The sequence below is a fragment of the Mixophyes fleayi genome, chromosome 4 (assembly GCF_038048845.1).
Source record: "Mixophyes fleayi isolate aMixFle1 chromosome 4, aMixFle1.hap1, whole genome shotgun sequence".
Classification (NCBI taxonomy): Eukaryota; Metazoa; Chordata; class Amphibia; order Anura; family Limnodynastidae; genus Mixophyes; species Mixophyes fleayi.
In genome coordinates, this window is record NC_134405.1 from 194,782,725 (window position 1) to 194,926,903 (window position 144,179).

Sequence of the window (144,179 nt, forward strand, 5' to 3'; positions counted from 1 at the left end):
CCTCAAGAGGCGGGTGGACAAACAAAAACCCACAAATTCTTACAAACTCCAAGCATTGATTAGGCAAGAATGGGCAGCCATCAGTCAGTATATGGATCAGAAATTGATTAACAACATGCCGTGGCGAATTGCAGAGGTCCTCAAAAAGAAGGGCCCATACTGCAAATATTGACTCTTTGCAAAAACTTAATGTAATTGTCAATAAAAGCCTTTGACACTTATGAAATGCTTGTAATTTTAACTCAGTATACCATAGCAACATCTGACAAAAGGGTCTAAAAACATTGAAGCAGCAAACTTTGAATCAGTCAAAAGCTTTTTGTTTTACACAGAGACTGTTGAATAGATGAAGCAGTAGACAGAATTATTTACAAAGTTAAACCATGCTTTTCATCAGCGGTAACGGTATACTGCACCGACACCTGACTAATCCATAGGTTTCCTGAGGAGTAAGAGATGACAGCAGTGTAGTTGACTTACCAGGTAGAAATCAGAACGCACTATCACTGTGCACTCTAGCTAACGGGGGTTCAATAGCAATAGCAAAATCACAAAATATATTACTTTCAATGATGGATGTAGGATTATTTACAGTTGTAATGTTAAATACCACAGAATATATTTCTGTTGTGGTCTCTGTATTAGTATGGTTATTAAAAGGCTGCATAATAAAATAGTAATGGACACATATCACACTGAATGTCAAGCCTGTCCTCAGACCTCAACAGCAGTAAATGCTTGTGGATCTCCTTGCAGAGGCACAGATGAATGTATCAAAATGGAAGATCCCTTGATTACACTCAGGGTGGCATATGCCCCCTGGCCCAGCACCAAATCAAACGCATTGGAGCAGGACCAGGCATTCAGGAGCCTTTTAACGCCAATGGGCTCTCACAGTCTGTCTTTCCTGGTTAAGCCCTGCCCCTTTGCACCATCTACACAGTATTTAAGGGAGAGGCACTTTGTAGCGGGGTTGTCACTCTATACTTGCCCTTCCAGCCTCTCATATATACCTAATGTCAAGCACAGAAACCTCTCAGGTCCCCCCCTTTGTTTCATCTACAGGGAGTTTGTCTACTCCTGAGTGCTAAATCATGTGACAGCATGCCCTGTAACATGTTCTCTGGCTCTAGACGCACACAGAGAAAATATTTTTTCAGCTTACATAATTTTTGGAGCTTTCTCCTGGATGCTGCTCAAAAAAGCATAATAGAATTGTAAAATCTCAACCAAATGACATTATATTGGTGCCTTTAAGTATTATATATACACAGCTATGCCATAGATGCCAACTCTCCCGAAATGTCCGGGAGACTCCAGAGTTAAGGGTAGATCTCCCAGAATCCCGGGAGAGCTGGCAATTCTCCCGCATCTGCCAGCATGGAGGGGTGTATGGGCAGAAGGGGGATGGCCCATCACAATTTGCATAATTTTTGCCCCGCCCCCAGAGACATAATGCCTGCTTTGGGTCTTTTTACCACTGTAACAAGACCCCAAACAGGCATACATCGCTGGGGGGCTGGGCCAAAATGATGCGAGTCGTGAAGCCCCACCCCCTTCCACCCTCACTTCACACCCCTCTTCAGTGATCTCCTGGAGGGAGCCTGTCAAAAGTAGGCAAGTATGAGCTATGTTAATAACCTAGTTAAAAGTACAATGCATGCCAAATCTGCCCCCTCACTCATTTTTTTTGAGTGCCACAAGCATTAAGGGAGGGCTCACAGCAAACAAAAGTGGGAATTGGATAAATATAACATCTGTAGTACCTGACCGCTGTGATGTATTGTATACGAGCTGAAACTGAAAATTCATGATGACCTGAACATTTTAGTAATGTCTTTGTGGTGGAAAATTAGAGATACCATGTAATCATTGCATTTGCTACATTTTTTTCTCTCAGAGGTCTCTGTGGTATATGTAGTCAGGTTACTCAATGATTGATGTCCTTTACCTCTTTACCGTTATTCAATTAAGAAAAGATCTGAAAGTGCAAAATTGTGGACTTGCTGCGCAAATGAGTTTTGGTGCAGTCATGTGACCTTTTTAAACAAATATATTTGATTTTGCTCAACACATGAAGTTTGCATATTAAAATAAAAGCTCCTGCAGAGTTACAGCGTTTAGCATATTCTGAACAAAGGAGCCGATTGGGCAGTTTTAAACCAAATGCATGCTCTTCACGGTACACCCACATGAAAAATAAAATCAGCAAGATTCTACTTAATAGGTGGAGGTGTATGTGTGGGGGTGCACTGCCTGTTTTACAGCATTTTCTCTGGTGCATAAATTGAGAGGAAAGAGTGATGTAGTGCTTGGTACACTCCTCAGTAAGTTGCCCATTCATCCTTTGATGGTGGCACACACTGGGCAAGTCAATTGGACTATATCCCACCACCCCAGAGCTAAAACTTGCCAGCTAGCCCCCTGATTACACTTCTGTTGTACAGCGTTCTTAGGAGATAACCCACCACACATACCCTGCTAACGAAGCCTGGAGTAAAAGGTAGAGATCCTCTGCTTTATAACATCGAAATAACAAAAGAAATAAAGACTCGAGGTCTACCAAATGCAGGTTTGTCTATATTTTTATTCACAAAATGTGTCAATCTTTTAGAAATATCAAACAAGTGAATTACGGACTCTAGAACATATGTTTAGGAGACAAAAGCTATTGCTGCAGTTGTTTTATAAAATATCTGCTTTTTTTCTGCTAGTCATTGATCTATAAATAAAACATAGGTTATATAGGTGTAAAATTATTTACACCATTGCAGCGCCACATATAGGGCCAAATAATTCAGGAGAGGGGCTGGAAATACTAAGGAACATTATCAGTCACTAAATACTGTTGGGCTTTGCATTCTAAAACATTTTAACTGAAATAAAATAAAAGAGAAAGCAGACAAGTAATAGACCATAAATCTTCTGTTGGGCCCCTATTCAATGATACCTTGCAGAGAAGAAATATAAAAAATAACAAGTTCTGCATTTGACATATACAATATATACAGTATTTGCACAGTTAAATTAGGGCTAGATTTGTATAAATAACTTGCAGCTAAATATTCTACACTTAAAAGGTTTTCAGGAGTAAATACCCACAGACACTACTTGGAAAATGGTTTTGTATGTATGTTAAAACACTGTGAATAGCCTGGAACAAAAGAACGCTGCATTGTTCCCAATACACAAATGTGAAATTGAAGACACACTGTTAGAAGCAAACACATCTCATTCATATGAAAATACACCACATTCACAAGTAAATGATTCCTGTAAACTGCAAATGGAAGCGTTATTTATCCCAAATACCAATTCCTGTCTTTTAGAGTGGGTTACATAGCTTGAAGTATGCAGGGCTAGCAAGTCTGATGTATTTATGCCAGGTAAAGTTAAAGCATTTGGTGCAGTGTCTTTCTAATTTCAGTATTATGGGCAAAGCAATAAAAATAGAGAAAACCTGAACTGTAAACCTGTGATAGTCTAAGTAAATATTCTGCTAAACACAATCTCCTCAATAGTAATTACACATTGTAAACACCAGCCGGCCTGTTTTGGTACAATTGGCAAAGCATAATAAAAAAATCATTTAAACAAATAGCAGAACTATAAAAGGAAATAGTCTAATGGCATTCTCAATCCAGAGAGACTTGTCTTCCCAAGAAGGAAGCGAAGCATGTCTATGAGTCTTAAGAAATAATGCAGTTTTTGCCTTTGTGTCCCTTCTTCTTTTTGGATTTAGTGGTCCTTTGGCCAAAATGACTACTGGATAGTGCAGACGTGGGGCTAGGCATGTCGTCTGTAAAATATTGATATCTTTGTGGTCGTGGTTGAGGAATAGGCTGTCCAAGAAAATATCCCTCCTCTTCTGAATCAGAAGAGGAAGATGAACATGTTGAACACCAAGAGTCATCATCTTCACCGTACATCCCAAAATACTTATCCATGATTTGGCTTTGCAGTCCAAAATCTGAAGCAGCATTTGCGTATTGCCCAAATAGTTCACCATTTTGAATATATGCCTGGACCTCTTGAGGAGATTTGTTCTGAAAAAGTCTATCATAATCCTCAGAAGTGTAACATCTAGGTTTTTCCCATCCCGGTGCCTTGTGATCTGCAGCAAGGTGAAGTGCATTTTCAGAGCGAGATTTCCTGCGCCGATGTCGACGGGGTCTTTGGCTGCGGTCTTCAAATTTGTAAACCCTTCTCCGACTCCTCTCACTCATTGGTGGTTGCCTGATTTCCGTGCTGCCATAATCCCCATTGTCAATTACATCATCCGAAAACTTGACTTGTGGTCTTGTTTGTGATTTTGACCTTCTCAAGGCAGACGTGTGAACGGGTTTTTCTTCTGGAAGTGGCTTTTCCTGGCAAATTTCTGAGATTAGGCTTTTCAGAGATTCTGTACTTCTGTTGAGCATGGAGGAATTAAGAGTTCCCATGTTGCTCATTTTCTCACAATCCCTTGTGTCCAAGTCTTGAAAATTTGGATAAGAAAAGTGCGAAGGTCGTGGCTTACTCTCCCCATCAATAGATGCTAGTGAGGAGAAAAATAAACATAAAACAAAAAAACACATTAGTTTGCAGAAGTTACCATCTCCCAAAGAAGACTACTAAAGACCCATATGGCTAGTACTGGGATCACAATGTCCGCATGTGCCTAGAGTTGCAAGTCTCATAACGGTTTATACACATGAGCGGTGTTACACAGATTCGGCAGCATTCTGGTCGTTTACATAACAGGATAGCATTGTTAGTGTACTTTGGGAAAGGATAGAAAATATAAATACAGTAATTACTTTCTGCCTTTGACAATCACACTTAGACTAATATTTATATGGCATTTAACACATAAAGGGAAAGGTCTACTTTCAGAGAATAGAAATAATTGGTTTGATTTGAATTTCAACAAATAAAGTATCACAATTTGAAATTTGCTATATCGGATCTGTTAAAATAAAGTGAATGAAAACCACTTCACTGACCTTATTGTAACAATAAAATGATGTACTCTTAACATGTGAATCAATATCTAAAGTGGAGCAACAGGGTAACATCATTGACGAACAGGTAAATAACAACCCAGACCATACCTGTTATATTGGACAATGCTAATGAATCCATAGAGTCACAAATGTTTTCAAGCTGTGGTTTAAGATCGTCAGACAAACATTCCAATGAGTTCTTATACCATGGCTTCTTGTCATGCTTGTAAGCAGACGCTCCATGATCCAAGTCCAACTCTTGCATTTTCCTGCTGCTTGCCGGGCCTGGATGGCTGCCATAAGCAGAGTCTCCAAGCCCATCCTGTGACTGTGTCCAGTACATATCTGTTTGATATTTTTTACTTGCCAAACACTGATTGCGACCACTTCTTTTTAAGTCACTACTGATCTTGACATTTTCTGATACCCAATGCTCGCTAGACCGATTATCTTCAGCAGGATGCTGAAAGAGTCCCTTTTCTCCAAACTTTAAAAGTAATTGAGTCATGTAGTCATCATGCTCAGCCCATTCTTCATGATCCTCTGGAGTCTCCTGCTCATCTCTTCCTTTCCAAAAGTCATTATCAAAGCTGGCACCTTGCCTTGATAAACTGAGATCATCCATCTTACGAGACAGTGTATCATCAGCATTACCAGACAGTCCTGGGAACTTGTAATTTAATGCTGGAGACAGCAATAGTGATTGCCTACACTGATCTGCAGATCTGCTGCTCTTTCCCATTCGTACACTTCTTCTGGACTCTCTAGATCTAGCAGACTGGAATGCTGAGTCAGAAGAATCGGATGCATGTACATCTTCTCCCAAACTGCAAATCTTGGAACAATAAATGCGTCCTTTCTTTGGTAGAAAAGGACATCCAAGTAGAGAAACTTTACACTGCGCACACGAAAAACAGTTTTCTGTAGCATGCCAATGTTGTCCATCATAGGTCATCTGAGCATGATCAACACCTACAAGGAAAATAAATAGTTGTAGCTAAATCTATGTTATGCCATAGCTGCACCATCCCAATACTAAAAACAGCTTGAATTTAGAGTTTTTGGAGGACTGCGGCATCTACACACCAAAAGCACTGATATACCCATCTGACACGGGCGGACACTAAACCAATTAGAAGCCCCAGCGTTGGGGCCAAGAGTGACTAGTGCAAGGTGTCGGTTTGGTTAGGTAGTATATGAAAAGGTTTTATATTAAGGGGCATTCATTGCAGTGGGCAGACTGGACAATACAGATTTAACATTATACATTACTGGTGACAGACAGATATAGGCTATACACACATTACGATTTATTTTTTGGAATGGGAGTGAGGGGTTCAAAATTCATTTTTGCAACTGCTCCATATTCCCTAGTTCTGCCACTGAAACATTCATCTTGAAAGATCTAATATTGAAAATTACTAGCATGCTTTTAGTATTCACAGTATTTTATCCCAGAGTCTTGCTTATAGTTGCACTGTAATTGAGTTTTAGATACACATAACCCAAACCATTTCCTTTTTACCTTGCATCACACATTACAATCCACTCTGCTCAGAATACAACAACAAGTTTCACAATACCTATATGCTCTCCACAGGATTCACAGTACTCTGCATAATGAGATTCAAAGCAGCCGCAGCAAAAGGGACGTCCATCTTTCATGATATATCTCTGTCCCCCAAGCACAGTTTCACACTCATAGCAACAAAAGTGTTTCATGTGCCAGTGACGCCCCTCAGCCTCTGTGCATTCGTCAGCAAATATAATCTAAGAAAACAAAAACCAGCAGCAGTCAGAAAAGAAACTCTGTGCGATCATGTCCTAATAACCCCCTTGTTGACTTGTTACATTGTTCTGAGTTATGCACATATGCTAGTTTTTGTAAGCTATAACTTAATATGTCATTTAAATGCGACATGGAGCATGGAAACCATATATTACTGCAACTAATGTGTTTCATTTGTGGGCAAATAAAAAGCAAAACCACAACACCATACTAAAAGGGGATCGGAAATCTAAAAGATTTATTATTCTATCAAAATACAGATTTTAAAATGTGGCCATTATAAAATGTATAAACTTTTACATTTTTTAACTGCTATACTGTGCAAACCACAGCATACCGAATGTTTAGAATATCTGGCACTAATAGCTACCCAGATGGAAATCTAAAGTCAGATACCAGCAACTACCTAGTCATGGAAGGACATTTAAAAAAAATAAAAAAAAAAAAAAAAAAATTACAGTTCAACAGACTTTTGCCCAGAGTTACTACATTAAAATACAATTGCAAGACTAATACCAAATAACAGCAAAGTGTTACAAATATATTAATTTACCAAAATAAGTCAGTCATATACCTCATCACAGGCTGAACATCTCGGTTTAAGTAGTTCTGCATGGTGCCTGCCACAATGTATTTTTCCATCTTGGTAGAAGTATATCAGATCGACAAGTAGTTCATTACATGTGGAGCACATGAAACATGACGGGTGCCAGCATACCCCAGGACTAGCTCTTGAAACAAAAATTGCAATTTCACCGCCATTAATCTTCTCACCGCACTATAAAAAAAAATAAAAGAAAAAAAAATTATATTATATAAAAAAAAGATGTATATATATAAAAATACATTGAAAAATAGTCTTAGTCTATACACGCTGATTGAATGTTGGCACATTTGTTGCTGTTCACATTAAAAGGAAAAAATACTACTTACGACATAAAACTAGCAAAGGAATTTAAACACCCATTTAAAATCCAAAATGAGAAGGGTTTAAATCTCTGACCATAAACTGATTCTAAACCAAGAAAAATATTGCTGATATATGTTAAGTAGATATTTAAAGAACCACTTAAGCTGGTTTTCATTATTTAAATGTGGTTTTAATAAAGTTAGCCATCTGGCTACAATTTAACACTTCTCCCATGGAGAAAATACTTTATTCGTACTAGTCTCCACATGCACGAAAGATACACACGTACACACATAGGCCATTTGGAGGGGCTACAATGTGGGTGTAAGACAAACTGTCAGCACAACTGTAAAACACTGCATAGAAGAAAAAACAAAATGAAGTGGTGGTATTGCAGCTCCAGTAAGCGCATACAAATACATGCATGGGTACAAAACCGAAAACGTAGGAATTTCAGGGGATGAAATGTGTGTTGACATCACTTTTTGTTACGCTTTCCATATGGCGAAATTTGCGTAGAAACAAAGAAAAAATAAAAAAAATTGTCCACACAAACATGAGGCGCACAGGACAACACTCAAGATACTGCCAATACCTGCTCACAGACAGCATGCATCACAGCCCTCGACAGCAGTTTAATATTCCCTCTCCCAAGAGCCTCCTTTTTGCGCTGGGTACTGAACATCATCAACTCTTTCTTCTCTTCCTCACTTAACGACTGGCAATATCGCACCTATGGAAACAAGACGTTTAGGTCAATACTTGGCATTTGTAGACTTAGGCCTTATTTTGACACTTGACTAACACATTCTACAGGTCAGTAAATAAACTATATTGCTTTTCTACAAAGACACATTGCAGAAAAACCGAATAGGTCATATAGCTTTAACAAAAATAGTACAATTAAAGTTAAGTAAGTAAATACATTAACAGTTTAACATTCTTTGAAAGAAGGCGCAAAACAAAAACCACTATTCCGGAAACAACCCTGTAAACTAGAAAAATCTGCAAACTGTAAAATAGTGTAAATACAAAAATTCTTACAATGGTTGCTGGACAGGAAACAATGGACCAGAAGCATAAAAAATTTACTACAAATAACATGTGTGAGCTTCTTTACAAAACTTCTGAGATGTGTTTTCTTGCTAATTTGTTATGAATGGAACAAGATACCATGTACACGTGTGTATGTCTATATGTACATGTTCATCTTTACACCAGGAAAATGCAACCTTACCTCATTATCATGAGGGGGTAACTGGTACAGAAGTTGTTTAATCCTATACTTTTCACCCACACTGTTAACATAGGGAACCTTTTCCTCTGGTAGACATGCAAAATATAGTTGAACCTGCAAAACAGTAAAAAAAAATTACAATTGTGGCAGTCTAAGGATATATCCTTTATACATCTACAATACAAGGTGAAATGGCCAAGAGAAATCAAAGATTGCAACGTTAGATATAAGGCAGCTTAGGGCTCATGTGATAAGTGTGACATAAGCCCACTCAGCACAAGCAGATGATAGGCAGTTTGCACCCAGCTGTTGAATTGCTTTCTGGAATGCAAGTTGCAGTAACTATTAGGGGGCATCATAAATTATGCACATTAAATGTGGCTATTATAGCCACCTCCTCCAAAACTAGTCAACAAGTCCATGGAAACTCCAACATTACTTTCTACACTTACTTTACATAACGTGAAAAGCCATCTAGAAAACAGCCCCTATAAACAGGTTTAATTTGCTTCTTGAATTTTACACTTTGGTGAGACAAAAGCTGCTTTGTCAGCTCCTGCTGGTAGGGTTCATCCCAAGCCACGGTTTTCATTGCTTCCATCTGAGCTTTTTCAGAGGACCTTAAGTCAACTTCATAGGAGGGGTCAAATGTAAACATGTTTTAGCCAGATGCCAGCTACTACTTTAAAGAGCCATAGGTTAACCGTTCACCCTATTCCAAAAATGATATGTTATATAAGCTTATGTCCCTTACCTATTGCACCTTTAATGTTTTGACAGCGTTTAAAAAGGTAACAGTCTTGGTTTTCAAGCAATACTTTCATTTTATGTTGCCAACTTTTTACCCACTATCTGCAAGAATTATAAATGACTGAAAAACTAAACACCCACTACCACAAGTGATGGCAAAATAAGGGTTGTTTGGGTTTCTTTGTTGCATTTTAGAGTTGTTTAGATGGTCTAATATAGTCCAGTATCTATTTACAGTCTAATACAGAGATGGCTGTATAAGTAAATGATAATACATGTAAACTAACCTTTTTCATTCTTTAAACTCATTTATGGACTTTTAGACTTTTTTTTGTTCTAACACATCTGTTTGTACCACTTTACATACTGCTTATAAACATGGAGATGCCAAGTACTGTTCTTTAGTTGATAATGACAAAGACTTTCCAGGACTATAAAGTGCTACAGAATCTGTTATTGTTAATATTAAACATGTATTTCTACAGCGCCAGCATATTCCATATCACTTTGCAACTGGTAATGCAGAATAAAAGTACAATAATAAAATCGGTCCTAAAGCTGTTAATGTGCCCTTACCTGCTCAGGACGAAGACCAGGTGGCACCCAAGTGTACTCCTCCATAGCACAACCAGAGTCATCATCTGATGTGGAGCTTCGCTGACACCCATAAGTGAGCTTGCTGACTTTTTGCTCCATCGCCGCAGGCAGATACAGGAATGCTGTAGTCAGGCTGTTTTAAATCATTAATTGTTCTAGGAAAAAGGACAAAGACATTATGTTGATTTAAATCTGAAAATGCCATCCCCAGGTACCTTTTTTTTTTTACCATGTAAAAATGATAAGCACAACAGTATATAATTATATATTTTATTTTATTTTTTTTAAAGATACATACAGCAATTTCTTATGCTACAAGATGAGAATGTGAAATGAATAGATGTCATTGTATATACCAAAAGCCTGTTCCTCAGATGTCACCTCTGAAGAAGGGACCTCAATGGTCTGGAAAGCTCATTTACAACAACAATGAATCATTTTCACATAGGTTCATGGGTGGGAAATTGTTCATTTACAACATCAATGAGTAATTCTCACACAAGTTCATGGAAGGGATTTTTTTACAAGTCAAAGAAAAAAAGGCATTAAAAATATCAATATAAAGTCTGTCAAAATAACATGCAGAAAATGTATTGATTCATTAATATTCAATAAATAGAATGTTACTTCCTATTTAGTTTATAGAGCACAAATTACCACTAACGTTAAAAACATATGATTTCACAAGTACCCTCCAAGAGCTGGAAAGAAACATTTCACATTCCCAAAATCATAATAAATGGGGGTGAGAGACCACACAAAAACAAAGGAAGCTACAGTTTCTCTCTATAGGGATGATGACCTTTTGGCCCCGGGTAATACTGATGTACAGTATTGCTCCTTCCACTACTAAACAGTTAAACAAACTTCGTTTCAAACAGGTGTAGCTCAGCCACTCGCACCAGCCAACTGTTCACAAGTATTCTATCCAAACCACTTTGGATGCCTTTAATTGCATTTACATTGCACATGGTAATCCAGCGGTATGTACTGCCTATTCCAAAGATGCATACTTATATTCCAATGTATGACAAAGTACCAATTATATAGCATATTCTATTACATGAATATGGTGGGTGCATTGTAAATAAGCTAAAAAGGCAGAAATAATTCCCTAGTACACTATTGTTTGCTTAGTTATTAGGAGTTATACATTAAATCAGAGAAGTGACCAGTTAGATGAACATTATAAGGGGAAGTACCATAAAGATTATATTTATGGTCCACAATAAAGGCAACTGCCCGAACAAACCAAAGATGGTAACCTAGTAAGAAATTCTCACGCACATCATCTCACTACACAAGCTGAAAAGCATCACAAAAAAGAACGACACAAAAATTATTAGATGTATAGCCGCACATTGGTCACAATAATATAATGCCACAAGAATGTGGCATTATATTATAAAATTATATATATATATATATTTTTTATTGAAAAGATTTTTCCAAACAACAACTGTATCGGTGAACAGAGGGTATGAAACCTTTCTATATGATATTATGTTTTTGTTTTTTTTAACTAAGCCAATTCAGATTTGTGTGCAGAAATCCAACGGTGGAGACATCACCTTGGCAAAGGCAGTAAGGCTCAACTGTGTAACAGTCTCAGGCGTAGAAGTAGTTACAAAGAAGGTCTTATCCATCTGAAACATGATGGTTTAACCAGACTGAAATATTAGCATCTGCATACAGTACAGACACTGTGATACTTGTATAATGGCAGAGTTGTCTCCACAGCTGCCCCTACATCTAGAAGACTTCCCCACACATTCATGATGCAACAAGCATATTCAAATTATTATACAGACGAGTGAAAAGGGGGTTCTTTAGGAAAACATTTGGTACTTTGGTAGCTCAACAGCATATTTATTTTATCGAATGTTATTACAACCATGGGATGTAAAATATACCAGGAATAGTAATTGAATTTAATGTCTAAGCTGTTAACAAGGTTTAATTCTATTATATTGCAAAAACAAAAAAACTTCTCCATAGCAGATGTCACAAGAAAAAACAAACAAACATACTGACGTGCTTATAAACATGGACCTTATGATATTATCCATGTATACATATTGTTTGTGAAGAATCATTGTTTTGTTTAATATAATTCAATGTTTTCAAAAAGAAGAGCTTAAAAAATTTCCTCCACAAACGAGTAACATAGCATTCAGTCAATACTTATTGTAAGCTTTGGCAGCATTATATTGACATGATCAAGTTTAGGTTGTGATTTATGCAACCAACCCATAGTATTCTAATTGAGAGCTGTTACAGTTACACTATACATGTGATTTATCATTCCTGAGAGTTGGTCTCAATGGTGAGCATCAGACAGTGTGTGAAATGCAACATTTTATCCTATTGTGATCCTATTGAAATAGGGATAGGCTTCAATGGAGATTTGTAGTGTCATGATCTCAAGAGATTAATCTCATAACAAAGATTGCACACTTTCAGTGGCGCACGCAGGGGGGGGGGTTCTGGTTCCCCAGAAACCCCTCCCCTCCGGGAACCAACGGTACTCCACAGCAGCCGCGCCACTGTCAAAGAAGCGTCCGCGGCAGTGCTGTATTGTAGTATAATACAGCACTGCCGCGGATGCTTCTTGACAGCGCCGCGGCTGCTGTAGAATTCAGCCTCGCTGAAATGGAGCTCAGCAGCTCTCTCTCGCTCTATTTTTTTTTTTCCGGGGGGGAGGGGGGCGCGGAAACCCCCCCCTTCTAAATCCTGCGTTCGCCTCTGACTTTGTAACTTATTGTTTCTTTTGGGCTGTGCTATACAATTTTTAGTTGCTTTCTCTCCATCAATTGTGCATTGCCACAATGTTTTCGCCTCCAATGAACATCAGGCGATTAATCTCCTCCATTGAGTTTAATAGAACAAGCCATTAATCGCCAATTTAGTAGAGCTTTTTGTCAATTCTAAGCAGGAAATGCTCATTGAAATAAAAAAACTGTTTTCTCCCCCTTTGGGAGATTAAAGTCTCACTCTGTTTCTTAAGCGATTTAAATAATAATCTCATTAAATTTAAAGTCAATCCCCCATACTTGTTCGGTCCTCATTTCTTTATTATTCTCCCCTCCCTCAATTTGCTTTTATTCTTGAACATTTATAATTTCCAACCACATTTTGTTTTTTTAAGTGTCAATGAATTCTATGGGGGTTAATACAGAGCGGAAACATTTACGCTCTTAGACAGTCTATTAAATGAACAAGTAAGCCATATTTTTACATATTTAAAATTTCCCTTGAAAGTAATACACCCACCAATCTGCTGAACAGATCTGAGTGCTGAAGCAGTTGTACAAGGGAATGCTTTTACAGTTGTATACATTCTTCAAAGGAAGTGGTAAATTGCTGGTCATGTCAGTAGTGAGCATGTAGAAACCAGCTCAGCAGCTGAAATAACTAATCCTGATAGAACCATTCTAATGCAGGGACAGCGATTTAAAAATAAAATGTTGCTTTGTGCAATGTATGCCATCATATTCCGAATGCCAGTTATCGTCGAATACAACTACTGGTTAATCTTCAAGTTTTTTATTGGAGGAGAAAGAAATATTCTGTAGCGGGATATCATTATTATGCTGGAGGTGGATACCATTTTCTTTACCCAAACATGAAGGGCTCGTCCCATCTATATTCAATTCTAATACAACCATGAACTTAGACAACATATATAACCAACAAAGTAGTCAAGGAAGGACACAAAATTCAGCCTGGGTAAAAAATGCAATAGCTAAAAATTATTGTTCAAAACTTTGTTAAAAAAGTACACATTTTCATTGCCAACGACTATTAAAGAAACCCTGTGTAAACTGTTGAGGCATATAACATTATAAAATTAGCACTGGATTTGCTTATATAGAGTTAATATGAAACCCTGAGAAATCCTGCTAAAACAAACTGGCACTAGTGAAAACTGTCAGTGACAAAGAACATAAAATAGCGCAACTAGGCAGAGGCTGAACCATTTAATACATTGAGTCTTCTGCGATGATCAGAATCTGCCAGGAAATGGGGGTGGACTGGCAATTGCAAACAGTAAGAACTTTTGACTTTAAGTGCAAAAATAATGAGTCCAAGCCCACTGCTATGCAAGCAGGAGAGTTTAATAGACCTAATCATTATACACTTAGAGAAGTGACCACTATAACAGACTAGAATAGCTTACAACTATAAGTGGTTTTCCCATTCGTCTTTGCTATGTGCATTGTGTTATGTGCATGCAGTAAGCGACAAGGTCAGCAACAATGGGAGTACCAGTGTTTAATGAGAACAGGGCCATTTGGTTAACATGCTGGGAATTTATGCTATTAAAAAAGTGTGTGGTAATACAGAACATAAGTGTATAGTCCTCTTTTATTAACACTTCTCTCTAGTCTGCCATTATGTTCCAACACAGTAATACTCTGAGTGTTAAGCTATATTAAAAAAACAAAACAAAAAAATAAAAACAAACTCCAGGTGGGAATGTTCTCTAATCACAGTTTAGTGAATCTCAACATTTTGAAAGACAGATGTCCAAAACAAAAGGATGAAACAGAACAACATGACATGTAACAAGCAATATAACACCAGGGCATTTCAGTTACAACCATATCCATCTAATCAGTGCATATTTAATTTACATCTAGACCTCTTGGCAATTGGAAACTGGCTCTAATAACGGAGTTGTTTCTCTATATTTCCACTTCAAAAGACTATAAAATTCTTATGGTGGGGAATAGGTGGAGCTAGAGGGAGATTGATTAGAAACCACCACAAGTACTTAGTCTAGTCAACAATAAAGTTTCAGTAGCCATCATTCCCTGGTTTCTGGGATTTGTCCTGCCCTGACCTCTAGGAAACAGCAAGCTGACTATTGCAATGTACACAGATATTTACATCTCACACTGTCACCTGCTGGACTGAACAACACTTTTGTCTTTTATATTACACTGAAACAGATTTCCAGGGGGGATGAGGAGGGGTCTTACAGAGTTTAAAATGTTATACAAAAGTAGATGAGAAAAATACTCCACTTTCTCTAAATTGCCACACTGAAAAATCCATACCATAGCTAGAGAGGCTTTATGTGCTAATCTAGTATTAAATAGCATAAAACTAACATGACATCTACCATTAACCTTTAAAAACATTCTTTTGTGCAACCAGGTTAAACAGAGGCATGTACAACAAAATAAAGAATTCCCCTGACTACATTGCCGAGAAGGAAAAGAAGCATGGTCATGAAATTTAAAGCTTACCCAGACCACCTGCAGATCAGACAGGCCAGATAACAAGACCTACACATACAACACACAAATGCATCGTTTGTTCCATAAAGGGGATCAAATTTGGGGGCATCTTGTATGTCATCTAGAACAGATGCACACTGAGCAGCCTGGGCAGACCTGACCCCTCTTAACTTACAGTTAAGATAGCTGTGGCATTAACATCCAATTAACCTCACTTATATAAGAGACTTTAGATTAAGTGTCTGCACTGAACTACAGGTAATATGCATTCTAGCATTATTGCAACAGCCAGGTGCAAAAGATGAGGCTTTGAACTAAAAAAAACAAACGAGGCGCGACATTTCCAATTTTCTTCATTGAATGATCACATTATCTACATCAATGTCAAGGGCTACACTCTAAAAACTTTGTACATAAAGCCTTAAAAATAAAAAAACACATACAATTATAGAATAAAGAAAAACCCCAAAACACCCCCCTTGACCCACCCCACACAAAAAACAATATTTCCAAACATTAATTAAAAAGTAATTGGATCTAGATATTACACTCACCTTTTAAGTGGCGACACAAATATTTCTGCTGTATCAGATAAGTCCTTAGGAGAAGTTTCACTAGGCAGCTATAAACATTCCAGGATATGACTCCTCTTAGTTTGTTTCCATCCTCTCCAAGTGAGCACTGAAAACCAGACCCCTACCTGTACTTAAAAGGGCCAGCCCCTCTATTTATTCATACTGTCACTAGCCCAGCCCCCCATTCATCACTTTGCTTACACAGAATTCCAACAACAGTGAAGTCAGATGGCCACCAGCAATCCCAACTTCCTTTACCTAAAGCCCATACATATAAACTTTGCCCACTCCTCTATGCTTCAAAAGAAAAAAAGGAAAACCTTCCATTGACTGCTCTTCAAAACACACCAGGAGGCTCTCTATATAAACAGCCGTGCATGTGAGCAAAACATTCCTGCCTGACAATGTGGAAACAAATCCCAACTCTGCACAGTATGTACAACTAATTTGGGGCATTGATCAGAGTTTTGCCCTCTACCATTAGTTATGATTTTTGTACAAAATACCATCTGTACACACACACACACACACACACACACACACACACACACGTGAAGACAAATAAAATGAAAACTATTTTGAATCCATATTCTTCAGAAAACAGAAAAATAAAATGACACACTGAACTGATAGAAAAGCTAATCACTTTATTCTCTTTGCTCAATAATAATTATCCTTTGTGTTAAAGAACCCCAGGCTATAGATTTAGTTTACTCATCGTAATCCCTTTGAATTCCTTCAAACACTGTTATCACTGTCTCATCTCCCTAGTGGATTAAGTAGATAGAAATATAGATATGGTTAGCAAGATTGTATCTTTCATATACACAACATGTAATGCTAGTTTGCTGTGCTGCTCTATATAGAGAACCATGCTGGGTAACATGAACTCTCAATACACCTACAACAGGGATAATAGCAAGTATGAGTGGCTATTTGTGCCACAATACATTAAAATCATTGGAACTCCCTTATGTAGGAAGTTCCAATGCGTTTTGCATTGTAAATGGATTAGAATGAAGCACAGGCATACAATGGCCAAATGAAAGGCTACCAAGAAGGCTAGAATTGTTTTCGGTTTTCATTAGACAAAATCCATGCATTGATCTGTTAAGGAATGAGTGACGTGGTACTTTGATAAAATCTGGGTCGGTTTAGGAGGTATTCGTACAGATCAGTGAGAAGGAAAGCATTTGCAAGAATTAGCCATATTGTTATTATAAGTGTAGCGCTATAACAAGTGGCTGTAATTACACCTCAAAAGAAAACAGTGACCAATAGTGATCAAAGTCTGCTACTGTACCAGAAAGCTACATGTCAGCAAGTATAATGGTGTTTAAGCAAATCAACAATTCTTTATGTATTTACCAACCATTATACGAGGAGAACATATCAAACAGCACTTTACAGAAAAATATAGGGAGACTTCAGCAGCACAGTGCAAATTATACAGATAATATATGGGGCCAATGTTTAATCAGGTAACATGTGCTAACCTCTGAAACAGGGAGTCTCTAGAGTTTACAGAAAATAGGACCACAAATGGCTACAATTGGCCCAAAATCTCTGCCAAACCCAACACATATTTACACTGATTTTGGTTGAGGTTACAAAAAGTAGAAATGGCCTCACACTCTAAGAGTCTTCAGTCATCGCCTTTCCACCCAATCAGAATATGAACTACATAAGGACCATAGTCTACTGCATGATCTGCCTTTATCTGGTATTTAACAAATGTTTACACTTTACATTTGCAGAATAAAAACAATTGACACAATATAAACATATAAAACATAAACAGAATAAAGGCAAGTCTTGAAACAGTTTTTGAAGATTTCTAGAATGGGGACCTCTTGGCTTGTGCAATGCAGAGAGTTCCAAAGAGCAAGAGCTGCAAAGCTAAAAGCTCTGTCCGTATATGAAGTATGGAAAATTGTAGGTGCTGCGAGTATTCCTTCATCAGCTGTGCAAAGTGAGTAAGTGGAAATCTAGGGAAGCAGATTCTGATTCCCTAGATTTCCACTTAAAGTATCCAAGACACTGTTTATATAGTGCTATGAATGTCAAGAAGTCAGTCTTGAAACAGGTTTGCCATACAATACAATAATACAGGCAGCCAGCGAAGAGAACGGAGAACAGGTGTTATGTGGCAGGAACAACGGGGCTGGAAGCTGCATTTTGTACCAGCTGAAATAGTGGAATTCTTTTTCTGGGAGACCCAGGTAGAGTGCATTACAGAAGGCCAAGTGTGAGGACACAAATGCACAAGGGTAGGAAGAGTAACAAACACAAAACTACAGCGGACCGTGCAGCACTACAATCACAAAAATGTTACTGTTTGCATTTTTAATGTGCTGATAGCATCTGGTATAGCTTCAGTGGACTTTGCAACACTACAGTTCCCATCATGTCACCTTTACATTATTTAAAGAAAAGTGCCAGTGTTTAGTTGGCAGCTATGTAATTGTCTCTCTAGATCATAGCTGCCAACTAAACCCTGGCACTTTTCTTTAAATAATGTAAAGGTGACATGATGGGAACTGTAGTGTTGCAAAGTCCACTGAAGCTATACCAGATGCGATATGCTCAGATGTACTGGCTCAGCAGCAAAGTGTCACTGGAAATTATTTTCAGATGTTGGCAGCTATGCCTAACACACGTGGAATGTTGCTTTTTTTTCTAAAATAATATTGGGGGGGGGGGGGGGGGGGGGGTGTTTTGTAAAACGAAGCAAAAAAAAAATAAAAAAAAAAAGTTACGATAATGAGATTATACCATATAGTGTAAAATTACAATAAATTTACTTAGAGAAAAAAAATAAAAATAAAGTGATAAATTGATGGTCTATTGTTTCATATATTGAGATAAGATGGTGCTTTGTCTCAGAGGCATGGTTATTGTCAAGGGGTATAGATAACCCCATTTTCTGTGTCTCTGGCAGGTCTTTGTCTTGCTGGCTGTGTTGTGTTAGGCCTTTGTAACATAAATTGTATTGTAATTACTATACCACTAATTGTATATATTTCAATATCAGCTTATCAATATGTGTTTTTTTACATGTACTCTACACTTTGAAAGTCACTAGTAACAAAGACAACAAAAGGAGTTCCTTTATACAAATAAAACCTTCCATTGACTACAATTTGGCTGTTACTTTGAAAATTAAATAATATATATATATATATATATATATATATATATATATATATATATATATATATATATATATATATATATATATATATACACACACACACACACACACACACACACACACACACACTATATATATATATATATATATATATATATATATATATATATACACACACATATATACACACACATATACATATATACACCAGTTCGATATAAATTATATATCAATAAAGGGTTTATACATAGGCATTATTTTTATATGTGTTTTAACTCTGCAGACACTGCTTGTAGACCTGGCGATCGTCAATGTTTCCATTACATGGAAAAACGTAGAGAAAATAGATTTTCTCTACAGGGCAACTTTTGCTCATGTGTCTTTTATGGAAACTTCATAAAAAATCCTGGGAAAATAAACTTTGCTAACGAGATGGATTTATGTTTCTTTTACACATGTGTTTTTGTTTTTTTCTTTAAACTTCTATCAGATGGTTCCATTAGTAGCACCCATAGAGAGTGCATGTCTAGCAATCACAATCAGAAAGTAAATTCATTATAGAAAAACTCAATAAATGTTTCTATCACCATCTTAAATGGATCAAGGTTCAAAGAACGTAAGTGTTTTACACCTGCAGTTATGATAAGATTTTTCTCATTTACAATGAATGGGCACATTATGTCCAGGATCGTCTATGATTAGGGATATAGAGAATGTTTACTTTCGTGGCAAGCCATGAAGGGTAATGATTGAGAGCCATTCCTTCTGCAGACTTCCCGCACTGGCTGTTCTGGACATAAATCAACAACACAGTAGGACTTTGCTGGTGGTTTCTAGCATCCAGTCATTTACAGTGCTCAGCCTTGTAAAATCAAATGTGGCTTGAATAATCTAGGCAAAAAACACATCACAAAACACTTAGCATGGCTGAAACGGTGACATGCATATGTATGTAAACTTTTATAGGAACAGAGATTATTGAGGCATTTCCTACATTCGCTTTATACAAGGGGTCTATGTATCTCACACCGAGACCCATACCACAAACAGAATACTAACCATCTATTATAAAGTGTTCCAGTTTACCCATGGTTAGGTTATATCAGACACAAGAAAATTAACAGAAGTAGTAATTGTGCCACCTCAAGCCCATGGGCCCTGGAAATGAAAAGCTGTGAAATTTAAATACACATCAAATCACATCATTTACCCAGTCAGATCTCCCCCCCCCCCCCAAAAAAAAAAAACCAACAAACCCTTAAACAACTATTTGTCTAGTACTTCCTACATGCACTGCAATATTACCAGAGACATCACTCAGTCTAGCCCCAAAACAAGCTCTACACCTGACAATGATTTGATTATTAAAACCTACCAACAGCACACATTTTCGCATAACAGTCCCGATTTGCAGGCCCCATAAAGAACATGGCCTATTGGAAATGGGCATGACTTCGCAGAAGTATGGGCATGGTTGGGAAACCAGGTCTGGGCTTGAGAGGACTGGCATGGGACACTTTTTTGTTATAATTTTGTTTCATCAAAATGTTGTGAGGTGGATGGATCGGGCTTGTCCAATTTGACCACTCAAGTCTGGTACCAAAGTTAATAGTGATCCTGTCAAGTCCTGTCCAGGTCAGTTTGTGGCCAGCTTTAAAATTTCCTAAGCTTGGGTTGTTGTCGTGCCATCACCACCAACTAAAGGTAGCCTGAAATGATAGCTTTATGGTTTCTTAATACTAACCATCATCCATTATAATACATCTAAATCGTAATTTTATTGTTCTTGCCAATGTGACAACATGCAGTGAGCCTATAAATTGATTGAGCAACTTCCACTTCTGTATTGTTTGCTTGAGAGGCATGTTGGTATCAGTAGCTGATGGGAAGTGCTGGTGCTGTATTGTCATTTGGAGGCTTCTGGGGTACCTCTTGGTAAGTTAGCTCTCAATTTAAGAACACATATGTATGGTCAAAATATATGGGATCCTCGCTGTTTAGAGTTAGGACCACCCCATTAGCAAAAGCGCCATGGAGTGGCGGGTGGCTTAACATACATTTGTAAATGTGTGCAACTAAGACTTTTGCATTTTTATGTACAAGTAGAAATGGCAGCTCCTTTGCTGTCTGTAGCAGTGTGCTGGGGGATTTTCTCTGTGTTTGTTTCTTTCAGGATAACCCCACCCTTTGAAGCACCTGCTATGAGCCTATAAATTGATTGAGCAACTTCCACTTCTGTATAACATACAGTGAACAACTGCTAAATGTTTTGTGATTTCATATATTTATTTAACCTTTAATTACAATAGATTAACAATGCTAGCTTTTGCATTTTTGCATTGTTCTTTAATCAGTCGCTGCAATGTATTTAAACCCTTTACTGCAGAGTCCCAATTGATCTTAGCGGGGCATGGAGTTCCGGGAAAAAGGAAACACTCATCTGTCACTCGGCATCAAATAAGTCAATATTACCTTCCTGAAATGTCTACTTTATCAGAAAAAAAAACCAAACACTTTTTTTTGGGCTTTTTGTGTAGATTATATTTACCATGTCATGTATATTTAAGAAATGTAATACCTTCTGAAACAAAACAAAAAAATAAAATATAATTTGTGTGGGTACTGCACAGAAAAATTACCAACATTGTATTTGTATCGCAAGACCCCATTTGCCCGGCAGGTTTGTATTTGCATGTTCCCAAAATGAACACAAAAGTCGAGGCACCTCATTGAGATAATTCCTGGAAAAGCAATAAAGCTTTTCCATGTGACATTTTATCTCAAAGTAAAACACATATCTGAACTAAGGAATCTCCAATAGACTACCTTTCAATTATTCCAATATATAGTTGTACAAACCAAATCACAACTGTGCCAATAACATTATATTTAAAAGGGGCATTATATTAAAATATTACTTCTCTTAAACATTATTTATGTCCAGTAGCACAATTTCCAAGCTGGAGAGACATTTAATCACAATTTATGGATCTGAAATGCATTCTACAATGCTTCCATTGTTTAACCACTTGAGGAGCTGTTATTTTAGCGCTGTTGCGCAAACAGCATGGTTGATCCCATCAATGTTACCAAGTGGAACGACTAGGAAAAGCAATATTCTTTGAGCACAACAATTTATGTCCACATATTTCACAGACTCAAAAAAAAAAAAAAAATTCCCTTTCAAGAGAATCCATCTTGAAAACTGTAGACTGTAGACAAACCATGTATTAAAACAAGCATTTTCTGTAAGGTGTATTAAAGAAAGGGCTGTAAGGTCATTTAGGGTGTCTTCTGTCTCAAGACTTAAGAGCCAAATTGGGACTTTGCACCGATTAATCCAGCAAAATAACAAAATATAAGTAGGGACTCAGACCTGAATTACCAGGTGGGAGGATAATGATCAGACAGGGGTGAGGTACAGACCTCTAAAAGAGGGTCTAATTTACAATACCTGTTTAAACAACTTCCAGTATCTGTTGTACAGTCCGGCCTTTTACTAGTGTACTAAACCGATGTAATCCACAGTGATTCTTTTGAAAAAAACAGTGAGTAAATGACGAAGAGGAACAGAAGCAAACAGATGTGAGTTTTTGTTTGTGCTATTATTTATAGTTTGTGTGGTAAATATACACAAGGCTTTCTGTCCAAACAAGTAAAAAGAGGTCATCTAACAATGCTTCACACCTGGTGCTTATCTGGAACACAGCGATTCTCCAAATCTCAATACCAACTTTTACAATTGCTAAACTCATGTTTCACAGGTACATGACTCAAAGCGCTGCTCAATGGTTCTATTGCATTATAAACACTACATTACAGAAATGTATTTGATCAGTGACCTTGTTCAGCAACAATAAATATATATCACTTGCCAATATACATAAGATACTGTACCACCTGGCCTGGAAATACAAAATTCAACCTTAAAATCTCTACAAGTTGCCTTCAGGTCACACATGACAAATAAATTAAAAGAAATATCATAAAGAAACTAGATTTTCAAGTCTTATCAGTTTGTTTTGCATCATTAAATTTCAACTTGTGTCTACGATAATTATTCTTGATGAGGTCACATTTCAAAACAGGTCTCATCAGTTCATGGGGAACATAAAACATGCTACTACAATGAGACTACAAAGCATCTATTTAATGAAGACCTTTGAAACTAGGTGTAGGTTATACATGGAAATTGCCTTGCAGTTCTCCGCTTTCATTTGACTGTTGCCGGAATTAACTATACCATAGAGTGCTGTTCTTGATGTGGACAGACAGAGGCTTAACCACAAACCAGACACCGTCCAAATCATTGTAATGAATACCAAAGCACACCTCCCAGAAAGGCTGTTCAGAATGAAGGTAACAACATAGACACATTTGACTGGTGACTAATGTTTGGCTGGTACAGTATTATCTCTAAACAAAACTAGTCCTACATATGTAAAATAGAAATAAAATCTTTCTAGAAAAACATTACACCTACAAAAACAAAACCCAAAACACATAAACCAACAAATATCCACGTTGGCTTACATTGTATAGAAGGATGTAAAAGTAGTAAAACAAACAGTACTTCAGGGTATGTATTTTTATGCCCAATAAGTCGACACACATATTCAACAAACACACCTAAAATGCTTTTGAAATGCAAAGCTACTCAAAAACAGCCCTTAAGCTGGAGCCAGCTATATATTAGAATAGCTTTTCTTAACTTTTTATACATGTACCCCAGGGACTCAGACAGATCCAGTGAGTACAACTGTAGTAGTGAGAAAGTATATATATTAATTATTGCTATGAAAGTTAACTTCTTGTCAAGGATGATCAGCTGAATAGGACAGAAGTCCCATAGCAAAATTTTGCTAGGGGTCAAGTGTACTGCCCAATGGTGAAAAACTCATACACATGGAGCTGTGACAGGGAAGACGGCTCCCCTCAGCTCATAGCAGCTGCCCCTCTGCATCTATAATGGCTACACCCATGAACGGTATTATCCCTTCAAAATAATGGTAGCCCAGTGGCCTGGTGGTTAGCACTCCTGCCTCACAGCACTGGGGTCATGAGTTCGATTCCCGACCATGGTCTTATCTGTGTGGAGTTTGTATGCTCTCCCTGTGTTTGCGTGGGTTTCCTCCGGGTGCTCCGGTTTCCTCCCACACTCCAAAAAAAAACATACTGGTAGGTTAATTGGCTGCTATCAAAATTGACCCTAGTCTCTCCCTTTCTTTCGATCTGTCTGTGTGTGTATGTATGTTAGGGAATTTAGATTGTAAGCTCCAATGGGGCAGGAACTGATGTGAATGAGTTCTCTGTACAGCGCTGCGGAATTAGTGGCGCTATATAAATAAATGATGATGTTGATGGTATAGCCACAAACATACCACCAATTCCCATTAACATCTAATCGGCTTCTGTCAGGTACTGGTCTGGGCACACAACAAATTCTATCTAACAGTAACTGCATCTGGCCATGTATATGGTAATCTTCCAATCACATTAATAGTGCATTTTAGATATGGCTTTGCGGTATTTCAGATTTGACCACAGACATAAATGTGCCAATCTAACAGCTCTTGCTGGCCGGCTGGTGTATGGCCAGTTCCAATATTTTGTATACATTGAAAATATTAAGGAGATCACTACAGAATACTAGTCTGGCTACCCAACTTACCATGAAAGTACCGCTATTGAATAATAAAATTCAGCCATTTCGGGTAAACAACAAAAAAAAGTGCCACTTATTAGCATTTTTTGCTGCCTTCCAGGTTTCCTTCCTCTCTTGGAAGTATCACCTTTGTACAAAAGATCCATGTAGGAGGATGCATTGTATGGACTCAGCAGTAAGATGTGAAATCAGTACATAAAATGACACGTTGGTCTACTTTGGAATTTCTCTCCTATTTGCAGAGAGGGTGATTTAGATTAAAAGCAGGTGGATGTGTAACCGGGATAACAGGGCTTATCAGCTCATGTTACTCATCTTTACATTTGTAAAATAAACTGTCACCTTCAAGTAGCATAACAATAGTCCAGTCTTTAGGCACTTCACACAACCCAGACATTACAGGTCCCCTCACTTATATCACTTCCCTTTTACTTCAAGTCATGTCTCAACTTGTCTACTCACTGCTATTTGCTTCTATATAAAAATAAAGACAAAGTAGAAAGATGGGCTCAATTTTATTAACCAGCACATACATTCATTAATATCACCATGCTTCTCAGTGTGAGTCCAAATAACCCTGTTCTTCATTCCTCCCAAACAGTCTCAACCCAACTTTTTGGTGTGAAGCATAGATCTCTGTTCAGTTAAACTTCTCCATTACATCCCAAAACAGTCTGTCTGGCTCAGGTTCAGAAGATCTTTTGTCCCAAATATTTAGTGTGTTCAGTACTATATGTTTTATCGGAGTATAGTAAGCTGTGATTTTTTGTTTCTATTCCAAAGTTTGCTAAGGTAAATCCGCTAATCTAAGGGGCCGTTTCAATTCGGCCACGTTATTCTAGGATTAATGTGACACTAGTATTACCACTTTTAATACGGTAATTTTAACCCAGATTTTTGCTAGCGGCCCTGAGGGCTGCGAGCAAAAATCAGTGTTAAAATTACCGTACTAACGATAATAGTGTGCAGGTCACGCTATTCCTACAATAATGCGGCCAAATTGATCGACCAATTGATTTGGCCATCCAAAACATTGGGAAGTACATAAGCTTTACAAGTCATGATTCATGGTCCAAAAGGATCAACTCGACTAGTTTGTGACAATGCTTATATGCCTACAGCAAACGTGCATGTCTATTGATCAAATTGAAAATAAAACAAACAAACTTACCCCCTCCCCCTAAATTTATGTGTACGGAGAGTAGTTAATAATTCAACCAAGCACACACATATATATTAAAGTTTGTATGTTCGGGTTTACTCAAAGTGCTCTGGTTTCCTCACAAAGTGCAAAATAATATATTGATAGCTTAACTAGAGCAAGGACTGATATGAAGGATTAAACATTCTCTGGAAAGGTTTTGCGTAAAATGGTGGTGTAATATAAATATAAAAGGACTACAACTATTACTGCTGCGCACTTAGTCATTTCTACCCTTACATCATCATGCCTATCCATGCAATTAAACTTCATCTTTCCTCAAATAATCTACAAGTTTGAAGGTACTAGGCAGTGGGCACATACAAGCCCATGCCAAATGGTGTTAGTTCTACATATTGTCTAGCCACAATTAACTAGGTTTCAAGTTGCCATGGAGGGTTTCCCCAAACCCAGTCCTCAAGGCTCCCTAACAGTGCAGGTTTTCCAGATCACATGTGACATAATTAGGACCACCTGTGGATCTGTTACAATGTGTCAGTCAGTAATGAATACACCTGTGCTCCAGCAAGGAGATATGGAAAACCTGCACTGTTAGGGAGCCCTGAGGACTGGGAAACCCTGGACTAGGGGAAACATTAATAATTTTATGTCTTTAAGGCTGAAACAAGGAGACAAAAATCTGTAGAGCACAGGGAAATTAATATAAGAAACCTGGTCTGTATACATAGAGTACCTAACCGCATGCTATCCTTATGTTAAATGAGGAATGACCAAAACAGTGTATATCATAATTGTATAGAAGTTTACTCTCATGTTTGATTAGCAGTTAATGACAGAGTACAGTAAAGGCACGATTACTGAAGAGAAAGCAAAGTTTGTATATTAGTTAAAATAAACTGTCTACTCCCTATAATATCAAGTACTTTGCATTAAGAACATACATTAGATAACAAGTAGCTCCCCCATTTGCCCTCCAAACATCTGAATTCATTGGGACACATACACAAGAAAGTTTTTAAAGTGTGGCAAAGGGTTGCTGGCTTATTAAGACACCAAAAAGTGTTCCATAATGCTAGTAACTTATTTGGTGTTTGAGGTCTACTCTTAATAATTTATTCAATTTCATCCCACATATTCTTTATTGCCTTGTAATGAGCATTATGCTGAAGCTACTGTCACATTGCTGGACTTTGTGAATGTACATTAACTGAAAGTGTACACTGGTGCCATAAAGTGATACACCTGATCAGCAAGAAAAAGAAAACACCTAAAGAAGACGACCCCAGAAAACCAGACCACACACAGCTACTACTAACTTGAATCATTGACCACTGTCAAGAACGAAGCCACAGACTCATGACTTCCTGGCAGCAGGAAATTGTAATGTCAAACCAGACAATGGATTTCCAATGTTCCAGGGTGTAGGTGTCTTTGGTTACTGACACTATACCTTGTTTTCCAGTGACAAGGTTGAGTTGTCTGTTCTACTACTGTACTCTGCTGTTATACGAAAAATTGTGTCAGCTACTGTCAGCCCATTCCAATTAGTCTGCTTTCTACAACAGAACCACTGTTAGCCGGATGGTATTTGGGTGGGGACCTATTCTTCATACACCTGTGACATGGTCTTGCATGAAAACAACCCCAACAGTGTTGCTGTTCCTCATACTGAAGCCAGCACAGCCACCTCCTAAACCATGCCTCGTTCATGGACAATATTGTAAGCCATTGGGTAATATTTTGGAATTCTATATATGAAAATCTTGCTTTGCCTATTCTTCCTTGGAATTGCACACATGATTTGTTGGTACTTGCCTACCGGCTTTAAATATCATTTTCTGTACATATGAAGAAGTCACTGCAATCAATTCCATGGAAAAAGCAGATGTACGTAGTCAATAGGCCACTAAATGCAGCCAAATAAGGGGCCTATTTATTCATCTGTTTTTACAGCAAAATCCCCTGAAAACAGCAGTTTTCGGGGGACAGCTACATTATAAAGTAAAATTGTAATTTATTAATTAGGGCTTCAGAGCAGATACCGTAGCTAGATACTGCTTTGCTTTTTTCTTCAAATTCCACAGCAGTCCCCGTAGAAGTCTATGGGGACTGTTATTTTGCACTATTTAACAAGTTCCAAAAAACAAAGATTTTCAGAACTTTTGCACGTTGAAGCTTATGGGGAGAGCATTGCAGTAGAGGGATCTTCTGACTCCTCACCACAACTTATCTGCTTTGCCCTCTGGTTACTATTGCAATGCTGGCCACTTTGCAATAGCGACCGTAGAGGAGATAGGAGACAGGTCTTCGCAGCAACAGCAGACACAAAAAACTATGAACTAGTGAAGATTTGTAATAGTCACAATATTTCAATTCTTATCTTTACGATAAGTATTGAAATGGATCGTGTTGCAAATGCAATTAATAATAAATGTGTCTCTAAGTGAGGCTTTGTGTAATAATATGTTTGTTACAAAGGTCTTCCCTTTGCAGCTCATGCTTTTCTCACTTTACAATTGCGACAATTAAAATATACTGGATTATTAACAAAAGTCTGCTTTGAAAAAATAACTAAACTCAATCTAAAAAAATGTGCACACTGGTTTTATATTTTCAAAATATTATTTTTGAGTTTCACACATGATTATTTTATGGAAAACTATACTGCTGACTATTTTATCAGCTATAGGGCTCTATTTATTATAGGGAAAAAACTAATCTCTCTTGTGAAAATGGGTGTTCACTGGAGTTGGAGCTCCTCCCCGTCTATCAAGGGGTTACCACTGATAATATCACGAGGAAGATTATCTAAGGAGGATCGTAGCAGTACATGTACCCATCCAATCCTATCTCCGGATGGAGATAAAAGGGTCATAGAATAGAAACATTCTTTATTCAGATCAAGCATATTTTTTTAATTGGAATTACAGGATAATTTTTTTTTTTTTCCCATTTAACCTTTGTTTTGTAGAAAGTGGAACTGTGAAAAGCATTGATTGAAACGCTTATTTATTGCTGCACAATAGTATTTAACTTCCTGGAATGGATAAATGGATATTAGAAAAAAAAAAGAAAAAAAAAAAAAGAAAAAAAAAAAAAAGGTAAAATGCACATGGAAACATTTACCAAAACAGCACCAACAGAATGGTCTAGTAAAAGTTAACAGATCTAACTCTTCAAAAGGAAGTAACTTGCTTCTACTTTTATTTGTAATGTAATGTTCCACAGGAAATATTTAAAACAACCTTAATTATCCAATAAAACAAAACAAAAACAACCACTTTTTTGGAAGCTTGCATGCTTTTATATACATTTTCTTTTTAACAAAGCACTTTAAAGTAAAATTGTTACAGGGTGCTCATTAAAGGGGACATTCAAAATAGTCTAAAAGATCACACCAAAGCTACTCATTGCCCTTTTGAAATGTACTATTCTGTAGAATAGGATTGATCCAAAGTAAAGGGGGCAGTAACACTAGTAGAAATAGGCACTGCAGAAATTAGAGGCAACTTCTCTGATCAAACGGATCTCTAACATGACAATATCAGCTGTAAACATACAGTGACCTGAACAACACTGCAAGGTTAAAGTTGTCCATCTTACCACTAAAGACTTTGGGGAAAGTTGTTGGAAGGATCTGGAAATTCGGAATTGTATATTACTAGTTTTATGGCAATATAAAGCAGTGCAGCACTGTACTCAGATTCTATCAGTTTACATTAGGTTTTCGGTATATTAAAAACACATGCTTTCTTCAGTGCACATAGCTGCTTCTTCTGATGGGAGAGAGAAAAATACTGCAATGCATTAGGAGAGCTGCTAAGAAAACGGGGGATGTTCTTAAAGGGCAAATTACTCTTAAGAAACTTTTCTGCTTTCATTCATACCAACAGAAACCAAAACATTTGTTTTTTCTCCCAATCGCTCATTTATGAGACTTGTAATAACGAAATTCACCTTCCCCAACTAACCACCCCCCTTATTAAGTGCTCCACCCTTCTAAACCGGATTTTTTTTTTTAGTACATATTCACACATTGCAATACAAATGCCTCAATTAAAACTTATGTACACCATTGTGTACATTACATACGCACACCATATACTCGTGATTTTGAGCTACAGTCCCAGGTTTTGAGGATTTATTCCTGAAAAAGGTTGGCCTACGACAACAGCTCCATTATGGTCATCCTGGGGATAAATTGTTCCATGTCTCTAAATAATCATGTCCAGTGGTTATGTTAGGTAGATATAGTGTCCTATGTCTGCATGCTGTTCAGGACACAACCTTATTTCCCCAACCACTTTCTGAAATAATATGTTCTCTTGTATAGTTACTGTTTTATAGGAACAAGAAGTTAAAAGGAAAAGAAAACATTTGCTCACAATTGCTATATGTGACACAGTACCCTCTACTGTTTAGATTGGAAGACTGCAGCTAATGAACCTCAGAGACTGGCAATATAATTCATCCAAGCTGTGAATACATGTTTTAGCAAATTGAAAGGCATACATCATCTAATAAAAGGCATACACCACTTGATGAAATTGATATAATACATGTTGAGCTCAGTACATAACTGGTTACAGTTTATTAAACAAATATTAGGTCATGAAATTCACACACTGCACAGTGCAATTCATAAATCAAAATACCTACATTTAGAAATGTTAGATTATGGTAGAGGCCAAAAGGTGGAACTTGGAGAGATGGAAATAGACCCATTAATCTTTTTATTAAATGAGAGGCTGGCTCTGGTTTGCTCAAGAGTCTATAGAGCTATTGTTTTTCAATCCTCCACTAAAAAGGTGGTTCACTATGTAATATCACACCAGCATGACCAAATCAATACGAGGTTTGTTAGGGAGTTGAGAGTCCCTTATGCATGGTAGCCACAAATAAAAATTAAAGTCTCCCAAGTATAATCAACCTTATTATTTCACAACAAAGCAAGCTGTATTTGTACATTTAATTCCTTGACAACCCACATTTTTAACTGCTGTTTTTACATGCTGTAGACAAAAGCATTACACATACTGCCAAAATGTACAAAATACTAAAATTTAATGAACACATATATTAAAAGATATGCTTTATGGGTATATAATTTGCAGAAGGTTTATGTTACGCATCTCAGAACATGCTTGAAAAAGTCATCTCAATATATTTCTGGTAACATTTGAGTAAACAAATATTAGATTGATTTTCATGTTTTAGTTTATAGATTATAAATAATAATTTACTTTCCAAAATTTACAATCATCTTTAGTGTCATGTATGAAGATATAGAAGGTTTGAAATGCTAGTTAAGCCACTTTATTAAAAATGGTCCAAACCAGGATTGAATATTTACTCCATAGAACAGTGCCTATGCTGTCCAACTATTTTAAATTGAAAAAGGCTATTCGAGAGCATGCAAACATGTCTAGCGATTATAAACATAATACTCAAATATTCACTTTAATATGCATATGCAATATTTCTGCTATGATATGTTTACATTGGCAATCTTATGGTTGGGGGTACAAAATTCCATCATGCACGATAGATTGGAGACAATTAGATAATTGTGCATTTAAATTAGTCTTGCCATATAGCCTGTACACAGCATGTTCAAACTGAGTGATGACACTGTACAGTTACCTATTTTTGCAATTGGTAATAAGGCCGGCTCCCTCACATGTCCTTTGTTCAATACCAAAAGCATACTTGCCAACTCTCCCGGAATGTCCGGGAGACTCCCGCATTTTGCGAGAGTCTCACGGACTCCTGGGAGAGTGTGGCAATCTCCCGCATCTGGCAGAATTTTGCCCACTTCCTAGCGAAGTGGACAAAATTACGGACCTGGAGGGGGGATTAAAATGACGCAAATTTTGGAGCCCCGCCCTTATCACCCGGCAGGCTCCCAGAAGCCAACTTCAGCAACTTGGCAAGTATGACCAAAAGTAGTTGTATACTGCCAAATGCAGACAAAACATGGCATTATTGAGTAACATGTTTTGAAAGAGTCTTCATGCAAGGGAGTACACTCATTACTCACCAAGGAGAGTCATGCAGGGCATGTACTAGTTTCCCCAAGATGCCAATAGAAGCATCAATCGCCATTAGGGTGGCCTACAACTACTTGGCAAAAAAAATAAAAAAATCTCGGTTAACATCTCATAAGAATGTGTCAGATTTCAAAACAGTCTGGGCAGCAAATGAGGTCTGATCTTTATGCGACTGTGTGTGCACCCATCTGATCACCGTAATTATACTTCATAAAACATAACCATTTGGAGCACTAAATGGTCAGATAATGCCAATTTGAACATCGATCAGACCGCTTGACTACTTTAAAAGTGGTCATGTGACTTCTTTGAGTTCATGCTAGCAATTGAAACTAGTTGTCTTTTGTTTTATGCCCTACTGCTGACCTGGAAATAGAGAAAATACATTTTAAAATCTGAAAAATAAAACCAGCAAAAAATACCTAAATGTCTCAAACACATTTTGCATTCTTTGTGCTGATCATTCTACAGTATCAAATGGCATGATGATTCCTATAAGGCCATCTGAATTTGCAGACTTTTAGAAAACAGACATCTGATTTTCATATAAAACCACATATCTTCCAAAATATTTTCTAATCTTTATGGCTTCTGATTTAGAGTTCACATTTGGGGAAACATTTTTCTTTAAACAGACCATTTATCAGGAAAGTGAAACACCTAGGGTGAGGAGCATAACTGCAAACAAACATAAGAGCCAAAAGACTGTTTTCACACAATGTTTTCTGTTTCATACAAACCTCTGTAGATATAAAAAATAAATACAAGTTTAGCAAATCTCTCCATGTTGCACAGTCACACACACACACACACACACACACACACACACACACACACACCCCCCTTGCAGTTTGGAGGAAGAATGCCCTAGCCCCATAGTTCAGCATCTGGTTAATTGCAATCATTTACTTTCATTCAAAATAGAAAACATCTGCTTAATGATAAAGCCACACTGTAATTATTTGTGGGGGATATGTGGTACAGTCAGCATAAAAGACACAGGAAGGAAACATGTTAGACCGATAGAAAAAAAAAAAAAAAAAAAAAAGTTTACAAACTGTTCAGTACTTTTATTATGACACACACATGCTTCAGGTTTAAGCTCTAAAACTAGGCTACTTGCTAGAAGTCTACTTGCAGACCTCTATTTTGCCCTCACAAGGAATAATGGTATGTTTTATCATCTATCACCAAAGCACAATGTGCATAAAAGATTTAAAGCAAGACCCGCATTGCATGCATGCCTTTAACCTGACATTTCTAACGCAGACATTTCACCTCCAAGAGAAAATGTTGGGTGTATATTGACTAAATATCTTGCTTTGAACTGACAATATCAGCAAACTTTCAGTGATACCAACAATCAGGACTGTTAGCAGATGTCAGGGGTCACAGATACATGGACATCTTTTGTTACATTCCAGGCATATTGCTGGGTCTGGGTGAGGGAGTATATGAAGCGATATCCTCTGCCTTAAACTGTAAATAATGACTGGATAAAAGTAGCAGGGCACCCATAGCATTCTAAATAATCTATATCCAGACATTTGTTATATATGGCTCTCTTAAACGATTATACTTAGATGGATCACTTGTAATTCTCCAGAGTAAATAAATGACTGCGTCCCAGGAGATTATACCTACTTATCACTTGATCTATAGACTGGGTAGATCCCCCAGAGCTGTCATTTTTAAGTTGATAATTACAGGTAATTTGAACAATTTGTTGCATGAAAGGTTTATCAAACTTTCCTTTTTTCCAAGCAATACGCCTTTGTACGCGGCACCAGGGCTGCTTTTAACTCATACACCGACTAGGTAATAAACAGAAATACAAATCTCCCAGGCTTCTATGTAAACGGACGTGTACATCTGCAAATATCATACAATGCAGTAACAAAGAGCCTGGTAAATGAATGGAGACTATTTTGCATAAGACAAACTGGAATCAACCCTGCCTGGTCTAGGTCTCTTAAATGGGATTTGCACCTTCTGACAACTAACATGTATTGGTTTGTACATGCAGCTCTGCAATTTGTACTGTACGCAGCTCTGTGCATTGGATATCCGAGGATCAGTTTTGTCATAGTTGCCTACTCTCCCGGAGTGTCCGGTAGACTCTCGAATTTTTGGGAGTTCTCCCGGGAGAGCAGGACAACATCCCGTGTCCAGCTCACCTCGTTTGTGAAGCGGGTGGGGACGGGGCTAATCGCGTCATCCTGGCCCGCCCCCACAGGCTAAAATGGGCAAAAATTGGCAGGAGGCATGGCCTAACGGCACAATTCACATAGCCACGCCCCCAAGATGGGGTTCCCTCCTGGACAGCTGGCTGCAAAAGTTGGTAAGTATGATTTTGTGTTATATCAAAACGCAATTAAAATAAAACATGCCTGCTTACATTATTATGAAGCAACTGAAAAAAGGGATCACTGAAAGAAGGTAAAGCAAATGTATTTATTAGAAGTTGCAGTAGACACACACAAATAAATTAGCCTGTACCTGAATATGGAAAACACCTTAAATAAAGCATATCATTAATTTTTCTTTATAACAATATTTTAAACATAAAAAATAAATAAAAATCAATTGTATAACATACAGGCACACAATATACAATAAATCCATGCATTTCATTTAGCTATATCATAAACACCGTAATAGACTCATATTGTTTTGATCTCCCATATTATCTGTGAACCCAGTACATCTACAAGCCGGTCTTTTCACAGAGAATGATCGCTGCAAATCCTGCTTGAGTAAGTGCACAAATCCCTCCTTTCTTTTGTACTGGAGACAGTTGTCTCTGAAGGTTTCTCTTTTGCTGAATGTTTGCTACTCAATCCTGTGTACGCAAGCAGAAAAAAAGATAATGTATGATATCACTGCTGAACAACGTTTGACCAGACTAAAAGCACACAGACATGTAAGGTCACATTTTATGTATATGTAGCCCACTTTCCAAGCACCGGTATGCCGCTGATGCCAAGTCCTCTCTTCTGGAAAGCTGCCCGTTTCCATCTCTCCCAGAGGTCTGGATCTTCTCATGGGGAGGTAGATTAAAAGGATAATGGTATCATAGGATTTAACAGGAAAAAGGTGCCCAGTTACAGATCTACAGCTGCAGGGTAAAAGAAAATCTGTGTGACAGATGCTTGGCTGCCTTAAGTGTATCCCATGTGTGATACCTTCTCTGCCTTGAAAGTAGAGATGGTCACTGACCCCCGTGTTTTAGTTTTGTTCGGTTTTGGATCTGGATTACCGTCGTGTTTTGGTTTTGCAAAACCGCCATTGCGTGTTTTGGTTTTGTTTTGCCATTTTTGAAAAAAATACAATGTTTTTGGTCTAAAATAACCTAATTTAGTGCTCAACAAGTTTCTTTGATAAGTGAGGTAATTCTAAAGCTAATAAATTATAAAAAAAAAAAAAACAGTTTAATTCCTGGTAGGCCGTCCTTAATGCGAATACTCGCCTAAAAATTATACAGACAAACCTGGTTGTCTACCTCCTCCATCTTTGATTATTGGCAATGTAGCAATCGTCTTTGGGTGTATATTACACCCTCCACTTGTAATTGAATCTAAAAAAAAGCAGCCTGCATAGACTGTGAAATTATAAAGTAAAAATAAATGGACCACTATAGTTTGGTATCTGTCTGCATCAGACCCCCTCTCCACTAGGAGTAAAATAGAAAACTATTCAGACGTTATAGAGTCTAGAATATAAATAGAAATTGAGAAACGCAATTTGGTATCTGTCTGCATCATAATCAACATCATCATTAGTGCCCTCGTCGCCTACACAAATCTCCCCCTCTTCTAATGCAAAAGTGGCATCCCCAATTGGCTACACTCGGGCTGTTCAGGCACACATCAGCAGAACTGCTGAAAGGGTCCCTCTTTATGGGTACACTAACAGAATGCTCACGATTAGACGTCCCACTGTTGGATGGACTCTCCACAGGGATTGGTGTCATTTGTGAATCAGAGCAAACATTATCCTCTAATGCCTTACTGTTATCTTGCAGCTCGGCTTTGATGCTTAACAGTAGTTGTGCACCACTTGTAGGCTCGGCAACATTTTTGGATCTGCCACTAATAGAGAAAGGCGAAGGCCTCATTCTCTCTTTGCCACTGAGTGTGTAGAATGGCATGTTGGCAATTTTTTTATTTATTTTTATATCGGCAGTTAACTTTTCCTCAGTTAGACTTTGTTTTCGCTTCAACAGCGTAAAAGTTTTTTTTTTGGGTGTGTGTTTTTTTGGATGATTTCAAAGGACGGTGTACTTTGACATCGCCTTTCCTATATGACGTACTGGGAACACTACCATCAGGACTGGTGATAGAACCTGGTTGCTCATTCTGCTCATATGTGGACTGCTTTGAATCCATTCTGAGACAAAAGCACTTGTAGTGCTACAAATTGTTTTAGATACTGCTGACAGATAATACTTTGGACAGCCAGAAATATTTATGCACAAATTATGGGGGACACCCCAAAAGCACTTTGACTGCCAAATATTAAAAAAAAAAAAAAAAAAAAGAGAAAAAAATCCTCTATCCTCCTCTCTTTTCTAGCGATTTTTGTTAGCACAATTGGAATCAGAATATTGTATTCTCTGTTCCTGCTCTAATCAGCCTGTGACTACACCCTGCTCTCTCAGTCTGTCAAATGGTGATGGATTGCTGTGGAGGCGTGTATTTATAATCTTCAAGTATCGCGAGAACAGAGCCCCGAGATCCAACGATGGCACGATGACGAACCGAGCCCGCCCATCTCTACTTGAAAGGAAGTCTTCTAGAAATTACACTACAATATTTGGTCATGCACAACCAATGTTCATGTTATTGGTGTTGCACTCTGTCAAGTGGACAATTAAAAAGCCCCCTGTCTCATTCAATGATTTACAGCAATGAGTTGTATAGTTCAGGTCTACCAAACAAAAATAAAAATACAAATACAATGGTTTAAATCCAAAAAGTAAACCTAGGTTTGTATACAGACACTGTTGCTCTGTTCTCATACCAAATGGCAGGAGCTGCCTGTACATGGCTTTCTTTAGAAAAAAAACCCCACCAAAATATATTTGCATATACCTTTATTTGATAATAAATATAAGTACATAAGCAGTCTAGTTATTTGTACACAACATGGAATATAATGTTTAAAATGCGTGGTAGAATTCAATTTTAAATTGGTGAAATGCTAATAGAGAACCCTCATGCACATCATACTGCCAGACAAGATAAGAAATGTATATTTCAAGGCACTGAAAAAAGATTATGTAAGGGAAGTGATTTAAGTGTCTCACTTTATCAGAACAACATGCTTTGAATGGCTATCAGTAAACAGAGACTGGCCTGTTAAGTAGACAGACTAGTTTGCTAAACTGTGAAGCTTGAAACTTAGACATAACTTTCAATTTGCTGACCAAAATCAGAATTGGTTTTCTTAAGAAGTTGAAAATGTCATCCATTGTGAAAAAGGAAGCTTTAGAAATTCATAAATATATCTATGTTATGTTTCATAACAAAAAAACTGATATATACATTACAACAAGCTATTGCACAGTATCAAGCAGGATATGACTGCTATTAGACTAACGAGATTGCCCTCAACAGTCTTACTGAAAGAAAGCCTTACGGGGATTGGGGAAAAAGCCTCCTCCATCATTAAAACTTCTCAAATATCTGAAACCTGCCAGCCCCTTTAAAAATAGTTATGCGTTATTAAACATAAAATACCTCTGGTTACCAGTAAGCAGAGAGATCACTTTGTTAATTGTTCATTAGAGATGCGATTCAAACAGTTTATAGTTCTTAATGCCATGCAAATATCATGGCAACCAGTCACATGACATATGATGTAGACAAACTGGGCGTGTGATTTGCATGGATTGAGAGCTGGGTTTCTTTTGTTCTGGTTTTGCCTGGATAAATATTACCGAGCTGTGAATAATGTTGCTATTGCTGACAACAGTACCGAGTAATAAACAGGAAGTAGGTCTACTCGGAGGAAAGAAGGAGGGCTCTGAGGCGGGAACAGGTGATCCCATTTTCAGGAATGGTCTTTAGTCCTGAAGTAGTGTAGTAGCAGTCATACAACTCCCCCCACAAACTGATTTTGCAAATAACCAAGTTCTAGGAGAACATCCTTAATAAATGCCTGGATTATAAGGCTTTATGCTACAAACAAACAAAAAGTACAAAAAAAAACAACTTTGTATTAAAAATAAAAAGAAATGTTTACGTTATGTAAGATTTTGTCTGCATTAAAATAAACTGCCAAAAGCATTTGCATAAATATTTGTGAAGTCATTATTGCCCAAAGGTCCTTTAATGAGTTGCTCTGCTGGGGTTGCAAAGCCTACTACTTAAAACAGTATAGACATGAAATACAACAATAGTTGCACTGCAGTTGGTGTGCATGTTGCTCAGAAAAATCACAATCATTTAAAGTGTATCTGAATCAATTACACTACAGCCAAAGTGCATTTTATATGTCTCTTGTAGGAGAAAATAAAAGAAAGAAGATCACCTGGCATACCTTTGCTGTATTAATAAGCGAGGCCGACATCCTCATTGCACCCAATGTGTAAAGTTGCAATACGCCACCTAGTGGCAAGCAAGTTTAAATGTAGCTCCTTCATCTGAGGCAGACAACCCTACTCAAAATACACAATTCCCGAATGGGTGAAAAACCGATGACCCTATTTGGGCATACATAATGTTTTGTGCCATCAGCCTTGACAGTTAAGGGAAATGGATTATAATGTGGAGGAGTCACCAGTAAAGACGAACGGTATGCTTAAGGTCAATAATGCAGAAAAGCTGTAATTTATTATCCTCTGTTGAGCAATGTAATTAAATGTGGTCCCCAAAGGCTACCTCATGCTGACTACTTTGCTGTGACCTCACTGCTGTCTAGATGGATAGATAAACAAGACAGGAACAAAGTACACATTTGCTTATATTTTCCTCTTAATGTTAAAGCTCAGATTAATTGCTCCACATTAAAGTCAATAGCTGAGGAATGTGACGTTTTAGATAAACTGATAAAAAGGATAATGCTGAACGCACATTAACACAAAGTACATGAGGACTAGAATTATAAGTTCTAACTACCAAAGTGAAGAGTTCTATTGAAGTGGATTTTCACTATTTGTTTGTATCCCTTGTTACATAGACGTACAGAGCATAGTTAATACACAGCAGCTACTAAAAGTAAAAAGGCAGAGGGACAGCACAGTAGCTTATATTTATAGGAGTTGTCAGGTGTGTGGCAACATTGTTCGAAGCTGCTTGCAAGTTTTGCTCTATCATAAAAATCTCCTCTTTGAACACACCTAGACAATGTTCTGGAATTTCTGTGTGAGTCCAGGACAACAGTAAAAGTCCTAATCTGAAAAATCAGAACCACCTGTCATGGAAGTTTAAAGTGAAGATACTGCTAATAGGGATAAGATTCCAGGCGTATTCCACTCCCAGATAACTGGATTGAGATACAGCAACAAGTCCAAACTACCTTCTATTGTGTTTCATAGCTGTCTGTTCTCCAGACAGCTATAAAACACTTGTGACCACACTTCATGCTTGACCAGACGATGAGCTCACATTAAACTGTGTCAAAAGGCAAGCTTGTGCATGAATTCAAGTGGAAAACAGTATAAGCAATCACAGTGTACCTAGGTCAGAATTAGCATTAAAAGACATATTGGGAGGTTTTCAATTAGATTTCCGGTCCACGTTAATGCGCCGGAACGGGCCGTGAAGACAATCCACGGTAACGTAATAATGTGGATTTTCGTGCGCACCCCATAGGGTTGCAAAGGAAAATCTGCATTACCGTGGTACCGTATTACCGTCAATAATGCACACTTTTTACGGTAACATGGGTTACTGCGAACGGGAAAGCTAATGGAATATGCCCCACAGAGGTAAAAACTATAGTCAGTAATGTCAAAACGTGTAGCATACAAAATATGAATGTTTTGTATGCTACAAACCTTGTTTTTTTTTTTATAAAACCCCAACAATCAATTTACACACACAAAATAAGAGCCAAAAAAGGCCTTAAGAAAGGACAGCACATAAAATTGGCAAAGACTGTGCAACAGCTATAACCTATATACATATATAAAAAAAAAAAAAAAAAAAGAAACAAGCAGGTTATACATCAATTTAACTGGCCTAAAACATGCGGAAAATAAGACAATGAGCTCGAGTCATTAAGGAGAGCAATACAAAAAAAAAAGAGTAACTTTGGTCCTTGCCAAAACCATTTTGCATAGGAGGGGGTGATGAATTTAAAATGTTGGGACAGATTTATAGTTGGGATAGGGCATGTCCTAGATCAAGTATTTGTGTGCTACATGACAAAGAAGCCAGTATTTTCTTTATGTGCAATATAATAAACTAATTTGCACCCCTTGCATTGTAAGGGTTGTCCAGAAGAAAACTTGCTCATTTTTTGCCTTGCTCTCCTTAAATCACTCAGGCCCATAGTCTGTAGCAGGTGTATATGAGTGCAAGTTTTTTTTCTTCAATCGTGAAAGGTGCGGGTGGGGGTGGGGCAGGGAGGTGGAGGAGGAAAGGAAAGGATTGGGGGTGGGATGACAGACACCTAACGTGGGTCTTTCGGGGGAGTAGTCCGTCCAGTAGCGAGGGGGCCGAGGTTGATAATCATCAAAGGTCAAAACAAGTTATAAAAAAAAGGGTGAAAACATCCTGGGAATGAGCACTGGAGGTGTGTGAACCTGAGGAACTATTATATATGAACCAATGGCAACAGATGCTAGCAACCTTTTAACATAAAAGTCAACTACCAAGTAACGTTGGCATGAATCATCTGAAAAAAAAAAATCAAAATAATAAAAACGGAAGGCCAAAAATCCTATAAAGAGCATAACACCACTTCAGGTACTAAGGCTGCCTTTAACACCAGACTGGGTGTGTCAGAAGCATGCATGGTGTATTATCACCAGAGCCATGAAATGACCAGCGATATAAGACTCTTCCCTGACCAAGATAAGAGAAAGAGTGTAACCATAGATAACTGGACAGTATAGGAAATCTGAAAAATATTGAAAAAAAAAACTACATTCCCTGCCCAGTTCCCCCTATACTCACCAGGGTGGTACCAGTTAATAATGATCATAGTATTGAAAGAAACCTGTAGTCCTTAAAGAAACTCACAACAGGGCAATGTTGTGACCTTCAAAAGGACACAGCGGCATCATTACAAAAAGAGAGTCACACCTTTGCTGAAGAAAAAAAAAAAAAAAAAAGAAATAAATGAAAAATCACTAATGAATGGTATCAGCTGAAGTACAAAGAAGAGTTCAACTCAGCAGGACTGAAATGTAAACTACATCCATGTGCAATGCAGACGTCCATCATAGAAACCCTGAAACCGTAAGGAAGTTAGTCTAAAAGTAGCACACTACCGGTATCCAGATTGATCAGTGCAGCCCTTTCAAGTTAGTTGCTTAAAAGGGAAATTACCAAAGAAATATTTTCCAAAACCCATCAATAGCAGAGTTGAACAGCACCTGGATTTAATGCTCATTGGTTCACGCATGTCAATGTGTATTGTGACCCCAGGCAAGAAGAATTATTTTCTCACGTTCATTGATAAATTCTTGTAGATGCACAAAATTCTACCTGCTTCACAGCAAGGATTAAGCATCCCTGAGACTAACAATTTCTTGCTCAAGCAAGGCTGGGTATACACTACTGTGTCTTCAGCCGATTATACCACTCGTTGGCCTGATATCACAGTAGTATGTATGCTGGAACGATGATCGATTATCATTTCAAAGTACATCACATCGTTGATTGAGATTTTTAAACTGATTCTCTAATTCTGCAGTGTGTATGCACTCTGCAGAATTGGAACTACATATGGGGGGGGGGGGGGGGGTTGGGGACAGGCACACATACCTTAAATAACTGGAGAGTAAATGCCTCAAGCATGCTTAGTGGAGTAGAATGCAGTCTGAAAGCATGGGGGAGGAGCCCTGCTGAGTGACTGCCTGACAGCCAGCCAATCAGTTACTCAGCAGGATGGCCCACCTGCCAATCCCAGCAACCCACCTAATCCAGACTATGCCATTGCTAAACTATATGCCCCCACAGTAGTCTGATGCACATGTGTGTCCCAACCGAGGACATTTGTCACTTCTTAAGGCAGTGTTGTCTCATCTTAAAATCTCTTTCCTGTGCTTTAAGAGATGGGTAAATTAAGGCGATCAATATACAAGATAAAGCTAAGGAATATACTATGATCAGCTCCAAGAAATTAACATCTTCTCACATAGGCAGAGCTATTTCTCAGCTCTCACGCAAACATACAGCTGTACATATTTACGTGTATATAAAATATATTTAGTGCATAGAAGGAAGACAAGAAAAGTAAGTGAGGAACAGTGCTCATAGGACTTGGAAAATACAAGTGTGGGCCAATTGTTGCCGATAGCAGTTATAATCCCCCGAACCTGCAGCCATCACTATTAGCGAGGAGTCTTATCATAGGAAGAGCACAAACTCATGAGGCAGAATCAGGCACTATACTGCTGTGTCTCAGCCGATGGCTATGACAGATGAAGAGCACAGATCTGAAGGTAAATCACGTATAGTACCTGCTGATCAGGACTTTTTTTTCCCCTGTCGTTTGTAAAATTGATTCAACTCATATCGTTAGACTTTTCATATAGTGTTTACCCAGCCTAAGTAACACGTTTGGCAGGATAACAAAAAAAGGATACTACATGCAGATAAAGAGGTGGAATACACAAGAGGTAAGGGACAAGAATTTTTTTATTTTTTTTTAAAGTTTTGCCAAGTTGGAGAAGAGGACACAGAAAACAACAACTTACAGATGTATAATGTTGAAGCGTAGGAAGCAGCTTGTAAGTTTTGCTCCTTAATAAAAATATAATTTTTAATATCTTTAATTCACTTAATTCTTCTCCATGGGGTATATTTACAAAACTGCGGTTTTGAAAAAGTGGAGATATTGCCTATAGCAACCAATCAGATTCTAGTTATCATTTATTTAGTACATCCTACAAAATGACAGCTAGAATCTGACTGGTTGCTATAGGCAACATCTTCACTTTTTCAAACCCACAGCTTGATAAATTTACTCCCAGGACTCCTATGGAGGAGGCTGAACACAAACTGTGTGCAGGGACAGGTTGTCTCTACAGCTGACTGGACACCTGCAGCATGTTGTTCCATCGGCAGTTGCAACAACATTCGACTGCTTACGGTTTACATACACACTTCTTCAGGCTGCTTGACCCATGAACCACAGTGTTCATAGGAATGAGATGCCTGTATTCTAACTATTTGCAGGATAGAGCATTCATGTAACACAGACCACCACCACCACCTCCAAAGAAAACCGATAACTCGCTAAAGTAAATTAAGTTACTTAATATATAATGGATTGTTTTCTAAAGCACAACAGTTCTGTGCACAGCATCAAAGAAAAACTTTGCCCTACGCAATTGATAGCATGAATTGTACTTTTAAATATACTTTAATAAAAGTCCACAAAAATGGACATTTTCTTGAAGGGAAACTAAACTCAACAATTCTCTATACTTTTCATTTTATGTCTTTGAATAAAGATATTTCTCTGGGAGGCAGAAAGTTGTCTTATACACAACAGGTAGCTATGAGTGATCCCCTTCTGCTGCCTCCCCTTAAAACAAAAGCTGTTCCATCCATCAGAAAATAACCCAGTGTTGCCTCCACTTAAAAAAAAAAACCTCTCTCTAGGTGCATGTCAGTTGATGAAGACAAAGCATCCCCAGGCAAACAACTGATATGGTGCTTGTAGTGGACTACAGTAGAGGATACTTCTCATTGTTTCCTGATGAGAAATAGACATGAATAAATGACATCTAAACAAACTGTTACAAAACTTTGAAGAATCAGAAGACTGATAAAGAGATCATGGACTTTAAAAAGGGGTATATTTACTAAACTGCAGGTTTGAAAAAGTGGAGATGTTGCCTATAGAAACCAGATTCTAGTTATCATTTATTTAGTAGATTCTACAAAATTACAGCTAGAATCTGATTGGTTGCTATAGGAAACATCTCCACTTTTTCAAACCTGCAGTTTAGTAAATATACCCCTAAGTGTTGGTCTCCTAGAGACACACAGAAGAAGAGACACAGAGAAGTGCCGGCATGGCATACCACCATATACCAGTCCACTTTGAACACTGATCTCTGAATATATCTAACTAACAAAACAAGCAAAGTAGTGGGTGTCACTTACAGTGAAATATATCATATGATGCACCACAGTTTGCTATTCTGCTTGTATAAGAGTTCTAAGCAGTTACTAATTTCCATGGGTGGGACGGTCACATGATTCATTTATGTCGGACGACGACCAACTAGCTGGGGATACCTGAAAGATAGGATGTGGAATGTGGAAAAAGTCTTATGGCAAATATCATAGTTTGTGGAAATATTTAGAGCGGAAGAGTTCATTAACAGACCAGAAAGCACATAGAGGGCTATATTTGCAGAGTAAACAAAGTACTTTATTGAAGCAGAAATCCTTTACGAAGCAAACTTAAAAATTGCAGACATATCCCTTTTCTACATGTCTTACAGCATAGATTTATTTTCAGTCAGGGCTTGCCCAATATAATAATATACATACATGGACATCCAAGGGATCTTCAAATAAACCTTGGAAAACAGAGTGTTCGACAGCATCTTCCCTGCCCACCACAAGGGGAGATCAAACTTGATCAAGTACATTTCTTTAAGAAAATATGATCCAACAAGGCTTCCATTCATAGTAATAAAAAGCCTTTGAAATCTGATGTAAATATGCAAAGCCTGGCACAAGTTAATGTTGCCATTTTTATGATATTTAGATTATAAATTATAAAGCACAACTTGCCAGGGATATTCTAGAAGTGGTTTAAAAGGCCAAACATTTTTTGCTAAAAGCCACATATAGCTAAAACGCTGTTCTAAAAAATTAATATCTAAAACTGAACGCAAAAAAACATACAGAAAACAGTTGTTTAGTGTTTCAAGGAAGAGCATTCCCTCATTCTAGACTGCTTTCTTTATGTTATTGTAACTATGAAGCCAGCATTCCTGCAGAGGGATGGTAATTTTAGGCCTTTATAGAATGGCTAAAGGCTGTGCAGCTGTTACAGTGAATCACACAAGCAGTGTAACCAAAATATGTCTGGCCAGCTAATGAATAGCCCACATAAACATGGCACAGAAGATGCCCATATTATATCCGTTGTAGCATTTCCTAACAGACAGAGTATCACATAAGGGTCAGTGTTTAGTTAAATGTTAAGTTAGGTACACACTGAAGAATTTTTCCAACCGACATGTTATCTCAAACCATTGTACCTACGACTGAAGGTCCGATCAGTCTGGCGGTTCATGCATACACACTGACATGATTTACCTTCAGGTCTGTGCTCTTCATCTGGTCCTCTAGTCTTCAGAGAATGACAGCACAATAGTCATTCATTCATTACTGTCACATTGTTACACTGATTAATACCGCCTTCTTATAGCTATCCACATGTCCTAACGAATTTCAATAACTTCTGTTACTCTGAAACAAAATAGTTTGTCTCAGAACAAACAAATGAATTATTCCTTCTACAGCACTCTACATTTATTCACCGGGACATTCATCGTTAGCATCAGCTGAAAACTCTATGGAGATCGTGAGCATGAGTGCATACATACTGCGTGATCAGTCGGTGGTTAGTCTGAAAATATTAAACAGTACGACCAACCAAATGAAACGATAATCGGCACTTTGGGATGACTTTATATCATCATGTCACTACAGACACTCACATGATATCTGACCGAACGGTCGTATGTCAGCTGATTAGCAGGAAGATCGGATGAAAATCCTACAGTGTGTACCCAGTCTTAGGCAAATGCTAGCCAACAATTAGACAGTCTTATCCACCATATTGGTGGGGGGGCTTCATAATAATTTCGTTTTTCTTTGCCTTTGGACTTTTTGCCAACCATGCCATATCATAAAGAGAAGGTGTGAAAATCATTCTTGACTGCGATTTTGAACGGCACTGCCCGTTCTCCAGAATGATATGTCAATTTTATTCCCCATAGACCAGCATAGATAAATAACTAGTTTATCTGGGGCTCAGTAGCATAACATACAATGTCGGGCTAGGTCTGGATGCCATCTCTCTGCCAAGACTATGTGCAAAGTCATTTAGACAACTCCTCATTTAACCAAGTCGGCAAGTAGTTAAAAGTCTGTTACCCAAACCTTCCTAATACATATAGGAGGATTACGGAAATGGTATGCTATGGGTCACCATGTTAAGTAAAAATAACAAATGGCAACTGCACACTTTTTATTTACATTTAATTGATGATAATTTGCAACTGGTTATTAACTTGCTTGATATATTCTGGTCGAAAAATAAGCGTATATTAAAGTTGCACTAATAAAGAGGTGGTAGTGCAGGTCCCCCACAGCCTTCTAGCTGAAGCCCCATGGTCTGCATGCAGCAGTCTTATTGGGGCACCATGGTTCATCTTTACTTATAAGAGCGGCAGAGGGGGGGGGGGGGGGTGGAGGACCAATCAAAAGCCCCCTCTGATTTTAGTCTGTGCTGTAAGAGGAGCCATGTAGCAGCCACCAAGGCTCTGGCTTGGGGTGGGCAGCCTGCTCTATAACCATATACTAGGTGATAAAAGCAACTTTAAAGTTGCTTTTAACATACTTTGTAGCCAAGATTACATGTGTCGAGAGTTTAAAAAGATAGCGGTATGCATAGTTTATTTTTTTATTCCACATTACTATAATACAAAATTGTGGAAACAATGTTGCTGCACTTAACAGAACCTTAAGGCAAACAGATGTTCATTAAGATTTTTCAACCATAAGCAAGCGAAAAAAGTCAGTTTACAAATTAAGTGTATATGAAAAAAAGTCAAAGCCACCTTAGCTGTTGGACTAGCATTGGGCCCGGATGAGCTCACTTTACAGAATTCTGATTTGAGACACAAGGTGAATCCTTCATACATAAACCGATGTGCATCCAATTGCTCTGTTAAGGGGACTGAACATTTATGTCAAAGGCTAGGACATGGATATGATTCACACTGGCAGCAGCTCTTCTTCACCACAGTACATGGCTTCCACTTATGACCATTCACATGTATTGCCCCCCCCCAACTTATTCTGAATATGCAAAATCACATTTGACCATGCAGAAAGTAAAACCAGGTTAGACAGTGACCTGCATCTAAATGTACAAGTGATTGGCCAAACTTACACCGAGTGCCCTTTTTACACTGCCATGCTGAATGACTGGACTAGTTCAACTCAACCATATATCTATATATACACACTAACCAAGGGCAGGGCAGAAGTAGCCAACCTAGGCACTTAGACAACCCACTATATTTACTCTTTACCGCTTATATACACCTGTCTCTGTTAATGCGCTTTTCAGCTACTAGCTAAGACATGAAACCTGCATTAAATGAATGGTTTCTTATGGGGCCATTCCCACTACTGCGTTCTAACATTTAACATCGCTTCAAAATTAGAATGTGGCATATGACAGATCATGCTTTCCACAATACTGGTAACACATTATTGTATTAGTAAAATCACAACTCATCATAAATGCATGGACAACACATCACTAAACGTACAAGGAATGAAAAAAAACAGATAATCATGCATACTCAATCATTAGTCCTGTATTAAATCTTTTTATTTAATTAATAGTAAATTAAAACCATTAGCTTCCATTTGCTCTCTCCTAGGGAGAGAATGAGGGGTGAAGTTTCCCACACCATTTGCTGGTATTTGTACTGGAGAGAGTGTTATCCTTGCTGGTTCCCTCTAAGAATATAACTACCATTAGCCTCAAGTTACAAATAAACCCTTTGCATATGCCTAGACTAACACTTCACCTCTACTTATTAGGTCAAGATTGTAACATATGATAAAGATAAACTGCAGCCATAGATAATCATCGTCAGCTTGTGTTGAGGAAATCTCCAGCTATGAAAAGGACTTACTACAAAAGTAAACAGCATATATTGCAGGTAGTTTAAAATAGAAAAAAAAGCTTCTGGCGTTTCTCAGATGCTGAGAGATAGATGCAGAGTGATTATTCATCACCTAAAGCAAAATTAATGTAATGTTTTCTAGGATACAGATCTGTGCAATCCTCCCCTCCTTTCAAATGTATTTCCATTGCCAAGAAGTCTGAACCATATATTTAAGGGGCTAAGTTTCCAAATATTGAGAGCTCCAATACTATTAATAAAAACAAAAAACAAACAAACAACACTTTTACTTCAATATTTTTATCTTCTGGCCCAACACCATCACTAGGTCCATCACTATTTAACTCTTAATTTAATTGCAAATTCCTTTTTCTTTTAAACAAATATTTTTATAGTATAGTCAAGTCATTTGGGGTCTTCGGAAATAAAGTGCTTCATTATTCACAGTAATGTTGACACGCAATGAGTTTAATTTTACTTAGATCCCACATTCCTAGAAATATATGTACAGTTGGGATGTTACTGGAATACTACTACTACTATTACTACTAAACCAATCATACTGGAAAGAGTAAAATCTCATCCGGGGCTAAAATTACTAAAGGGCACAAATACCTCCCTATTTTAGGTCCCCAGAAATGCATGAATTAGGGTGGGGTGTTTATATTGCCCCAAAGGAAGAAGCTTAAATATGCAGATTTTCCATGTTTCAGCCAATTTTTGCCATGACCATTTTCTCACAACTTTCTGACGGAATCTGGGCAGTGCTTACAATTTTGCAAAGGCTGGCAACATGCCTACATTATGCAATAGGAATACTCTATACAAGCCGTCTACTTAAAAGGGGGTAAAAAAAAGTGTTAAAATACATCAGAGGGATATGTACAAACTACTTTATTAAACCCGAAAGCAACACTTGAAGATGTTTTTGGCTTGCAGGGGGTGTTATGCTGCCAATAATTTGTGCACTGGAAACATTTCAAACAAATTTGCTGCTAAAGTCAAATGAACATAATTGTGATCTACAGAATCTGTACTTCAGTTAGAGATAGCTTAAAAGAAATATGCAAAACAAAAAAAGCAAAACAGCCTTACACAGTCAGGAATAAAAAAGAAGAAAGTACACCCTATTTCAAATCTCTGTAGATATCAGGACATGGTAAAGTGTAGATGGTTGTCTACCAAGTCCTAAAATTTGAAAATATATATATATATATATATATGGCAACTTGCAGTCAGCAAAGTCAGATACATTGAATGAATTAAAGCAGATTATTATATCTTCCAAATGTATGAGCAGATGCCTTTTACAATGTGTTTTAAGATAAGTTTTACTCACTTTTGAATCTAGTTCCACTTTAACACTGCATTATCATCAAATAGTTACATTTTACACACCTGCCCTTCAGGTTCCCACAGCAACATGGGATGCAAAATGCAGCTATTTCTCCTGGGTCTCCTCTGTTTTTGTATTTCAGAACCGGCAAAAAAAAATAAATCCTTAAGTTCACCACTTTAAAATGGCTGTGGAGAGGGGTGTATTAGTAGGAGGACCAAATCAGAAGCCCATCCTCTTTAACGGTGGCTTTTGATTGGTCCTCCCGCACCACAACACCATCCCACTATTTTCAAAACTCCTGTGAGGTGCAGCCCCCGGGGCCTGGGCAAGCCGGTAAATTTTAGATATTATATGGTAATGTAATTAAGAAGAGAGTTTTATTCTTTACACAAAACTTTAATCACATTGGTTTAGTTATGTATTTGAAACATTTAAGAAGCCACAAATATTTGCATTTATAAATAAACAGAAGGCTGGAGTACTGTGCATTTAATAATACCACGTATCATTTTATAAAAGAAGTTTAGTGTACAGCTTAGCATGTCAGTTGTGCAACCACTATTTATATATTCCTCTGTGGAGAACATTTAGTCAAAGTCTAAACTTCTTTATCGACAGCAGTTGCAACAGTGCCACCTGCAGGTTATGCAAAACTATTGATAAAGCAATATTTTAATAAAGTAGATCACACAGTTCAATTATTTCTTTTACATAACTTGTATCTTCACAGCATTATTTTAGTTGAAACAATGAAGACTATATTTCATGCAAATTCTTGGGAACACAACGCTTTTCAAATAAACCTGTAACCATTGTATCCTTATGAATATAGCACACCTACTTTATTTCCTAGATCCAACAAGCTCAAACTTTCTAAAAACCATCAACAATCAATACCATCTACAACAGAAGAGCTAAATCCTGAAATAAAAGAAACTCTGTTGTAGTGACGGAAGTCAGATGAGTTCTTGGAGAGTGACACTTAAAAACTTAAACAACTGAAATAACATGCCACTTTTTTTGATCTGCAATCTGTTGAAAGGGACGGCCATTCCTGGGAGACTTTCCAGTTTATTGGCAAAAAGGCAGGCAAATGTTATCTGCCTAGTGGAAATATGGCTAGCCAAGGAAATGTAATCACATTGTTACCTTCAAACAAACACAAACAATGTGATAAATACAGAACAGAAATTGTTCTGACAAATGAGATGCATGTGTAAACAAAAGGAGTTCTAAAGAAATAAAATAAAGGATCAGAAGAGAGCACATATGAATAACACATTTCTGCAAAAACTCCTTCATACGGATTATTTTCCAACCAACAAATAGCATCATCACACTAAAACTTTAGATGACCACTCAGTATTCGTATATTAAAGCGTACATATAGCAGTTCAAATCCAGCTAAGGGTGTCAATCTGAACCTGGATAAAGGTTGAAAACACATTTACACGCAGCAAGAAACGCACTGCTTTTGTAGGTAGCTCACTAATACCGGACAGCTTTAATTCTGCACTATGATATAGTGATTTAGTATTTGAACCTATATGTCTACAATGGCCATAGACAAATATAATATGACACTGGCTGGAGCTCTGGCCTTGTACCTTAAGGGCAGTAACCATAATTATTCTACCAACATGATAACCATTAATTTTAATCAAATAATACATTTTAAACAATCCTAGCCAAAACAAAGATTAGCACTGGATGTACACAAGCATTAAATTATGCCACAGACACATCAGGGTTTATAATCAAAGGAACTGGCTCCATGATTACAGCATGATAAACAAAGTACTTGACTTCATGGGCCTTTAATAAAAAGGAACACAATACCATTTTAGCAATAATTACACATCACTTCAGCTTTTTTGTTGCATCTTTTTAAACGTTTACAGCTTGAGACAAAAAAAATGTTATTGAATATGTTCAGCATGGAAATTAGATACAGAACAGTTTCAAATAACCACAACCCAAATCTCATTAAAATGTACTAATCTTTCCCTATCTCATTTTAGGAGGAATATTCTTTTGGAAAGATCACTGTGACCAAAAGTGCAGCACTGATAAGGTAGTCCACATTCCAACACTGATAATCACAACTGTTTCAGACCACTCCTTAAATCTGCATTACCACCTACGAATGACCGGGTCCTTCCCCGCCCACTTTCCGCTCTCTGCAGCCGTTTTCTTCCAGGGTTTAGATAACTCACAGTCCCGGGTGGAAAAAAAAAACCAAAACAAAACAAAAAACGACAGGTCGAAGCTGGAGAACCAATCAGAAACCACAAACATGAACACTGCATCTTCTGATTGGTTGTCCAACTCACAAGATGTTTCTACAGCCATTTTGAAGTGGATACAGTAAGGGAATTCTTTTTTGTGGGCAGAACCAGTAATCTTGAGAATGCAATTTATCAATTTAGTAGGAAGCAACAAAATCCCCGAGGTACTTTATGGATGCAGACTAATGAAAACTGGCTCTAGAATTTAGACTTCTCTTGCTCATTGATTATCAGAATTAGTGGAAATATATTTCTATAACAATTATACTTTAGTTGGCACCCAAAACCTGAGGATGCACTTATAGAATGAGCACACGCCGCAGAGTTTTAAAATCTCCTATTTTAAAATCATGGACAGTGTGCTCCACAGAAAATTTTGACAGCCGAGTGGCATTAAGAAGCAGCCGTGTGGGGGGCAGTCTAATATTTTGCAATAATATTGAAAAATGTTGGAGGTTATTCCCCACACCTGCCAGGACTGGTCAGAGGTCTCATACACACACTGCTAGTTGTAGTGCTCACATAGTGCCTGTTCTAATAGGAGAAATATTGGGTTATTCTGTCATAATAGGACTCTGTTGGGCTCCAAGAGCCGGGTGGCAGGTAAAAACAGTCAGGTGGAGCACCCGGGAAATAGGTGCTGGGGGGAACACTGATGGAACCCCAGAATGTAAAAGGTGGTCACCATTACTAAAAGCACTTTGCCTTCACATTACATCATTGAGCACTTTCATAATGAGTCATCTGACACAAATTGACAGAGCCTTATAATAAAGTATCACAAGGTGCTTTTGGCCTTTGGCAAAAGCCACTTAAAAATCAGTAGGGCACGGTCATGTGACAGTAGGAACCCCATAAAGTGTCACAGGCCATGTATGCTGGTTGTTCCTGGCACATAAGAGAGTAGATACAAGGGGCTTGATTCATTAAGGATCTTAACTTGAGAAACTTCTTATTTCAGTCTCCTGGACAAAACCATGTTACAATGCAAGGGGTGCAAAGTAGTATTCTGTTTTGCACATAAGTTAAATAATGACTGTTTTTTCATGTAGCACTCAAATATAAACTTTACATTTCAGTGTACAAATAAGCTATCAAGTATTTGTGCGCTACATGAAAAAACAGTCCGTATTTAACTTATGTGCAAAACAGAATACTAATTTGCACCCCTTGCATTGTAACATGGTTTTGTCCAGGAGACTGAAATAAGAAGTTTCTCAAGTTAAGATCCTTAATGAATCAGGCCCAAGATTTGGCCTTTGCACTCTCACCATGCTGCAATCTACATATTTAGTAAGTGTCCAGTACTACCCAGGATTGTGTAACATCAGAAGAAAATGTAAAGGCAAAAAAACAAAAAATGTCAGAATGAACTATTGTTTGTTTAATCATCCAAACACCAATTAATAACCGTATATTTTATATTTGATTATATTTCTTCTGCACAAATATACACAGAATATATTTATTATAAACATTCATACATGTTGCTAGATAGATACACACATACATATATATATTTATTACACACACACGAACACACACACACACACACACACACACACACACACACACTCTACAACTGAAATACATGGCAAAGTGTGCATGGAGCACAGCATTCAGCATTGACAGTTATTCACACAATGCCCTTCAACTGGCAGCCAGTGCCATCTAAACAAAGTACTAAAATCCTGAATAAAACATTTTTATTATCATAAAAAAAACTGCTGAAAGGTACAACAAAATAATTACCATTTACTTTATGAAACAATGAAATGTGAAACACAGTATTATATATATATTATGTTTAAGTAAAGCCTGTCACTGTTGGTTGAGCTGTATTTTTTCAACCATTCATTTTTAACTGTAAAACAGCAGTCAAAAAAAACCCCTTGATGAACTAAAAAGATACAAGACTGGAAAAGATCATTAGAAAAGACTGGTCTGGCTGCTAGAAAATTTGGTATAAATAATTACCTTTGCTGCTAACATAGGCCCAGAGTGTACAGAAGCCATAGACTAATGAAGGTTTACCTCTATGCCCCTGCTCCCTATGGGATATCGTTGAGAACAGACTCCCTTGTTGCTTTTTTACACACATCTGCCACTAATCTTAATAGCTCAACCATTAACCCATACAACATTTTTTTTCCCTTCAGCGGATGGCGAATTTCTCCAAATGCTCAGATCTTAAATCATTACAATCCCCTATTATAATACAGACAAACAACAGCTCCCTACACATATGATTATAAAACATGATCAACTGTTTTACTTGTCTTGTTTGTTTGCCCGTGGCAGAACTAACCAAATACATCACTGGGGGTATATTAATTGTTTTTTGTCCATAACAGAGTTTCTTATTCACCACTTGGTTCAGCCACAGTAAAGCCTTGTACACACAGGCATTCATTTTAAGCGTTTTAACACGCACTCTTAGAGCCTATTAAGCGTACTGTGATGGCGATAGTCCAAAGATAATGTAAACATATGGGCATGTACACACATTTACTGTCAAGCGATTTGCAGTGCGTCAAGTTCAGTATTCACAAGAGATAAAGCTAGTTTAAAAAGAATGGAGTTCTATGGCAACAGTCATTAAACATTGTAACATTCTGCAAGGACAAAAGTACAATGTTTTGTCTACGATTTTTAACTGGCATTTTTAAATGCATTTTTCAATGCCAGTGTGTACACGCCCCATCAAACGCTGGAATTCGTACACTGAAAAAATTAAAATAAATGTTGATAGCTTTGTGTGGCCAAGAGAAATGGAACAGTTACAAAAAAGGCAATGTCACAAAATCAAAACACTTTCTAGAGAAGATATTTCATTATAAACATTCTGTCTCAAAATATGTAATCTACATTTTTAGAATATATATGGTGATATTTTAATGCCCCAGGCCAAGCACTAACCTTTTCCCCAATCATATTAAGGAGCCCCATGTAGTGTTTCCTGTCTCTCAGTCTGATTGCATTAAGAAATACTGTAGTTACACCCACATCCTCTTTCATTCCAACAGACCCCCAGCAGAGGTACAACCAAAGATTCGCAATAAACCAAGACCACATTGAAGTCAAGACTGGTATGACAATGATAAATGATGACTGTGTAATACTTTCAGCGAGAGTAAATATAACTAAAGAAAGAGAGGATCCTTGGAATAATGAATCTTTCCTTTAGAGTTCTGTTGAAATAGGCAATATGTGATAAACAAATGTCTGCACCCACTACAACTCAACTCCTATAATACAATTAAAGAGACTATCGGAAAAGCAGAAATGATGATAAAATGTCTTCTACCACAATCTACACTAGCAATATGAAATAGAAGCATTTGTATATATTCAATAGAGGTAGCCAAACATATCTGGGTTCCCCCAGTGGGCTAGTATATTTTCTTTACTATAGCAAGGGGCTGAAACATTGACACCTACTTAAACAAAATGGTGCAAGCAAAAGCTTAATAGGAAAGCACCAGTTGTCACCAAAGTGACAGAACAGCTGAAATCCCACATCTGGAGTCTCATTTGGGCAAACACTCCAAAACTCACACTCTTATAATCTTGGCTTGCTAAAAAAAAAGACAGATGGAAGCTCTCTATGCAACCTGTGTACACTAGAAGCACACAAAGTCACGTGTGCATGGAAAAAAGTATACGATGAAGTAGGAAAATGTAACAATTATGTGTCTACACATTGCAAAATTACTACAAAAAAATATATTAATTCCAATCATAAAGTCACTGAGTTTTGTTAAATAGAACACTTTTACACCTTATTTGTATTCAAAAACATGTATTTCAAAGATGCAATGAAATACAGACAGACATATATGCATTTCCAAAGTTTCAAATGAGAGAAATGGGAAATAGAACATATTTGGTGAATACCCAAGGCCGCCCTTTCTGACCCTTCTTAACTTGCAAACAATCATCTTGTTCCAACTTCCCTTTATATAAACTAAGTGCCAAGCAATAAATTAAAATCCATGATCTCCATTTACAGGTAAAACACACACACATAACAATACAGTGATCTAACTAAATACTAAAGTAATTCTCTTTAATTGGTGGAGTCAGGAATTGCCCAACATACCCTTATTGCACAATAATGCTGTTTTTTTGCACACAGGGATACAGTGTCATGGACACAAAGCACTCCACTCAGTTTGGTGCTAACAGTCAGCTGTGGGATTCTTGATCCACACAGCTCTAAACTCTTGGCTGCTCATACGGGCTCATGAGCAATGTTTAACAGTTCTCTGCTAGGTTATTTTGACACCAAGTTGATGCTTGTTTTTATAGGCCATTCTAAGTACACTTATGCTGCATCTGAGATAGATTATATACACACACACAAACATATGCAGATAGAGGCGATGCAGTCTTGGATTTCTGAAAAAAAAAATGTTCTACAGACGCTTAAATCTCCTTTATATCCCCTTAGGGAAAAGTGTTTCTAACTAGAGAGGATTTTCCAGTTCATTCATTCTGACACATTTCCAATACATGGGATTACATTTGCAAGAATTTATTTCTGAGTGTTTTCACATACATACACACATACTTTAGTTATAAGAGCCCTGTGATGTATAACAATGACAGACACAATTATGTGCAATAAAACAACTTCACGTTTTCTGGCCTTGAACCTGTGATACTCGTTTAAGAGACATATGATTTAACAATCAGCCTTCCCCCCCCACTTCCCTAAGGGAATGCCATTTATGTGCAATAAGATCAACAACTCTATTATACGGTTAACACTCCTCGGCGCCAGATGAGACTGTGACACTCAAGGGAACAGTCGTTTCTGCTCCGATGGTCATAAACTGCTCTTGAGAGTTCAAACCTCTTCATTCATTTAGGAACCGATTTTGAGGACTGTTAGTAACCTCATTGTTCACTTGCCTTTCAAGAACACGACTGCAAATCATATAACTCGCACTAATCATTTTTATGTGGTGCAAGCGATCCAAAGGAACATAAAAAAATCCAGACTACAACCAGCTTATTATAGTCTCTAGCCGGCAGGGGGAGTTTCAGAGCAATGAGCTGCGGGACTCCTTGGAGTGAAGGGTTAATGTAGCAACTGGTGCCCAAACTAAACTAAGACGGGCTGTGTGTGTCTCCTTTTCACTTAGCCTGCTGGTCCCGTTAAACTAATTAAGTCTCTGAAGAATTTCTAGGTGACAGAAAGTCCAGGGTGGCTGACATTCCTCAGCACATCCCCCTTCCAGCCGTCCAGACATTACAAGCAGGCTCATCTTGCAGACACTTACTATAACACGCACACATTACAGAGGGTTACTAGGAACGACTAACAAATGCAAAATAAACAGTTCATAACAACTAATAGTGCATTGTAAAGAAGTAAATAGACAATATAAAACACTGTAAACAAAACGCAGCAACTTACCATTAAATGCCTTGGTCATAAAACACGACAGAGTACTCCCGTGTAAAGTCTCTAAAGAGTTGCCTTAGACAATGACATTGACGTGAAAGTAATGCAATGCTCCAGAATTGCAGCCTCTTCTCCCCTGCTGGATCCCCAGTCAGTATAAGCAGTTCATGTCTCAGACACAAGGAAGCCGGCTGGGCTGAGTAAAGCAATACAGCCTCTAGGTGAGACTGCTGCTCTCTGCTCTACTACTAATGTGCTGCGAGCTTTCCAGACAGCTAACATGACATGAGCTTTCCTCCCCGCTCATTGGATCCAGCTCACCGCTCTCAGCCAATCAGCGGGAGGGCTGATATCAGCACAGCACGCACTCTTCTGCAGATTCCCCTCCAGCTAATAATCCTGCAGGGGGTGGTTTATTCACACAATGGGTATGTTGCAGCGCTTGATTCTAGAATTTGTCATCATGTAATCAGCTGCACCTAAAGAGGAAGAATGCTATTCAGACTTTAAGTTCACTGGTGCAAAACTCAGGATCATAATTGGACATATTTTCATACATTGCTAGAAGAAAATCCCCCCCTCAAAGAATGAACAAATCACAATGCTAACTTGAATCCAAGTAATAAAATAGCATCCTGATAAGGAGAAGCATTATTATTTTAGAGGTTTATAGAAACTTTTCTATCAGCTGTTATGTTGAAAAACTGAAGTTTGTCCTGATTGCCCAGTTGTGGAATTGTAAAGCCTGTAGGAGATAAGGCAATATCCTGTCTGCAGGGAAACTGTTTCTGTTTGTGTTTTGATGACAGAAGAGCTGCAACTAAATCACACAAAATAGGATATAAAAAGTGGTGTTGTTAATGCCCCTATTAACATATTGCTACTTTATTATAACATAGCACTGTAAATTATTAGAGTGAACATAGTGCACACAATAAACAATGGTGGAACTCCAACCTTTCATAAGTATTTACCTAAAGGAACCTAATTGGTATTCTTCAGGGGCTGCATCCCTCTAATGGTCAAAAGGGTCACACATTACCTTTAGGGGCATATATTTAATTGTCGGCGGAAACACCGAAAATCTTGCACTCCGCGCACTATTACCGTTAATACGGTAATAGTGCACGGAAAAAAACGTTATTACTGTAGTTTTCTCGCTGGATTTCAGCTCGCAGCTCCCTGAGTTGGTGGCCAGAGGTGAAGTCTCGGAGGGCCGTCTGTTGCCCATCACTGGTCTAGGGAATAGCAAGATACATATCTTCATGATTACATCTTGGAATAGCAAAATTATGAATAGAATCTTGGCTCTAAAGAGCTAAACAACTCCACTAGTCTCGAATATACACAGCCTGTGTGGCATTAAGTAAAATATTATAAATATGCAACAAATGGTCGTGGTGTCTTTCCTGAGACTACTATCAAATCACAGCTGGGCTGTGTGCAGTTTGCAAGCCTGGTAAGCTGAGATGTCTCAGTGTTGTAGAACTGGAGACATATAGGATTTAATGTTTTAAGGATATGAGGTATCCAGTGAATATGACACCTGATTGGTTGCTTGAAGATTGGAATTCCAAGAGCTAAGTGACAAAACATTGCTCTTCATGTTTGCAAACTGTGTGGTTTTGCAGTGCTTATCAGGTAATAATGGAGAAAACAGGGACGGTGGGGCAAGGTAAGTGGCGGACAACCCCTTTAAAAATGCATCACTTAGGAGGACATCCTGGGAGGACGGAGATGCTCCATCTTACATCACCCTGGGACAGAGCAGATGTCAGAATGTTATTGAGAGCTTTGCAGCCAGTAAGGTAACAGGAATGTTTAGCACAAATTGGTGGCTTTAACATAGAGATAAGGCCAGTTGTTTAGCAGATATAATAGAAATGTTATGGGTTGCATATGATCATTTTATCAGCATCTTTGTATTCACTGTCCAGCTTGGCTGAAGGAAATATATTTTGCTTTTTGTGATATTGTGGGAAGGAAATAATCAAACATCACTCTTTAGCACACATGCAGGGGAGAGTAGGGTAATACTGAAAATTGTCCAGTAACTGGAACAAGTACAAATAATTGTAATTTCTTTACAATGTGTCCTGTAAAAATAAATCTATGGCCTTGTACATATGGGCATTATTTTAAATTCTTTAATGCATATTCTCATATCTTATTAAATGTGCATTGATACTGATATTCCCAAAAATTTGAGTGGATAGAGCAGTACACAACCCATTTCTGACATGTCTGCTTTGCTTTGCGTCACTTTCATACTGTCTGAAGCATGTTAATGCTTGTAGACAAAACTTGTAGCGGGCAGCAGGGTGGCTCAGTGGTTAGCTCTTCTGCCTCTCAACACTGGGGTCATGAGTTAGATTCCCGACTGTGGCCTTATCTATGTGGAGTTTGTATGTTCTCCCCATGATTGCGTGGGTTTCCTCCGGTAGCCCCGGTTTCCTCCCACACTCTAAAAACATACAGGTAGGTTAATTAGCTGCTATCAAATTGACCCTAGTGTGTGTGTTAGGGAATATAGACTGTAAGCCAGGGCCATCTTACCAGCATTATTGGCCCCCGGGCAAAGCAGTGCACTGGGGCCCCCACCTACACAACCACAGAATAAATATATATATATTGACTTTTTTTTTAATATACTTGCTCTGCTACCCTTGAAGAACAGCAACTAAAAAATAAAATCCCCCCTTCACTTACCTTTCAATCGCCTTGTTCTCCCATTGCTTCTCTTCTTTTTTCATATTATCTGTTTTCTTCTTTGAATTTCGCTTGCTTCTCCATTGCATCTCGCGTCGTGGCTCCTTCGTGCTGCGTTCCTCAATGAAATTGTCAGGCGTGATGACGTCACGCCCAACATTCAGTGCGAGCGCAGCACGGAGGAGGGGAACAGGGAGGGAGCCGGATCGCCACCTGACCTGACCACGTGACCGCAAAAGGTACGTTTTTTTGTGCAGGATTATTTATTCTAATTAAGAAAGTGCTCTGCCTATGGGGCCCCCTTTGCCCGTGGGGACCCCGGGCACTTGCCCATCATGCCCAATGGAAAAGACTCCCCTGTTGTAAGCTCCACTGGGGCAGGGACTGATGTGAGTGAGTTCTCTGTACAGCGATGCAGAATTAGTGGCGCTATATAAATATCATCATCATCACTTATTTATATAGTGCCAGCAAATCCCATAGCGCTTTACAATTGGGAACAAACACTAATAAGACAATACTGGGTAATACATACAGACAGAGCGGTAAGAGAACCCTGCTCCAAGCTTACAATAAACAGCTGACAATGATGTAGACAAAACATTGTACTTTCATACTTGCTTTAGAAGAGCACATTTCAAAGCCTTCCTGCATCATAGTGTATCATTTAATTAAAGAATTTCCATAGACAAACTATGGGGCACATTTATCATTCATCGGCAAAAATGAGAAATAGTTATCAATCCTTATTGCATGGATAAGGATTGAACTATTTCTCAAATTTATGAACAACGGATCACAGAAACAGCAGTTCCGAAAAACTGCTGTTTCTGTGATAACAAAAATCATACTTACCCCCCTCTTCGGAACGCGCTGTCTCCGGATCTCCTCCAGGTGTTCTTCGTTCCTCTTCATCCTTCAATTGCGCAATCAGCTGGCGTACATTAACATGACAAGTTTCCGAAAAAAAATTGTTTTTTGGAACTTGTTAGATTGCGGCCAGGACCAGTCACCATACAGTTAAATGGTGACTGGTCCCAAAAAACGAAGAGGAGTGCAAAGCAGCAGATATCCACGATATCTGCTGCGATGCACCTTTATTAAATATGCGGAGGACACATCGGGACCTGATTTCCAAGGTAAGTGCACGATAGTGCACTACCGTGCTTTCTTAAATATGCCCCATATGTCAGAAAACTATGCCCTACAACATTTTCCTTCAGTGTTGGAAACAAGCACTCAGAACTGTAGAGTTGTCATTGGAATTGGTGTGATGAGCAGTTTGTGCACTGAAGCCTGACTATGGTATCCTGCTCTGTAAAGTTCTTCTTGAACCATTTGTGATTAAACTGGCTGCTTGCACCACAAGTCGAAAGTTGCAGTCAATTAATCTGTAGTTGCTTGCCTGTTTTGTTTTATATTTCAAATCAATGCATGGATACCATGATCCTGGAGTACACGTTTCCACTCACATTTGTTGATGATGTTTGATGCAGACATTTCCTTAGATACCATTGCTTGTGAAACATTAGCAAGTTGAACTGTTTACTAAATGCGAATACTAAAACTTAGGTTTTCTGTGCGGAAGAAGATCTATTTTTTTTACTAAGGACAAATATAAAAAAGGTATGTATTTTGCCTTTAAATTTAATATGCAAATTATTAGGGATAAAAGGAAAGAATTTTATGTATATAATGATCATTGTGTCACATTTATTATGAGAGTTCCGTAGAAAATTAAAGGGACTATGGTTTTTGTTACTGTTAGCCTATATTACTTATAATACATTTGATTAATGTATAATATTTTTTTGTTAGTTAATTCACTTTTTCAAATCTAAATGCCTGGATTAGTGGGCAGGCCACATATATCCACGCCTAAGGGTTGTATTCTGTGCATAGGTTGTGAATTTTTTCACTAATGTTTTTTTAACATTTTTGTTTTGTCACATTTCTGCAGCAGAACAGTTTCAAGCCGGGTGTATGATCGCGTAAGAAAGAGTGAAGATGTATAATGTGGGTCAGTCAAGGATAGAAGGAGCTGTCCATGTCTTAGATGTGTGTAGAAATCCCTTGTATTGATTGCCCACTGAATGCAGTAACTTGTCAAGAGTTCCGATGGATCATTGCTATGTAGTATCAGATGAACACAGGGTCACCGTTAGCCCTGAGAACCAGGGGCCCCGGCTCTGAATGTAATTAGAAGTGCCCCTGGCAACTTCCCTGCATGACTGTGAGTGCCATCGTTTATTAACTAGGGCATATTCACTGTGTATTTCTTGCTGTGATGCAGGAAACAGAAGTCCAGGAGACTCCCAAATTTGTGGGATTCCTCCCAGACTCCCGGAGAGCAGGGCAACCTCACGGATCACGGTCATTTTGTAAAGTTAAACAGAGGGGGCAGGGCTTAGTGACATGATTCACGCATCATTGTGTGCAAATCACTTCACTAAGTCACCATTTTGCCCAATACCCTATACTATTGGTATAGGGCAAAATGGCGATGACCGCTTAGGGGGTGGAGCTTAATGATGCAATTCTCTAAGCCCTGCCCCCCACACGCTCACCTGTCACTGGACCTCCCGAAAGAGAAAATGAAAAAGTAGGCAAATATGTGGTAATTAAACTACTACAAGGGCTGATGAGAACAGGAGAAAGTGCTGGAGAGGAGGGGGAGGAGGAAAGAGAGAGAGAGAGAGCAGAGGTAGATTTAGGGGTTGGGGGTTAGAAAGAAGGAGGGTTACTTTGGGGTATATAAATATATGTCATATAATATATGAAATATTATAAAAACATAAGTAATTAATTTTAAAAAGTAAATCAGTAATATATTCATAAGCAATAATAATGTCTATAAAATGTGGGGAAAGTTGTAAGCCATAATTTAATTTTGAGGCTGGTGGGGGAAATAGATCTTTGTACTAAATGGGAATGGTAATAATTTAACGCCAGGACTGATGAAGGGTGAAATTGGACTGTTTATAAATGTAAATGTTATTAATTTAATGTTGGGGTTGGTAAGGAGAAATTGGTCTATTTATTAAATGGGTATGTTATTAATGTAATGTTAGGGCTGGTAGAGGTTTAATATGTCTATTTCTTAAATGGGAATACTTTTAGTTTAATGTTGGTGCTGGTGGGGATATGCGTCTTTTATTAAAAGTGAATGTTATTAATTTAATGTCTTGGCTGATTAAGGGTAAAGAGGCGTATTTATAAAACAATAACAATATTAATTTAATGTCAAGCTGGTTAAGGGGAAGAAGGCCTATTTACTAAATGTTGGTGCAATTAATTTAACATGAATGCTATTAATTCAATTCTGGGGTTGATTGAGTGGAAGGAGGCCAGTGTCAGGCTTTGAAGAGTGCTATGGACTAAAGATGCTCAGAAACCACTGGTTAAGCCCCACTGAACCAGGAGGTGCGGACAGGGCCGCTGCTAGGGTTCTCAGCGCCCTAGGCAAAATTTCAAAATACCACCCCCGCCCCACCCCAAGACACGCCAAATACCCACTTCCCAGACCCTCACACACTTCACTTTTGGTAAAAAATAAATAAAAATAAAATAAAAGATAAGCCTTACCTCCTACAGCGGTCTCGCTGCCGTGATGTTTTATAGAGAACGTTGTCCAGACTCCACTGCTGTCCAGGGGCAATCACAGGATTTCTAGAGGGGAAGTATCCAAGTATTAGATATGGGAACAAAAACTTGTGAGAATGACCCATCACACTGCTCCCCCTGCAGCACAATGCCCCCCCCCCCACTGCTTGACCATGTCCCCCCCTGCAGCATACTGCACCCTGCTGCTTGACCATGTCCTCTGTCCCCCCCCCCTGCAGCACCATGTCCTCTGCCCCCCCCTGCAGCACCATGTCCTCTCTCCCCCCCTGCAGCACCATGTCCTCTGTCCCGCCCCCTGCAGCACCATGTCCTCTCTCTCCCCCCCCTGCAGCACCATGTCCTCTGTTCCCCCCCCCCCCCTGCAGTGCCATGATTTTATTGGCACGTCATGCTCTATATTTGACTTGCTTCAAGTCAATAATAGAGCATGAGGTGCCAATAAAATAATTATTTTATCCACCATATTGTTTAAATCAAAGTTAGAGCATGAAGTGAAAAATAAGTCATTTTTCCACTGCATATTTTGCAAATCAAATATAGAGTATGACGTGGCAAATAGTAATTTTTATACCATTAAAAAAATACTATTTTCCACCTCATGCTCTATATTTAATTTTCAAGCTATGTGGGAGAAAAATTTATATTATTTGCAACTTCATGCTCTATCTTTGATTTAAAAACTATGTTGGATAAAATTATTATTTTATTGGCACGTCATGCTCTATTATTGACTTGAAACAAGTCAAATATAGAGCATCAGGTGCAATAAAATAATTATTTTAACCACCATAGTTTTTAAATTGAACATAGACCAAAAAAAGGTGACATAATAATAAAAAATCCCACCCCCAACATTTTTTTTTACTACACACTTTAATTAATTAAATTAAATTAATAATACCCCCCCCCCCCCAAAAAAAAGATAAATACTTACTGTTTTGGATCCTGAAGGCTGGGAGGCTCTTCTTTAATGGCTGCCCACCGCTCCTCGGCTTCTTTACCACAAAGTAGAGGGGTGGAGCAGCCGATGCATGCTGGGAAGGGAGGGGGGTGTTGGGTATTACAAAACTTTATTCACACTGTCTGCCAGTGGAAGACAGTGTGATATATGGCAGCACAGGCGCCGCGGCCGCTGGGAAGATCTGACACCTAATCACTGACGTGAGTGATCAGGTGATCAGCTGTGCGATGCGCCGAGCAGCCCGGGCTGGCGGACATTGAAGAAACAGCGGCGGCACCCGGCCGCCACTGCACCTCTCTCACACTTTTTTCCGCTGACTAGATTTTTAAATCTAGTCAGCGGGAGCGGCGCCCTAGGCAACTGCCTAAGGTTGCCTAATGGGTACGCCGGGCCTGGGTGCGGAGTCTAACGAACTCCTGGTGATCACCATGGACCCTCGCAAATAGGTTTGGGTACAGGGTAAGCAGGTTGCGGTCATCCTAGATAGTTACCAGAGTAGTGTTTGAGGGTGGTCAGAACGGTCCGGGTCAAAAATCAAACCAGAGCTGGCGGTACCAAAGACAGATCCACAGAGAAGTCAGACAGGCTAAGGTCACAAGGATAGGACTAATAGCAGAATTCAAAAGAATGGTCGACAAGCTGGGGTCACAACAGATGGAAACAGGCACAATCCAGAAGAAAAGTCAGGGGAAGCCGGGTCGGAACCAAAACAGGAGCAGGAACATACAACAATGCTGGAGAACAGGAGAACTGATACTCTGGCCCCCTAATGGTGCCACAGCAGGGTTTAAAAAGAGGAAGCCAAGCTGTGATTGCAGTAGGAGAGGGTCAGACACGCTGACCACCAAAACAAGGAAACGTCCTGTTGCTTAGCAACGGGACTTGTCAGTGCGCATTTGCCCGATGGCGCAAGGACTGCCTGTTGCTTAGAAGCTGGACGCCCCAGCCGGAACTATCAGGAGGCTGTTCCCACTTCATAGAGGAACAGTGGGGACTGTGCCTGGTAGCTTGTTTATTAAACAAAAAAAGCTACAGATTTAATGTGCGGTCAGGGGCAAAGAGGCCTACATTGTTCACTCACTGCTCAGCTTTCAAAGAGGTGAATAGTAACTATCTCTTTTCCAAAAAGGAACCCAACATTCTAGGACCCGGCAAAACAGCAACTAAGCTTAAGACACCAGCAGCAGCACCAGGTAGTCAAAGCTGCAAAACAGGTATGAAAGCGCAGCACAGAGTTGGAGAAAGGCATTCTTCTTGTAAAGGTCTAGGCACACCCCTCCAAAGGGGAGGCAGCATCTACTCCCACCAAAAAGCTTGTTTGCCAGTGTTCTGTTTTGCTCAGGGTACTGCAATGTCTAGTTTGAGCTCTGTGTTCACCACTGCACCAAGAACACATATTTGTTGCTCTCACAGGAGAATGAGATGGGAGTGACCGAGGTGGTTGACCCAGAGACACCCACAATAAATTATGGTGAGCAAGGACAAAAAGCAGACTGAAGAACATGGACCCTTTCAAGTAGATATGAGAGATTTTTTTAAAACGTTATCAACAACAGTAAATAAATGTCTTGCTTTCTGATTTACTAGGAATCTAATTAGGATTTTTTTAGTCAATGTAGGAAATTATGAGTGAATGAATTAAAGTATGTACATATATCTGACACTTTTCTTAGATGTATGTAAGAATATCTGGAGAAAGATTCCAAGTAGGAAATTAAGCAGAGTGCTGAGTCAAGGATGACACCTAGGCAGCAAGCTTGAGGAGTAGGGTTTATTGTCATGCTGTCAACAGAAAAGACAGATAGGGTTTCTGCTGGTTGGTGAAAAGACTAATTACTCAGTATTTGAAAGACTGAGTTTGAGGTGGCAGGGGGACATCCATAATGAAATAGCAGAATGTGGGCCAACACATGGTGAAAGATCTGGAAAGAATATTTTTTGTGTTTGTTCTTTCCTCATATAGGTGATACTAAAATTCAAAGGAGCTTGTTAGTTCTCCAAAAGAAGTGAAATAAATAGAGCAGAAGGCTTAGAACTGGAGGGTGGGTCCAGAGAAAAAAAAACACTTTGATAAGTAGGGTGAGAACCAGAAATACATTAAAGAAATATTTGGGGTTAGAGATGACAGATTGGCAGTATATTTGTTTGACAGTGTCCACAGCATATCAGCAGGTGGGATTTTTCAAGAAGTCATAAGGACTACGAAACTTTCACCATTGACGTTCTACTTTGTGGGAGAGGCTTTTGTGTGCCTTGGCTGAGATCATGGTCGACACTGAGAATAAAGAGTAGCTGGAGGCACATGATCATGGGCTGTTGCTAGAGTGTTGGTAAGATATGGGGCCATCAGATCAGGACAGGGTAATGTAGACATTTGGGACAGAAGTTTTTGCAAAATGGTTGAAAGTAGTTAAAATCAATAAAACTGTAAGCTCTGCTGAGTATGTTAGCGCTATATAAATGTAATAAATAACAGATTTCTGCAGCTTGGTTGAGTTAAAAAGGTTTCAAATGGTGGAGGAGAGATTGCAGATGGTCAGGTGATGTCTGAGAAAGTGAAAGAGGTGGTAAAGAAATCAGAAACTGAACAAAAAGTCAACAGAACACAATATCAAGGCAGTCGCAATCACAATGAGTAGAAGTGTCAGTTCACTGGGAGAGGCAGAAAGAGTAAGTTAGAGAGAGTGATTTGGAAGCAGGAAGAGCATGTTGGATATTGAAATCACGCAAGATGTTAGTGGTGATGTCAGAAGATAAGAAATAAATCAGACGGAAAAAAGTTCAAAGAATTGTTATCCAAGGGAACAATAGAAAGAACGCACAGAAAGAAGGCATTAAAAATCCAGAGAGTATTTACTTTACAAGATGGGGACATGAGTGATGGAACAGGTGGGAGAACCTTAAATCTGTAGAATGTGGACAGTAAAGCAGCTGCATCCCTTTGATTTGATTGCTTAAATTTTAGTTCCTGATAGAAATAAGCAAAATCTTCAAACCTGTTCTGTGAAGTATTAATCTCATTTCTTATTTGGCTGTAAAATGTTGCATGTGTCAAAGGCAAAATTTGGCCTTAAGGGTGCCGGACTTGTCCAACCTCACCACACAGCAGAAATAACTGAACCTTCCTCTGTTCATAGCCTGTTTATTCTGTGCAATGTGACTTTACAATTACAGGGCAGAGTGACTACAGAACTCCAAGGTTGTATCATCAGAACTTGGCGCCGCTGTGAAATGGCATGGGCTGCCTCAGGATCCTATTCACAGCAAATCTTGCTGCAAATACACTAGTATTTATTATTGATTTCCCTCCGCAGTCATGTTTTCAGTCTGCATTTTTATCTCATTCTTTTTCTGTTTCATCATTTTCAATTAGGATTATTCATTTTGGATAGTGCAAATAATATATAAAGAGAGTGCTGAAACAATAAATAATGGTTGTCCAATATCACACAATTAATAATTGCAAAACAGATTATGAAATGTCACATAACAAGGACAAGGGCTTATCAATTCTCAGAATGATCATGCAAACAAACATTAATAACCAGTATAGTTTTTCCTTTGTTACACCAAACCAAGGTTACATTTTATTAATATAATATTGATTTTAGCACATCAAAATCAAGATCGAAATAAATTTAGTAGTATTGCTGTTCTGAACTAGAATTACTTCTAATTGTAAACAGTGTGAGTGATGATGAACACAAACATCTCCTTATAAGTATTGTGGCAAGAGCCCGCTACTGCAGAAGCACACGCGAACAACAACTTCCTTTTTATGGTGCTTTATTGTCAGGATGGTAAATGTTTGACACCGTATACTTGTACAGCAATCATGGAGACCCTAAACACTAGCTATACATAGTCCAGCTCTCTCTCAGGACCAGCCAGCTCACCCAGCGTTGGTCTTCCTGAACAAATGATATAAACAAGCTTTTATACCTGATACTCCTCCCCCAGCCTTAGCTTGATGGACAGGTGACACACCCACCTTCTCTTTAAAAGGAAACGCCCATCACTGGCTCTGTAATTCAGACACACCCTGTCTGTTTGCTGAGAGGAAGGATTTCAAGTCATGTAAGTTAAACCAAGCTTAAACTGTTGCTTTTCATACATAGGTCTTTACATTCAATCTAGGTGCATTACTGCACAAATGTTTTACTCTACTTCCCTGCTTTCTCTGCATATTGCCAGCTAAATGCCTCCTTTTGTTACAGTATGTAAAAGAGAATTAGTAATTATAACAGGACAGCACAATTTTCCCACAGTGATCAATAGGTGTGATAGCTACTACTAGCCAGTGGCCAAAAAAAATGACCGGTAACACTATATTAATTGCGTTACATCGAATCAAGATAAAAATAAATTGCTTGAATTTCAGCTGCAATAGATGTATATTCATATTGCTGAGCTGCATCTGTATCTAGGCAGTATTAAATTGCAGAAAGCTGTGCACACACAGTTTGAGACATTGATGATTTAATTTTTTATATCTCTGTCTGACTGGTCAGCAACAAGTGCCACATACCATTTGGATCCATAACCGATTCTACCACAAACGCACTCAGGTTATCGAACCAGTGGAATTTTAATTTTCGAGCATTAACATGTCATTTCAAATAAAGAATGGACAATAATTGATTACATAAGTATGCACACCCTTCTTATAATACTTAGTAGAAGCACCTTAAGCCACAGTTACAACTGTGCATCTTTTCAGATAAGTCTTTACCAGCTTTCTACATATGGACACTGTACTTGTTGCCAATTCCTCTTTGCAATATTAATTTAATCAAGTGACTGTTGGTGAAGAGTAATTTTCAAATCATTACACCATCTCTCAAAACAGTTGCGGTCTGGGCTCTGACTGGGGCACTTCAGGGCATTGATTTTCTTTATTTAGGCCACTCAAATGTGACTTTTGATATATGCGTTGGGTCATTGTTCTGCTGGAATATAATTGTGACAACAGTATATCCCAGGTGGACCCAGAAATAAACAGAGAGAAAGCATATTTGGGCTTTGTATTGCACAGGCAGACGTAGTCAGTTTTGATACTTATGTCTCCTTACTCTTGGATAGGTGTAACGGGGGAAGGAAAGGGCTGCCTAATGTAGGCCGAGTGCAGTAAGGACGTGTTGACGTAATTGCAAACTGATTCAGACCTGCATGGAGACGTATATTCGCCAATAGCCGTATCACAATGCGCACTGATAATGACAATTAGCAACACTAGCTAGTCGCTTCTGATCCAATGACTGCAGAGTTACCTTTCCAGCTGTTAGTGATTCCTTCATTGTGATTATATTTTAGGATTGAGCAGACGTTTATTAGTGTAAGTTCTTTTTATATTTGCCCTCATACCAACACAGCAATAGAATTCTTTAGAAGTATATTATTTATTTTATATTACACTTAATAGCGAATGTGTGTCAAGCTATCAATGTCATCAAATATTTCTGCTTATGACATTTATATTACGATTATCTTTGTATAGGCTTATGTGATTATGTTTTAGTGTATTGCAATTGATACTTTTAAAATTAGTGCTGTAAACTAACAAACTACTCTGTCTTGAAATTCAATATTATTCTCCCCTCAGGGTCTTTGGTGGTTTAGAAATCAATCACACCAGGATTCCAGCCATAATCTTTGTTTTATTTTTTATATTGATTATAATATCTATGCAAATCTTATGTAATCTTTCTTTTGCAAATCTATCATATGTGTTTTTGTGATGACATGTCCATGATTTTTTTTTTGTAATTATTTACTGTTTTTCTCCTTTTTCTGACATGTAACATATTCTTTGTCAAATGGCATTCTTAGATGATATTGTTGCCTTTGACATCAGTAGCAGGAAGCATACAGAGCCGCAACTTAAAATTTTAGTGTCTGGGACGAGAAGAAAAACTGCCGCCCCTCTAGCCTTCAATTTACAGCAAATTAACCTAAAATATTCATAAACTGCGCTCCCATTTACTATTGCGCCCTGCATTCTTTTTCAGCATTGCACCGTGTCCCCCTTTCACAATGTGTTACATTTCTGTGCATCTGACCTCATTCCAGACCACAGTAGCAGTGGTGCCCGCTCCTGCACAACCCTACTTAGGGCTCTGGTAGAATGTGTATAGGTCATGTCTAAGCCTCCTTGGGTTGCCTGACACAGAGATGATACACTGATTTAGGCTCCTCTCTCATGTCATCCTGCAAACTCTGAAGATTGTGAAGAGTGACCTAGAGCCTATGATTGGTATCTGCACAACAATACCAGCCCTGACTAAATTGTTGGCTGTGTGAAAAAGATCCTGTATTTATGCCTTAATTGCATAAGCTATCTTCTTATTCTGTTCTCAGGTACACTTATTATACACTCACACTTTTATATACTTTTCCTTAAATAACATTGCCTTAGTCAGTCCTGTCACCACACTAAATAACACCTAAGCCTTACAGAATTAATTATCCAATAACTACTGTAGCTCAGCGCTACTTCACAGTATATATTTCTGTTATAACCAATACATACAACATATGTATGTATTCAAATTAAAGTATTTTACTGTTTACACAGAGAACCTTGCATTTACAGTTCATATATACATTATAATAATACTCAACATAACAGCGTAATTACCCTGAGGCAATACTTATCTATCTATCTATCTATCTATCTATCTATCTATCTATCTATCTATCTATCTATCTATCTGCCTATACACACACACACACACATATATATATATATATATATATATATATATATATATATATATATATATATATATAGATATCTATCGATCTATCTATCTATATGTATATATTTCTATATAGTGGGTGAAATAAGTATTGAACACATCAACATTTTTCTCAGTAAATATATATTTAATAGGGCAATTGTAATTAAATTAACAACAAATGTCAGCAACAATCCTTGCAATCCACTCATGCAAAGGAATCAAACCGTAGATGTCCATAAGTTTTGTGTAATAATGTGAAATGACACAGGGAAAAACTATTGAACACATGAAGAAAGGGAGGTGCAAAAAGACATGGAAAGCCAAGATACCAGCTGAAATCTATCAGTAATTAGGAAGCAATCCTTCCAGCTGGTTCAGCCACAACTGATGGGCTATGAAAAGGTGTCTCATTACGAAGGTGTCACACAAGAAACATCTCAAGATGGGTAAAAGCAAAGAGCGTTCTCAAGTCCTTCGCTACCTTATTGTTGCAAAACATACTGATGGCATTGATTACAGAAGGATCTCTAAACTGCTGAATGTTCTAGTGAGTACTGTTGGGGCCATAATCTGGAAGTGGCCAGAACTTAATTTCACCATAAACCGGCCACGACCAGGTGCACCTTGCAAGATTTCTGACTGATGAATGAAAAAAATTATCAGAAGAGTTGTGTAAGAACCAAGGACCACTTGTGGAGAGCTTCAGAAAAACCTGGAATTAGCAGGTACAATTGTTTCAAAGAAAACATTAAGTAATGCACTCAACTGCCATGGCCTGTATGGACGCTCACCAAGAAAGACTCCTTTGCTGCAGAAAAAACATATTGAAGCTTGTTAGTTAATGAGGTTTGCTGCACAACATTTGGATAAGCCTGTGAAATACTGGGACAATATAGTGTGGTCAGACGTCAGATGAGAGCAAAATTGAACTCTTTGGATGCCATAATACACACCATGTTTGGAGGAGAAATGGCACTGCACATCACCCCAAAAACACCATACCAACATCAAAGTTTGGAGGTGGGAACATCATGGTGTGGGGCTGTTTTTCTGCACACAGTACTGGCATACTGCATGTGATTGAAGAAAGAATGAATGGAAAAATGTACCGAGACATTCTTGATAAAATTCTGCTGCCATTTACCAGGATGCTGAAGATGAAATGAGGGTGGACATTTCAGCAAGACAATGATCCCAAACACACAGCCAAGGACACTCTCAATTGGTTTCAGAGAAAGAAAATAAAGCTGATAGAATGACCCAGCCAATCACCTGACTTGAATCCAATTGAAAATCTATTGAAAGAACTAAAGATCAGAGCTCATAGAAGAAGCCCACGGAACCTTCAAGATTGGAAGACTATTTATGTTGAAGAAAGGGGCAAAATCATACCTGAGCAATGCATGCGACTAGTTTCTCCATACAGGAGGCGTCTTGAAGCTGTCATTACCAACAAAGGCTTTTGTACAAAGTATTAGATACATTTCAGGCATACTTTTCCCTGTGTCATTTCACATTATTACACAAAACTTAAATAATGGACATCTATGGTGTGATTTCTTTGCATGTTTGGATGGCAAGGGTGTTATGAGCCGCGGCTCCCCAACGGGCCGCCGTGGCTCACTTCAGGTTCGCTCAGACGTCCCGGCCGTCTCCTTGACAACCGGGACGTCACTTCCGCCCTCTGTGTCCCGGTTGCCTGGGCAACAACCGGGACGCTCTGCCTCTACTGCCGCAGCGCCCGGCCAGCTGTCCTACAGCCGGGCGCTTGCGCGCAGACAGAATTAAAACTGGTGTTTTGCAGCAGCCATACAGTTTTGATATCCACATCTTTAGTGTCCTCATATATTGGATGATTTTGGATAGTATGGCCTCATTCATGGATCATTAGTATTGGGGGAGGAGTCTCGCTGGCCTCTGCTTCCTATTGGTGTTCCTCACTACTTAAGGCAGTGAGGACTGAGCCTCACTGCCAGTTATAGCTCCCAGTGTAGCTAGTTTGGATTTCCCGTGTATGACCCCTGGCTTGTTTCTGGACCTTGTTGTATTGCCTGTGACCCCTGACCTCGGCTCATTATCTGGATTCGCTGTCTGCTGCCGGCCCTCGACCTCTGCTTGGATTTCACTCTGCTGTGTACTACGTCACGCTACCCCTGGATTCTCCCCAGTCAGTGCACATTTCACGACCCTCCGTTCGTCTGCAGCCAAGTCTGTCCCCACCACTAGGGGCACCAGCGAACACCAGACTTTCGGAGCAGACTCCGGGTTTTGTCGTGCTGACTGGAGGGGTTCCTAACAAAGGGTTGTTGCTGACAACTGATCTAAATTTCATTACACTAGCCACATTAAATATATACTTACTGAGAATAATGTAAATGTGTTCAATACTTATTTCATCCACTGTGTGTATATATATATATATATATATATATATATATATATATAAATATATATCCTCTCTGTTTTCTGTAGTGTAGGGATATTCCTAATACATATCTATATATTTATATGAATAGATATGATACATATCAAATCCTTGTTTCCTGGATCCAATTCTTTTTCAGTAATATAGGGAATGTTTCTGTAGTATAAGGTTTTTTCCTGTAGTGTAGTTGAATTTCTTTTCCCTTTTCCAATCCTTTTCTGTAGTGTACGGATCTTTTCTGTAGTATAGGAAATCGTTTCTGCTCATCCAGGGAAAGGCAGGCAGCAGAGAGAGAGAGAGAGGGGGAGTCCCGTGTCTGGCTTTTATAGTCCTGACCCGGAAACTCAGAGCGGCTAGGTGTGTGTGGATTATTCACAACACACATGTGGACACTGTGTGTGGGCCAGGGACGATAATGTCATCACCCCTGGCTGCCTCTCCCCACTGTGTACATGCCGACTTGAGTTAAGGGTTCCTAGCTGAATGGGGGTTAGGCACATGAGTGCTCCTACGTTTGCATCCACATGCAGAAAGATGGTTTTGTTTTGTTGCGTAACATAAAGGGTGGAGAAGGGGCACTTGGGGGGGAGGGGTTCCTTGCATCACAGAAAAGCGGATTTCGAGGCACACATCGACCAATATTAAAAACATTGAAACACAAAAAAGTTACAAAACAAAGGCAGTCCCAATGTCCACTCACGCTGATATTTAATTTGTGAAATAATTGAAGCTAAATTGAATAGTAGGAGGAAAAACATGTAAAGTTTAAATTAATGAAAGGGTGGTCTTAAAGTGTTAGTAGGTTGGACTTTGAAGTGACATTTAAAGCTCAGAGAACATTAATTTTGCAGGGGAAGGGAAGTGGGCATCCACCTTGTAGTATGCTTGGTGGATAAGTAGGGGAACTGGTGCAAATAAAGAAGCAATGTAAGTCCGATTTTTTTTCAGTGTGTAATTTAGCCTTAGGGGTAAATGTATCATACTCCGGTTTCTTCAACTCGCGGGAGTTCGGCGAGATGACAGCTAAAATTTTAAGCGGCGCTGCCTTGTAAAGGAAAACTTGCCTTTACAAGGCAGCGCCGCTTTAAATTTTAGCTGTCATCTCGCCGAACTCCCGCGAGTTGAAGAAACCGGAGTATGATACATTTACCCCTTAGTGTCTCTGTTCTTCTTCAACTTATATATTGGCTTCTGCATGGCAGAACAGCTCATAGTGCAGAAACAAAATTATTGTATGCCTAGTGTTTTAATTAGTAACACCCGTTAGCATAATCAAGTGTATTGAGCGTGCTGATTGGTATATGAGGATTGATTTCAGGTTTATTTCTCTAGGTTTGTATACAGTCTAATGTAGCTTTCCAGTATGTGTAACTACATATGATTTTTATGTTGGACGACTACAGCTGAGTACACTGAAAGTCAGACACCTGTTTATTTTTGTTGGCAGGGTTAATCCTGTGGTGAGTAACAACAGGAGTTAATGGACCAGCCCTTTTTTTTAATGAACATGCATTGTTGTAGGGGCCAAGTTTTTTATTCAGTTAAATACATGATTGATGAAGGCATTGCTATACCTCTAGCTAATACAGAAGGAAATATGATTGTTCTAAATAAACAACACATCGGTAGAATATACACCTAAACCTCTATAGCATATGGGGGCTATACAACAAGAAGGTCATTAACTAGCCATAAAAAGTATGCAGCACTTTGTACAGTAATGTTAAATGCATGTATCTTTCCATATTCAACAGCTTTGTTGTTTTGCAGGATGCAGTGAAAAAAATTGGGAATAGCGTCTGTACAATTCTATTTACAAAAATGTAATTGCACAGTACTGCTTACTATCACCTTAGACCCTCCCTCTTCTTATTTTTATATCTCAGTTTTACATCTAAAATATACTGAAAGTAAATGGATGACAGGGCTTCCTTTATTCTATAAGTAAAATATATATTTCATGTACTTCTACAGAATCCCTATTTCTTACACTTTGGCAAGAATTGGTTAGAATTTTGTTCAGGCTTTACAACCACTTTGGTGGCTATTTTTTTTTACTCCATTAATTACTTAAGAAACTAAATTCATTTAATCTTTAAAAATTTTAATTAAAAATATTATAGCCCTATATGTCTTGGCGAAATATGTTTTACAATACAAATGTGGTAGTGAGAAAAATAGCAGTTAAAGTGTTTAAAAAGGTTAACACAATTGAACCTTCAAAAGTAATTTAAGTATCTTATACCATAAAAAAACTAAATGTTCTATTTGCACATCTGGTGCAACTAAATGTACATCTTGCACCTAGTTTGTTTCAGAAAAGGACGACTATACACCCATGTATGGAAGTGTATAATAGATTGGACCACAGCTTACGTCACAATTTTCAGAGAAATTTCCCTATTACAATCCAGGAATAATGTGTGTCAGGCAGACTGTAAGTTCCTTCTATAAGGCTATAGTCATAAGACATTTGTTGGTGCTTGCTGATTGGCTTCTTTGCGCTACATCCTATGCTCTGTAATTTCCCTGATTGTCCAGCGTGCGTTTAGCAAATCAGGATTAATTTTCCTACAGCCAATCTTTTAAGTTTAGCTGAATAGATTCGCCCATCTCTATATGTAGTATTGTGTATTGGCTTTTTAAAATACCCTCTATTGGCTTAATTCACACCTTGTTTTCCCCAGTAAATATATTAAAGATTATTGGCAGAGGTTTGCGGGAAATTTGACTTCTGTGCTCTTTGTTTGCAAGCCAGCCTCCAAGTTATTTTATCTTTAGCACAAGGACATCAAGCTGAAGAGGTATCTTTGAAAAATATCTACATGTTGATATTAAATGCACCACATTAGTCTATTATGAACCACATAACCGTACCACAATAAGAAAACAATCTCTGACCTTATAGTACCTATCTGATCAAAGATGTAAAAATATAAATAGTAATAAGTCACAAGCTGTAAATAAACAAATGATCTGACAGAACAAGGCTTTAATTGTCAGTCTAATAAATACACAGTGAGACTGAGAAAGAAATGAGAATATCATCATCATCATCACCATTATCACCATTTATTTATATTGCACCACTAATTCCGCAGCCCTGTACAGGGAGCTCACTCACATCAGTCCCTGCCCTATTGGGGCTTACAGTCTAAATTCTAGGGTCAATTTTGATAGCAGCCAATTAACTTACCAGTATGTTTTTGTAGTGTGGGAGGAAACCGGAGCACCCGGAGGAAACCCACACAAACACAGGGAGAACATACAAACTCCACACAGATAAGGCCATGGTCGGGAATTGAACTCATGACCCCAGTGCTGTGAGGCAGAAGTGCTAACCACTAAGCCACCGTGCTGCCCCATAGAGCAAAACTGTTAGGGTTCTACTTATCAATTTTCACCCACATATCGCAGTGATAGGAAATTACATTTTAGAGCAATTTATCAAATTAGTCTGGCCGAGACAGCATTGGCAAAAAGTGGTTATTCTACTGATGACTGATTCTCACAGTGATATCTTCTGCTGCAGCGAAATATTTCACTTCCTGGTTTGCCCTTGCTGGTATATATACATACATGTCCAGTGGGGTGAAAGGCATTACAGTTGCATCACAGTACTGCACTGGCATTCATTAAAGTTAATGGACTGCAGTAAGAGACAGCTCTGCTGCACCATGTTTTTGCAACCGTGCGTTCTTGTAAAGATCATGGGTGACTGACGTGGGTAGTTTTATATACTGCTGTCCTGTAATGGGACTCAACTCTGCTCTCTTCCATGTTTAACATCCAGCATGTATCCAGTTACACAATACACATATCAGGAACGAAAACTCCTCACCCATCTCTAGTATGAGCCTGAACTTTCTGTTGAGCACAGTCTCTGCCAAAAAGCCAGCATATCTCCATCTCCCAGCTTGGCTGTCTCTGCTCTCATTATATTCATTGATAAGGCCTTTATTTTATGAAATGTTCATTGATTAGAGCTGGGAGACTGGAAATGACTTTAATAGGCAATAGACAGCTATTACTATGTGGAAAAGAAGGAGGGGAGGAGCATACAGACAGCTGGAGGGGGGGGGGGGGATTAAGGATAAGATTACTTTTCACACAGATTCTCCTCTCTAGCTGGTTACTGTTCAGGCACTAGGAAGGCACTTTTTGCCATGCCCATTGAGCTCTGTGGACATGGCAAAAATCACAGAATTCTCTGGTGTCGAACCGTAGATAAATTGCCTTAAGTGGTACCAGAGCCTTTCTCTGGCGACAACAGATGTTTTTGCCAGAGTTTAGGCTTACTGTAGCTTCATAGATAGATCCCTTAATATAAAAACCTCAATAATACAGTTAAAACACTGAAGTATACAGGGGTAATAAATCTTTATGATTCTGGAGATAAAATAATGTAACCATTAATAGTAACCAAGCTCTTGTTCCAACCAACAATTTAAGCATAGTTGCCAACATTTTCAAATATTTTGCAGAGACATCATATTGCTGCTGAGCAGGTATATTTAAGCACCCCCCCCCATACCCCATCCAGTCTAAATATAGGATATATCTTAAATATCTTCTTTCATGTACCCCATTATCCTCTTGGGATATACGTACAACATGTTGAGAGACCCTGGTCTGGATGGACCTTTGTGTACTACAATTCCAAGTATTATAATTTAATTGAATACATTGCAAATATTTTTTTTTTTGCATTTTAAATGCTCAATTAAATTCTAACTGATAAAGCCTAAAAAATGAAAATATATTTTTAAAATTCCATGCCTTAAAAAAACCCCAAGAGGAGCCAGGAAATTGAGAGGCTAGGATGCCAAGAATAGAATTAAACACCTTATAGATGAAACAGGTCTGAAAGTCTCCAACCCATTGCTTATATGTTTGCAGAGTTTTACTTGAAACTATATAATCTGAAAGATGATAGCTCTACACATCAACCTAGTGCTGTGGAAATAGATAGCATTCTCCAACATCTCCACCTGCCTGAGTTAGATCCGGAGGTAGTCTCTTCACTCCATGCCCCATGGCCCCAGGCTGAAATCCAGGTGGTGATTAAACACCTCCCAAAAGATAAGGCACCGGGTCCAGATGGTTATGTCAATGATTTTTATATCACTTTCCAAGCTGAGTTACTCCCTATACTTAAACAACTCTTTAATGCTGGGACGGAGTAGGGGACATTCCCCACTATGATTTTGGAGTCACAACTGGTTACCATACCTAAACCGGGGAAGGACTCTGCACTTTGTTCAAATTATAGACCCATTGCTTTACTTAATTCAGACAGCAACAGACCTCAGATAATAAGAGACTGGTCATTATCATCATTGAACGGTTTTCAGACACTCAATCTGAGCTCCTGATCCTTTCAATCGATGCCGAGAAGGCGTTTTACAGGCTTCATTGGGGCTACATGCAGCAGATCCTCCTTCAGTTTGGGTTTAAGGGTTGATTTTTAATGGCTATTTCTGCCCTCTACTCTGATTCCACGGCTAAAGTTTAGCAATGGATTTTTGTCTGATAAATTTTCAATAACAAATGACACCAGACAGTGGTGCCCCCTTTCTCCACTTATCTTTATCTTGGCAATGGAACCTTTGGCAGCCACTATTAGTGGATCAGATGCATTTCCAGGTATCCCCTTGAATTGTACTTTGCATAAGCTATTTCTGTTTGCTGATGAAGTTTAACTTTTTGTCACTGACTTGGAGACCTCCATGTAATCCTGGATTCTTACAGTTGAGCCTCTTACTACAAGCTCAATACTTCGAAATCTGATGCTTTACCCATCAACATCCCCCTGTTAAGCTGAATTGACTCAATGGCCATTTTGAATACTCATGGAATACATCTGCTATTCCATACTTGGGTGTGCAGATCTCCCCAAATTTAGACACTACCTTGGAGCTAAATTTCATGGCCCTAATCCTCCAACCCACTACTCTTACTTCACTCTTATGAAGTCTTGGATTTGCTACGAGGCCTTCTGGTTGGGAAGGGTTGCCTTCAAAATGATGTTGCTGCCAAAATTGATGTACCTATTTCGAACTATACCTGTTGCCATACCTAAAGATACTCTCATCAAACTCTGTTCAATTGTGAACACCTACTTATGAAAAAACAAACCCTCCCGCAGAGCTAGCTTCCGGATGTGCCTACCTAAGCAACTTGGTGGGTTAACTCTCCCTGACTTGGTTAAATACCATGACGCTTGCCTTCTTGTCCAATTTAGAGACTGGTCCCAGACCCCAGACCTAGAATGTGCACTTAACCCACACTTTCCTATTGCAGACTTGCTTTGGGTCCCTAAAGCCTGGCGGCCCCCTAGCGCCCTAATGCCTCGGACCACGAGAGATTTGTTAATAGTTTGGGACAAAGTCCTAGCAGCCAACCCTAACATTGATGTTCTCACTAGAAATGTCTCAATAGTAGCCTTGACTAAGCTGATACCAGACCTTAACCTCACCCTTTGGAGAGCACAAAGTATAATCACACTTGCTGATTTCTTTAATGACCAGAGCCTAATGTCTTTCCTTAGATCCAAGACAGGTTTCGGCTCTCTGCCTGGGAGTTTTATAAATATCTCCAGATAAGACATTGGCTTACCTCACTCCCTAGACAGGGCCTAACTCTCCGACCACCCCTGGCCTTGGTACATACGAAATTGATGAAAGGGGCTAATAAAGCTGGTATACCTTTTTGGTATGGCTTTTCCACCCCTCCCTACCTTTCACAAAAACTAAAGTACAGGTGCAATGGGAAGCAGACCTACATATAGATCTCTCTAGTGATCAGTGGAAGGCTATCTTCTTGAACTCATATCATATGACCAAGTGCATGAATCACACAGAAATGTTGATAAAATGAATTAACATGTTATAACTAACTTCTGTTAAATTGCATAAAATGTGGCCCACCCAAATTTTGTTGGCATCTGTCTAATACAGTTGGCGACTTGCTACATATTTTTTGGGTATGCCTACTTATCCAACCATTTTGGATAAATTACAGCGCAAACCTCCCCCACGGCACCCGAAGTAGCCCTTTAATACCACTACCCTTCACAGTTCCCCTTACATGCCAAATATGTTTTTAGTCATATACTGATAGCTGCATGTGACGCCTTAGCCCAATCTTGGAAGTGCCAACTGCTGCTGTCTCTCAAAAAAGTAGTGGCTAAGGTTCAGTTTAGCCTCGAGAATGAGATGGTGGGAATGCCATAATCTACTGCAGCATCATCCCCACTCATGAAGTGGTATAAGTGGCACATATATGTTACCGAAGGTGAGGCCGTGCCGCCTCTTGGCCTTAACTTTATCTCTCAGTCTTCAGTACTTTCGCTTATAGAGTCCCCCCAGTCTACACAACCAGATGCTTCTGAGTCTTAGCAAATAAGGCGATATCTCTATGGCAAATTGTATTGGTTATCTTGTCGATATGGGGATTTAATGTTTTTATACTGTAGTGTTCTTATCCCACTATGTACCTCTCTCCCCCTTTTTTACTCTGTCTTTTCCTTTCACCCTTTTTTTTTGTTTTCTGTAACCCTTAATTTTTTTGAAAACCAATAAAAATACTATTGAAGTTAATAAAAAACAAGAGGAATTGTGGAGTGAATCAATATTGAAAAATAGGAACATTTTAAAGGCCAAATTTTAAAACACGAGACTGCTCCTTGAAATTAAGGATGGTTATTAGCTATGAATTAAGAGGATTTGGGCCACAAGTACTGTGCAAAGAGTGGACATTTCCTAACAGGCAGGAACATTGCAGAGAGCTAACTTCTTAAGACTGATATGCTTAAGTTCAGTTCCTGAACAGTCTTTTTACATACTGTATATATTATATACATTATTAAAACTTTCCACAAACGCCATACATTCCTCCAGACATTTAAGAAAAGGAGGAAAGGGAGCTAAACTGCAGTTTTATAGCTAGGGAATGGCAAACGATAGTCACGTGAGTGAAAAAACACATGAGGCTGAATATATATGATTTTGGAGATTCTAGACAACATCAGCTGTTTTGGGACTTTTCCAGCATTTTAAGTATTATATACCTTAATAATCTTTGACTGTATTACTGTTGATGTCAATAAATAGTTGGAACAGTGTAATGCCTACAGAACTGTTAGGAGTTGATAAACTAGAAGTCAGCAAATAATCATCAGAAAGAGCAAAAGGGGTTCTTTACAATAGTGACAATATTCGCTTCTGAACAGTAAAAGTTTACAGGTTGAGTAAAATGATATTACTGAATGGGACTTATTCCACTACAAAGGTCAGTGGAAATTCAAATTTGTAGTGGAAATACTAAACCAGATGAATTATATATAACATTCACCTGATTCAGTGAATAATCTACAGCCATGCTTAGCAGTGCTTCATATATTATTTACCCATTCCCAAGAGAGTACATATGAACTCATTGTTCCTGGTAACATCATGGTTTGTGAACCAACCTTCTTGCACAGACTGAGGATTTTTCACATTGTCTGAGATTTTTTTTAAAGTGTTAAAACCTGCAGATGTCCGTAAGCAAATTTGAAATCACAGAAGATGATGTAATTATTGGCACAATACGTACAAGAGAGCTGTTTGGTGTATGTTGTGCAGCATGAGTACACTGATTAATCTGAACTAGAGGAATGCAATCTAGGATTTGGGTGATCACTGATGCAAAGCATTAGCTTGAAACCAGCATATTTTTCATCTCTACACTTATTGTCAGAAAGAATTACTTTTACACCTATATAGGCAGGAAAGAGAAGAAAATCACATTTCCAATTTCCTTTGATCAAATGGTGTTTGGAGCCAATTACAACAATGTGTTCTCTTTAGGAGAACAAGTTAATTGGTACTTTAGTATTTGCATGTACAAGGGGAAATAGAAATCTGAACCGTGCTAATGGACATGAAAGGTCAAAGGGGTGTCAGAGGGAGTGTTAAAAGACATGAAAATATGTGGTCTTATTAATCAACAGTCTACAAAGCAAAGGTAGGAAGAGGAAAGTGATGTCACGTTTTGCACTAAGAGAGCTGCCCTCTAGAGTTACTGAACAATAGTGACTACTCTATCTTCTCACTTTGGGGTAATGTGCATTGCCTTAGACCACTAAATAAATTATTATTATTGTGCAATGTGATTTGCATTGGTGCCAAAAATAAAAAGTAATTTCCATGGATTCTGTTGCTATGTAGGTTCATCTAAATATATCACGGACAGGACTTTGTAGAAAGCTGTTGGTTTACTACGATATTTGTCATAAAATTTTTTACTAAATTTCGAATTTTAGGTAATAACAATAGATTTGCATTTAATGTACACAATAAGAGCTTATATTTAATTGCAATTTGATTTTCGACTGTGATATGCTGCCCTGCGCTGCTTTCACCAGAAGGTGATGCAGCTTAAGTAGACCACAAATTTGTGATCTTTTGATCACAATGAAGAACACTTTGCCTATACTGTATGCTTGATGTTATGCAGTGAATAAATAGCACAGAAACACTGATGACTAGTCCAATAATGCAAACGGCCACCTCAATGTGATCAATACTTAGTGGTAAATGTATCAAACCTTCTAAAAAAGAAAAGTGGAGGAGTTGCCCACACAACCAATCAGATTCCATCTCTCATTCTGTAGAATGTACTAGATAAATGATATTTAGAATTTGATTGGTTGCTATGGGCAACACCTCCACTTTTCCTTTTAAGAAGGTTTGGTATATTTAACACTTAGGGGTAGATTTACTAAACTAATGTTTAAACCGCCACATATCGCAGTTTAGTGCTCCAAACTGCCGCATTTTTTATAGGACGGTTTGAGGTTGTGATGTAAAATGCCTGGCGATGTGTTGGGGATTGAAAACAGCTAAACTGCGGGCAGTTTAGTCAAAACCATCAGTAGTTTGGTCAAAACCGATATCAAAACCACCATAATAGCACCATGTATACCTGCTTCTGATTGGCTTGATAGTTCAAACATGCTGTTTGAACTATCTTGCCATTCGGAACACAAGAAGAGACATCAGTGACATAAATTATGGGGGCAATAATTATTTATTGATTAAGGGGCAAAATGTATTGTTCATTATATTATGGTGGCTATATTATATTATATTATTAGATTATATTATGGGGGCACTAAGTATCCCCCATTAACAATCAAATAGTATTGCCAGTTAATATAATTGTATATTCATGTTTCTCCATAATATAGTACAATAACAGTGGTCCCTTAACATAATGAAAAATATAATTTGTCCCATAAGTTAATGATAAATTAATTTTTCTCCTTAATAAATAATGATTGCCCCCATAATTGTATGTTAATGCTGCTTCCTCTTATGTTCTGAATGGTAATATATAGTAGCTCACACAGCTGCAGTTTGAGCAATCTTGCCTCTCACAACCACCTTTTTTCTGGCTGTTTTCCCGGCGGTTTATCAAACAACATCTTAGTGATTTTGCTTGGCTATGGTGCCTCATTGTAGTATTTATTGTGAGTAGTACTTGATCGGCTCACATCTTATGCTGCAGGTCCCTCTTCGGTCAGATACACCCCGTGGATATGAAAACCCCCAATCAGGTTTCCATTCTGTTTAATTCAAGGGAGCTATAAACGTGCAAAGTACAGATTCCAGTAATAATGAATAAAGATTTTGAGCAATAAAAACCAGGAAATCTGGAACACCCAACATATTTAAGTGCTATATCATCTATGTCATCTATATACCAATATAAGTGTGTTATGCTGACTCATTGATGTGGACACGCTCAAGTGCACAGACAGATGTTGCATTTAGCATTGCACTGTACTGAAATAACCCTAGTGTTGTGAGATTAATAAATAATAGCTGGAATTTGGTAGAGAATTTTGGGAGATTGGAATACAAACATAAAAAGCAGAAACAAAACGCAGAATGGGACTAATCATAGCTTTAAAGAAAGACATAAAGACAGTAGAGAGAGAGGGTGTTGCCAAGTAGTAAATCTAACTTTGTGTAAAGACGCTGAAACTGCATGCAATAAGTACAAACCACAAGACAAAACAAATCACAAAGACAATTTGTGCTCAAGGTTGTTGCACTGATGTCACTAAAAAAGCATAATCTTCTGTGTCATAAGCAACAAAGAACCTGTTCACCCAGGCATATTTTCCCAGTATGAGATCTGGTCTACTAGTATACATGTGTTCACATAGGTGCATCACTAATATATGTCACAGACCAAAATAATGCCCAGAGTTCAGCTTTTGGGAGGGGTTCTACTAAGAGGTTGATTGTCTATAAACAACCCTGAGAATTCATTATCCTAACTCTCTACTATGACAGACAGTGATTTTCTTTCATAAAAATGCAATTTGCAGCAATTGGGAGCAATAGTATTATAGAATATTCATCAGCAATGTTTTATAAATACGTGAACTCTTGCCATTCATTTCAATTGTGTTTCCAGAGTGTGTGCTACATGTATTAGTCCATTGAAATTAATTAGTGCATTAAAATGAATTGGAGGTATTTTGTCTCATTGAAATGAATGGGAAAGCTAACAAACGGCCGAGTTATGGAATACTGTGTGTGACATTTGGATACCAGGGGCAAACGCAGGATTTCTAGAGGGGATTTTCCAAATGCTTGATTTCAGAACAAAGCAAGAAAAAGAAAACAGAAAACACTTGGTGCAATAATAAGCGCTTTAGAAAAGTAAAATGTATATAAATGTAATAACTTGTATTAAATAAAAAAATAAAACAAAGAATGAGGCATAAAGTTGTACATGAATGCCAAAACACACATTAATATTAACCTCCTCTACATAAATCCATCTTAATTATTTTACTACATTAATATAATAATTTGTAAATTAATAAAACTCTACAAAATGTACACTAACTTCCCTTCATGACTAATAATAATAGTTAAAACTGCAGATGAGTACAGGTAACTTGCTTTCACATTCACTTTTTTCTAGTCACAGAAACACACTAGAGCCTAAAAAATAAGTAAGAACCATAACGATGGCCATTTTGTTGAAGCCAACTTCATTAAGACAGATTCCCACAAAAATTAGCCAGACTGCAAACAAAGTGTTATAGTTTATTTATTTGTTTTCACCCCTCTAACTGGGTTTGAAGCAATCTAAGGGTCTGGAACCAGTGACAACTGTTCTATACTAAACCCTGAAAAACTGTTGATTTCAGGCAATTTTCTGATAATTTTTATGGGATGTTTGTAAAATTTTGATTATTGGTCCATTTTACTTTGAATAAAAAAATATTATTTTATTGCTATTACTGTAAATCCATCTTTAGTTGATCCTTCCTATTTGTGTGGAATCAGTATGTAATGCACTAGTGTGGATCTGACCTCATATGAGGCTAATATTTTATTGTGAATAATCTAAAGATAGAACAAAGCAAATTCATCCACAGCAAACATGATGAAGAAAACAAATCAATATATAGAATTTGTTCTAACAGCTAAATACATCTCGTAAATTTCACAAATATATATATCATAAATATATAAGCAATAATTTTCTCAATGATTAATTGGCATGACTGTATGTAACTAACATACTTGCTCTACCCTCAATCAAATCCCAGTGGACTTTTGCACTGGTTCCTCTCGGTGGTCCACACGGCACCCAGCAAGGTCTATGTTTCTTCCACAAAATAAAGGTATGCTTCAATGTTCAGAGAAGGGGATTTTTTTTTAGGAGATATGCTGTTAAATGTCCTTTTCAAATATGTGTAGAAAACCTCATAAGAATTTGAACGATCTAGTGCTGACAATGAATGAGGCAATTCCAGAAAGAGAGAAGCTGTACAAGGACATTCAACAAGAGATTTTTTTTAGAATTACCCAACTTCCAGAGGGAGGTAAGAAGTCCAAGGAAAAAGGAAGTATGTGGTTCAGGGGAGCTTCAGGTGACAATAACAGACCAAAAACACAAATAACACAAACTGCACAGTTGTCGATTTATCTAAAAGGGAACTTTCTGTAAAAAAAATATAACAACTATATCATCAACATTCATCAACATTTAATTTATATCAACATTTATTTATACAGCGCCAGCAAATTCCGTAGCGCTTTACAATTGGGAACAAACATTAATAAAACAATACTGGGTAATACATACAGAGCGGTAAGAAAACCCTGCTCGCAAGCTTACAATCTACGTGGCTTTGTTTCATAGATGATATATTTACCTTATGGGAAGGTACAAAAGAACTATACGAAGAATGTAGATAAATTCTCAATGAAAATGATCTTAACTTGCACTTGACACATAACATCACTTTCCTACATCTGAGAAAATTTCAAAGCGAAAAATTATAATCTTGTGATAGACTTACATAGAAAACACACTTCTACAAACAGCATCTTACATAGTAGGTTTGCATTTTTCTCCCGTTCTTAAAGCAATACTGAGATGAGAATTCATCAGAAGCAGGAGAAACTTCTCTAGTGATGATCTATTCATGTCACAAGCAGAGGAATTGTCAAGTAGGTTAAAGGAAGAGAATACAGTAAAAGTGATATGGAATGGTGACAATACCATAATATTTATAGGCAGATACTGTGAAGAATGGAAGGATGTAGTAATGATAATACAGAATCATTGGCACCTATTATTATTATTATTATACCAAAACTTAGTTATGGCATTGAGTTCACAAATTGGGTTCACATTTGTTGGCAACATTCCCCTAATTTACAGGATAACTTAGTCACTTCCACTATACAAGTAAAAACCAGAATTATTGGATCTAAGAAATGTGGCAATTGCAATCCATGTCAAATGATAGAACACACCATGGATATTCAAGACGACTTTGGAGGACCAAATTAGTCACCTTATCTACAGCAAAACAACTGAAGTGTTCTATTCCCATGTAGATTAAAATAAGTGGGTATAACATCAAGACATCTGAAGTAAAGTGTACTAGAAAATTTCACTATTAGAAATGTAGACACAGATGCAAAAAACAACTCACCTCAATCACATGATATTTCTTGCCAGACATTGGGGAAACAAGGGGTTTGACAGTATTTGGTTTTGAAAAGATCCACCTAGGAGTCAAGTGTGGAGACTATACTCAAGAATTACTTAGCTGAGAAAGTAAATAGATATTTTTGTTAGATACTTTTCATTCTATTCTATTCTATTCTATATTACATTCCCTTGGGACCAGTCACCCAAGCTGTACAACAATGAGCCACCCCCCTCACTTAATGTATTTTTGTCTTCTCCCTTCTACATCCCTCCTGACCTCTTCACCTATCCTCCTCACTCTGTACATGTGACCGGAGCGGAGTTCGCACAGTTTCCAAGGAATTGTAAGTGTCATGGGGATTTAATATTATGTGGGGTGGACAGGGCCGGACTGGGACTAAAAATCAGCCCTGGCATTTAATGAACACAGGCCCACATGCTCCATGTATGATATTGTTGCATGCTGATGTGTCGTTTTGCTGGTGCAGTGCAACATGAAGCATCTGTACACTTTTTCTTCCATTTCCTGTGTTTATGCCGTTATCCCAGGACAGCAGTAGTTACTGACTTTATATTCTTTCTGAAGAATGGGTTTCTTAATAATAGAGCCCCTATCTGTATGTCCAAATCTAAAAGGATGTTTTATAGCATATCCAGTATCAGACCTTTCCTCTTCAAACTCCTCATGTACAAGGCCCTCTCCAACTCCAGTGCTCCCTACATCTCCAACTTCATCTCTATACACACTCCCTCCCGCCCTCTCTGTTCGGCCAGTGACTGTCGCCTTTCCTTCCCTCTGGTAACCACATCTCACTCCCTTATTTAAGATTTCTCCCATGCTGCCCCCCACCACTGGAATGATCTCCTTCGTTCTATCAGACTAAGCAAGATTGTCCCATATGTACAGATTTTTTTTTTATTTTGCCTCCTAATTAAAAACAATAAGTATTGAATCTTTACAGTGACATGAATGTGTGCATCTAACCATGTGACACATGATACTGTTATAGCGGCTCTACAGTCTTTGTTATGCCATATTTACTAAATTTGATAACATACATTTTTTTGTAGTGAAAGTTTATACTTTCTACCCTTCCACAGGGAGCTTTGCAGAGCTTTCCTCCCAGCAACAGCTACTAAATGATATATTTATAGATCCACCCATAGTAAGGCTGAATAATCAATTTACCAGTAGGTAAATAGAGGAATGTCCTCACAGCTGGTTCCATTTCTTTTGTATGACCATTACCAGCTCAACCAGAAGCTGACAGAGTTCACTGTGACAGAACCAACTATATAATGCTGAAACAGCACATCATTACCACAACCTGAAAGAACAATGAAGTAGAGACACAAAACCCAGACGCGGAGAGACATGGAAACCTAATGTTGGCAGTAGGACCATTCACTACCCTTCCATTGCCACATATGTATGACCTTAATGCTGGCCTTGGGTGTTCATGGCCTTCACATAGCAGATAGCCATTAGGCAAGAGGGCCAGATAGGCTTCTACCTGTCTTGACAATAAAGCATGCTTGGCACTCTTTGTCTAGGCAATGTTAGCTCTGCTTCTTAAACTTTAATTCACCTGAGACTGAAGCATATACAGCTGCACTCAATGGGATAAAGCACAGAACCCTGAAAAATGCCGGCTAATGGAATTTCTAATAAAATGTACAGAACCAATAGCCCCTAAGACTAAAATCAGGCGCTTGTGGATGGAATATGTCACAGTCTTTGAACTTATCAATAACAACTTAAAAGATAGAATAGTAAATCTTTAGCAACTCCTATGATCAGTTTTTTTTGCAGACATTAATGTCTAAAAAACAACAACAACATATTGAAGAGCATAAGAATAATTGCCAACACTGGCGGGCTGTCAAATTTTAGCCTGTGGGGCAGCCTAATAGGAACATTTTAAAAGGAAAAAAATGCAGATAGCCCAGTGAAGCAACCTAAGGTAGCCCACTCTGGGACCGACAGATGTCCCCCTGCCCACCAGCCTAGCCTGCCCCTGATTGCCACCATCAAACAGTATAAAGAAATACAGCACTTATTTATTAAGACATATAAAACCGTTTCATAAAATTAACAATGTGAATAAATGAATCTGCACTAAAATCTGAGGAGTACAGAATAGATCAGCTCCACAAAAGATGTGGGGGAGGGCAGATTTCAGTTAAAGACTGCAGAGCCCTTTGCCATGTGATATTATTAATGCCATCAAAAATGTAAACTAGACTAAACCAAACAATGCAAACAGGAATGCAAAAGGAAATTCCGGCTTATGTTTATACTTCTGAGCATGGATGACCGATCCCAAAAAGAGGATCAGTAGTAGCAGAAGAAAATTAAAAGGCAGTATCCTGATATGCAACCAGCAAATCCACAGCATCAGTGATAGAGATTTCCTTAAGGATTACAATCAGTACTTGCTGGTTACTGTTTTGTTAATATACTTGTAAATCTATTCATCAGGACACTGAAGCATGGGTGGGCACTGCTGAGCTCTTTATTCAGCCATTTGCAGACTCCGGGTACCTTGCACACTGCCCACACCCACTTCCCAGCATCCCCATGGTCTTAGGGACCATCACTAAAGATTCAAGCTTAAACATATAAAGGAGTGTCTACAAACATTAAGCATATCTAATGCAATAACATCACATCTTCTTTTCTTTAAAGATAAGCCCTGTATCCTTCAGTATAACAATTCAACAATATAACATTAAGAACATCATCTAACACGTTTCAATGAGTCTCTCAGGTCTGCGTATTTCTCTTATGGGTCTTTCACACAAAGTCTGTGTTTCGTCAACCATGTTGGACCTTTCTTCCATCATGGTTTGTTCACCATTATCAAGTCCATCATACATGTCAGATGAAGGGTATTCTTCAGTCATGTTGCCATCACTATGGTTGGGTTGAGATCTTAAATCGACCCGATTTCTTCTTACTTCTGTTCCACGATCTGTACGTACAATATAAGATCTTGGTGCTACTTGTGCTTGCACAATACCTTTCTGCACCCAAATGCCTTTCTCATGATCTCGGAGACGGACTTGGTCACCTGATCTTAGATCAGATAAGCTTTTTGCTCGCCTATCATGGTACAGTTTCTGTTTCTCCTGTTGACGTACCTTACTCAGTCTCACCAATGCTGAGTTATGCGTATTAAGCAGTTCATCACTTATCGGAAGATTTGCTCTAATCCTCCTTCCCATCAGCATTTGTGCAGGAGAGAGTCCATTCTGTAGAGGTGTACTGCGGTAGATTAAAAGACTTTTGTAGAAATCTTCTTTGCCGTCTTGTGCTTTTTTCATTAGACTCTTTACAGTTTTTACTGAACTTTCCACCAACCCATTTGACTGTGGATAGTGGGGACTCGATGTTGCATGGACAAATTCCCACTCTTCAGCAAATTGTCTAAATTCAGTGCTGGAAAACTGAGGTCCATTGTCAGTGAACACTTCCATAGGAACACCATGCCTTGCAAAGATTGACTTCATGCAACTGATTACGGCTTTACTAGTAGTTGTAGGTAGAGTCTGAACCTCGGGGTAATTAGAATAATAATCAGTCACGACAATGTGCGTTTTTCCAATACAATCAAACAAATCTGCGCCTACCTTCTGGTATGGTCTCTCTGGCACTGCATGAGGACTCAGCGGCTCGACTTGTTGCTTTGGTCTGTACATAAGACACAGTTCACATGTAGCTGTAGTCTGTGCTATGTCCTGGTTCATTCTTGGCCAATACATCACTTCACGCGCCCTCCGTTTACATTTCTCTTCTCCTAAGTGGCCTTCATGTATCTTGCACAGCATAATTTTTCTTAGTTGTGCAGGTATAATAATTCTATTGCCTTTGTAAATAATACCATTGACAACCGTAAGGTCAGTGCGGTACATCCAATAATCATGAATAGACAGTGGGCACGCATTTTTTTCTGCTGGCCATCCTTTCAGAATGATGTCTTGTAACACTTTCATTGTGATGTCTGTCTCTGTTTCTTTTCTTATCTGTTCTTGTCTTGCAAGAGACACAGGTAGAGAAGCTACAATCAAATTAACATATGCGTCTATCTCTTTATCCATCAGACTTTCGGAACCTTCACTTTTGTTCACAGCACGGGAAAGTGTGTCAGCAATGTACATGTATTTACCAGGACAGTACAGCAATTGGACATCATATTTCTGTAGTCCTATAAGCATTTGTTGAATTCTCATGGGACAGTCATGTAACGATTTAGCCATGATAGCTACCAATGGCTTGTGGTCAGTTTCCACTGTAAACGCTTGACCATACACAAATTGATGAAATCGCTCACATGCATATGTGATTGCTAGAAGTTCTTTTTCTATCTGAGCATATCTTGTTTCAGCACTTATCAATGCTCTTGATGCATAGATTACCGGTTGCCATGTATCCTCATGTTCTTGTAACAACACTGAGCCTAGGCCAAATTGCGAGGCATCTGCTGAAATTCTTATTCTTTTTGTAGGATCAAAGAATCTTAGTACCGGTTGCTCTGTGATGGTCCGTTTCAAGTTTTGCCAACTTTCTTCTTGTTCATGTGACCACATCCACTCATTATTTTTGTCCAACAACCATCTTAGAGGTGCTGTTTGTTCGGAGAGTTGAGAAATAAACTTTCCTAAGTAAGTAATCATTCCTAGGAACCTTCTCACGTCGTCTTTGCTGTTAGGACGTTCCATGTTTATTATGGCTGATATTTTCCTCGGGTCAGGCTTCACACCTTCCTCCGAGACCACGTCACCCATAAAGGTAAGTGTATTCACACCAAATTCACATTTGTCCTTGTTCAGCTTTAGATTCACCTTCTTGATAAGTTCCATTACTTGTCTCAGTCTAGAATCATGTTCTTTTTTGTAGATCCCCAGACAATAATGTCATCCATCATTGTTTCAACACCTGGAATGTGATCAAAAATCATGTGTATCCTTTTGTGATATACTTCTGGAGCAGACAATATCCCATATGGTAGTCGAAGGAATCTGTATCGACCTTCTGGGGTATTAAATGTACACAGCATTGAGCTGGCTTCATCTAGCTTCATTTGCCAGAATCCTGAAGATGCATCCAATTTACTGAACCATTTTGCTCCCGCAAATTGTGACATGATTTCATCTCTGGTTGGTAGTTTGAAATGTTCTCTTTTAATAGCCTTATTTAAATCTCTTGGATCCAGACATATTCTGAGTTGTCCATTTTTCTTTTCAACAATTACTAAGGAGCTCACCCATTCAGTAGGCTCATCAACTTTCTGTATCACACCCAAAGCTTCCATGCGGTTTAACTCCTGTTTTAGTTTTTCTCTCAGCGCAAATGGCACTTTTCTACAGGGGTGTATCACTGGAGGAACTTGCGTGTCTAGATTTATCTTATGCTCGCCAGGCAGACAACCTAAACCTTCAAACATGTCTCTGTATTCTGTAAACACTGATTTGCATTCATCTTCTACTTGTGATGTCACCATGAAAACTTTCTTTATCAAGTTAAGCTTCTCACATGAACTTAATCCTAGAATCGGTTGTACATCTTTATCCACAATCAGTAGAGATGTTTTGAACTTTTGTCCTTTGTAGCTCAGGGTCACTAGGCATGTACCTTTCACAGGAATTTCCTCCCCAGTGTAGCCTGTAACTTTCACATTGGCTGGATGAATTTTAGGTTTTACTCTAAAAGTCTTATAGTCTTGAAACAATATCAAATTCATCTGCGCACCAGTATCAAGCTTAAAGGGAATGACAATCTCGTTCACTGTTAAAGGAACAATCCATTCTTTCTTGTCTGTACTGCAAAGTTCAATACAATTCACAAAAAAATCTTCAGACGTAGCTTGTTCAACGGCATGCACTTTGTTTGTTTCACTATTGGTTCTACAGCATTTGGCAAAGTGATTAAGTCCACCACATTTCATGCAGGTTTTACCATAAGCAGGGCACATTTTAGGATTGTGAGTATTTCCACATCTACTGCAGATTTTCCTATTAGATTGCATTTTAGACTGCTTCATTTTAGAGAATGGTGGTTTGCTTGGCTCTGTTTTCTTCACCACATGTACAGTAGTATCAGATTCCTTGTATAACTGTTTGGCTTGCAGTCTGGTCATTTCTGCAGATCTGCACATAGTCATTGCCTTGTCTAGTGTTAGGTCTTGCTCTCTCAGCAATCTTTCTCTGAGTCCATTATCAGGTATTCCACAGACAATACGATCTCTAATCAGTGAGTCCTTTAAATCACCAAACTCACAGGTTTTGCTGAGTGATTGCAGTTCTGTAACATACTGATCAAATCCTTCTCCAGACTTCTGATCACAGGTGAAAAACTTATATCTTTCATATGTCACATTTTTCCTTGGCACAAAGTAATCTTCAAACTTTTGCATTATAGAAGATAGCACCATATTCTGCCCTTCAGCAAACTGAAAACTGTTATAAATGTCCAGCACATCCTCTCTTATCACATGGAGGAAGATGGATGACTTTGTTTTATCCTCCATTGCATCAGCTCCACATGCAGCAAGATATATATTAAACCTTTGTTTAAATCTTTTCCAGTTTTCAGACAAGTTGCCAGACATGAGCATGCCTGCTGGAGGAGACAGCCTATCCATAGTTACTCACTGTTTGATGTGACCAGAGCACAAGGCAGATATTCAGACACTGCGTGTCACAGCTTTACAGACTTCTGCAGGATCCTTTCACACTCTGAGCTCTAGCAGTCCAGTTAAAACTTCTTCTGACACCATGTTTTGTTAATATACTTGTAAATCAGTTCATCAGGACACTGAAGCATGGGTGGGCACTGCTGAGCTCTTTATTCAGCCATTTGCAGACTCCGGGTACCTTGCACACTGCCCACACCCACTTCCCAGCATCCCCATGGTCTTAGGGACCATCACTAAAGATTCAAGCTTAAACATATAAGGGAGTGTCTACAAACATTAAGCATATCTAATGCAATAACATCACAGTTACCTCGTAGAGGGTTCTGTGGTTTGAAGCTCAGGTCCTCAGCTGGGTTCGTGTGCGGGCTGCTGACTATGCCTAGTGTACAACAAATCCCCTTTTTGCTGTCACTTTTCAGAAGAGCCTGCACAGTTCCTTAAAATAAAGCAGTCACCTTACTCTCCTAGTACACTCTTATTCCTCGCATTCATTACGTTACAAGTCTTTTACACTCCTTGTTCTGACATATGCACTAGTCTGAAGCGTTAGAAATAACACATTTTTAGACTACCTTTTATGGATTGCATACTTGGAGATTGCAAACTCTAATAAACTGACCTGGAACAGTCACCACACGGCTGCACGATGTAACATCATCACACTGCTGCTCGTTACAGAATCTCCTCCCGCCGAGCAGGGCGCTGGGAGCGCTGCAGCTCGGGCATTTGCCAGATGTGCCAGATGGCCAGTCCGGCCCTGGGGGTGGATGGTAATATTAGTATATGGAGTGGGTATTAATGTTTTGTAGGGATGGTGGTGGGATACTAATGTTATTTAGGGGTGCATTATTGTAATGTGGGAGGTGGTGTTTGTGGAGGTATTAATGTTATGTTGGGGCTGGTGTGGGTTACTATTATTATTACATGGGGACTGGTGGGTGAGGTATTAATGTTATATAGGGAAGGGTTATTAATGCTATGTGGGGGCTGGTGGGTGTTATAAAGATTATGTGCTGGTTGTTTTTTAAACATATGGGTATCATTGTTATATGGGGACTATTTATTAAATGTGAGGGCTATTAATGTAATATGAGGCTTGTTAGGCTATTAGTATAGTATAGGGGCTATTAATGCAAAGTGACATATCTAGTAAATAATTCTAAGGTAGTTTGGCCTAAGAGTCTGATTACTGGAGTCTAGGGTCAGACCCAGGAGTGTCTGCTGCTACAGGGCCAGGAACCTACCAATTTATTTTACCCCGTCCTCCACCTGCATGCTGCAGGTGAATGGGAGGCTTGCTGGAATTCATGTGTAATGGGAGCGGGTGGCTTTCAAGCATCGCCCTTGTCACAAGCTGTCTAGAAAAGGCATTGTTACAGAGGTGGATAATACGAGGACAGTTACCCAGTGTCAGTGTACAGGGGGTCTTAATCTTACTCTGATGTGCACGGTTTAAAACAGTAAATAACAGCAATAACTGTCTTTATAATGAGCCAAGAATCTTACACAGGATTTGCATTTGTACTAAATACAATTTTTAGGCTACACACAGAATTGGTTATTTTTTTTTTATTGTATATTGTTCTTGTTCTAAGACTCCAACAGTTCTATAATAAAAATAACATATTCCAATCTTTGTAAAAACAAAATAGCACAAAAGAGCAGTGTTTACATTTTCCGTGACTTGGTTCACATTGTATCAATTATGAAACTAGACTCTTTGCATAGCACAGATCCTGGTGTTCCTGTTAAAAGTCTTCAAGGTTAGTACATTTTTGTAAAAGTGCTGTAAAGTCTCTGGTGATGATTTGTACTATTAATAATGTTACAGCGTGCCCATTCAGCAGGATATGGCTAGTTAGCATATGAGTTTAAAGAGAATTCGTTAGTTGTGAGTATTGTTTAGTATATTTTTTACATAGTTCTTTATGCACATCGTTTTTTTCTATGCTCCTTTTGCCAGGAGGAGAGCAAAGCAAATAGCGATTGGTACATGCAGATTTGCCTTCAGCCATGCCACATACTGATCTATGATCGCTCTGGGACATCTACCTCCAGTTTCTTAGCAGACAGGGAACTGCAACATATGAAGACCATCACCTAGGAGACAGCAAATCGAAGTCAGAACATTTGCATGTTCTTATACATATATAGTGGATAGGACTTGCAGTGGCTAGACTGATTTAATTTGCAAATCGTACTTCCTCTGCTGAGCCACTCTGTCGGTCTCTACATTGGTTGCCTGTTTTTTTACCGAATCTAATATAAAATACTCCTACTAACATAGAAGGCTAGCAACAAATCTGCACCTACATACATCTCCTTACTTGTCTCAAAATATCTCCCAACTCGACACCTTCTTTCTGCACAAGATCTGCGCCTCTCTTCCATTCTCATAACATCTTTCCATTTCCGTTTACAGGACTTATTTCAGGCTGCACCCACTGTATGGAATTCCCTCCCTTGCACAATAAGACTTTCCTCTGGTCTACAAACCTTCAAGCGTTCTCTGAAAACCCACCTCTTCAGGCAAGTTTATAAAATTCCTCAACCACCATCTAAACCTTACTAGTTTACCCTGTTATCACCCTTTACACAATGCACACAAAACAACTATCCACTAACCGCCTGACCAACACTGCTGTGTGACTGGATCATATAGTAGACTAATCACTTTTTACCTTTGCGATAATTATAATAATAATTACAATAATAATAATAATAATAATAATAATCATCATGTATCAATTTCCATTTACATATAGATTGTAAGCTCTTTGTCTGTTTTACCCAGTATTGTTTATTACTATGTTTTTCCCGTATTGTAAAGCACTACAGAATTTGCTTGCGCTATATAAATAAATGTCGATGATCATGATGATGATATATTTACATCCAAGGCAATATTGTAAAATATGCCCCCAATCTTCCTGCCTGGAACCTAATTTAGAATTACTGCCACCATAATTACAGCTTTATACCAGACTTTGTTCAGACATATTAAACCCATCAGTGACTCCACACACAGGAAAAGTGACCCCACATATTATTCCAGAACAATAACCATATTCGAAATATAAAGAAAATAAAGCATTCTGGTAATTCATATGTAGTACAGGTGGCTAGATAATAATGCAGCCTTCATTCACTTGTGACTACAGACAATATTTACTGGTGGCTAGTGAGCAACCAAGCCCCAAATACTTGGTGGCTAATGGACATTCCAGACCCAGTTCACTGGTGGATTGTAAATGTTAGATACCCCATTTACTGGTGGCTAATGGGTAATACAGACCCAGTAACTGATGGAACATAGTGGAAATTGAGTCTGTAGTTGACATGTGTTTCGAAAAAGAAAGAGCAGTTGTCTGCACTTTTTTATTTTCAAATACGAAAACAACTTAAGAACTTTTATTTCTTGAACTCAAATTAAAGCAACTCCATGAAAAGCTACATATTAAAAAATACACAGGAACCTGCTGCAACTAATTAAATTTTTATAGAATTTAATCAGATTTAATCAGATTACAATACTAGAAGACACATTTTTAAGTGTTATTCCTTAGTATATTATAGACAATCCTCTCATAGCACTGTATTTGGAAGTTACAATCAGCTACTGTACTTCTTTCTTATTATTTCCAGGTTCTCTTCTTATTGATGCTATATTAGCAATTTAGTTGCAACATAGATAGTTATTAGTATCAGCGGCAGCAAAATCCCTATGTGGTTATCTTCCACTATATTGAGGAGCATTTGCTTGCACTATAGTTCACCAGTGACAACTGCCATAATATATTATTGACTAAATCAGCCCAGGCATGTGCCCATTCGTTCTCAAGGTTATCCTGTGAACTTATCAGTAAGCTCATATACTTTTATGTGCAGCCCTATGTGTAATAAGATCATTTTCGGAAACCTGCTTAAGATTTTTCAGGAAATATGTACACATAGAAGAATATTTTTTATTCATAAGTCTCCACTGAGTATAAGCACCTCCGAGTTGAGTATATCTATATATAAATCTGATTAATGGTCTAGAGTATGCCCTAGTTCGCTTTTTGTAGAGTTGCTATTTTAATGAAAGAAATAAAAGTCATTACGTTTTATTATCTGAAATTTAAAGAGTGTATCACACACAGACATCTACTTATTCTCTTTTTAATCTTATATATTGATTAGTTGCCATGGTAGCACCTCCATCTATATCCCAAAGTTAATGATCCCAGATAAGGAAAATAAGGGGGGTTAATATTGTTTGTTGCTTAAGTCTGTGTGATCTCTTAACCTGTGTAAATCTGTAATGAAAACTACAGACTAAATTTATTGGCCTTCAAATGGATTTTGAGTTAGCAATCAAGACCCCATTCACTGGTGGCTTGTGATCATTTATAGGCACAGTTCACTGGTAGTTAGCTAACATTACAAACTGAATAAACTGGTGGCTAGTGTACTAGTTGCACCCAATTCATTGGTCGTTGAATGCTCATTTCCGTTGTTCCCATTATTTTCACTGTCAGCAGCTGCTCTTGTGCTACTACCAGCCAGTGCTGTTATTCGTTGAATGCGGCTTCATTTCATGTCCTGCACTAAAATCCGCTGTCAAAGAGAAAACAGATCTGCTGAAAGCCAATAATAGCACATGATAGTAGCATTAGGTAGTAGTGCGGTCATGGTGTGCAGTGCACTTAGCACATGATGAAAGTACTTGTATTGAATGGAGACTTGTTAAATGCATTAAAATAAAACTTTAAAAATCTGTTTGTTTATACACTGATCAGGACTTTATTCATGAAACCTGAATGGAGTCCTGCTCAATGTATAACATACCTCACATCCTTCCACATGAACAGTTCAAAAGAGGGGAGGTATGGACTTCAACGATCTAAAAATGAATACAACAAACACAAAATGCAAATATGAATTTGTATTTTTATCTTTTTGGTAGAATGCTAGATTAGTAGAGTTTCAATATTTTTCTATTATCGCGTATACTATACTAATTTAAAATCTAGATTGAATTGTACAAGGGATAAGAAGAGTGCTATTTCAGTGCTACTCCACTAGGGTACTCCTGGATTAGGTGGGACAGGAAAATAAGGTGCTGATTTATGCCCATACATTTAACTTAACATTTTTAAAATTAAAATGAGCTCTACCTATGAATACGGCTGCCTTCCCAAACTCTGTAGCACTTATGTATTTGGCACAGTGAAAATGCTTAGTAACTGTACATAAACTTTGGTGTCATTAAAATAAACAAGCGTTTAAATTAAACAAGGTAAAAAGTTAAACATTTAAAGCATATTCCTGTGGGATCTGAAGAATTGTGCAGCCTAAGCAGAATATCCTGCAGTTAATATTGTGGTTGTTATAATAAGTAGCATCTGTCTATGACACATCCACATTGTGTATTGACATAAGGATGAACAGAAAAGTAACTATTCATAGTGTGATATATCTACAGCCTTGTATACGGAATACCATTAATTGCTTAGTATCATCACAATCATATTTTAGTTACAGCACAGGTCAGTGCATATGTCACAAACTCATAGTTAAGTTACACATATAAGTCACTGTAGGAGGCACATAATTGTATTTTGATACAGGCAGGGCCAGGGCATATGGCACAGAAACATAGTTAAGGTACATGCATAGTGTGAGGAGTAATTAAATAAGGGCTATTAAATAGAAAGGGTTAAATTGAACAATGAATTGTAATGTATGTAGATAACTAAAGCTGGGTACACACTACAGAAATTTCGACCAACTTTTTATGCCGAGCGATTTTACATGCGATCGATGGTCCGATCGCTCGGTCCATGGACTGCATACACACTAGCCTTGTTTAGGATGTTAAAGGGAAGAGCGGACGTCCCTTTAGCGACTTTTTATAGCCATCTTGTCGTGAGCAATGACTAATTTCGTACTCACTGTTGTGGATCGGTCGGAAGTTTATACACACTACACAACGGAAACGAGATTGGAACGAAAATTAAACGGTACGACCAACCAAATAAGGCGACAATCGTCCATTTGGGCAGACTTTCGACCATCGTGTCACTGCACACACTGACCCAACTTTTGAACGAGTGGTCGTGTGTCGGCTGATTCAGCCGATTATTGGATGAAAACTGTGTAGTGTGTACCCAGCTTTAGACAGAGTTGTAATTTAGTTTGACCTTGATTCCCAAAGTATAAAACATTTTATCTATACTAAGGGACTGATTTGGAGTTGGACATAAATCTAAAACTGGTTACACACCTATGCAATTATCGTGCAGATCACAAAATTCACGACCATTTGGTCAGATATTGCAAGAGTGTGTAGGCTCCCACGATCATGTTTTATTGTACCAAAACACATCGCATCTGTTGACTTTATCTGCTAAACTTCCTAAAAATCACGATCAACGATGGAACGATGTCGGGCAAATGTGGAAGTGTGTACGCACTTATGATCAGCAGTGTAGGCAGATATCTGTAGTGTGTATATAGAATCACAATCTTTTCAGCAGATGGTTTTGAGAGATGATGATCACAGATCTGAAGGTAAAGGTAGGTGTGTACGCATGAATCTGTATGCTTATTGGGACTTTCATTCGTTGGTGAAATTGTTATAGAAATTACATCTAAAGTAATATTGCATAGGTGTATTCTCAGCTTAATTGCAGGCCGCAAAGATGCACCCTTTCTTTCACTGCCCATGCAAAAGTTAAGGTCAGTAATGTAGAAGAATATCATGAATTTATGGTGAAGGAAATTAGTATAGTGGCAAGATTTTCTCCAGTGACATTCAGCAGTGTGGCAACATTTTTGCAGAAAGCAGGTTACCTTGGTATCGCATTGATTTTAGAGTGTTGTTACATAGAGAGAGACAGCATGATTGGGACAGGACAGATAACAGATTTAAGAGAGCATTGATTCAGTTAACAATGTGGAGAGGGAAAAGTGGAGGAGGTCAAAGCCTTGTAGTTGTTTATGTGTGTTTTGGATTTGGGTACATTGAGGGTTATAGGAGGTTGGGTGAGGCTGAAGGTCAAGTGGTGAAAGAGAGAAACATATTGAGACAGGGCATGCATTTGGATTGAAAATGGGAATGAAAATGGGAATGTTGCAATCCCAGCAGATATGAAATATGGGAGCAAGGCCACAAGTTGTTAAGAAACTGGGAGACAGGGGATGGGTAAATGGCAGCAGCACAAAGGTCAAAAAGAGATAAGAAACAATTGGTGAGAGCTTTAAAGGCAGAAATTGAGAAGGAGGGTATTGCCGATATGACTTTTCTGATGCGAAGTGGAAAGAGTAGGATGTCTACTTTGCCTCCATGCCTGTACCCAGGTCTCCTCTTGGGGAAAAATTTGTAGTGCAAACTAAGTTTCACCAATTATTATTCTTCTGATGGACTGAACTCTCTAAAAATGAGTTTAAGGCTATTCGGTCACCGCCTTTCCCCCTGTCATACGCCGGGTCTTCGGTATCTCTAAACCGAGAAGCGGTTCACTTACCTCTCTGCCGGGGTCCTCTCTCCACCGCGGCCGGGTGCCATCTTAGTTGTGGGTCTGCGCATGCAAAGACCTGATATCCTTTTAAAACCTTACCTGGTTTCATATTTGCCATTGATATCCCTCCTACTATTTAAGGCACCTTCCACCTTTCTTCAGTGCCTGTGCATTAGGTCCTTTTCCCTGTTCTGAGTAGAATGTGCCTTTCAGCTCCTCCGCTGTTCCAGTGGTATTTCCTGCTGTCCGCAGATCATCTCCTCTGCTGTTCCAGTAGTAACATCCTGCAGTGCGCAAATCATCTCCTCCGCTGTTCCAGTGGTATATCCTGCTGTCCGCAGATCATCTCCTCAGCTGTTCCAGCGGTAACATCCTGCAGTCCGCAGATCATCTCCTCCGCTATCCCAGTGGTAACATCCTGCAGACTGCAGATCAACTTCTCTACCATTCCAGTGGTATTTCGCGCAGTCCGCAGATTATCACCCAAACGCACCTATTCAGTGGTAGTCTTCAGCAGCAGCAGACCGACCGAGTACTTGCTTTCAGCCTCTGCCATCTTGTTGCCCGTTTCTCGCTGATCTCGCTAAATACTCCCTGGAGGGTCGCGACCTGCACAGTGGAAGCAGCCAAATCCATACTTTCTTGCGAGGGTCCCTGGTGAAGACCAGCCGCTATGTTAGACTCTGCGCTCTGGTAAGAGTAGCACCAAATTTGGCAGAGCAGGGTCCGGGAATCCTAGACGTCCGTGACACCCCTCTTTAATATATGCCTGATAATATATCTGCCCTGATAACATATTTTTGTCATCTGAAAAAGGCAAAATTGCTCTTTAATATTAGTAGTAATGTCACCCTATAAAGATATTGTAGCTCCCTATCCATCTCTGGAGTGGTGTATGTTCATTGTCACTCACCGGACTGTGAGTGCCTCTTCTCCCGTTGTTAGGAACCGTGGCCGCCCGCCATCCTGATGGTCTGCGCATGCGCAGCCTCTATGAACTCTTCAGACCTGTTGCTTTTAGTTAATTGGCTGATCAGGCAACACTCCCTATTTAAAGCACCTGTGGTCATTACCTCGTTGCCTGATCTTGGAGTCTCATTCCCTGTGAGTCTCTGAAGGTGTTCCTGTGTTTCCTCGTGTCTTCAGCTCCAGCTGATTCCTCGCTACTGCATTGCCGGTTTCCAGACCGCTTCAACTCTCCTGTGTTTCATCGTGTCTTCAGTTCCAGCTGGATCCTCGCTACTGCATTACCGGTTTCCAGAACACTTCAACTCTCCTGTGTTTCATCGTGTCTTCAGTCCCAGCTGATTCCTCGTTACTGCATTACCGGTTTCCAGACCGCTTCAACTCTCCTGTGTTTCATCGTGTCGTCAGTCCCAGCTGATTCCTCGTTACTGCATTACTGGTTTCCAGACTGCTTCAACTCTCCTGTGTTTCATCGTGTCTTCAGTCCCAGCTGATTCCTCGCTACTGCACTGCCGGTTTCCAGACCGCTTCAACTCTCCTGTGTTCATCGTGTCTTCAGTCCTAGCTGATTCCTGACTACTGCATTGCCGGTTGCCAGACCGCTTCAACTCTCCTGTGTTTCATTGTGTCTACTATTCCTGCTGGATCCTCGCTACTGCATTACCGGTTTCCAGACCACTTCAACTCTCCTGTGTTTCATCGTGTCTTCAGTCCTAGCTGATTCCTCGTTACTGCATTACCGGTTTCCAGACCGCTTCAACTCTCCTGTGTTTCATCGTGTCTTCAGTCCCAACTGATTCCTCGTTACTGCATTACCGGTTTCCAGACTGCTTCAACTCTCCTGTGTTTCATCGTGTCTTCAGTCCCAGCTGATTCCTCGCTACTGCACTGCCGGTTTCCAGACCGCTTCAACTCTCCTGTGTTCATCGTGTCTTCAGTCCTAGCTGATTCCTGACTACTGCATTGCCGGTTGCCAGACCGCTTCAACTCTCCTGTGTTTCATTGTGTCTACTATTCCTGCTGACCTCCGCAAGAATTATCATTGCTCCACTCGTGTTATGTTCTCTGTCTGCGTGCTTCACAGACACGGATTACCGCTACCACTCTCCTGTGGTCTCTACACGTGTCTGCGTTCAGCCGCTCAGCTATCCCTGTGTTTCTCTCGTGACAGCCTGCTCAACTGAATCGTGGTATGCTTATCTTTTATTGACTTTACCAGTTTATTGCATATCCGCTTGGACTGTGTTCTGCTCATCTACGGAGTCCTCTATCTCACGAAGTTATAGATGCTATTGACTTTGTCTCATATGTCCTGGATCTCAGTAGTCACTTTGTATCTCCAAGCAGCGCTAGTCATTTGCTATTGTATTATATATACCATTGGAAAAAAAATGATGTTTATAAAAATGAATAATCAATTCCTCAATGAAGTACAGCACTGCCCTCCAGATAGTACAGAGGGACCTGTGGTTGTGGAGTCCAGCGTGGACGAATTGATAATGTATGAGGAGGAGGAAGTACACACTGTAGGGGGAGAGGAATCAGAGGTTGAGGATAAGGACGACATCTTTCCTCAGTAGAGCCTGTTTAGTTTGTACAGGGAGAGATGAATTGTTTTATTGGTGTGGGGGCCCAAACAAACCAATCATTTCAGCCAAAATTGTTTGGTAGGCCCTGTCGCTGAAATGATTGGTTTGTTAAAGTGTGCATGTCCTATTTCAACAACATAAGGGTGGGTGGGAGGGCCCAAGGACAATTCCATCTTGGAACTTTTTTTTTGCATTATATGACCAATCAACAGTTGTTTGCCATGTTCAAAAAGTAAAACCAAATTTAAACAAATTCAGGAAATTAAACCAAAAGTAAAATGCCCTGTCATAATTTAAAACAAGAGGGATTGACGTGCTCTAGAACTACTGTATTGTTGTTTATATTTTATAAACACTACACTTGAAAGCTTGAGTCTTTCAATGAAAAAGTAACTCTCCATTGCACGAATATTTGCAACAGGGACAATTTTAGGGTTAAGAAAGTCAACTAATAACACTTCGACGTTGTCTGTCTTTATAAACACTACACTTGGAAGTTGGAGGAGGTATTGTGGCCCTGGCACCAAATTTACTACCGGGGCCACTCCACTGTGCAGTCCATATTTAGGTGTATCAGATATTAAACAACGGTGAAAGTTGATGCCCAATTTTTTAATTATATTGTTGGCGCTGTAAAAAATTGTGTTCCGGGCACACCACACTACGCAGTCCATACCCTTTTTTGGTGGAATTCTGACCCGTGGAGGGTTTTTTAATTATATTGTGGCCTCGGTACCAAATTGTGTACCGGGGCCACCACACTACGCAGTCAAGATAGATAGATGCGTATCATAGATAAAGTACATTCAGTGTTGTGGGGCAAATTGAAAAATATTCAAAATGCACTGACATTATCAAAAACAAGAGGTTTTCACACGCTGAAACTCCAACATGTATATGATGGAGAGGATGGAAGAGCAGCCGTATGTGCAGTGTAATGCAGACCTGTTGAAGGTTTTTTATATATTTTATTGTGGTGCCCAGTGCCCACTACTCTACGCAGTCCAGATACTACTTTTGGGTGTAATTCAGACCTGTTGAAGGTTTTCTATATATTTTTTATAGCAGTGCCCAGTGCCTACTACTCTACGCAGTCCAGATACTACTTTTGGGTGTAATTCAGACCTGTTGAAGGTTTTCTATATATTTTATTATGGTGCCCAGTGCCCACTACTCTACGCAGTCCAGATACTATTTTTGGGTGTAATTCTGACCTGTTGAAGGTTTTCTATATATTATATTGTGGTGGCCAGTGGCCAGTCCTCTACGCAGTCCAGATACTATTTTTGGGTATAATGCAGACCTGTTGAAGGTTTTCTATATATTATATTGTGGTGGCCAGTGGCCAGTCCTCTACGCAGTCCAGATACTATTTTTGGGTGTAATTCAGACCTGTTGAAGGTTTTCTATATATTTTTTATTGTGGTGCCCAGTGCCCACTACTCTACGCAGTCCAGATACTATTTTTGGGTGTAATTCTGACCTGTTGAAGGTTTTCTATATATTATATTGTGGTGGCCAGTGGCCAGTCCTCTACGCAGTCCAGATACTATTTTTGGGTGTAATGCAGACCTGTTGAAGGTTTTCTATATATTATATTGTGGTGGCCAGTGGCCAGTCCTCTACGCAGTCCAGATACTATTTTTGGGTGTAATTCAGACCTGTTGAAGGTTTTCTATATATTTTTTATTGTGGTGCCCAGTGCCCACTACTCTACGCAGTCCAGATACTATTTTTGGGTGTAATTCAGACCTGTTGAAGGTTTTCTATATATTATATTGTGGTGGCCAGTGGCCAGTCCTCTACGCAGTCCAGATACTATTTTTGGGTGTAATTCAGACCTGTTGAAGGTTTTCTATATATTATATTGTGGTGGCCAGTGGCCAGTCCTCTACGCAGTCCAGATACTATTTTTGGGTGTAATTCAGACCAGTTGATGGGTTTTTAATTATATTGTGGGGAACACTCCTCTACGCAGTCCAGAAAGATACCTCGTTGCAACGTTTTGTACTAAAAAATAAATAAATATTGTGAGGTGTTAGGTGTTCAGAATAGCCTTTAAATTAGTGAAAATTATTGTTATTGAATGTTATTGCGGTTAATAATAGCGTAGGAGTTAAAATAAGCCCAAAAACTTGATTTTTACACTTTTTAGTTTTTTTTTAAAAAAAAATCCGAATCCAAAACCTTAAATCCAAACCAAAACCTTTCGGCAGGTGTTTTGCGAAACAAATCCGAACCCAAAACATCGAGAAAATCTGGATCCAAAACACAAAACACGAGACCTCAAAAGTCGCCGGTGCACATCCCTAGTTATTACTACCACTTAAAATTGTTGCTTAACATGATGGGTAAAAAAAAAATCTGCAATTTGTACCTTTGAAACTTATGAATGTATAGTGTAATTAAGTGTTGTGCTATACAAATACAAGAGGAGGATTTGTGAGAGTTAATTAAATGGTAAGGGGTAAAGTGAATAAAAACTTGTTCTTAGAAGAGGTAGAATAATAATATGTGTATACAACAAAGACACAGTTATACAGTAGTTCTAGCCAGATTCTCAAAAGAACAGATGTGATACTAAATATTCTGACAAGTGTCTTTAATATGTGACAAGACGTTACACAGGTCCTTTGTTCTCTTTTTTTTTTTAAATACCTCTCTCTATTTGCTGTGCAAACTAATATTATCATGTAATGCAAGTGTCTTTAATTTTACAATGTAGGTTAAAGTCTAAGAATGTACTACACATGTCAATATTTATTTTCAAAGGTATATAACTGCTATATTGTGTGTTCAGGGGAGAGCTATCCTACAATGCCATTGGGTCTCTATGTCAGACTGCTCTCTGATGAATTCATCCGTACATTGCTTTTTATAAAGGTTATTTATTTTTCTAAAAACCTTCTCATTTCCACAACAATAATTATGGAAAAGACACAGCTAGTACAGGCAGCACAGAATCATTTGCTACAGGGGTGGGTCAGAGTAAAAAAATAGAAACCAAATTGCTGTATGGCCAGTAATGGTCAGAGCTAGGAATCAGAACAGAAAATTTGAGAGAAACAGTTATCACCAGAGTGTTTTTTTGCACTTTAACATGAAAAGGCCTGATTCATTAAGGATCTTAATTTGCACCCCTTGCATTGTAACATGGTTTTGTCCAGGAGACTGAAATAAGAAGTTTCTCAAGTTAAGATCCTTAATGAATCAGGCCCGAAATTAAAGGAAGTGTAATTTCTTACCTTTTCAGGAGCTACTCGCATAAGCCACAGCTATAATGCTGCCTGCACAATGTTCTCCTGGCTACTTCCATGACTTATTTAAGTGACCATAATGAATTTTATATCAGTGGTGTAGTTCTATGAAAAGTGCCACAGCTATACAAGTCAACCAAGTCAGCATAGTGCAATTTGTGAATTGCATGTGTGAAAGCTAAATAACTGATGTGCCTTAAATGATTATGAGGCCAGTACATCAGAATGAAATTTTTTAAAATACACGCAGGTTAAATACCATTATTATGTAAATCAATATAATTGTCAAAACATGAGAAGTGTCGTTGTTAGAATGTAGGGTTTTCTTAGATTAGTGATTTTGCCTTGGCTGAGTCTTAGCCCACTTACAGAATAATTTTATATATTTAGTTTTATTAGACCCCACTGGTCAATTTTGGTAATTAGAAAACCTACTTGGTTCCTTTAGTTTTTAATATGCACTTACAGAAAACCGATATAATGGTGGAGATGGGGCATTTACACAACACAGTTTGAAATTAAATGATATCTCTGTCAACATGGAAGAGAAAGCAGCTGTTATATACACTTACATAGACACAATGATCACCATGGGAGTTTAAGTATGCAAAATACATAATGTTCTTTTAATAGCAATACCCTGTGATGTAACCAAAATTAATCATTCTGTGAATAGGATACTTTTATTTCTAGATCAGTTTTCAACTTTTTTTTTTTTTTAAATGAACCATGAGAAATTGTACTTTGCTTTTCTGTATACATTACAACTCTCATTTTATTACAACATATATAACAACACGGAAACATTAATATAATTGTTAACAACAATAAATAATGTACCTAAAACAGATTTTATATTAAATGTCAAGATTGCTAAAGTTGTAGCAGGCATTACATTTTGCCAGTACGAGTTAAGAACAAGGGAAGAGAATAAATATAGGCCCCAAATTGTCACTTTTACGTACCTATTAGTGGAGTTAAAAAATAGAAAGTCTATGTGAAATCAGTTAATTAAAACAACAATAGTAATAATTATAATAATAATAATAATTATAATAATAATAATAAAACACAGAAAAATGTAACAAATATTTACAGCCAATTTTCCCCTGAGAATGATTTTATCTGTCCGAAATGTTGATTACAACAAGTAATAATTGTACCCAATATTATTTTAACAAACATCTTCCCAGGTAAAAAGACTGCGGAAGCCCAATACCCTCAGATTTGGAGAACTCATCCTGACAGATCTCCAGCTGCTCTTCACCACTGGGGACCAGCAGAGCGGCCAGGAATATAACTCTTAAAGAAAATGTAATCAATGGATTTCACACTATTTTCAGGAAGAATGTCTTTCCATCACTGGGTACTGTTTTCTATGCAGAAAGCACAATTGGAAAGCTTAAAAATAGAGATAGGTGATTTATTTCAACATGTAATATTCTCTGAATTTCAATGATTTAGGGCTACAGACTCATTTCATGAATGTCATGCTTAAAAATCAGAATAAATTGTTATTTTGGGGAAACATAATGTATTTTAGAATGTTCATCTTTACTCAAAACAAAAAAATTGCAGTTGTTGTAACTCACCTTTTCACAGCAAAATATCTCTGATTTAAATTCTTCTCCAAACATATTTATTTTCTTAGGGAACACAACTATCCTTAAATCATCTTATCTTCCTGGACGCAATTACCACAAGTAAATGATGCATGATAAATAATATGATGTTAGACCTCACACCTATGAACTCAGAGTCATTTACTGTAAGCTATTGACAATCTACTAAAGAGTGTTAAAAGGAATCTACTGTTTATTGAGTATTTTAACTAGGCTAAATGGTGCTAATAAAAAGACTGGAAATACCATCCTGATCACATCATGGGCCACAAGACTCAGGATATCACAAGAACCTGTGATACTGTCTGTTGTTTTATTTGTGTAACTATTATGGGTTTCTTTTAAAACATCCTCGTTTTTCTCTTGTGAGTTGTGTCTGTACAGTCATAAAGGGCATTGTGAGTCTAGAGAAATAATGTTTTATTAGGTTCTTTTAACAGATTGTGGTTAGAGAAAATATTCCATGATTCTGAACTCTTTTCCGGACTATGCATTTTCTGGAAAAATACAGTTGAATAAAACATTGTATTCTACAGTTAGAATATGTTGAAGCAAGACCATAGCTCCAGGCTTCAGGGCTTCATGACAATATATGAGGCTGGGCCCCAAAATGTATATATTATAAATAATGTGTGGGCACATATTGACTTTTTTGTTTCCAGCACAGAATAACACAGACCACGTTAAAGAACCTGGTGTTCATTTTCAATGGCAATTAAAATAGCAGCATTCAATGGCAGTTTTAACAGCAGTTAAGGCCAGGTGAAAGGCAAGGGAAAAGTAGGCTTTATGTTTCCTGTGTCCTGTAGGAACCACACCCTTGTACTAAACCTGACATTTAATTTTTTTTAGATCTCTTCCAATTAATTCTCATATAGTTGTTAATGAGAGGAACTAAAAAAAAAAAACTATTTTTTTTTCATATTTGGTTATGTAATCTTACAAAAACCACACTATAATGCATATCAAAACTAATACAAGTAGTAATATGTAAATGATAGTCCTTCTGGAAAAAATGGATGAGTTCTCGTTAAAGGTCAATCAATTTTTTTTAATAGCAAAAATACACCAGCCAGTTTGGCATGGAGGTTTGTATAATCATAAAGAGCATATACACCAATCAGTGACAACATTAAAACCACTGACAAGTGAAGTGAATAACATTGATTATCTTGATACATGTCATGGAGTGGGATATATTAGGCAGCAAGTGAACAATCGGTTCTTGAAGTTGATGTGTCGGAAGCAGGAAAACTGGGCAAGTGTAAGGATCTGAGCAACTTTGACAAGGACCAAATTATGATGTCTAGATGACTGGGACAGAGATTCTCCAAAATGGCAGGTCTTGTAGGGTGTTCCAGATATACAGTGGTTAGTAGCTATCAAGAGTGGTCCAAGCAAGGACAACCAGTCAACCAGTGACAGGGTCATTGACGCTCAAGGCTCATTGATGCACGTGGGGAGCAAAGGCTAGTGTGACTGGTCCAATCCCATGGAAGAGCTATTGTTGCACGTATTGCTGAAATGATGGAAAGGTGTCAAAACACACAGTGCATCACAGTCTGATACATATGGGACTGTGTACCCGCATGTCTACTGCTGAAAGCACTTACAATGGGCATATGAGCTCCAGAACTGGACCATGAAGAAATGGAAGAAGGTGGCCTAGTGATTATTCACATTTTGTTTTTACATGATGTGAATAGCTGGATGCGTGTGCGTCATTTACTTGGGGAAGAGATGGCACTATGGAAATAGGGCAAGCCAGCAGTGACAGTAAGATGCTCTGGGCAATGTTATCCTGGGAAACTTTGGTTCCCAGCATTCATGTGGATGTTACTTTGACACATATCTAAGCACCTCTTCATGGCAACAGTATTCCCTGCCAAAATGACAGCTATTATATGATCTGTTGTTACCTTATTATGCAAACACACCACAGTGGCCAATACACCCAAATCTAGTCTTTTAACATGCAAAAGTAGACACAAGGCCCAAATGAAGTCTCAGGGGTTTATTTGCTAAACTTCGGATTTGAAAAAGTGGAGATGTTGCCCATAGTGACCAATCAGATTCTAAGTATCATTTTGTAGATTGCACTAAATAAATGAAAGCTAGAACCTGATTGGTTGCTATAGGCAACATCTCCATTTTTTCAAACCTGTAGTTTAGTAAATATACCCCCAGGAGTAGTATAACATAGGATTCCACATGCCCAGTGCTATGGTAGTGAGGCAAAGGTGTCCCCAGTAGTGTTGGAATGAAACAAGGAACACAGGGCTAAAACTGCATAGACTCGTGGGTTTATTCTCTTTGCTTGTGGCGTAAGATTTTACCACAGTGGCAGTTAAGTAGCAGTAGTGTTGGGAAGCAATACTACGAGACCTTCAATATGCAATGTTAATTAACATGTCACAAAATAAATAGCAATTTAAGAATCTTGTTTAAGCAATATCGGCAGTATGCAAACATAAATCACTACAACACATAGATCACTGAATAAATATATCTTGAAACGGGATTCACTGAATAAATAATTTTGAGACAGGCTGGGTTGGCGAACAAGGGGCATCTGCACCCCCCCTTCCCCCGGGCCAGTCCCATAGTGGGCTACTATCGTCTGGGTCACTGAGCCACCTGCATTTATTTCCTCTAAAATATTCCTAATAGGCTCCCAAATCAAGTCTCACCCCCTGAGTTAAAATTTGCCACCCCTCCCCCGATCACAATAGACTTTTAGTGCAATTGTACAGATAACACTTATTATACAAAAATCAATACAGATGCAAAAGGGATTATTCCAACTTGATCAGGTTAGATAGTTTAGAAAAAATCGACAGAACCCTGGGGTAAATTGTAATCCGCATGTTAAGCAAAGTTTCGGCTGGATACATGAAGCTTATTAACTTAACACATACGTGACTCCTGAGCTCAGTGTAAGAAACAGTAATTTTGCATAATACACAATTTCCAGTGTAAGGAACACAATCTTCAATTAGAAATCCATCTAATGGAATAATCAGATCTCTCCCAGCAGCTATAGAGTTAAACAACTTGCAATTCTCTACTCAGCAACAACTTAGTTCATTGGGGTAGGTCTATTTATAGTATTAGGGGATTTTCCCACGTGGGAAAATCCCCTAATACTATAAATAGACCTAGCGCAATGAGCTAAGCTCATTGCATATCGGAGCTTCTACATTGTAGAAGCTGTTTGCTGCGGCTCTCCTCTTTTTTTTTTTCCTTCAATCAAGAATGAAGAATCGTGGATCTTACAAATATGGGGCCCTCCTGGCTGAAGACAAGAAAACTTCAAGCAACAAGGGGGCCCCCCAGGCCAAAAAGATCAGGGGGGGCTTTTTGCCCAAGAAGAAAAGAGGACATTACATGCAGGGACTTTGGATACAAATACTTTTGGGACATTTCAAGCAGGGACTTTGAATCTACAAATTCTTTTTGAAGTTTGCAAGCCAGACTTTGGGAATTACAAATTTATTTTGGACTTTTACAAGTTGGACTTTGGTTACAAATTTAATTGGGACTTGGTTGACAGCCATTTTAGGATTAAAAACTGCTGACGACAGATGAAAACATCTGTGGTGAGTATAGGGAATTTATTATTTTTAATAAAAATATATGGTATAAATGAGTGTGTTTACTGTCTTTATTGTGGGTTTATTATCTGTATTAAATGCATGTGGTGTTAACAAGGGTGTGGTGGTTTCTTTAACATTTTCTTTTGTGGAACTACAGGTCCCTGGGTGTCAGGGCATGTTGGCACTTGTGGTTCTCCAAGTGCCAACATGCCCTGCTGACATGGGTATGCTGGTGCTTGTAGTTATACAAGTAGCAGCATGCCCACATTATTTATGGCACCCTGGCTGGCTGGGACTTGTAGTTCCACAAAACAAAATGGCGTCTGTTTGTTTTTTATACTTTATTCACCGTTATTACCCTACACCCACCGCCCAGGGGTGTAGTAAGAGCCCTAGTGGTTTCAGCACTGGGCTGGTTGTCCCTAGTGGGGGGGGCCCACTTGTTTTTTTTCGGCGCACCCCACTCCCTAGGGAATCCAGCCCGGTGCTGAACAGCCTGGAGTTGGCTATCATTATGGCAGAGGGAACCCTGTCGCGTGCCCCCCTACTATAGTGCTACCAACCCCGGCTGGTTTGCCTAGTGCTGGTTCCGTGAAAATTGGGGAACCCCACGCTAATTTTTTCCCTGATTTTCACAGAACCAGCAGTAGTCTGGTAGCACTAGGGTTAATAGTGAATAGAGTGGGGACCCCACACTTTTTTTTTTTAACTTTGATCTATTTTTAACAGTTTTTACAGCTGCCGGAGCTCCGACTCTATTGCAGAACAGTGTAACAGTGATGTGTTTATACAACACGCTGCTACAACACAGGAGAGTTAGCTAACACGGGAGTGTTTTACATTGCAGCAAAGTGCCAGAGATGACCAACGATTTTGAAGATCAGGGTAAAAATAGCAGCTTGATACATTTGAGAAATTTTGGACTAAAATCGCGGGTTATCACCCACGATTTGCCGCGGTTTTAAAACGCTGAAAAAATCAGACCTTGATACATTTACCCCCTGGTCAGATGTTATAATAACACAGATGGATGTCTCACTTGTTTCACTTTAATAGCTTGAGCATAGCAAGGCAAAATAAACCATAAACTTATCTGACTTCATATGAGTCCTGCTGACATCTAATGGGCTTTACTCCAGATTTGCTTCCTTCTGGGCTGGTTTTTAAAACCGGAACTTTAGCTGCAAACAACAGTCCAGCAACAACACTCAATAGCAGCCAAGAACTATTGGTCAGTTAATATTTCCTATCTTCCATTTAATTACTGCATAAAAAACATGTACAGCATTTTCTAACAATATTTACTTTGGTAGCTAGAAGGATGCTTAGCACTTACGGTATTTAACTGCACTGTTGACAGTGCTGTTCCAGGAACTTACATTGTTTAAAATGTGTTCAATTTAGACAGACCAGTATGAGAAGTAGTTGATAGAGTATATACATGAACAACAGTAGCTAAATAATGACCCCTACTCTGCAACTGCCATACACATCACCATGTCTAGTCCCAATAGATTCCAGTCCTACATGAGCTGAGTCACTAACACAGTGATGTGTGCATTCCCAGAGATGCTTCACTTATGAAAATATTTGTGTTTGGCCTCCTTAGTTACCCTGACATATTTATATACATTCCTTTGTAGTACCTTAGGGGAAAATACCTACTCCATCAAAATTTGCAATCTTAAATTTGAAATATCATAATTTAGCATGAAATTATATCGGTGTACTCCCACGAACATGTCTCTTCAATTCTTTTGCCAAAGTGTCATAAGTAACAGTAACAGACAAATTGCATTCCAAAGGTATTAGAATTGTCACTCTTAGTGTCAGCAATTGAATATATGGATACTTGGCACTTAGTTTTCCAGTTTAAAAAAAATAATTCTGAGAAAAAGCAATAAACTAAGATACAAAATAAAAAAGTAAAAATCGGTGGAACATTTTAGGGCTGCTCAATTAAATATTAGTAAATACAGTTCCTTTAATATAAAGTTTCATGAAACATATAGAGTTACACTAAAACAAATTATTACCACAATTACATGAAAGGCTATTAGCACAAAGAGGAGTTTGTTTTCAATGTTTTTTTTACCAGAACCATGCATTTCAGTGGCTAAAATGTAGGCATTCCTCTGTTTTGCTTATTTGTTCTGATCACCTTCTTGGAGATAGCATTAAGACAGGAAACAAATCTGCTGAGAGGGTGCAGTAGTGTGTGAAACACAACGTATATACATGCACATATCATGTGTGCCCTTTATGACCATATGTATGTACACTTGTTTCTAAAAAGTCTGTTTGAAACTAACAGAACAGTGTAACATTCACTGTATGAGAGACTTGGCACTGTGGAAGTTTAGAGGAGTTGCCCTTACCACTGGCAGGGTTATTGCTGATAATGATGATGTTATTACCAACAATAACCTATTAAGCTAGGTACACATTGCAGCATTTTCGTCCAATAATCGGGCAAATCAGCATCCATACGACCATTCGGTCGGAAGTCGGATTAGTGTGTATAGTGACAGGATGGTCGAAAGTCCTTCCAAATTGTCGATTGTCGGCTCACTTGGTTGGTCCACCAAATGATCATGTAGTGTGTATAAGTTTCCGATCGATCCACGACCAACAGCTGATAGTTCCTCAAGCTGTGACTCTTTTGGGGGCGTGTATGTTAATTTCTGATGCCTGTACCAGCCCCATGTGGTGTGGTGTCCGCACGTCACTCATTTGGTAATTAGGTGCTTCTAACGGTAAAGCAACAGCAGGCGTCTATTGCATTAATGCGTACAGCATATGTCTGCATTTTAATTATAAACCTTTGTCAGTGTAGTGATATAAAAAAACAACGTTTTATTTATATGTGTATTGCTTATGTCTGCCTCCATAATTATAGCTATTTGTCACTTTATTGAACACTCAATACACATTAATAAAAATGCAAAATATGTATATTACCTTTGTCTGTCTGCATAATTATATAAATTTGTATATAAAGCACGTTTTTGTGTTTCCTATAGATGTGTATAGATGTGTTACTATTGCACATGCTCTGCTCTTTATTTAAATTTCTTGGGGATATAGTTACATGGACCCCATAAGTTGTTTTAGTGTGTACAAAATTCTAAACTTTGCTCACGACAATATGGTTTTTAATAGTCGTTGCCCAGGCGGTCGGTCTTTCGTTAGTCGTCTAAAACGTGACTAGTGTGTGCGCATTAATCACTCGAGCGATCGGACCTTTGGTCAAAGGTAAAGTCGTTGTAGATAACATGTCAGTCGGAAAATTATCCAGTGTGTACCTAGCCATAGAGTATTGGGCAAAGCAAAAAAAAGCCGTATTGTCAGTGTCAACACTTGGGATTTGCTGGAAACAAAGCAATGTCCTAGAAATGCAATTGTTATTTGGAAAATAAAAATATTGACTGTGGCCACATTAAGGGCTTAAAGAGAATATAATTTATGTATGTCATTTGTACATTTTCATTTTCTTACTACATTGGTATTTCCATTCATAGAAATATATTTAAACCGGTAAAGTGTGCCTATATGTTAACAAAAAAGATGTCCTAATCAAGTTATTGATTATGGCTGATATCTGACACTTCTGAGTATGTTTAACAATCAAGGATTGTTGCTGCCAGCTAAACAGGGAACACCCCTTAAATGTACAATCTGTACCCCTTAACGGTCAATTAAGTAGCTCATGCTGCAAGATATTTTTTGTGTTTGGTAGTACTATTGTATTTACAGTAGGTCGGTCAGCAAGAAAAACCATGACCTGACCAACCCTGCATCAGATGAAGTCTGCTGACCCTGCATTCTTATTGGACTTCCCCATGAACTGATCCATAGATAGGAAAGCAATAACATAGATAGTTACATGATCTCACATAAGCAAAATAAATAATCACATTTATGATGCTCATCTGCAAGCCTGATTGTTCACTAATGACCCCTGGAGCCTTAAGTATTCCTGCAGTAGTTTAGTTACCACAACTAAAATTATTATAAAAATAGATATGGTCTGCTAGCAGAATAAACCTCTCTCTATTAAACAAAAATTACATATTAATTAGTTATTTGGTGAGCAATGTCTTACATGCAGAAAATGTAAATCGCTTTATTTTTACCATCATTATTATGATTTAAACTTTCACATATCTTTGCGAATTATTTCAAATAATCCCACACCACTTTTCTAAACATTGTGTACCGTGAAATACCCTTCACTCCTGTTCCTTGTGCCAAATTAGAGGTAACTTAATTTTCTTGGCAATTGTTATAGCTGTGTGTCTGCTCAAACTTTGGCCTGATATATGATCCATATTGGAGCCAGTTATCATCAAATTCATGACTCAGCATATTTGATAAGATGACACAAGATCTCCAGTAAGAAAACTTTTCCAAAAGCACATTAAGGGGTATATTTACTAAACTGCGGGTCTGAAAAAGTGGAGATGTTTCCTATAGCAACCAATCAGATTCTAACTTTCATTTTGTAGAATGTACAAAATAAATGACAACTAGAATCTGATTGGTTGCTATAGGCAACATCTCTACTTTTTCAAACCGGCAGTTTAGTAAATCTAGCCCTAAAAGTTTTGGCGCAGATACTCAGATCTTCCTGTAAGCAGAGACCGAGACATAATAATTTTTTGTATCATTTATAAACTACTAGCAGGGTCATCTGTCATTGCGTGGGTCGATTTGTAATGTGAAGCAGCTTTCTATATTAGCAAATTATTTGATAAATAGACCAAAAATGCTATTTAGGAAATAAGATCGCTTTGTCGGATTGTTGCTATGTATCTAATAGGTTACTTTTTCAATACTAATTAACTATGTAAGATTTGGCAGCTTTACCTTAAGAGCTGTGGAAGATATTCGCCAACAAGAAAATAAACTTCTGCATATATATATATATATATATATATATATATATATATATATATATACATATAAAAAAATGTTAACTGTTTTGTATATGTTTCCTAAGTATACATATGTATAGTGATAAAACACATATAGTGTGTATGATAAAATACTCCTGTATCAAACTCTACTACTGCTCTATGCTATGCACCTAAAGTACTTCTCTATCAAACTCTTCCCCTAATGTACTTCTATATCAAACTCTAGTTCAACTACTCGCAGCTATGCTCTTAATGTACTTCTCTAGTTAACTCTACTCCTAATTTACTCTTCTATCAAAATCTTCTTCTACTCTAAACACTACACCTAATGTACTTCTATATCAAATTTTACTCATACTCTAAAGTCAACTACTAATGTACTTTGTTACCAAACTCTACTTCTAATGTACTTCTCTATCAAACTTCACTCTACTCCAAACTCTACTCCTAATGTACTTCTCTATCAAGCTTCACTTCTACTCCAAACTCTACTCCTTATGTACTACTCTATCAAACTTTACTCATACTCTAAAGTCAACTACTAATGTACTTCAATGCCAAACTGGACTCCTAATGTGCTTTTCTCTCAAACTTCACTTCTACTCCAAACTCTACTCCTAATGTACTACTCTATCAAACTTCACTCTACTCCAAACTCTACTCCTAATGTACTTCTCTATCAAGCTTCACTTCTACTCCAAACTCTACTCCTTATGTACTACTCTATCAAACTTTACTCATACTCTAAAGTCAACTACTAATGTACTTCAATGCCAAACTCGACTCCTAATGTACTTCTCTATCAAACTCCACTTCTACTCCAAACTCCTCTCTTAATGTACTACACTATCAAACTCTACTCTAAGCTATCCTCCTAAAGTACTTCTCTATCAAAGTATACTCTTACATCAATCTCTACTTCTAATCATCATCATTACTTACTTGTGCGGTGCTACAAAATTCTGTAGATACATACAGTCAGAGTTACAAATCATACAAAATACAATCGTACATAAAAAGAGAACAAGTATAGACAAGATGGATGAAAGAGGTGCAGACATAAGACAAAGGGCAGAAAGAGCTCTGCTCATGAGAGCTTACAGCCTAGAGGAAGAGGACAATGCTGGAACAATAGGAACTAATGGGAGTGGACATGGGACAGGAGCTGGTAGAATGTGCAGAGTGAATATTATCAGGTGGTGGTAGGCACCTTTTAAAATTGAAGGTTGAGGTGGACATATTATCGGAAGGATACTAACGTTCTGACTATGTGAGTTTCTGCAATATTAGAAGTTAGACTATGATAATAAAATAACTGACATTTAACACACAAATGTTTTATTTACAATTAAATGTCATTATGATGTTAAACCATTGGATTGGCTGCAATGAATTTAAGTAGAATTATCCTGCTGCTTAAAACATTTGCCTTGAGAAAGCTCACAATGCGAATTGCACATCAGCACTATCGTAGTTGAGTGAATATCTGTTGTTATCAAATTTATTACGCCAGCAATGCACTTTAGTATTTAGCCCTATACTACAAAGAAAAGATTGGAACATTTTTTTCAAAGGGAAATTGCAGTTATATTGAAATCTTTTCCCTTGCCCAAGTTTAGCTACCCTGCTTGATACTGTGAACATGGTGTGAATGATTAGCAGGTGACTGAGATCTTGTTCACAGCCATATATCTAATGGATCTGTGAAAGAATGGATAATGTGATACCTGTTAACAGCGATTTAGACAACATTTACAACAATGTTGCTAATTAGACAGCATTTCAGATAAATTGTATCGTTGACAAGTATACTAACACTCTGTAACAGTCTGTATATACTCTGTATATATGTTTGAATACAAAAGGTTCCAATAGATAAATGGAATTAAAGTAAATATCTTCTGAATCGCAAAACAGTGCACTGCCTTAAAAATATAGATGTTTAATGACTATAGGGAACTTTTGAGTTCAGTTTGGTAACAATATACAGAACATATATCTAGTAGACATCCGAATTACAGATATCTAAAATTAATAATTGAGTGTAATATTTGAATAAGAATTAATTATGGAATAATAATAAAATAGTGGACAAACATATTATTATTGCAACTATGTTCCAGACAGAGTGAAATCCATACATCACAGCAACCACACAAACCACGCTATATTTTAATCACTTATAAAGAATTTCAGATTCTCTCGCTTCTTTTTAGATTGGATTTATATTTTGCTGCGAAATGCATATATATAAAAGAAGAAGTTTGTTTGTTTGTTGGCGAGCATCTTCCACAGCTCTCAAAGTAAAGCTGCTAATTCTGACATAGTTATTTAGTATTGAGAAAGTAAACTATTAGACCATATAGCGCAGGGGTCAGGGAACTTTTTTACCTTTTACCCCAAAATATATTTAGATACGCCAATGTTACCCTCTTCATTTGAAAGGAAAGAAATCATATATTATTAAATATTGGAATTCCAAATTTTATTGAATCTATTCAAAATTTGTTTGAAAGGTTCAACTTCAAAACTTCAGGTTTTGGAGAAATGATGTTGCTTCATTTTTTATAAGAGAGCATCAATATTGGGGCATTGTGATGTCAGAGCAATTTGGATACAGTCTTCAGCGTCCAATCGATTTCTCTGCTTTGTTTTTATGTTCGTTAGAGTGGAAAATCCTTGTTCACAAAGGTAGATTGTTGCGAAAGGCAGCAACTTTTTGACTGCCACCTCATGTGCAATTTTGAATGCATTTGCAGCTGTTGACAGCCAAAAATATGATAGATCTGCTTTGTTTTCAAATGGAATACATGCTTCATTACTGCATCGGAGCTCAAGAAGTGCCTCTGCCAACCCTTAAGGCTCTTCTGGTACAACAGTAATTTTACATTTAAAGGTGTCTACAATCCAACTGACAGCATGTGAATCAGCAGCATTACCCCCAGGAATTTCATTTTTACCTCATTTGGGGTAATTTACCCCTGTTCACTGACCACTGATAGAGCAACATAATTTTGTTTGGTTGCAAACAATTGTTTGACTGCAGGAAGGAAACCTCGCAAAAATACGACATAAAGACAATGCGATAAAGCAACATATCTTATTTTCTAAACAGTATTTTTCTTATATTTACCAAATAGTTTGGTAATATATAAGAACTGTTACAAATTACAAATTGGACCCTGCTAGTAGTGTATAAATAACCATTGGTAAATATAAAAAATAAAAGTTAGATTTTAATATCGTAGATTGTGAATCCATTACACATGACTTCTTTTGTTCTCTTTACATATATATCTAGTTTAAATCAGTCATGGGGTAGCACCTTCCTAATTACATAAAAAAAAAGACATTTATAACAGGGGAAGTTATTAATAATTATCACTACTATTGCAGTTATTTTCCTTTTTTCACTTCCCTACCCTCTTTTTTTTTTTTTTAAACAATTTTTTTTATTGTTTATTCAAACAAGTTTACAAGGGTGTAAAATCAGCAAGTAGATGTATACATGGAATAGGATATAATTACATGAGGATATAAAGTTAATGCATAATAAATGTAATGAAGTAATATCCAAATGTAGTATAGGTGTATACAATTCAAAGAGAAAAAACTTGTAGGTGAGGGGAGACATACAGGGGGTTGAGGGGGAAGAGAAGTGAGGTATCTGAGGGGGAAAAGAAAAAGGTAATTTAATTTGTCTATGGTCACTGGTACAAGAGGCTGTTGTGTTTAGTCAGTCATTTCCAATCAAAAAGAAGTATGAAGATAATAAGTTAGTATAAGAGAATGTCAAACGGTAGATAGGGGCGGTTCTGCTTCATAAAAGGATGTCCAAGGGTTCCACACAGCTTTGAATTGGATTGGAGTATCGTTGAGGGTGGCAGTTATACTTTCCAAGCGGTATGTTGACCAGATAGAATTTATGGTTGCAATAAGTGAGGGCAGGATCGAGCTCTTCCAGTGCAAAGCAATCAGGCAGTTAGCTGCATTCAGTATATGTCTAATTCGTTTTTGGGTTGGGCGGGATATATTAGGGAGAGGTCTAGGGAGTAATGAAAGGAAAAGGAATTTGAATATGTGTAATGGAGGATATCAACTTATGGACTTGTTGCCAGTATGAAATTATCTTGGGACAGGACCACCAAACGTGCAGCAGGGAGCCTCTACAACCACACTCCCTCCAAAATCTCTCCGAGGAGGCTGGGAATATTGTATGCAGACGCGATGGAACCAAGTACCATCTACTATAAATTTTGAATGAATTTTCTTTGATTCGAACGGAAATAGAGGTTTTGGCCAGATTGGTTCTAATCTTGGTCCATTCTTTAGGATTTATAATTTCTCCTGTGTCTTTCTCCCACGCGAGTTCATGTGGTTCTTTGGATGAAAGGTCAAAATTATTTATTAATTGGTATAATGTGGATATGAGGCCTCTCGTTGAGGCTGGATGTTTGCAGAGAGATTCTAGGGGAGAGCACTGATCTGTGAGGGCTGGTGAGTTGTAGAAGTGTCTAATTTGTAGGTACTGATAAAATATTGAATTGGGGAAATTGTATCTTTTTTTAAGTTCCGCAAATGTAGGGAAGATATTCATGCGAGCAATGTCCCATGGAAATAGAAGATGGTGGCGAGTCCGGTAATGGAAGGCTTTATGATTTTTCCCTGGGAGAAAATCAGAGGAGTTCCATAGCGGGATGAGCAACGGGTAATGGGAGCGAAGTTCATAAATTCGTGTCACTCGATCCCAAATGGCTAATGAGAATTTAACTGTGGGGATATGGTTTAAGCGTTTAGTTCTGTGTTGGGGCTTGGTCCAAAGTAATGAGGAGGGTGAGTATAGGTTAAGTAAATCAGCTTCTATATGTGTCCAGACACGCCGATCTGGGGGAGAGTGCCAAAGGATGCATTGCACTAAATGAGTGGCTTGGTAGTATTTTGTTAAATTGGGTACACCTAGGCTTCCTATGTTTTGGTGCTTAAATGAAAGCCGAAGTCGGATTCTTGGTTTACGACCGGCCCATATGAATTTTGACAGGGATTGCTGTAAGTCTTTAAGTACATGCGTGGGGACGTGAATGGGGAGGGTCTGCCATAAATAGAGGAGGCGAGGTAATATATTCATTTTTATAGTGGCCATATGGCCGAACCAGGAGACCTTAAGTTTAGACCACTGTGTGAGGTCAGCTTTTATTGTGTTAATGAGCTTTGGGAAATTAGCAGCATAAAGTTAGGAGTAAGATTTAGTTAGGTATACGCCTAAATATTTGAGTTGTTTAGATTGCCACCTAAATTTGAAGTTAATTTTGAGTGTCTGAGTTTCCGCGGGTGCAATATTTAAACTCAAAATCTCGGATTTGTCAGCATTAATCTTATAGTTGGATAGGGAGCTGTATGTGTCAATTTATTTTATAAGATTCGGGAGCGTAATATGAGGATTAGTCAGTGATAAGATGACATCATCAGCGTATAAGGCTATTTTATGGTCTCTAGTGAAGGTTGGTATACCCGTAATATCGGGGTTGTTTCGTATGCGTGCTGCAAGGGGTTCCATAATGAGGGCAAATATAAGGGGGGAAAGCGGGCATCCCTGTCTGGTGCCATTGGGTATAGTAAAAGGAGTAGAGGTGAAGCCATTGGCTAATACTGAGGCTGTTGGGTTATGGTATAACGCTGAGATACCACGACAGAACTCTCCCTGAATTCCCATAGAAACTAATGTTTGTTGCATGAAAGGCCAAGCGACCCTATCAAAGGCCTTTTCGGCGTCTAAGACGACCACCAGAGCCGGGAGAGTGTCCGTATTAGCTATATGAATCAAATCAATCACCCTTCTAGTGTTGTCCGAAGGCTGTCTACCAGGGACGAAACCCACTTGGTCTGGGTGAACTATTGAGGGTAGTACTGGGCTCAGTCTATTGGCAAGAACCTTAGCAAAGATTTTTAAATCAACATTTAAGAGTGAGATGGGGCGGTAACTTCCTGCCTCTGTGGGATCCCTTCCAGGTTTGGGAATGACTAAAATACCTGCTCCAGTGGTCACCCCGTCGAATTTGCCCCCAGATAATATGAAATTAAACAAACCAGATAGCATGGGTGCCAGGGGATTAATGAATTTCTTATAAAAAAAGTGATGTGAATCCATCTGGTCCGGGTGCGGACTGACGTTTCAGAGATTTAATAACATCAATGATTTCTTCTGTCGTGATCTCCGCGTTGAGGGAGGCAAGCTGTTTCAGCCATAGCAAGGTTTTGGCAGCTTTTTTTGAAAGAATTTGATTCAATTGGCCTTTAAGAGATAACAATTTTAAATAGATACTTCTTTTTCCCTACCCTCTTTTGTTTGCTTGACTTTGGAGTAACTTTGCCCCTTGGCAAAACCATGCTGCATTGGAGGGGGAGATAAATTTAAAATGTGATGACAGATTTATAATTGAGATAGTACATGTCCTAGATGAACTTTAAATTTCAGTGTACAAATAAAGCTACCATTTCTGTGCTACATGAAAAACAGCCAGTATTTAATTTACGTGCAAAATAAGAAGCTCATTTGTACCCCTTGCATTGTAACATGGTTTTGTCCAGTGGAAAACGTACTCCTTTTTCTGTTTTACTTTCCATAAAGAATCAGGCCCAACCACTTCACTGCAGCTTACTATTTATTCCTTATTGGTATGCCTGCTTACACAGGTACTCCAATGAGATATCCAAAAGAGTGCTAGTGTAGCACAAAGGGAAAAGTCTCTACAACTAGAGAAGGAAGGAGGTTCAGTTAAGATAAATGGTTAAGGACAGTTATGAATAGAGATGGTCACTGACCCCCGTGTTTTGGTTTTGTTTTTGGTTTTGGATCTGGATTACCTTCGTGTTTTGGTTTTGGTTTTGCAAAACCGCCCTTGCGTGTTTTGGTTTTGGTTTTGGTTTTGTTTTGCTATTTTTGAAAAAAATACCATTTTGGGGTCTAAAATAACATAATTTAGTGCTCCACCAGTTTCTTAGATAAGTGAGGCAATTCTAAAGCTAATAAATTAGGAAAAAAACAGTTTAATCCCTGGTAGGCCGTCCTTAATGCAAACACTTGTCTGCAAATTATACAGTCAAACCTGGTTGTCTACCTCCTCCATCTTTGATTATTGGCAATGTAGCCATCGTCTTTGGGTGTATACACTACACTTGTAGTTGAATATTAAAAAAGCAGCCTGCACAGACTGTGGAGCTAGAAAGTAAAATTAAATGGACCACAGTACTTTGGTGGCTATCTATGCCCCCCCGCCCTCCACTTGTAGTTGAATATAAAAAAAGCAGCCTGCACAGACTGTGGAGCTAGAAAGTAAAATTAAATGGACCATGGTACTTTGGTGGCTATCTATGCCCCCCCCCTGCCCTCCACTTGTAGTTGAATATAAAAAAAGCAGCCTGCACAGACTGTGGAGCTAGAAAGTAAAATTAAATGGACCACGGTACTTTGGTGGCTATCTATGCCCCCCCCCGCCCTCCACTTGTAGTTGAAAATAAAATAAGCAGCCTGTATAGACTGTAGAACTAGAAATTCGAATATACAAAGAAATGGACAAAGGCAGTGTGGTATCTGTCTGCATCAGACCCCCTCCCCCCATCCACGTGTAGTAAAATAGAAAAAGAAGCAGCCTGCATAGACTGTAGAACTAGAAATTTGAATATACAAAGAAATGGACAAAGGCAGTTTGGTATCTGTCTGCATCAGATCCCTTCTCCACTAGGAGTAAAATAGAAAACTATTCAGCCGTTATATAATCTAGAATATAAATAGAAATTGAGAAAGGCAATTTGGTATCTGTCTGCATCATAATCATCAACATCCTCATTAGCGCCGTCATCGCCTACAGAAATCTCCCCCTCATCCTCTTCTATTTCCAAAGTGGCATCCTCAATTTGTGTATCACCGGCTACACTCGGTCTATTAAGGCACACATCAGCAGAATGCTCACGATTAGACATCCCACTGTTGGATGGACTCTCCACAGGGATTGGTGAAATTTGTGAATCAGAGCAAACATTATCCTCTAATGCCTTACTGTTATCTTGCAGCTCGGCTTTGACGCGTAATAGTAGTTGTGCACCAATTGTAGGCTCGGTAACTTTTTGGGATCTGCCACTAATAGCCAAAGGTGAAGGCCTCATTTTCTCTTTGCAACTGCGTGTGTAGAATGGCATGTTGGCACTTTTTTTTTTATTGGCACTTAAACTTTTGCTCAGTAACACTTCTTTTTCGCTTCAACACAGTAAATGTTTTTTTTTTTTTTGTTTTTTGGACTGATTTCGAAACACTCTGTAGTTTTACATCGCCTTGCCCAGATGACGTACTGGGAACACTAACATCAGGACTGGTGACAGAACCTGGTTGCTCATTCAGATCATATGTGGACTGCTTTGAATCCATTCTGAGCGCCAAGCACTTGTAGTGGTAAAAATTATTTGGTAAGATACTGCTGACAGATATGACTTTTGACAGCCAGAAATATTTATGCACAATTATGGGGGACACCCCAAAAGCACTGAGGAGTGCTAAAAATTATTTGGTAGATACTGCTGACAGATATGACTTTTGACAGCCAGAAATATTTATGCACAATTATGGGGGACACCCCAAAAGCACTGGGGAGTGCCAAATATTACAAAAATAAAATAAACCTCTATCCTCCTCTCTTCTCTAGCGATTTTTGTTAGAGCAATTTGAATAAGAATATTGTATTCTCTGTCCCTGCTCTAATCAGCCTGTGACTACACCCTGCTCTCTCCCTCTGTCAAATGGCGATGGATTGCTGTGGAGGCGTGTATTTATAATCTTCAAGTATCGAGAGAACCGAGCTCCAAGATCCGACGACGTCATGATGACATTCGGCCTCAATTTGGATTCGGAGCGGGCGGGAGAGTACCGAGCTGCTCAGCTCGGTACTCGGATACCCAAAGTTCGGGTGGGTTCGGTTCTCGGGGAACCGGACCCGCCCATCTCTAGTTATGAATAACAGCAGCTGACTGTTTCAAAACTTATACAGTGATATATTTCGCATCTGTACCTTCTGCTGCCGCTCCTCTTTGTAAATTACCACACTGCATACCAAAATTGCCTATCGCCAATGTTTACTTATTCGGGGTTGATAATGTTGCTGCTCTACGATAGCCACACTCACTTTCGCCACCAGCAGCTACAATTTGTATTACACTTCCTTATGCGTCAATTGTTCCTCTCACCTCCAAGATTGTAAGCCCACTTGGGCAAAGTCATCTTTATGTTTCTTTTTCTTCATGTCATTGTATGTAATTTTGTTTACGCCATGACCCCCTCAATCAACAGTGCTGCATAATGCTAGTGTTTTGCAAAATCAAAATAAATAAGTAAACACTTACTGTATCTTTTAAGGAAATGTAACAATTCTTGTCTTCCATTTGAGGAATGTGGTGTAACCTATGTTGTATATACCCCTTAACATAGTGACTCCTATGTTACAGATACGTTACAGATACAGGATATTTCTTTCTCAGAATCAAGCATCTCAACCACAGAACGTTTGTCATTGGGCAAAGTGCACCTAGAAATTTCCTTCTCCAAGATGCAAGATTGGGCCATTAAAAGTATAGGAGGAAACACGATATCCGCCAACACAAAGATTATGCAGAGTGAAAATAGCCCAGAGCCCATCTGCACAGCAAAGAACACCCCTAAAAATATACCTACTGCACCCCTTTATCTCAATTCAATCATCTCTCTCCACAAGATTAAATCTTGTTTTTGTATTATTATTATTAATTTTTATTTATAGGGCGCCACAAAGTATCCGTAGCGCTGTACAAGGACAAACAATGGCACAGTACAAGGTGAAACAGCACAGTACAAGTAACAGTAAGCACTATAACTCTGGGGGCTCAGGCACAGCATGAAAGAGAGGGAGGGGAAAAGTGAGTACAGGCAGGTAACTATGGCCCAAGAGGGTGGGCACGGATGACAGGTTGAGAGTCACTGAGGGGAGCGGAGAGAAGCGAGAGGAGACAGAGGGCAGAGGGACTGAGAGGAGGTGAGCTGAGTAGCTGGAGAGCGCAGTTAAAAGTGATGGAAACAGAAGGTAGGAGAGCCCTGCTCAAAGAAACGAACAATCTAAAGGGAGGGGAAGACAGACAGACACATGGATGAGACGGAGAGACGGGAGGAAGGGGGAGAAGGGAAGAAGGGATGAGAAAGAGAGGTAGCCGACCGGTGGGAGGTTAGGCAAGGTGGGAGGTTTTGTAGTGCTGTGCCTCATACCATGGATCCACCCAACTCCTATCGTCAGCTGTGGAAATCTTCTGCATATTTTCAATAACTTTCTTCTTAAACCTCTGCACTTTGATGACAAGCTAACCTCATTTGTGGAATTCAAGGCAGCTCCAAAGATGTCTTGTGCTGCACCTCTGAATTTTTGAACTTCATAAATGATCTCCTTTTTGCCTCCATTTCAAAATAAACATATTGGGCCTGATTCCTTAAGGAAAGTAAAGCAAAACTTTGGAGTAACTTTGCCCCTTAGCAAAACCATGTTGCATTGGAGTGGGAGGTAAATTTAAAATGTGATGACAGATTTATAATTAAGATAGGGCATGTCCTAGATCAACTTTAAATTTCAGTGTACAAATAAAGCTATCATTTGTGTGCTACATGAAAAACAGCCAGTATTTAACTTACGTGCAAAATAAGAAACTAATTTGCACCCCTTGCCTTGTAACATGGTTTTGTTCAGGGGAAAATTTACTCCTTTTTTTCTTTTACTTTCCATAAAGAATCAGGCCCAACCACTTCACTGCAGATTACTATTTATTCCTTACTGGGATACCTGCTTACTCAGGTTAGACAATTTAATGCACGTGGATGAGATACATTATTTCATAATGTATTTATGTATTCCAGTATTTGGCTGACAAAAAAAAATCATCTCCTGTTATTTTTTGTAATCCAAATGTAAACCTAAAGCATATTCTGTTCTAAGTGCTGTAGTCTCCAGAGCTTAGTTACATAAACATGCTCTAATTCTCTGTTTTGTGTTTGTCATGGTGCAAAGTAAAATATTTTTAATTTTATTCAGTATTTGCTATACCCTAAAAGGTAATACAGATGCAATAAAAATTCTGCTATGAATGGTATTACGCAAACTTGGCAAATGTGCTTGATTTTCACTTAATTGGTAAGTTATATTTGTTTTTCTTTTAAAAAAAAGTAGAACGAACTGATCGTATCTCCCTTTTCCACATATGTTTTTGCATACAACTTAAAGCTGCAATCACATGAAAAAATTGATGTGTTTTTTAATATAAATCATTCTGGTTTACTGTAAGAAGACAAAAAATAAATAATGTCAGCAAAATCGGCAAAAATGAAAAATTTGACAAAACCTCAGTTTAAGTGCGATTACCCTCATGGTAATCGTACTTAAAATGAGGTTTTGTCAAATCGTTCATTTTTGCCGATTTTGCTGACATTATTTAAAATGGTCATTTTATTAAAGACAAAACTTGCCACTACTAATGATTTCCAGTTTGCTAAGTCAGTGGCGCACGCAGGGGGGTTTCTGGTTCTCCAGAAACCCCTCCCCTTCGGGAACCAACGATACTGTACAGCAGCCGCGGCGCTGTCAAAGAAGCGCCCGCGGCAGTGCTGTATTGTAGTATAATACAGCACTGCCACGGATGCTTCTTGACAGCGCCGCGGCTGCTGTAGGATTCAGCCTCGCTGTAATGGAGCTGCGCGCATGCGCAGCAGCTCTCTCTCGCTCTATTTTTTTCCCGGGGGGGCGGAAACCCCCCCTTCTAAACCCCGTGTTCGCCCCTGTAAGTGTCATGCATCCACTACAACAGTCACATGATGTATATTGCCTGATGCAGAGTTGGATGCAAAATGGGTGTAATTTCCGTAAAAAAAAAATGGACGTAAAATTAAAGTATTTACGCCCGCATTCTGAGCAGCATTTTAAGATTCATTCAGGTCTGTACCAGTGGCATGTGTGCACGGTTTATGCCATGCACATGTCACAGACACTTCATCATCATCATCATCATCATCACCATTTATTTATATAGCACCACTTATTCCGCAGCGCTGTACAGAGAACTCACTCACATCAGTCCCTGCCCCATTGGGGCTTACAGTCTAAATTCCCTAACACACACACACACAGACAGACAAACGGACTAGAGTCAATTTTTGTTAGTAGCCAATTAACCTACCAGTATGTTTTTGCAGTGTGGGAGGAAGCCAGAGCACCCGGAGGAAATCCACGCAGACACGGGAAGAACATACAAACTCCTCACAGATAAGGCCATGGTCGGGAATTGAACTCATGTCATTACTCCAGTGCTGTAAGGCAGAAGTGCTAACCATTACGCCACCGTGCTGCCCACTTACGTCCCATTTGCGCCAATGTATTAATCCATCTGTTTTTGTGTGCAAATACTCCTTTGATATTGGGCATCAATAACACTTTAAAAAAGTTCTCTAACACAGCAAAAACAATTCCCTGTCTCATATGAGAAAAAAAAGTTTTGTTTAAACACGTACACAAAAGCAAAATATATGCAGGAGCAACAAAGAAATCACCAATCAGCGTCAGCAGTGCAATCGCAAACAGCCTATCACAAGCACTTATAATCATAATCATAGTCATAGTTACGGTGGCTTAGTGGTTAGCACTTCTGCCTCACAGCACTGGGGTCATGAGTTCAATTCCCAACCATGGCCTTATCTGTGAGGAGTTTGTATGTACTCCCTGTGTTTGCGTGGGTTTCCTCCGGGTCCTCTGGTTTCCTCCCACACTCCAAAAACATACTGGTAGGTTAATTGGCTGCTATCTAAATTGCCCTTAGTATCTTTCTGTCTGTGTGTGTATGTTAGGGAATTTAGACTGAAAGCTCCAATGGGGCACGGACTGATGTGAGTTTGTTCTCTGTACAGCGCTGTATTATTGGAGCTATATAAATAAATAGATGATGATGATAGTCATCCACTATTTGCACTTGCCCTTGACCACCCTCCAATAATACGTCTTTCTCAAGTGTATATGCGTCTTTTTCCTAGTCTGCCTCTACATTTGCGGTACTAGGCCCACACTATACTCTGCTTATGTTAGAATGCTCCCACACCTTCCTGCCACTCCACGCAGAATCACGCAAATCTGCTTGGGCACATATATGCACTCACTTACTGAGCATGTGCAGAATGATTTCATGCAAGATACACTTCGCAAGCTGGCATAGTACTTACTCTGCTTCAGCCCCATCATGTAGTGAGCAGAGAGGCTTTGGAAGAGCTTTATTCTCTGCACGCTCATTCACAGTACAGAGGGGGGATCTCTAACCTCATCCATTGAGGGATTAGGTGTATTCAGATTCCTGTTAGCATGGTACAAACCTTGCTGTTTTAAAAAACAAAACAGAAAAAGTATATATAGAATTGTAGCTTTTATGTGTCAACATCTTATGAAGTCTTAATGGCTAGGAAATATAAGTTTAGAGAACAATCATTACATCATGGAAATGCAATGTGCTGCATCAGAAAAGTGATATGTAGAAGGGAAGTGAAAAGCACATGATTCACACAAAGTAAATAAGAACATATTAGGTTGAAAGTTGAAGCAATGTAGTGTAAAAACATGTACTACATCAAAGGCACTGATCGCCTAGAACAAATGTTGAAAGTAGTGCACAAATGGCAATGTACAATAAAAATAGTAATAATAATAGTTTTATAAATGTAACAAATAATAAGAGTATTAGTAAAATAAATTATATAGTCATTAAAGCAATTTATGTGAATAATAAACACACGGGTTGTGATTGATACAGCCTTATTCTCAGCTTAGAATGTCTAATGTCAAAATGCTAATTGATTAATATGGATCCCCGAGTTAAAGCTCATTAGTGATGATGCTGACAGCTACTGTTTCAGAGCACAATGCTCCAGAGAATGGTGTTAAATACAGCTGAGTAAATAAGAGTAGCAGTTTTATCGTATATATATATATATATATATATATATATATATATATATATATATTGCAGCATTGCATCTGTCTTTACAGACGTCAACTAAATATAAAGCAAAAACTATCAACAAAGACGTTGGGAAATATCTAACAGTATTTTGAAAATATAGACATTTCCTAAGAGTTAAAAGGGTTATCCACTAGAGATGAGAGGTTCGGATTACTTGAAATCCGATGTTGGGGATCCGAGTGAAACAGAGTCATGACTCGGTTTCTCCCCCCGAACGCGGATGTCAATAAGAGGCAAAACATCATTTCCATGATTTGTATATATCTAGTCAGCCCTTGTTTTCACAAGTGCCATTTTAGAACTTTATCAAGATATTTACCTTGATGAAGATCCCAGAGGAGGATTGAAACGTGGTGGTGAATATTTTATACCCTGGCAGTTAGACCAGTGTGAGATCTACATGTGCTGCAGCCTATTTGGATCTGTATATATGCTATGTTTCCTGCACCATTCGGTAGGGGCAACTACTATTTTTTATTATTTTAATAAATTGCTTTTAAGTAATGTACCTAGATTGAGTTTTTATCTTGTGAGCTATATCTGCCCTGATAGAAGGACATAAGAGAAGATACAAGACTTCCTGGTGTATGAATTTCATTTGAGATGTGATCCATTTGTATTATCTGAGATTGATGTAAGCATTCTACCATTAGGGTTTTGGAACCTACGGTGATTGAGTCTACATCTGTTTCTTTCACTTTAAAAGTTTTTTTTGGGGTGTTTGCATTTTCTCCCCCCACTTGGTGAGGTACCTTTTTGGATACTATCAGCTATATATATCATAACGTACTTCACTATTGTATGCATCTTTTCTCTCCCTGTTGACTCTCCTACTACAACGGTGAACAGGGGAGAAAAAGAACTACAAAGAGTGACATTTTCTGTAGACTATTGAACTGTTGCTGGAACTTTTTATATTACAAGTATCTAGCGCTTATTTCCTTCATATTTATCTAAAATATAAAACTTGTTTGTTAAAAGTATATTGTGGAGCAATGTCATAAGAGCTGTAAGATAACATTCCTTCCTTTCCCTATCTCATTGGGCGCTCCCCTGGTGTGAGAGGAGGCATCTACAAATAGCTCCAATCTGTTCAAGTAGCATTACTTGTCTTGGCAACCATAGATCACTGTACAGATCAGGAGCAGCCCAGTACTAGTCCTGGCAGCAGTACTACTGTTACCCTCTACTAGTAAAAAAAGTAATGCGAGAAGAAAGTTGATGAAAGCATCCTCAAAATCCAAACACTATTTGTCAAATTCAATCTCAAAGAAAACATCATCTTTTGATGTAAGAAGGAGGATTAAGAGGGAATTTTTTGATGGACCTGGTGATTTGTCCAAACACAGGGAAAATAGCCAATATTTCATACACTACCCACAGTGGCAAGAGAAAGCTAATACTAAGTCCACTTATCACTAGTAGTGGTCCTGCTACTGATGGTACTGGTAAATGCACTACAATGGCCAATCCAAAACAGAGTGCCCAACGCAGTCATACATCTGCCTCAACTTCCCACACAACACCTTGTCGCTCAGAGTGTACGTCTGTTACTGACACCTCCAAAACAAACAAATCAGTGCCTGAGGATAACACTTAGGTTGAAAAACAACTTGGGCAGAGGAGGAGGGTATCCATAAGTTCTGCATGTGAGTCTGCGATTTCAGATTCAGACATTGTAATAATAGAGCATCCTCCTTTGAAAAGTCCTCAACCATTTGGAAATGTGAGGATGGTTAGTAGTAATAGTATTAGTGTTGATTATGATTTACCCATAGAAATTGAGGAGGCTACTATGGAAGTTGCAAATGTGCAAGAGGATGAGGGGGATAATTGTGGTTCTGAAAATGAATGTGCTGCACATGGACGAGATAATGAGGAGGAGGATAATGACTGTGTTGAAGTAAGACAGTCACCAGTGTTACCACCATCAGAAAAAAAACACATCTCGTGTTTGGAGATATATTTTTATCTAAACCAAGACAACATTTGTCAAGGCATCTGTAGCCTATCTCATTTCAAAATAAGTAGAGGTAGGAACGTTGATCATATAGGCACCTCCCCCTCAAACTTCATTTGCAGCAAGTTCATTCAAGTCGTGTTCCAAAAGTGGCAAATTGTGTACAGTAGCAAGCAGCCCAGCATGAGCTAGCAACCGAATGCAAAGACAGTTGCAATCATCACTGGCATCACCACCTTCATCATCAACCTCCTTATTTAAATATGTAGTCCTGCATCCAATTTTCACCTTCTAAATGACTCCCCTAATGCAATCCATGGTTCCAAAGAAGCATCCTTGCACACTACAACTGCTGCTGCTGGGGGTGATACATCGACACAGAAGGGAAGCAAGACGACTAAGCATAATTTTACACATTTGTCTGGGAAGAAAGCAAGATGAAACAAGTATGACAGTCAGCATCCTGTATGAAGAATAACGTTCTTTCTGCCAATTATCAATAGAGGGTCTGAGTCATTAAGGAGAACAAGACAAAAAAGAAGTAACTTTGATCCTGGTAAAACCATGTTACAATGCAAGGGGTATAAATTAGTTTAATATTTTGCATGTGTGAAAAATGATGGCTGCTTTTTCATGTAGCACACAATAACTTGATAGCTTTATTTTTATACTGAAATTTAAAGTTGATCTAAGACACACCCTACCCCATTTATAAATCTGTCCCTGCATTTTAAATTGACCTCCCCCTCCAATGCAACATGGTTTTGCCAAGGGGCAATGTTTTTTGCTTTGCTCTCCTTAATGACTCAGGCCCAGAATGTGTATTTTCCAATGGGGATGAATTAATATTGTGTGTTAACGCTGATCATGATATGGACCTCAACACAGAGGTAATGTACTACAATACACAAAGACATTTGGGATGTAGTTGTAAAGACGACAGTCAAAATGTCGACAGTGAAAATGTCTATAATTTTTTTTTGACAGCCATAATGTTGACAAAGTTATAAGGTTGACAATCATAATGTCTACATGTTCATAAGGTCGACATAATTAAATTGTAGACATGTAAAATGTCTATAGGGTTGTAAAGTCGACAGTGAAAATGTCAACAAAGCACTAGATTTTAAACTGCAATTCATGAAAAAAAAAATATTATTACCCCACACCCACAGCTCCAGGGGTGTGGGAAGAGCCCTACTTCTATCAGCATGTGGCTGGTTAAACCTAAGGGAGGGAGGTCCACATCTTTTGCTTTGCAGACCTGATCTCTTTAGGGAATCCAGCCACATTCTTACCAGCCTGGGGCTGGTTTGACATTATGGTAGGGGGACCCACGCTGCAGGTTTCCCGCTATAATGCCACCAGCCCAGGCTGGCAAAGCCTAGGCTGATACTAGTAAAATCAGGGAGACCCCACACTATCTGTCCCCCTGATTTTGCTAGCACCAGCCTAGGCTGGCAGCAATAGGGTTGGTAAAGCTGTTTGGAGGGGGGGGGGGGGCATTTTTTTAACTTTTATTGCTGTTTTTTTCATGTATTACCATCAACATTTTGACCGTTGACTTTACAACTTTGTAGACATTTTACATTTTGACATTTTAACTGTGTCGACCATATAAACATGTAGGGCCTGAGTCATTAAGGCACACAACTGAGTGCAACGTGCATTTAAACGGCACATAAATTGTCTCTGCATACTCCTGAATTCAACAAGGAACGGATCTAGATACGTGTGGTGTTGACTATGGGTGTAGGTTTATTCTGCTCTACTAGACCCAGGGCCGGATTAAGGTAATGGAGGCCCCTGGGCTAAGGGGCCCTCCATTCCCCGCGAGGCCCCCAATGTGAGCCGTCCGCCGCCCCCCACCCCCCGCGAGGACCCCCCCCAAGCACTTACCTGTCAGTGCAGTCCTCCGTCCCGGCGCGCTGTAAGCTCCTTACTGAGGAGATCTCGCGAGAGTTCATGAACTCTCGCGAGATATCCTCAGTAAGCAGACTACAGCGCGCCGGGACGGAGGACTGCACTGACAGTATTCAGCAGCATTGATCGGGCTGGGGGCGCCCCCGCCCCCGACCGATCAATAATGCTGCTGAGGACTTTGAAGGGCCCCCTGGATGCCCGAGGCCCCTGGGCTATAGCCCAGTTAGACCTCGGGTTAATCTGGCCCTGACTAGACCAGACACTGCAGGATACGTACAATACCTATGTGAAATATAAAATCTCAAAAGAACTTACATAAAAAAAAATATTAAGCAATTAATATTACTTGTCAATACTATAGTCATTTATGATTATACATGGAAATATTTAAAAAAATTGTTTTTTGTTAACATTGCTTTTCTTGGAAAAACATTTATTAGGCTGTCCTAAATGTATACAATGGGCCTTTTTACAGTTGCTCCTGATTACAGACACATCTTATGGCATGCATATGAAACTGACATAACTAGTACTCAGCACTTAGACTAGTCCTATAGCTGGTGCAAGAGACAATGCAGAAAAGCAAGTAACAATTTGCTTCACCCAGTAAAACACTGATGAAATACCTGCTGTTCATGAAGAGGTTAACTGGATTTTACGACAGTCTGGTCTGCACATAATAATGTCTATTTTATTCTCACTTATTTTCCACTTTACTAAAACGGAGTAATCATTATTGAATTCCATTGATTATTCATCAGATAATTACAGGATATTATGTAATAATTTATTTCCCATTATCTTTAGTGAAAGGACATAGTTTACATTACAAATAAAATGAACCACAATCAAGATAATGTGGTGCATGCTATTCTAGATTTATAATTTATTTCCAAATTAGAATCTTGCCAATTAATCCAAATTTAAATTATAATTTAAGAAGCCTGCGTTGACAATGAACATAAATCTTGTGTCTATTCACAACTGACAGCATGGACATTACATTTGTTGTCTGGGAATTTCCCTCCCTTTTATTCTTCTTACAAGGTACTGTATCATTATGATTAAAAACTCTTGTCTCTGCTGTAATTACTATATATGAATAAAAAATGAAATTACAAAAAGAACATTCATCACAAAATACAATTGCCATAAACACATTGTTCTATAATCCCATTCTGCATAATTCTGCTATTTTCCAAATGAACTGCAAGAAAAATGTGTAAAAATGATGTTCTATCTATCTATCTATCTATCTATCTATCTATCTATCTATCTATCTATCTATCAATATTAGAGATGAGTGACTCGGAATTAGTGAAATTTAACAGTTACGAATTTTTGGGTTCCAAGTCCAACCTAGTCATAACTTGATTTCTCATGCCAAATTTGGATCTGAAAATGAGTCAAAACATAATTTCGAGTAAAATCCAAAAACATACTAGTAGGTTAATTGGCTGCTAACAAATTGACCCTAGTCTGTGTGTATCTGTCTGTGTGTGTCTGTGTCTGTCTGTCTGTGTCTGTGTGTGTGTGTGTGTTAGGGAATTTAGACAATAAGCCCCAATGCAGGGACTGATGTGAGTGAGTTCTCTGTTCAGCGCTGCGGAATTGGTGCTATATAAATAAATGGTAATAATAATAATAAAATGTTGGATCTCGCAAGTTTTGGATCGACATCTACTATATTTAGCCCCCTTGTCACGACTTAGTATAGCATACCTGCTATCGTTGGCACTACTCGGAGGAAGGTGTGGAGTCTAACGTGCCCCTGGTGTTCACGAGGGACCCCCGCAAAGAGGTATGGACTCAGCTGCAGGAAACACGCAGGTCGCAGTCCTTCAACGAGTCACATAGCGAAGCACGAGAAAGAGTTGTCAGACAAGCCGGGTCGGTAACGGTGCAGGCAATGAAGGTACACAGGGAGAATTCGAAGGGAGGGTGAAGCAAGCCGGGTCGGTAGCGTTCTGGAAGCGCGGTACAAAGGGATATCCAAAGGGATAGTAAAGGCAATCCGGGTCACAAGGGTCACAGGCAGGCAAGCAGGAATCAGAAGACAAGTAATATACTGGAACACTGAGGAATGCTGGAGGACAGGGTAGAGACCTGAAACTCTGGCACTGAAGGGGAGAGCCAGGAGGGGTTAAATAGTCCTGAAGGCCAATGGGAGGTCAGTGCTGTGCGCTGTCATAATTAACGCCAAGCGCGCTTAGTATAGCGTCCGGTTGCTAAGCAACAGGAACGCTCCGTAGCTGTAGCCAGCCGGAAGTGACGCGTCTGGTTGTCTAGCAACCAGACGCGCTATGGAGCTGATACAGGCGGCCGTCCCGGAGATCGCGGGTGGCGACTGGCACCCCTCCTGCTCTCAGCTGCTATTTTAGAGTGAGAGCATGTGGGTAGGATGTTTGCTGCATTTATGTGCTCATAAAGTCGCTTAAAGAGGGTTGGACAGGGTGAAAGATGCAATTAATATTGAAATAGCTGTGATTTTACAACAAAAATTTTAAGAGTTTACAGTATAGATCAGTCTGCTGGAATTGTGTGCTGATACATTGGGTGTGAGAGAGTGAAGAGTAGACAAGTAGTGGCTACTGGTTGAAATAGTATATTAGTAAACTAATTGGGAGTGGACAAAAAATATTCTTTATTACTTTTAAAATCAAAATGTTTCAATATGAAGCCAGTTGTGGAAGGGTCAGTGGCAGTGACATCTGAACTATTTAGTGGAGAAAAAGCAGGGTGCTGTATTAATGAGCATTTTGGCTTTGCAGATCAATTTCTTTATTTACCTTGCTATAGAACAAAAGCAGCTCAAAATGACATCATTTTACCTATTTTTCACATTTTTTTTTAATAAAATCCAGATCCAAAACCAAAACCAAATCCCATAAGGATTGTTGGCCAGACACAGGGGTCTGCGCACCACTCTAATAATATATATATATATATATATATATATATATATATAAAGAAAGAGAGAGAGAGAGAGAGAGGGAGGGAGGGAGGGAGGGAAGGAAAGAGAGATGCATGCAGAAAACACAATAGCAGTGAAGATGATTTAGTTAATTTTAAAGTTGTAAATCACATAAACATGGAGCCCATTAAACCATAAGTGAATGGACTTCATGTTTATGTCATTGACAACATTAAATGCCAAGATAGAACTACTAGAATTAGAATGTATGCTCATTTTGAGCAGTGATGTATGTCAAAGTGCCCTATGGTTGTTTTGTTGCTCTCCAAGCAATGGTTGGCAGAATATATATAAAACGCGGTCTGATTAAAGTCTGAACGCAACGTGCATGCAAGTGTTTGAAAAAGAGCACAAAACTTGAGCGTAATTCTGCATGTTTTCAAATCAAAGCGAATCTCAAGATGAGTTTCTATTTGAATCTGGGATAAAGTATGCTCTGCCTAAACATTCCATGCCTTATGTTAACAGACAGAACAGACTGCAGTATACATACCAGCATATGTGCAATATAAGGTCATATCAGAACATATAGAAAAAAATTATATTATAAAATTAATTAATAACTCTATACAGTATAATCCTTAATAAAAATATGAATGGTAAAAAAATATATAATTTTCCATATTTTTTATATTAAATACATAAATCAAGTTGTTCATAATGTGTGCTGTACATACAATACTTATTATGGTCTATCTTAGTTACATACACTTGTTCTGTGACAGTTTGTGTCACGTGTACTTTCCAAACAGAGACTATGCCATGAAAGTCATCACTACCAGTCGGCACTTACACTTGCCCTGCACCTGGTGCAAATGATACGGCTGAAAAAAGCATACTTACGAGAAACCCAGGACATGAAAAAGCCACAGATGCATTGAATTGCCCTTGGCATGCCCCTTACACTACATTAAGTACATCCATCTGACCCTTCCCACCCCAGTTCCACTCCTTTAAGGAATAGGCAGTCGCAAGTGTCATTTGCGTTCGGACATGAAATGCATGCAATTGCGTTCATTGGCATTAGGTACATATCAGATGCTTCTGCACACACACACATTTATATATACATATATCTGTACATACAAATAAAGGTAACTCTCTAAGGGTTCATTAGGGACCTTAGGCAAGAATGTGAGTAAGTTTTCTTGACAAAACCATGTTACAATGCAAATGCAAATTAGTTTATTATTTTGCACATAAGTTAAATACTGGCTGTTTTTTCATGTAGTGCACAAATATCAACTTTAAATTTCAGTGTACAAATAAGCTATCAAGTATTTGTGTGCTACATGAAAAAACAGTCAATATTTAACTTATGAGCAAAACAGAATACTAATTTGCAGCCCTTGCATTGTAAGATGGTTTTGTCCAGGAGACTGAAATAAAAAGTTTCTTAAGATAAGATCCTTAATGAATCAGGCCCTAAGACCCTTTTATTCAGCTGACTAAAAGAGCATTCCAGAGCCTTGTAGAGATTGGTCTTCTGTCGCTTAGCAAATCGGTAACACGCCTGTTGTTATGTGTGTGATCACCTTTTCAGCATCTTGTTTTTATAGGTAGGACAGAATTATGGCGACTTCTTATGCTTATACTGGGTACATGTTGTCAGTTTTCTTCTGTAATTTCCTCTGGGCTGTGTTCGATTGGTGACCCTCCCTATCTATCTTTGCACTCACTACACATCTTTGGATACCAGAGGGTGGGTATGTTTAGGCATGAATGTCAGGACCTAAGGTTTCCCAGCAGAACATTGCTCAGAAGATCACATTGCCTACGCTGGTTTGCCTTATCCCATAGTGCATCGTGGTTCCACTGTTTCCCCAGGTAAATGATGCTCATGCACCCTGCCTCCACATGATGTAAAAGAAAATGTGATTAATCAGACCAGGCCACTTTCTTCCATTGCTCCATAATCCAGTTCTGGCGTTCATATACCCATTGTACGCACATTAAGCGTGGATAGGGGTCAGTATGAGGATTTTGACCAGTCTGTGGCTACGCAGCCCTATACACAGCAAGCTGCAATTCACTGTATGTTCTAACACCTTTCTATCGTAGCCAGCATTTACTTTATCAGCAATTTGTGCTACAGTAGCACTTCTGTGGGATTGGACCAGACGAGCTTGCCTTTGCTCCCCACGTGCAGGGCCGCCGAGAGGGGGGGGGAGCGGGTACATTTTACCCGGGCCCGGGCTGGGCACTGGGTTCTAATTTTTAATTTTTCTTTTTTTTTTATCGTGCGTTTTTTTATGTATTTTTTTTTTCTCCGCAGCGGGCAGGCAGGTGGGGGAGGGGGGGGTCAGTTCGTTGGTGGGGGGAGCTGGAACAATAAAGCAAAAAAAACCTCAAAAAAAATACTCACGTGACCCGCGGCGCCGCGTCCCTCCTCTCCTCTTCTCCATTCACACTGTCTGCTGGGCGTGATGTCATCAAGTCACGCCCGTCAGTCAGTGAGGAGCGCCGGACAAGACAAAACTAGAAGAAAGAAGAGAAGACAGAAGAGAAGAAGAGAAAAAGAAAGAAGCTAACAGGAGGTAAGTAAAGAAACGGAGAGGCAAGGGGAGGAAAGGGACAGTGCTATAAAGAAGGGGGAGTAAAACAATGGGGGAGAGAGGCTGAGAATAAATAAAAAAGTGAAGAGACACAATAAATAAAAAGGAGAGAAACAATAAATAAAAAAGGGGAGAGACACAATAAATAAAAAAGGAGAGAAACAATAAATAAAAAAGGGGAGAGACACAATAAATAAAAAAGGAGAGAAACAATTAATAAAAAAGGGGAGAGAAACAATAAATAAAAAAGGGGAGAGACACAATAAATAAAAAGGAGAGAAACAATAAATAAAAAAGGGGAGAGACACAATAAATAAAAAAGGAGAGAAACAATAAATAAAAAAGGGGAGAGACACAATAAATAAAAAAGGAGAGAAACAATAAATAAAAAAGGGGAGAGAAACAATAAATAAAAAAGGGGAGAGAAACAATAAATAAAAAGGAGAGAAACAATAAATAAAAAAGGGGAGAGACACAATAAATAAAAAAGGAGAGAAACAATAAATAAAAAAGGGGAGCGAAACAATAAATAAAGGAGAGAAACAATAAATAAAAAAGGGGAGAGACACAATAAATAAAAAAGGAGAGAAACAATAAATAAAAAAGGGGAGAGAAACAGAATAGTTAAAAAGGGGAGAGAAGCACATAGTTAAAAAAAAGGGGAGAGGCACATTTAATAGTGGGGACTATTAATTTAAGATGGGGTGGTTTGGGGGCTATTGAATATGGGGGTGAGTTTAGGGAGAATGAGGTCTATTTTCATAAATGGGACTATGAATTTATTAATGGCATTGATGGTTGCGGGAAATAGGTATTGCTAGGCTGTTTGCAGGAAGGGAAATAGGTTTATTTATTAAATGTGAATACTATTATTTTAATGTTGGGGCTGGAGGAAGGCCTAATTATTAATCGTGGGTTCTATTGATTTAACGCCGGGGCTGGCTGTAATTTTCTAAATGTAGCCATTTTTTCCCCCAAATAGGTCCTCCAACATTTCAGGATCCGGACAAGCCGCAACTAAAGAAACCTGCAGCACAGGTGGTAAAAGTGAGAAGAACAGGTAGGAGAGAGCAGCAGAGTGTGTGAAATGTTGTGATTCTAGTAGGGACAATGGGAATTTTTGGTGAGTGTCGTGCCCAATGTAAGGTGCAGGCAAAGACTGAACTCTTTGTGTACACACTGCATTCTTTGTATACTACACTGTGGTGGTAGATGTCTTAAAAGTCAGGAGTGCTGGGACATATGTGACGCTCTGGTGAATTCAGGACCTAGTGATTTTGATGTGGTAGCCACACCCCAACGGCGCATTGCCACGCCCCAAATGTATTTCCACACACCCCAAAAATTTTGCACCGCTATTAGGCTAGCTACGCCCCAACGGTGCTTTGCCACGCCCCTGAATGTATGACCACACCCCCGAATTTTTTTGCGCTGCCGTTAGATGGTCACTTTTTTTCTCTCGCTTTGACTTAATTATAACCTTTAAACCGGCTTCTAAGAATAAAAAAGCAGATGCATTGTCTCGGGCGGTGGCCTCTTCCTCTGATATTGAAGATTGTTTTGATCGTCCCATACTGGATCCTAAATGTGTCAGTTTAGCTGCTTATTCCACCAATGTTCTACCGTTTGGGAAAACCTTTGTTCCACCACTTCTTCGTAAAAAGATTTTGTCATGGTATCATTCCTCTCGTTTTGCTGGGCATTCTGGAGAACGAAAAACATTAGAGATTTTCTCTTGAAGTTACTGGTGGCCCTCTATTAAGAAAGATGTCAAGGAGTTTGTGGCTGCTTGTGATGTTTGTTCCCAATTTAAAGTTTCCCGTAGAACACCGGTGGGTCTACTTCAACCACTACCCATTCCTTCTAAACCATGGACCCATATAAGTATGGATTTTGTTACTGATCTTCCTCTCAGCCAGAAATATAATACCATTTGGGTAGTGGTAGATAGATTCTCTAAGATGGCTCATTTCGTCCCTTTGATAGGATTACCTTCTTCTTCTACATCGGCTGATCATTTCATCAAGGAAATATTTCGAATTCATGGATGTCCATCTGAAATAGTTTCGGACAGAGGAGTGCAGTTTGTCTCCAGATTTTGGCGAGCCCTTTGCAAAACCTTGGGTATCCAACTGTCACTATCATCGTCATACCATCCTCAATCAAATGGACAGACCGAGAGAGTCAATCAAGATCTAGAGACTTTCATAAGAATTTTTTCTTCAGCCAACCAGGACAATTGGGTAGATTTGCTTCCATGGGCCGAATTCGCCCATAATAATATGTATTATGAGTCATCTTCTAAAACACCATTTTTCGTTGTATACGGTCACCATCCGTCTCTCCCAGAATTTCCTGCCCAACCTCCCACCCAAGTTCCTGCTGTGGAGGGTTTATGTCAAAAGTTTAAATCTATTTGGGCTCAGGTTAAATTCTCTTTGAAAAAGTCATCTTCAAGATATAAATTTTTTGCTGATAAAAAGAGGCGAGCAATTCCAGCACTTAAAATTGGAGATCGTGTATGGCTTTCTACCAAGAATATTCACCTGAAGGTTCCTTCCATGAAGTTTGCTCCACGTTTTATTGGTCCTTATAAAATCGTTCAAGTGATAAATCCTTTCTGTTCCTTCTTCAGTATCTCGCCCAGTTCAAGCTCAACAAGAGGAGGAGTTTGAGATTACTCATATACTTGATGCTAAAATCTCTAGGGGAGTCCTTCGCTTCCTAATGCATTGGAAAGGTTTTGGTCCAGAGGAGCGCTCTTGGATCCGTGCAGATGATCTTAATGCTCCAGCTCTTCTGAAAAAGTTTTATTCCAAATATCCGGGCAAACCTGGTTCTAAGTGTTCT

General features: G+C 38.6%; 1 protein-coding gene across 1 annotated transcript; it reads right to left on the reverse strand.

Moving 5' to 3' along the window:
- Nucleotides 1–2,569: 2,569 nt before the first annotated feature.
- Nucleotides 2,570–57,479, reverse strand: PRICKLE1 (prickle planar cell polarity protein 1). The gene is made up of 8 exons (XM_075209068.1): nucleotides 57,245–57,479; nucleotides 10,248–10,423; nucleotides 8,922–9,035; nucleotides 8,280–8,417; nucleotides 7,349–7,552; nucleotides 6,569–6,755; nucleotides 5,094–5,957; nucleotides 2,570–4,537 (listed from the first exon to the last, which is right to left on the reverse strand). The coding sequence occupies exons 2-8, from the start codon at nucleotides 10,365–10,367 to the stop codon at nucleotides 3,690–3,692; spliced, it is 2,475 nt and encodes an 824-aa protein (XP_075065169.1). The 5' UTR covers nucleotides 10,368–10,423; nucleotides 57,245–57,479; the 3' UTR covers nucleotides 2,570–3,689.
- Nucleotides 57,480–144,179: the final 86,700 nt, after the last annotated feature.

Bases quoted from the DNA above. Each gene is read 5' to 3' on its own strand.
- PRICKLE1 (XM_075209068.1), bottom strand. From the start codon at position 10,367: ATGGAGCAAAAAGTCAGCAAGCTCACTTATGGGTGTCAGCGAAGCTCC. The intron at 6,756-7,348 runs GTATATGACTGA...TTGTTTTCTTAG, and splicing joins GATGTTCAGCCTGTGATGAG to ATTATATTTGCTGACGAATG. The intron at 4,538-5,093 runs GTATGGTCTGGG...TCTCCTCACTAG, and splicing joins AGCATTGTCCAATATAACAG to CATCTATTGATGGGGAGAGT.